Source organism: Arvicola amphibius, chromosome 5 (genome assembly GCF_903992535.2).
Source record: "Arvicola amphibius chromosome 5, mArvAmp1.2, whole genome shotgun sequence".
NCBI lineage: Eukaryota > Metazoa > Chordata > Mammalia > Rodentia > Cricetidae > Arvicola > Arvicola amphibius.
Window position 1 is genome coordinate 57,325,443 of NC_052051.1, and position 106,101 is coordinate 57,431,543.

At 44.4% G+C, this 106,101-nt stretch overlaps 1 protein-coding gene across 2 annotated transcripts; it reads left to right on the forward strand.

Annotated features, from left to right (window-relative positions):
- The first annotated feature begins 4,189 nt into the window (after window positions 1-4,189).
- Gpr176 (G protein-coupled receptor 176) lies at window positions 4,190-105,769 on the forward strand. Of its 2 annotated transcripts, none has more exons than XM_038330469.1 (3): window positions 4,190-5,138; window positions 96,133-96,385; window positions 102,514-105,769. In XM_038330469.1, the coding sequence occupies exons 1-3, from the start codon at window positions 4,823-4,825 to the stop codon at window positions 103,634-103,636; spliced, it is 1,692 nt and encodes a 563-aa protein (XP_038186397.1). In that variant the 5' UTR covers window positions 4,190-4,822; the 3' UTR covers window positions 103,637-105,769. The 2 variants fall into 2 exon arrangements, with proteins under 2 accessions (XP_038186397.1, XP_038186398.1); XM_038330470.1 differs by lacking the exon at window positions 4,190-5,138 and adding an exon at window positions 8,214-8,285.
- The last annotated feature ends 332 nt before the right edge of the window (window positions 105,770-106,101 follow it).

Here is a 106,101-nt window from a genome sequence, read left to right on the forward strand (position 1 = left end):
GTATGGTATTTATAATCATGAACTTCTAAATTAAGCAATTTTTTTTATAAAAAGCTACTGTTTTTTTCGTTGTTGTTTTTTTGCTAATTTAAAAAGAACTTGCCTGGTATAAGTGACTCATGTCTGTCATTCCAGCACTCAAGAGGTAGAAGTAGGAGAATCAGAAGTTCAAAGTTCAAGTTTATCCTTGGCTACAAAGTCAGTTCAAGGTCAGCCTTAGTTACTGAAGACTCTTCGTCAACACCTTCCCTCAATTAAGAAAAAAAATAGTGATTCTTTCTTTCTTTCTTTCTTTTTTCTTTAAATACATGGTCTGCTAAGTATATTCACTGGCACCTATGGAGAGACTGCTTTAAAATGCTAGAAGGGGATACTTTCCCCTCTTTGGTATTTGTTTTCTTTAAACATCAACCGACAGTCCGTGATCTAAGAGTGCAGGTCAACATCGTCGCGAAATATTTGCTTACACTGTGACGATGGGGCTTTGCGGTGGCACCTTCTGATTGGTTCAATAAAGAGTTGGATTTGGTTTAATAAAGAGTTGAATGGCCAATATCTAGACAGGAAGAGGTTAGGCAGGACTCTAGAGACAGAGAAGACTCTCCCAGGCACAGAGAGGAAACGGGAGGTGCAAGATGGAAGCGAGGAAACCAGGGCAGAACATAGATTTAAATTAAATTAAATTTAAGTTATAAGAGCTAGTTGAGACAAGCCTAAGCTAAAGTCCAAGCTTCTTTAATTAATAAGTCTCCATGTCATTATTTGGAGCTGACTGGAGGGACAGAGAAAGACTTGTTATACAACTTGCCTGACCTGAGGTTTTCATGAATTCGGTATTGTGCTAGCCCCAGATAGCCTCTCCAAAAGATTCCCCCCCCCCTTATTTTTTTTTTTTTTTTGATAGAGGAGGGCACTGAGTTGACTGTTGGGTGTTCTGTGCTGTGTGGGTCAGTTGAAGAAAGATGTCACTCCAAGATGCACTTTTAGGCCACTGTGGCAGCAGAGAGGGTGCTGCCACTGGTAGACTGAGCCTTGAACAGCCGTACAGAGGCATATATATTGATTGTTACACAAAGTTGTCTTTTGGGCAAACAAGTTCCTCATGCCAAAGCCCTTGATCTAATCTGTATGTTTTTCTGAAGGAGAGTATCTCGTCCCTGCTACCTCAGTCCTCACAGTACCCAGTGATTCAAGAGCTTCATTCAAGTGTGCCAGAAGCATCTGGTGACCAAAGCCATGCAAAAGGCTGCAAAGCCAGAAAAACAAGTATTGATTTCCACCACGATTTCTTCAAGGTTAAAGTACTTGTGGAAAACAACTCTTCTGTTGTGTTTACCCCAGACAGCGACTCTGCTAGGTCCCTACAGCCCTTTACAGAGGTGAGGAGGGCTGGAGATGGCACAGGCACCCACATATGAGATTGGAAACGGCAGAGGCATTCACACCTAGGTTTAAGAGATCACTATCATGTTCTACCTCCTTTGCCCCCACTGCCACACAGGTTATATTGGGCTCTGTAATCTTGAGAGCATGGATAGGTTTGCCTGTGTAAGAATCCAGTCTAGGTTTCCAGAAGAGAAACGGTTTGTCATCTATATTGAGGTTAAATACTCTCTAGGAAGTCATTTAGACAAGGTAGGTTTATCAGAAACTGAGACAGTTTTGGACATGAAAAGCCCAATAGCTCAATTCAAAGGTTCCCAGAGGCTCTATAACCCGTTACCACGTTCATTTTCTAAAGTCCAAGAATGGTCTATTGCCACTACCAATATACAGAGATTAAAGAAAAAAAACCACTTACTACCTCCTAGTCACATAAAGTATGTTCGTATGTTGTCTCATTAAATATGCAGGCCTGTTGCCACGACTATCTGCCAGTATAGACAGGGCTGAGCTGGGGAAAGTAGTAACTGTGAAGATATTTGTAGTTTAGCACAAAAATGTTTATTCCTTGCTCACACACAATTTCTCGTGGGTGGCTATGACTCCAAGGGCTGAGTCCTCCCATGCGGTGACTCACAGACACCGACTGCTCCTGGGTTTAGGCAGCTCCATTCAGCACAAGACTCCCTACCCCAATCGCTGTGACAGAACAGAAGAGAGACTCGATACTCACAAATAGCACTTGACCGCCTCAGCCTACGGATACCTCGTCATTTCTGCTCACAGTTCATGAGTCACCATAGTCACAGGGCCCTGCTTACTCGAAAGGGCAGCTGAGAGATACGGCTTTCTGTGTGCCTAGAAGAAGAGAATGAGACACTGTCAACACCAGTAACATCTGCATAACAAAGCATGGGCTATGCCTTTCATATAGGCATAAGAGTAACCACTTAGAAATACGGAACTGCCGACCCAGGATGGGGCGTCAGGAGCCATAGGGATTCTCTTCTCTGCAGGCTTTCTCTTCTCTCTCCCTTCAGGAAAAGCCACATAAGCACATGGGGATGCGATGTGAGGGGCAGCAGGAAGGAAAGGAAAATATAGGGACTCCATCTTACCCACCACTTTGCAAGAATCTGAAAATTTTATTCCGTCCTTTTTTTCTTCCTACACAGGACCCTTCCTGCTTTTTAACAAATGGCCAAGAGCATTCAAATCTTGAGAATTCTTCTGCACACAGATGAAGAGATAAAAGGAAATAAGTTTTAGAGCTGTTTTGGACCTCCCGGTCGAGAACTATCAGAAACAAAACTTGTGTTGTGTCTAAGCCGCTTAGTATAGGGCACCCTGTCCCAGCAGCCCAAGCGAACCAGGACAGCTCCTCTCAGGAACTCTGCTCGTTGACCTGTTCAATTCCAGACAAATCGCCCAATTTTTGAAAAAAACTTTCAACAGGAAACTATTATGACATAACACTTTTATTTAATGACTCCAATATCCTGCCTGTCCCACATGCCCTTCTTACCAGTGACTGAGGGCTGCCTATTCAAATGTAGTGTGGTTTTGTGGCTGCTTCCACAAATCTGCTCCAGGGCACATGGATAGCATGTAGATTCTGAGATAGGTTACAAAAACGAATGCAGCCTTTGCCGTGTCCTCTCGCTATTATTCTCTTGGGATGATGCTCGCTTTAAGAACTGAGCTGCCTGTGAGGGAGGCGAGCAGCCACACGTGGAGGATTCAGGGGACAGTTGCAGCTGGGTTCTAAGTGACAGCCCACATATCTCCTGCCAGCTGCCAAGGGCCTCCATATTCCAGACTCAGCGGCTGACAGCTACTGGCAAGATACATTGTTTAAGCCACCCAATCTGTGAGTTTGCTGTGCGCTACACGGAGAGTATAAGGCAGCGCATTTAAATAATATTCAAGCTCCTATACCACATATAAATCTCACCCTTGGCTCGTCACTGTAGTCAGTGGGAAATTCCCCTAAGATATAACTGTATAGTCGGTACCACCTTGTCCTTGGTTCAATATTTTCATAAGGCAAGCAATCCTCAAATTTGGAAATCAAGGTGACCTCACCTGATTTTTTTTTTTTTAAATTGTAAAAGGTCTCACATAATTTACAATACAGCAAATTCCTGATCCCCCTGCCTCCACCTGCAACGCTCTGGGATTACAGGCATGCACTACCATGCCTGACTCATTTCTCCATTTTTTATTTCCCTTGATCCCTCTCTGGATATCTTTCCTTTTTCCCCCCACTTCACTCCTACTTTACTCTGTTCTTGTTTGCCTCCTTATCCCAACTTCCCAGGGCTTTGCATCAGTCTGCAGGAAGCCGCCTCCAGCTCTTCATTGCTGGATCCATTAGCAGTGCCCATTGCAGAGGCGAAGCCCAAGGACAGGGCCGAGGGAACCAACAGTGGGTTCCCCTATTCCACCTTTCTTCCCAGGCTTCGGCTTGACTGAGGGCCCAGAGGCTGGGCTCCCTGCCCAGATGGCAGTGGCAAGTGATTAAGAAGAGCGGGGCAGGCATCTCCTCTGATGCCGCTGGGGGCAGTAACCGCAGCCGTAAACGCAGTGCAGCTGGGAGCGCGTTCTCCAGAAGCCAGACACTGAAACCGCGCGCCTCCCACGCTCCCCGCGACGAAGTCACGCTCCACCGGGGCAAAATGGCGCCGTCCCTTTAGCAGCGTGAGGGGGCGGGTCGCGAGTCACGTGACCTCGCCTGCCCGCCGCGCGGCCCCGACTGCCCCAGGCACGCGCCGGGAGTCCCGGGGCCGAGCGAGCGAGGGAGCGAGCGAGCAAGCGGCATCGCTACCCCGCGTCCTCGCTGGTCTCGGCTAGGTCACGACAATCTGTCTCACCCACGAACAGACCCGGGGCGTGAGGCCAAGGGTGGGGGCGGCGTGCGGAGGCAAAGGGGCTGCCGAGCTGGTTCCCGGGCTTCAGGCTGCCTTGGGGAGGCGGGAGATCGCAGCCCCGCAACCCGGGCTGACCGTCCCTGTGTCCTGGCGCCCGGCCGAGTGTGCGGGGCCCCGCTGTGGACCCCCAGGGCCTTCAACCCCAGCCTTGACTGCCCACGGGGTCTAGCCCTCACCCTTCCAGCTCCAGTCACTAGGCTGGGGGCATTTCTTGGGGCTCTCACCACCCTAGCCTCGAAGCCAGTAGCATTGAGGTATAGCATCAGCCAAGTGCTCCCATCCCTGTAGGGAGAGGGGACCAGAGCGTGCGTGGGTCCTCCGCAGCCACCGATGTCTCTGCAGGGTGGGCTTGGCCGCGGTGCCCCCCCACCCTCGGGAGGAGGGCCCAGCGATGCGCTGTGACCGTGCCGCCTCCATGTGGCTGCTGACGGGCCCAAGGGGGGAGCAGGCATGGGGAGCGGCCGCGCCTCCCTCCCACCCCTCCTCGCGGACGGACTGCTTGCTCGGCTATGAGCAGACGTGAGGGGCCAGCCGCCCGCCCGGCTCTGCAGGACGCTGCTTGGCTCCCGCGCGTCGGTCCCACAGCGCCCAGGGCAGGAGCGGCTGTGCGCGGGGCTCCGAGGCCGGGCGGGCGAGCGCAAGCCCCCAGCTTCACTATGGGGCACAACAACAGCTGGGTGTCGCCGAACACCAGCCACCCGCGCAACACGTCGGGCGTCGAGGCTGGCGCCAACCGCAGCGCGCTCGGGGAGCTGAGCGAAGCGCATCTGTACCGCCAGTTCACAATCACCGTGCAGGTCGTCATCTTCATCGGTTCGCTGCTCGGTAAGCCACCCCGCGGGGACACCAGCCAGGCCGGTCTTCCCCGAGGACACAAGAGCCGCCGTGGGGGTACGGGGTGCTTGGCCTTGTGTGGGGACTTGAAGGAGGTTGGAGAATGCCCCGGTGACTGCCCTGAAGTTAGTGAGGGCGGTTGCCTCCAGCACGGAGACTTGGAGCAGAAGAGTTGGGACAGGGCTTCTCTTGGCTGGAGGATGGTATGGGATTCTGGCGGAAGACCTGTCCACATAGCCCTAGTCCAACGCTTATGGGCTCCGCGCATCACCACCTACCTCCTGGTGCCCCGAGCATCGCTGCCTCTAGCTCTTGTTTACAAATAGGAGCTAAGATTCCGTGGGAATTTGTTGCTGATGAAGGAATGTTACTCTCTCAATGAAAGATGATGTGTTTTTGCGTTACCATCTGTTTCCTATGTATGATAATTATTTTTGAAAGAGTTCTATTTTGCGTGTCAGTTTTGGCTTTATTCTTAGGATCACCGACCGGGTAAAAGAGCCGGTGAAGTTAAACTTTATATTACCTTCAGATAATTCCTGAGAACGATATCCATCCTACTTCTCTACCTGTATTTTAAGTACAGGAGAGAGAGAGAGAGAGAGAGAGAGAGAGAGAGAGAGAGAGAGAGAGAGAGAGAGAGAGAGAGAGAGAGAGAGAGAGAGAGAGAGCGAGAGCTCAAACCACACGCAATAGTTTTTTTTTCTCCCTTATTCAGAGGGGATTAAAAATTGACCAAAATGTTCCCCCCCCCCCATTACAGGGCACTGAATCAGTTTTCAAAGAGCTGGAGGACCTAAGAAGGACATTACTGTCCGTGTGATTTCTTTGTAAAATGTGTGAGAGTTTGCGTGAGAATCACCTGTTCTTCGATCCCCTCGTAAATGGTACTTGTTCTTTAGGGTTACTCTTTAAACAATGAACAGTACAATCAACACCGCTTTCCACTGAGGTTTGGCAAACATAGTTGATACTAGCAAAAGTGTGTAAATTCCCTGTTGTGGCGTTTATAAGAACGTGAAAAGATTACAATTTATGTGTGGATGCTGTGAAGATGAAAAGTCAAAGTTTCAAAGTCAGAATAGGTTTTATTTCCTAGACACTTGGAAATTTCCATGGAAACCAAGATAGCTGAGATATTAAAAGACCATATTTGGAAAAGAATTAATTTTTGGAATTTCCCTTCATGCTTTCTCAAATTGCCATTATTCTAGTCTGCTCTGTTGTAATAGTAGCTGTCCACTCTATGTCCTGAGGGCACTTTCAGGTCTAGACGGCTGCGTGACTTTGTCTAGATGTGTGTTTTCAAGTGTTAAATACACATTTAGAAAATAAAACCCTATGTTTCAGATATTTCCAAGAGTCATTTAACAATCACTATCTAAACATTTACTCTTCAAGGTACTGTACAAAGAGTTAAGTTCCAATATTGCTTCCCTTAAAATGTATGTTTAGAGAAAGGCAGGAAAAATGACTGGGTTTTCCAAATGTACCCCTCCTAATATATAGAGGCACATATGAATACATTTCTCCCATGGCAACTTTGGTGTTGAAAGAAACAGTATTGAGAGAAATATTTTTCACGGACTGAATCTAAAAAGTTAAGTATTAATGGAATAGAAAATAGCAGTCTCTGAAAGAAACAAACAGTGAGCATTTAAATGTTATTTCTGCTATCTGTGTTTTTCTCATTTCGGTCTTTGCTTTGGATTCAGGAATTCTAGGTAACCTGCTTTTATTTCCGTTTTATCCCCCACAGTACTTGTGAGCGAAATGAAAGACTACCTTCATGGATAGCTCTAAAAAAGAGATTCATTTCCCCCAGATCTTTGGTTATGCCTGACTGGACCTACTGAGAATTCCATTTGCTCTATTCTATTTTCAGAAAAATACAAATATAGTTAACATTTCGTGTTTCCTTGAAAACATAGCTGAATTGTAATACTGTCCTGTGAGCTTATTCCTTGTGGGTGTTCTTGATTCATTGCTCTAGAAGGTTCTGATCCATTCAAACATTTTAGTGTATGTGCAGGTTTTCCTGGAAGTGAAATTTGAGGCTTCACACTTAAGTTCCAAAGCTATGTCCAGTTTATGAAAGGCAAGTCCACTTGGGAATATAGCTCCAAAGTCCACAAATAGAGGAAAGTCATAGGTTAGAAGTAGGAGGAAGGTGAAATCGTGGAGGATGGTGTATGTCTAATGAAAGATTAACCGTGATTTACTGCACTTTCCTACCCCTAAACACAGGCAAATGAGTTGTTCTTCACTCTTTCTCTTTAACAAATACAAACACCCTTTGCTCGTCCTCCAAATCGATGTCTCTTTCCTAGGCTTCCAGAGACCCAATAGTATGTGGGAATACATTCTTGGCACTGCTATCCTGCAGAACTTTAAACACTTTTTCAGTGCTCTGTAACTGGAAAAATGTCCCAACAACTCGGAATAGCTGTAGTATTTTACTCATAGGGAACATTATTTACTGTGCTGAGAATGACTCAAGAATTATATATATTGTTAAATAAATATGCCTCTTGGGGATCTGAGTAAACGAGTCTTTCTCAGCCTTCATTATGCAACAACTTTGGACACCTCCAGTTACGTAGGTGTCCTGGAAGAGTCAGATAATTATGTCCTTTAATAGTTACTCACACCCCTTCTAGAAGTCAACAATGGGAAGTCAAAGACTGAGATTTGGAGTCACCATTTCCAGTAAGGCTGAACTCCACCGGTTTGGGCATGATCGCACATGCCTTTAATCCCAGCACTCAGAAGACAGAGGCAGGCAGGTCTATAAGTTTGAGGCCAGCCTGGTCTACAGAGGGAGTTCCAGGACAGCCAGGACTACTCAGAGAAACCCTACCTTGAAAAACAAACAAACAAACAAACAAACAAACAACTAAACTCCATAGGACTGATCTTTCTTTTTCCTAATCTCCTTGGGTCCACAGTGAAAATACCCGCAGAGCTACTTTTCCGTCGGTAGCTTTGGCTTAGAAAGGTCTGTAGCTATGACCGACTTTTACCACTAGGCTACTCCCACACAGATCACCTGCACCTGTCATCCTTGGAGGCACGGAAGACGTTTTTATAAATGAACTGCCCATTAAAGAAAGTCACCAAGTGAACAATAGCCAACATGTAAGTATTCTACACTAAAATTTATCTTAAAATATTTTAAAACATAGAGGTCAGCCTCTCTTCCTCTTGCCAAGCCAATACATATAAAGCGTTCTCATTTTTTACGTTGACTCCCTTTTCCAGCTGTTACACACTGAATATTGCTGGATGCAGCCTCCTCCTTTCCTATGTTGTAGATCTAACCCCGTGTGATGGTCTTTAGGAAGTGGACCTTTTGGAGGAAGTGTAGATGAGGTCAAGGTTAGTGCCAAAGAGCTCACAGACTGTCTCTCCATCTTATGAAGATGTAGCTGGAAGGTAGTTGTCTGCAAGTTAGAAAGAGGCCCTTCCCCAGAGCCTGCCCACACTGACATCTCATCTGGGACTTCCTAGCTTCCAGAGCTATAGAAATAAATGTTGTTCAAGCCACCCAGTACGTGGGCTTTTTGTTTGTTTGCTTTGAGACATGGTTTCTTTATGTGGCCCTGGCTGTCCCCAAACTTACTATGTAGACCAGCCTGCCTCAAATCTAGAGATCTTCCTGCCTCTGCCTCCCAAGTGCTGGGACTAAAGGTGTGCATTACCATGCTTGACTGTGTGTTTGTTTTTTTGATAACAGCCATTACAGGCCGCTGTACTTACAGTGGTGTATAGTGAATCACTGTGAAGCTGATGACCACCAAGGAAAGGTTCTCCATCACTTTTTGTCTTATTCCTTGAGAGCAGGTTTCTCACTGAACCTGCAGCTACGCTGTTGGTTGGGAAGCCCTAGCTATCTTCCCACCCACATCACTAGGATTACACCTTGGCCTTTTGCACAAGTACTGGGATCTGAACTCAGGTCCTCATGCTTGCAGAGTAAACACTCATACCCACTGAGCCATCTCTATAGCCCTAAAATACGGAGAGAAGGCAGATGCTGCTCAGTTAGCTATCATGCTTACCTAGCATGTAAGAGACCGTTGGCTCACTTCAAAGAAATGGGGATGGGACAAGGGGTGGAAGGGAAGAAGGGAATGAACTTGTTAACAGATAGATGAAATCTATATATAAATATATAAACACCATTTTACCTCAAAAATCACATGGCATACCAACAATGTTCATGATACTTAAAAGAGACATATATTTGTGCCTTTGATACTAGCTAGATAATTATTAAGAGTTTCCTAGCTAAATGTTGACAGGTGATATGTTATGCTAGCTTGTGCTCATAATTCATAATTATACAGAATAATTTTTAGTTAACCATAATTATAGACATTAGTAATATAATACCAGCTACCTTAATTCTATATGCTGTTTTTGTTTTGGCATGTCTAGAAACTTGGACAGATGACATAAAAAGATACGATGTCATAGTCAGATGTGGTATTACACATTTGTAATGCCAGCATTTGGGTGGTAGAGGCAGGAAGATCAGGAGTTCAAGGCCAGCCTTAGCTACGGTAGTGAGTTCAAGGCCAGACTGAGCTATACAAGATCCTATCTCAACACACACACACACACACACACACACACACACACACACACACAGAGAGAGAGAGAGAGAGAGAGAGAGAGAGAGAGAGAGAGAGAGAGAGAGAGAGAGAGAGAGAGAGAAGGGGGGCTATAGCAGGGTCAGTGATTATCCTGGGTAGATAAACCCAATATACTGAATCCAATTGCCCCATCTTTGATTTTCATAGGATAGAAACATACTCCACCCTTTCTCCCCCCCTCTATTAGGGAGAGGATTCGAACCTCTGGGAACAAGGTTTTAAATCTTATGCAATTTCCTGGCTCTGCCACCCTAATTGAGCCCTTGTCTAGGGTAATATAGTACTAATTTACTAAATTGAGATGATTTCATGTATTAGTTTTGGGGCGCTTTTGTTAAGGAGGCCCTATTTCTCTTATCCTTTCGTACTGGGAGAAATGGTAAGTAGATAGAAACCGACCTGGATTACTCCGGTCTGAACTCAGATCACGTAGGACTTTAGTCGTTGAACAAACGAACCATTAATAGCTGCTGCACCATTGGGATGTCCTGATCCAACATCGAGGTCGTAAACCCTAATTGTCGATATGAACTCTTGAATAGGATTGCGCTGTTATCCCTAGGGTAACTTGGTCCGTTGATCAAATGAATTGGGTCAATTGGATTGTTGTTACTTTGACTTGTAGGTCTTAGTTAAAATCTTTCGGAGGTTATCTTATTCTCCGAGGTCACCCCAACCGAAATTACTGGCTTATCGCTTGTTTTTTGACCCATTAGGGTTATAGTTGATAAGTTAAGCCAGTAAATTAAAGCTCCATAGGGTCTTCTCATCTTATTGTAGCATTCCCGCCTCTTCATGGGAAGGTCAATTTCACCCCTCCATTTTATGCTTGCATGCATATATACAGGTGTGTGTGCCTGTGAAGGCCAGAGGACAACCTTGGGGGTCACCTTCAGGTATTTCCGCCTCCTCCTTTTGAGGATCTGTCACTGGCCTGTTGCTCACTAATTGGTCTTGGTCTACACTGACTGGCCTCTGAGCCCCAGCGATCTCCTTGTCTCTGTATCGTGAGCTCTGGAGTTACAAGTAGCCACCACCATGCCTGACATGTTTTTGTGTGGATACTGAGAATTGAACTCTGGTCCTAGTGTTTGCAAGCATTTTTCTGACAGAGATATTTCCACTCCCCCACCGCTCATTTTTTCTTTCTTTAATTTTCTAGAGTTGAATACCAAGCAGTGATCAGTTGGTTCTGTTATAGCATGTCAGACATGGGGAATTGACCTGACCTCCATCTGAATGAAATGCTGGAACCCCTTGCTGCTCTATTTTTTACTTACTTATGTATAATACGTCTTTCCATTTTCCAATTTTCCTTAGGAACTCAATTTTCTGTTGAAAACCATAAAAGACCCAGTATTTAAGGTAAAATTTATGCCACAGAATTCACCCACAGAGCATAACTCAGTGGTTTTTAGTATATCCCAGAGTTCGGGAATCATCATTATTTAATTTGGGAACATTTTTAACATTCTACAAAGAAAAATATGTGCCCATTAGCAATTAATCCAATTTCCTTCAATGCCCTGAGTTGTTGTAAGTAACCATCAATCTATTTATGTCTTTGTGTATTGTCTGTTGTAGACATTTGACGTGTCTGAAATCAAATGTGTTATATCTTTAGGATGACTGGCTTCTTTCATTTATAATATTTTATTGTATATTTAGATTTCATTCATATTGTAGTGTGTATCAGAACTTCATTACTATTATTTACTCTATCTTTGTGGTGTTGGGAATTGAACCTAGGGCCTTCTGAATGCTAGGCAAGCACTCTACCACCGAGCTCTATTTCTTCTCAACTCTCAATCTGTATTCAAAAGCTGATGAATTGGGGTCAACAAGATGGGTCAGCAGGACACTTGCCACCAAGCCTGATGACTTGGGTGGCAGAAAGAAAGAACATGTTCTTGCAAGTTGTCTTTTAACTTCTACACATGTGCTGTGGCATGCACATGCCTGCATTTACAGACACATACTCATGCAATAAAACATAAGGAAATGTAAGAACTGGTAAATAATGCCTCGTTGTGTGGGCTCAGTGCGTTTTGGGTATCCATTCATCTTTTGGTAGACAGTTGCTTTAGTCTCTTTTTGACTGCTATGAATAATGCTGCTTGCTATAAATATTCGTGTGTAAGTTTTTGTGTGGGCATGTTTTCATTTCTTTGGACACACACCTTAGAATGGAATAAATGGGTCATAGGAGAACTCTGTGGTTATTATCCTTTTAGGAATTGTCAAATTGTTTTCCTAAGTGTCTGCATAGCTTTTCATTCCCACTGGAGTTGTGGTTGAGGGTTCTATCTTCTTTACATTATCAATATGTGTTCTTGTCATTTTTTAGTGGGTAGGAAGTGGTAGCTCATTGTGACTCCAGTGTACATTTCTCTAATGAGTAATGACATCAGGCATCACTTTGTGTACTCATCACCTATTTGGTATCTTCTTTTTTAGTAGCATCTATTCACATCATTTGTCTTTTTTGTTGAGTTGTGAGTTTTGTAAGTAGCCAGGACACAAAACCCTTACATAATTTGCAAATATTTCTCACATTTTGTGTGTTGTCTGTGCTTCACTTTCTTGTTGCCAGAGTCAGAAGTTGAAGGATAAGTAAAGCACATTAAAAGCAAAAAGTGGAATGATTGTTGTACTTGGTGCCAAGCATCTTCAACCATATTAAAATGGCTGTAAAGTGGCTTGGTGAGATTTCTTTCTTTCTTTCTTTCTTTCTTTCTTTCTTTCTTTCTTTCTTTCTTTCTTTCTTTCTTTCTTTCTTTCTTATGTATACAATATACTGTCTGTGTGTATGACTGCAGGCCAGAAGAGGTCACCAGACCCCATTACAGATGGTTGTAAGCCACCATGTGGTTGCTGGAAATTGAACTCAGGACCTTTTGAAGAGCAGGCAATGCTCTTAACCTCTGAGCCATCTCTCCAGCCCGTGAGATTTCTTTAGAATAAAAATGTTTTGTGAGGCCGGGCCGTGGTGGCGCACGCCTTTAATCCCAGCACTCGGGAGGCAGAGGCAGGCGGATCTCTGTGAGTTCGAGACCAGCCTGGTCTACAAGAGCTAGTTCCAGGACAGGCTCCAAAGCCACAGAGAAACCCTGTCTCGAAAAACCCAAAAAAAAAAAAATGTTTTGTGAGATTATGGAAAATTGGCAGTGGAATGGGGGAAAAGCACAACAGTGGGAAATCTAACCTGAAAAAAAGTTATATTTAATTTTAATAATATGAATGCATATGTATATATATATAAGTTGTTTATTTTTATTTTTGTATATATGCATTTGCCCACATTATGTGTGTGCCTAGTGTCTGTGGAGGCCAGAAAAGGGCATAAGATCCCCAGAACAGGAGTTACAGACAGTTGTGAGCTGTCATATGGGAACTGAACCTGGTCCTGCAAGAGTAACAAGTGCTCTTAACCACTGAGCCATCTCTCCATCCCTCTATATTTCCAACATTCGATCATGTTTAACATTTAAGCACTGTAATTTTACATGTGTATTAATTACTTTTATGTCTCTGTGATCATAATCCACGACAGAAACAAGTCAAGGTGGGTGTGGGAGGAGAAGCTTTAAGTTGGCTCATGGTTTAGAGGGTTCCAGTCCATCACGTCAGGGAAAGCACAGTGGCAGGAGCGTGCACTGCAGACTCATAGCATGGTAGACTAGGAGAGAGCATGACAGGAGGCAGAGGATGTTCCTTTCTGCCAGCTAGATTCTGCCTCCCAGAGTTTTGAAAACCTCATAGAAGAGTTCCACCAGCTGGGAAATAATTGCTCCAAATACAAGTCTATGTGTGACATTTCAGATTTAAATGGAGACATTCAATGCCTGGCTTCCAAAGGCTCATGGTCATCTCACAATAAGAAATGCATCAAGTCTGACTTCCAGAGTCCCCAACATCTTCATAGTATCAGTACTGCGAAGACACACATGTCCAGCGTCTCCACTGAAATTTAAGACATCTCTTAGCTGTGAGCCCCTATAACCTTAAAAAGAGAATCATATATTTCCAACAAATAGTGACACAGAACAGGCATTACTATTCCAAAAGGGAGAAATGAGGGCATAGGTGAGACCAAAGAAAGATACAGACATCAGGGCAGAAGTTAATTCCTCTAGCTCCATGTCTTTTGTTGAGAGCATATGGTGTCAGGCTTGGGTGGCACCTCCTCTGTAGCCAGGCCACTTGCAGCCCACATGGCTTCTTGAGTCACCTTCACTCAGTATACACAACTTGCCTTGGCAGATGCCCCGTGTCTTGGCATCTCCAACACCCTGAAGTCTCCATTCTAACTTCAACTTTCTCTTCACAGCTTCATGCGTGGGTCTCAGGATTTCCTGCGGAGAATCTGATCTTGCTACTTATTGCCTGACCTCACCGACTTTCCTCTGGAATGTTTGTGGAAGCCTGCATGGCTCTGTAACTCTTGTATTATGCCTGCAAAACCAGCAGCACATGGGAGACATCAGCTTCTGTTGCCACTTTTAGCTGTAGCCTGGTCCTCTTGGGCCATCGTGGCAGTGCCCTTTGAGTATCTGGTGACTGAACCATGGAAGACGCTTCCCTAGTGTGCGGCTGGTTTTGTGTCAACCTGACACAGGCTTTAGTGATCTGAGAGGAAGGAACCTCGACTGAGAAAATGTCTCCACAAAATCTGGCTGTAGACAAGCATGTGGAACACTTTCTTAATTAGTGATTGACAGGGGAGGGCCCAGGCTATGGTGGGTGGTGCCATACCTGAGCTGGTGGTCCTGGGTTCTATAAGAAAGCAGACTGATCAAGCCATGAGCATCAAGTCACGTGAGCAGTGCCCCTCCATGGCCTCTGCATCAGCTCCTGCCTCCAGGTTACTGTCTGTTTGAGTTCCTGCCCTGACTTCCTTCAGTGATGAACGATGCTGTGGAAGTATAAGTACAACCAAATACAACCTTTCCGCTCCCAATTGTTTCTGGTTATGGTACTGCACCACGGAAATAGTAATGCTAACTAGGACATCTAGTGAGCTTGCTGTAACAGTACAGCCCCCTTGAGAGCCCCATCTTTTTATTGTGTTATGTTTAAGCTTGTGTTTATTTTTATTTATGTGTATATGTGAGTGCCCGCTTGTCTGTATGCACACCACATGTGTACAGGAGCCTGTGGAGACCAGGTGAGGGTGTTGGAACCCTGAGAAGTGGGGTTACAGTTGTGAGCCACCCCAAATGGGTCTTGGGAACTGACACGGAAACCCACGTCCTTTGCAAGAACAGCAAGTACTTTTAACTGCTGAGCCATCTCTTCAGCCCCAGCACTTCCCTGGAGAAAGAAACTCTTTCAAATGAGTACAGTTTTATACCTGGAACCTCTGACAAATGGGGTCTGGCCCATTCCTGAAATGCCCACAGGACATCTTTCCTGTGGTATACCTCAATGCTTTGGCTTCCTGTAGCTCTTGGATCAGATGGAGAGCCCACAACCTGAGGGAGGCAGACTGACTTCTCAAGGGAGGAATGTAGCAAACCTGAGATTGGGGTGGGAGATTTTCAGCCAAAAAACTTAAACCCCAGTTTTAGCCTTTGCATTTGGACTAGTAACAGTTATATAGCTGACTGTTTCTCGGGACTCACTCCCATTTGAACTTAGATCCATCCAGTAATTGTTGGACTTAATTGTACAATTATGATTTGTGTAAGTTTGGGTCTCTTAAAATTCCAGTATATTACTAGAGTATTACTAAGGACTAAAAGGAAAATAATTATGAATAAAGCTTTCTTGATGCACTCTAAGGTGTGGTCAAAATCAAGTGGGAGTCTGAGGCCCTCCCCTTTATTACTGTATCAGTTAAAAATACAAAACAGTAACCCCTCCCCCAGCACACACAAACTTCCTGATAGCCTTACACGGAAAACTAGAGTGATTGTCCTCAGGAAATTTGTTCTCTGTCTCTGATGGGTTAGGCTAGTGGTGCTCAACCTGGGGGTTGCAGACCCCTTTTGGAGCCGAATGACCCTTTCACAGGGGTTGCATATCAGATACCCTGCATCTTAGATATTTACATTATGATTCATAACAATAACAAAATTATAGTTATGAAGTAGCAACAAAAATAATCTTATGGTTGGGGGCCACCACAACGTGAGGAACTGTATTAAAGGGCCACAGCCTTGGGAAGGTTGAGAACCATTGGTTTAGGCACTTTCGACTCATCTGTCAACATGGTAACTATCAAGCAAGAAAACTACAATAGCCTCACTGCCACACAGGACTCTTTAGTTCGTAACACAACCCATGTTAGCCATCAGAGTAGCTGTGGGAAATGATGTAAGGGATAGTTGCTTTTTAATATTCAGACTAAGTCTTTTCTCTCTAACCGTACAAACCCCAAGGTTTGGATAGCAGGTAGCTGGAGCATGCCCTCTGGAGACAGCAGGGCTGGGTTACTTTCTCCACTGTTACAGAATGCCTGAGATCGTCAGTCTCATTTCGGGGAAAGGTTGGTTTTGGCTCTCGGTTTCAGTTCACAGCTGTTTGGTTCCGTGGCTTTGGGCCTGTGGTCAGGCTGACCAGCACGGCACAGTGTGCAGTGAGGCAAAGCTGCTCATCTCCCAGCATCCAGGAGCCAAGAGAAGGAGAGGTCCCAGTATCTCCTTCTAGGTATACCCCGAGGGCGTACCTTCCGTTCTCTAGATTCTGTTCCCTCCTGACTGTGCTGTAGGATGGGTACCAGACCTTCAGTTCCTGGGCCTCCAGAGCACATTCTAGATCCAAACATCATCAAGATCCTGTTGTCCAGAGAAGAGTCATACAGTAGAGACAGATGCTCCCTTGAGAAGATGAATTGTGAGAAGGCTCAGGCTCTCCAGAAGGGAGCTCAGTCTTGGCAGCAGGCAGAAAACAGCCTTAGGATTGCGGTTCTCTATCGCTGCCTTCTGTGATAGCCCCTTAGCAGTGTTCTCGTGTAGCCAGCTGGAAGCTGTCTACTTAGGTAATAGGCTAGAGGGAGAAACAGATGTAAGGACGGGAAGGGGAGAGAGAAAGACCTGGGTGCAAAGAGCAGCAAGAGAAAGAAGCAGAATGAATGAGTTCTCTTACTATTTGACTCCCTAGAGTTCTGGAGCCTAATTCTTCTCTGTATTTCCAGTTACACAAACCCCAAGCCCCAAATATCCTTTTTTTTTAAAATGACTCATAATAAAAACAACAGGAGTCTCATTATTCATATTCCATATTTGGGTAAAAACATTCAGAGGGTTTAGTGACTTCTCAATAGCACATTTTAATAGCAAGGAAGACCCTATGCAGTACAAACTGGGTGCCCCTCAAGAGCAGTGTTTGAAACCCAGAGCCGTGAGAACCCAGAGAGCCAGAGGGCAGGAGCCAGAGAGGCTCTGGCAGCTGGAGATGTGCTCTCAGGCTCTGTGTGTTGTAAGGTCCAGCGGAGGGCGAGGTCAGGAGTGGGAGGCCATGCTCAGACTCTGAGGGTCACGAACCCAGAACTGTGGTGACGCTGGTGACACTGGAAGCTGTGGAACTGGCAAGAGGTTCGTGGCTGTGTAGAAGCAGAAGCCCCGAAGTGATTCATTGGATCAGGAAATGTTTCAGCTGCTGTCTGGAATCAGCACACAATCTCGGATGTTTTCAATCTTCATTTAAGCACCTACTTTTGCTCAGCAGCTTCTTACACATAAATTACATTGGTGGTTAATATAAAAACCCAATAACAAGGAGGGAAAGCCTAGCAGCATTAGAAAAGGGAAATTGCCATCATTAGAGGCGCTCCTCAGAAGGCAATAGACTCAGATGCCTCTAGATGGGATGGAAGCTGGCTTTTGCTGTCCTTAGTGTTTCCAGGCTCTGGTCAGGGGCAAGGCTGAAGGCGAGGCCTGCGACTTGCCACTCTCACCGTAGTCATTCCAGGCTGTCCAGGAAGCCCTGGACAGATGGCATGTGTGTGGTTGGGGAACATCCTGCCCTGTCTCCAGCAGGCTGTGAGGCTGAAACCATCAGTGTCAGCTGATCAGTGCCCAGGCCTTGGCGTAGGAAAGCAGGCATTGAAGCACAGAGAGGAAAGTGGGCCGGACTCTCCACAGCATTGTCAGGTTCAGCAGACAGCATAAAGGCAGTGGGCACAGAGGAGAGGGGCCAACGCAGAGACAGCGCACGCAGCCTGCGTCTGCTCTTGTCTTCTCTGACACATCAAATTCATCCTGAGGAAGGCTGTTCACCCTTCGTGACTGGTCTCTCTGCCATGGAATAGTCTTCTCTTATCTTCCATAGCTTGTCTTTCTGTCTCCTTTCTTTCCTTCCTCCCTTCTCTCAATACATAGCACGGGCTGGTCTTGAGGTCTCGATCTTCCTGCTTTGTCTCAACTGCCATCATGAGCATGTATTGACCATGTCTCGTTTTTTAAATGGCAACTTGAATGTCAAGGGGCCTTTCCTGTGCGCTTATCTTAAGAACTCCCTCCACATCTATCCTCTCACCGTTTGTAGAAGTTGTAACCCCAGAACGGATTGTGCTTGTGTAATGTTTTAGCATGTCCGTGAGGACAGCGACTTTGTTGCAAGCACTGCTATGTCTCTGATGTCTAGAATCATGTCTAGCACATAGCTGCTATTCAATAAGGAGCAATTTTAAATGCTTGAGGACAAACTGTTAATTGACTACTTTCCTGGTCGACATGAGACACAGGAACTTGTGGGAATGATAATGAAGTTTGCACAGTCAAGATTCTGACAGATGTAGCCATGTCCAGTGGGTTGGAGCAATGCCTTCTAAAGCTGGTATCAGAAAGGATGGCAGCTCTCTTGATAGAAAACCGCAAGGAGTCGGGCGGTGGTGGTACATGCCTTTAATCCCAGCACTCGGGAGGCAGAGGCGGACGGATCTCTGTGAGTTCGAGGCCAGCCTGGTCTACTAGAGCTAGTTCCAGGACAGGCTCCAAAGCTACTGAGAAACCTTTCTCAAAAAAAGAAAAAAAGCCTCAAGGAAAGAATGTATGGCTTTATTTAAGTTAGAGTGAATCTCTGGAATAACACATTATGTGGAGACATCACTATAGATTCCGAAGCTGCTGGGGTCTTAGGCAAGTCTGGAAGTATTGCTCGAAGTAGTCTGAGGTTTTGACTTTTCTTAGGGGAGAGGGGCTGAGAAGCAGATGGCAGCAGGAATCGACTGGCGTTTGGCTGCCTCTGCTGGCACCCGTGTCTCCTGAGAACAGAGCGGGCCCTTTGTGCTTCTGGCAAGTGTTAGGAAACACCCTCCACCTGCTTCCCAAGGAAGCTTAGAAGTGGGGAGGGGAGTCAAATAAAGGACTGAAATAGTAGAACATCTTGATTCTAGTCAAGGTAGCCAGCCAATGCTAGAGCTAAAAGCTGGAGTTTCCCCCAAATGAATGCATTCGATTTTATAAGTGAGTTGGGTGAATCATCGCCTGTTGGCGGGATGTGCGTCTGATGAGGACTGTTTGTCGTTTGTTCCGTCCACTTGCTCATACACAGTGCTCAGCCTGTTTAAAAAATAAACTTTTTACTTGGCTATAATTATAGATTCATATGCAGCGGTAAGAAATAATGTAGACAGCTGGACATGGTGATGCAGCCTTGTAGCCCCAGGAGGACTCAGGAGGACTGTGACTTGAGTAAGACATTGTTGTTGTCCCCTCCAAATCTCAAACCAAACCAAGTCCCCACAAATAACAACAATAAGATAATGTGTGGGGGGATGTGTCCTTTACCCAGTATCCTAACGACACCATCTTGCAGTGCACAATACATGCATGTGGGGGTTTGTGTGTGAGGTTGGGTCCAGTATCACAGCCAGGATTTCACTACCATTTCTGTCACTGCAAGGGTTGCTCTTGTTGCGTGGTTATAGCCACACCCACTTCTCTCCTGTCCCACCGCCATCCTTGTTATTGACCAGTTTGTTCTCCATTTAGGTAATTTTGCCATTTCAATAACATTATATAAATGAATGATATCTTATATATCTTTTTTGAAATTGACTGTTTTTACTCAGTCTAGTTTTAGAAAATTATTCAAATTAGTGCATGTATCAATAATTTATTCCCCTTTTTTGATTCCACATATATAACCTCTTTTTGGATGAAAGTATGGCCAACCCTCCATCCTTTCTGGTCACTCCTAAGACACACACCTTCTTTAGTGCATACTGTCTGCTGCCAGATGAAAGAATCAAAGCACCAACTACCATTGAAAATGCAAAGCTCTCCTCTTCATGAAATCCCTAGTCCAGGCCTGCTGCCTGGGAGAAGGCTGAGGCTTGACAAAGAAATTTCATCTGCTTCCTTCCTCACCTTAAGCCTGTGGCCAGGTTTTCTTGGCTCTCCAATCTGGATGGAAGGGGAGGTGGGGGGCTGGGGGGGATATGACAAGGGAGTGAATAAGGGAGGGAAACTTCTGTCACCGGTACTGTGTAAGTAGTCCCTGTCCTTGGTCACAATGCCTCCACTGAGCTCCCAGCCTGTGAGTGCTTTGACTCTGCTTCTCCCTACTGGGACCTATTGGCCCTAAGTGCTGATAGGACATCATCACACTGTGGCTCACAGCACAGGAACAGGAACACGGAGACCTCTTTGCCAGTGATGAATTCTGGGGATTGTAGGCTGCCCACCACAGCCTCTTCTTTGCCAGCCTGTCTCTTGCCCTTTCTGCCTCTGAGAACACTATGAACCCCAACCCCAACTGCAGGGGACACAAGTTAAGCTGCCAGGATGGCCTGGTTGAAAGCTCCTTACTAAGGCAGAAAGGAGATGGGCACCTCTTCCTGCCTGGAAAGGCCTCATGATGCATCTATAGTGCATTCTCTAGGCTAAGGAAGGTTCTGGTCTCAACACATTTACCGTAATTTAGAAAAACCTGTGTTGTGTATGTGCGTGTGTTATGCATGCGCATGTAGAGGTCAGAGGTCAAACATCTGGGCTCCTCCCCTATCCTGATTTTATTCCCTTGAGCCAGGGTCTCATTGTTTTTTGACTAGACTGTCTGGCCGTAGCCTCAGAGATCCTCCTAATCCTACCAGTCTTCCCATCTCCACTGCGGTCAGAGATGTGCATGGTGTTTCACATGGGTCGGCGGATCTGAGTGCAGCTCTTGATGTTTGTGCAGCAAGTACTCTTAACCACGGTGTCACCTCTTCAGCCCTGAAATCTGCATATTTCTCCAAATGTTTATTTATTATTAAATAATTATTGTTAATTGTGTGAACGCATGTGCAGGTGTGCATATGCAGGTGTGTGAATGTCTGGGTGCCTGCAAAAGCCAGAAAAGGGCATAAGATCTGGAGCTGGACTTATAGCCGGTTGTGAGCTACCTAACATGGGTTCTGGGTACTGAACACTGGTCTTCTACAGGAGTAGCACTGTTAAGCACTAAGCCACCTCTCCAGCACAAACTCTGACATCTTCCTTTACAATGCCCTATAGCATCTGCTGCCCTGGTCAAATTTTCTCTTTCCAGTCACAAAGCGCTATGTTAATGTAGAAAAAGGCTGTATGCCTACTTAAAACATTTGAAGCAGTTTTGTTGAAGCCTTTGTATTCTTATTTGACATCAGCATCTGGTTTTATTGGGAGAATTTTGAGGAATTCATATCCCATCTCCCATAGAAGCTGCTAGGACGTATTGCCATTGCTTCCAGTTCTGGAGATGAGACACTGACCACCGTTTAAGAAGACCACCAACGACATGGTCGCCGTGTGTTTCACTGCAAGCCGGGGTCAACTAATCTGCTCTTTTTGCACCTTCCCCCCAGTCTCCCCATTCGTGTTTTGCTATTCACACACTCCATGATACAATCAGACACACTTTTCAGAGCGCCCTTCCAGAGCTTGCAGTTTCTAACGTACATCTTCAGGAATGATGGATGGCGATGTCGCCCTTTTTCCTGATCCTCCTAGATGACCTCTAGTGGACCTAATAGATCATCAACACATAATTTTCAGATCGTCACGCCTTTGCCAAAGTTCGGATAATTCACCGCTTGTTCCAAATAAAGTAATTGGAGAGCGCCTTGTTTTAAGAATGACTTTGTATTTTGTGAGCCAGGATGTTTGAGGGCACCTCCGCCTCGTGTGCCTTAAAGGCTAAGTGCTATTGACTCCTGGTTTTCCCGGCATCCCTGTGTGTACTCATTTGCACCTTTAATTACAGCTACTTTTTGTTGGGACCTACTGTGCAGTGTCTTAGGGCAAGAAACACTTTTCGAGGCTGCTAAGTGGAAAGGAAAGAATAACTCTCCAAAGTCTACGTGTGAATTTAATTTCCAGGAACACGGAGTTCAATAGAGACTCATGCAGAGACAAAATAATCAGGTTTCAGCTCCTAACCCCTCTCATCGATTGACAAGAATAGCATCTTTTATGTCTGTCCTGTTGTTTCTGTGACTTGCTCCCAGACTGCAGATCGTTAGCAGCAATGAGACTACCCACGATCAGAGTCCGAAAATGAAGCCTTCTGCCCCTGCCTGCTATGTGATAGGGAGGGTGAGGGCCTAGAGGGCTAACTGCCGGTTTCTCCGTGGGATGCTGCCCTTGTTAAGATCGGATGGGACTTGCTCTGATGAGCACCCAGTCATTTTCCTTGTTAGTAACAAATCGATGGGCTCCAGCTGGGGAGGATCACACTAGGTGAGAGAAGGCTGAAGTCTGGCCTGGACCCGTTACTGAGCCAGATGGAGGCCTGGTAAAGCTGTCTCTTTGTGGTTGCCACCACAAGGCTGAGAGTCTTGGTCCTGGGAAGCCCTGGGTTCTATCCCTAGCCCCAAATAAAGTGATCATAGTGTACCTATAATACCAGAAATTAGGAGGTGGAGGCTGAAGGGTCGGAAGTTCAAAGTCATCCTGTATACACTGAGAGTCTGAGGCCAGTCTGGGATTATGAGACAGTGTCTCAAAAAAGAAAATAAAAGCCAGTCAGTTAATTGTTTGTTAAAAATGCAGGTTTCTGTTCTAATAGGAATTCCATTTTCCTGGGTTATTTTGACCTCCTAGCGTCTGTTGTATTGCTGGACACACTAGGTGATTTTTATATGGGTGCTTCACATTGACTGGGGGATCCCTGACCAATTCTGAGAGTCTTTTGAGATGGCAGGTAGGTAGCAGGCTCACCCTGCTGGATGTAGCCCTGGGAGTCAAACCAACCGTGAGGGCAAATGTCTGGAAATTAGAAGAGAGGAAGTTGGTTATTTAATGTAAATACTGAGGTTATTAGTAGGCCTTTGTCCTCTTCAGGGAGTGGCATTGTTTGTGGCCAGCTCTTCCTGGCAAAGGTAAGATTGAGAAGGGGAGGAATGAGAAATGCAGTTTGGAGTAATTGGTACCAGTTTTACTATTGCTTTATTTTTATTGTTTGTGTGCATGCGCACAGAAGTCAACCTTGGTGGTATTCCTCAGAAGCCATCTACCTGATTTTTAAACAGTCATTCATTGATACCTGGATTAGGCTGGTTGGCCAAGGAACTTCTGCGTTCTGCATGTCTCTATTTCCCCAGTGCTGGAACAACTTTACTGACTGTCTCTATTTCCTCTACCCATAATGAGCGACATTACTTAAATGCTGAGGATGATATAAGAAAAGCATAGAGAGTCTCATATGATTGGGTAGGATCCCTTCAAAGCCTTGTGAATGAGATCACTGAATTTCCAAGCCCCGTTCCTGCCAGGTGTCTCTGTGATAATCCATATCTTGTAAATAGTCATTAAATTACTTATTCAAAAGGCAGGAGGGGAGTCCTGACGTGTGCTTTCACGGTGAATCATTTTATAACTGTTGTGTCGGTGACGTGACTGTCTTTTCATTACTTTGGGTACCCTCGAAGCCACGAGTCTCAGCACGGATGAGCAGCTGGGCTATTGTGTTGTCGGAATATGGCGGGAGCTATCTGAGACAGCTCTAATTCTAACACACATACAAGGAACCCTGAGTCCTTCTTTGCTTGCTCTTGGTAGAGTTTTTTAAGATTCAGAAAGTGTTCATTGCTGTAGAAATCCAAACTTCAGACCATGTCCACCACCCCATGGGGTTTAGTCACATGTGTTCTGGATTCTTCTCCCTTTAAACCATTTCAATCAAATTTATTTCTACCTTCTGGGACTGTGGTCAAAGATTGTTTTCAGCTGGGCATTAGAAAGGGCACGTGGGTAATCGTTGAAAGAGCAATTAAGGGCTATTTGGCTTTGGGGAGACTTGTGACAGATTTAGCATTCAAATCTGTTGTTGGAACACAGGCCACCAGGGAGCAGGTGGGCAGCTTTGAAAGGCCATTTCTCTGGGGCTTTCCTTGTTTATTAGGCCTCTTTATTATTGGTATCAGGCGTCTTTGACTTCACCTCTGGGACCTTTGTGTAACACCTCAGGACGTGAGTGTGAAGGCTTGTTTAAATCTCTCCTTGGTTTAGCTGAATTTACATGCACTCCTGTTGACATGCTAATATTAACTTGTTGACTGTTTAGTGAGTCTTTATTTCCTGTGCTGCTGTGCTTCTCTTTCACGGGCCTTGTCTTTATCAAGTTTAGGAGGTCAGATTAGCAAGTTAATAATTTTTTAATCTAAATTTAATTCCAAACTTTTATTTTAACAACTTCTTAGTTTTAGCCGGAAAGTGTGTGTGTGGGGATCTGATTATGCCACATAACAGTATTGCTCTCAGTAAGCCTTCCTGTGTCTTTTATGTCTTCATTTAAATGACTGGTTAAAGAGTTTCGTGGTCAGGGAGCAAGGTTGCCTCTCCAGGTTTGTTTTAATTCATCAGTCACAATCTTTTTGAAACAATTGTGAAGCTAATTATGAATACACAGAGTAGAACTATCATCCAAACCCACGTTGGTTTATCTTGTTTTCCAAGGTGTTCTGTCATATGTTGCGAGAGACATCTATCTGAATGCCAGGTACGCTGTGTCTGATAGATTTCTTAGAATTGCTGGTGTAAGAAGGTGAGATGGGTGTGATATAGCTTTAGCCTGGGTGTGGCCACACTCACTCCGAATGATCGTGCGTGCCTTTCTGCCAAACAACAGATAGGAACGTCGGGCTGACCAGTAGAAATTTTGTTCTACTTTGCTTCTTCTTTTCTCTGTCTTTTAGCCTTTTGGTTCTATTTATGCTTCCCATAATTCCTTGAAGTACTCCAGAATTGGTGTGCAATAGTTCTCCGATTTCAGTGTGTAAAGGAATCTCTTAAGTGAAGATTGTAATTCAGGAGGTCTGGGGTGCTGCACTTCCAGCCAAGTTTTAGGTGATGTTGACAACGATGGTGCGCAGACTCTGAACTCGGAGACTTCAGAAGCTAGAGGACTTGGTGTTCTAACTTTGGGTGTCTCTCTAGAACATCTCTCTCTCTCTCTCTCTGTGTGTGTGTGTGTATGTTTGCATGTGTTCAGGTGCACCTGGAGGTCGGAGGTTGATAACAGATGTCTCCTTCAACCACTCCCCACTTTATTTAAATGGGGTCTCTTGCTGACTCTGGAGCACACGCATTTGACTAGTCTAGCTAAGTCAGCTTGCCCTGGGGATCCCCTGTCTCCACCTCCACCCACCATGCCTGCCCAGCTTTGTGTGGGTGCTAAGGATCTGAATACTGGTCCTCACATGTGTGCAATGAATGCTTTATCCAGGGATCTGTCTCCCCAGCTCCAGTGCTCTCCAGTGTCTGTAAATGAAGCAGCATCCTTGTCTTTTACCTGGTACCTCCCTCATTCACTCATCGACTCGAGGTTGCTTGCTCCCCTGGCTTCTCTGCCCCTGGCCCCTGCCTCTCCAATGCCTTTCTTCTTTGTCCCATTCACACTCGCTCTTGGAGAGTAGCCCTACTGTTCCTGCTTGTTTTATCCCTTTCTGGTTTTTCTTCAGTGCCCTAGTCTGATCCTGTCTCTCTTCTCTTTCAAAGCCTCTTTGGCTCCCCACCCTCCCTAGCTCCTCATAATGGCATTCCTAAGGGCTCCGCTTCCTCTCTAGCCTGCTCCTACGCTGCAGGAGTTTTACCCTCTCTTTATTCTTAGAGCACACCAATCTGGTCACTTTCCTTGCTGGCGTGCCTTAGTATCTCTTGTTCCCTGTCCGTAATAACCCTCCTTTTTCTGCCGTAATCACTGCACTAACTCCTCTCAATCTTTTTATATTCCTTTCACTCCTTCATTCCTAGAGCTGCGAGTTTGCCTCGAGTCTCAAAAGAGACTTTGAACAGTAAGTAGGCTTTGGAAGAGCTTTGGGACTGTTAAGACTATGGGGGACTGATAAAGTTGGAATGAACGCTTTTTTTTTTGCATTGTGAGATGCCCATGAGCCCTTGAGGGTAGGGTAGAATATTACAGTTTCGATCTGAAGTGTTCCCCACAGGCTCTCATCTGAAACACTTGGTCCCTGCCATGTAGCACTAGCAATGTAAGTTTCAATCTCTGCTTGCATTTATTACTTGCATAGTTCAAGCACAATTGAAAGGGGTTCTTGTGAGTTCCCTTTCTGGGTTGCAGGGTTATGATGGAAGAGGTGTTGTCTTAGTTAGGATTTCTGTTGCTGTGAAGAGACACCATGGCATGGCAACTCTTATAAAGGGCAACATTTAATTGTGGTGGCTCACTTAGAGTTCAGGGGTTCAGTCTATTATCATCGTAGTGGGACATGGGGGCATGCAAGCAGACACAGTGCTGGAGAAGGAGCTGAGAGTCCTACATCTTGCAGGCAAAAGGCAGTCTACTGACTCACTGGGAGATAATCTTCAGTATAGGCAATCTCGAGACCTGCCCCCACAGTGACACACTTCCTTCAACAAGGTCACACCTCCTAATTGTGTCACTCCCTATGAGTTTATGGGGGTCAGCTATATTCAAACTACTACAGGTGTTTTCTCAGCTTCTTACTAAAGGGTTAAGGGTACTGAGTTCCTCTGCAAAATTACCATGAATCTTACTTTAAATGAAACAGGGCTTAGTCATCACTCTGTAAATGAAGAGAAAGAGGAATAGTTTAAAATTGGTATATCATTGTATGAATTACTCTAGCTTAACTACACAGTATTCATTACATTCATGGGAGTGGATTAATAAAATTTCATCAGATGTGAATATATTCATTAGGTTTGTAGAAATAATGATTAGTGGTAAGCTTGGAGCCTTGGTATCATATAGCATTGGCTGCTCCTAATAGCCTTGTTGACTTTCAGAGTGGTCACAGGCATCAGCAAATTAATTTGGTTTCCTCAATAGAATTGGAGATTAGAGGCAGAGAGCTGCCTGAAAGGGTGCAGATGTTCAGACTGGGTGAATGATTAGATGGCCATTCATGCTCAGCATAGAGGCGTAGGAGCCTGAAATAAATTAAGACTCCAAGAAACTAGGCTGTGGTCAAAGGAATTTTTTTTTTTTGATAAAAATTGAAAATATTTTCCATAGCTGTGGTCATGATTCCCGAGGCAACAAACGCCATTTGCTGTCAGATGGGTTGCCATGGTATTTGCTGATCAGAGGAGGGGCAGTGAGAGGAGAGACTGACGGGCTATCAGACTTCAAACTTGATGTGCAGAGTGGCCTTTTCTGTAAGCTCTACCCATAGGTCTTAGTCCCCGGAACAGGATAAGCATTTACTAAATTGATGTAGAATGAGATATTTACAATTACATGAAGGGAACACGTATGTCTTATAACGAGGTTTTGGGCCTCTAAGTCTCATAGTGACCCAGGTGCCTATGCCGCTGAGACAGCCCCCTAGAACGGAATGGCCAGCTTCACTAGGATGCCACAGGTATTGATATACTATGCCTCCTCCCAGGGACCTGGAACTGAATTATGTTCTGACTGAACTGCCTGGAGTGGGACCTCAGGCCTCTTTTCTCGTGACAGATTCCCTGGCCAGCCTGTTTCTGGTCTGTGCTGGCCCTCAGCATAAGGCATTTGTTTAGACAGAACCCAGCCTCCGGTTAGTCACATCAGAAAGCCCAAGAACCAGAGCTGGGGGCGATGTTTAAACTGTGAAAGTTCCTAGTCACAGTGGTTTGTTTTGTGGAAGAACACTCGGCCATGGCAGAGCAATTCTTCTTTGGCGGATAATGCTCCTGGGATAAAAATAGGACTTCTGCCTAAGACCGCTGTGGGTAGTGGCTGAAGGGCCCTGGAGGCAGAAAGCTTTAGGGCCAACTTCTGGCTCTGCCATGTGATGATGGTTTTATCTCTGGGTCAGCTTTTATTCTTTTTTAAAATACTGTTTTTCATTGTAGTAAGTCAAGGGCTGGTAAATGGCTTAGTGGGCAAGACTGCTTGCCATGCAAGTAAAAGGACCTGAATCTGACTCTCCAGCACCCACGTAAAAGCCATGCATGGCCCTGTGTGCCTGTCCCTTCAGTGTTTGGGGACAGAGATGGGTGGATACCAGAAGCATGTTGGCAAGTCAGCTAGCCTGACCGAAACAGTGAACTTTGGAATCAGTGAGGGACCTTATCATCAAGAGTAAGGTTGGGGAGCTGAACATGGTGGGGTATGCTCAGGAGGCAAAGGCCTCCTGTTCAAGGCCAGCCTGGTCTACATAGTGAGTTCAGGCCAGCCAGGAATACACGGTGAGACCCTGTCTCAATAAATAAACAGATAAATAAAGTAAGCATTGATAGACAACTGACCATTCTCCTTTTGTCCCTGCATGCACCATGTGCTTATCACACACGCACATTTAATAGATAATACTTAATAAATAAGAAAATAATAAAATTTCTCATCTTACTTTTCCTATTTCCAAAATTCTACTGTGTGTAGCAGGACCACATTCATTTTCTAGAATCATAGTACCAAATTGTCCCAAGCCAAATGGTCTAAGACATCAGAAATTTGTTCTCTCGGGCTTGGGTGCTAGAGCTCTAAAGTCAGGGTGTGAGCAGGGCTGGCTCCTTCTGGGAGCTCTGAGTGAGTCTACTTGCCTTGTACCTTTGTCATGGCTTATGACGGCTCCTGTCACTCTCGGCCTTCCTGGACTTACAGCTGTGTTGTTCCATTCTCTGCTTCTGTGGTCACATGACCTTCCTGAGGTCTTTCCTGCCAAAGTGTGTTCCTTCTTATGAGAACATCATACATGTACATTCACTATACACACACACACACACACACACACACACACACACACACACACCCGAACCATATTTATTTAATAAAGAAATCAGGAAATAATAGGAACAGGCCCCTACCCCATTCTATTATGACCTCACCTTAATTTAATGACATCTCTAACGACTTTACCTTTAAATAAGATTATGTTCAGAGCTGAGGTGGGAATGACGAAGTAAAGAAGAGTTAGGACTTAAACTTTTTGAGGGACACAGCTGAACCTCTGCAATGGCAAACTCACTAAATTCACATAGAAACTCATGGTCTCATCCCCTCCCCTCCCTTTCTTCCTCTCTCCTGTTCTCTTTCTGGGATGGGGGGGGTGTCCCATGTACTGCAAGATGACCTAAAGCTTGCGTTGTAGTGGAGGATGACCTTGAACTCCTGATCCTCCTGCCTCCACTTTCCAAGGCTGGGATCACAGGTGTGTATGCCTGGCTTCTTCCGTTGTCTTTAACTTCCAATTATCAGGTCATTGACTTAATCTTGGAATCCCATTGCCTACTGTATTTAGTATAACTTTTTCTGCTTTGCATTACCTGTGGGTGAATTTTTAAATGCATTATATTTAATGAGCACTGAAATCTGTACATATTTATAGGAAGCCATTTGATGTTTTGATATTCGTATATACAATTTTCAACTCAGGGTAACCAAGTGACTTCTTGTCATGGAAACTCTTCCTGACCTTGACTCCTTTCTGTCTGTGTGCACTCAACTCATCTCTGTGTGCAGTCATCTCTGTCGTCAAAGCTAACCTTCCTTTTCCTAAGGACGGGGATTCTCCTATAGTGCCTGCCCCATTGCTAATCATTTGGTGCTCAATAAATATTCTTATTAATTTTCAGGTAAAGAAGAAATATACAAATTATAGATTAGAACAAACTAAATTATAGTTTTATCCTCTCGATTTCTCAAATTTGATTTGCTTGGGAAGTGATGTATGTTGACAGATTAAGTTATTCATTGGACCATTGTTTCTGCATTTTCTCCCATCCAAATACTAACCAGGCCTGACCCTGCTTAGCATCTGAGATCAGACAAGATTGGACACTTTCAGGATGGTACAACATAGACTTGTTTTATATTTTTATCAAGAATATCAGCACTGTATTTTAGTCTCATTCGGATACTGCTAGTCTATATTGGTTCTTTTTCTTTTTCTTTCTTTCCTTGGTTTCTCTGTGACAGGTTTCTCTGTGTAGCCCTGACTGTCCTGCTATTCACACTGGCCTTGAATGTAGAGATTTGACCACTTCTGCTTCCTAAATGCTGGGTTTAAAGTTGTGTGCCACCATGCCTGGCTCTGTTTGTCCTTCAATATGGCATATCAGTTACTCTGTAAGTCAATACTAACTTTAGTGTATGAAAAATAATTTGATATAACATCTAAAAGCATAAATGCAACCAATCTGGAAGTTAGAAAAATGTTTAAGTTTTCTTGTTTTCTTTGTTCCCTTTTTTTTTTTTTTTTTTTTTTTTTGTTGGGAGTCAGGGAGGATTGGTGATTATCCTCAGGGCTTTGTGCACACTGAACAGGTGTTTGTTGTGGAATATTCCTTTACACTATGTGAAGCTGTGTCATTGTGATTAGCTTAATAAATAGCTAAATACCCAATAGCTAGGCAGAAGGTATAGGCAGGACTTCTGAACAGAAGAGAGCTCTGGGAAGAGAAAAGGAGGGGCCCCCAGCCAGGCACAGAGAAAGCAGGATGGGCAGTGCAGAGTAACCAAGTCAAGTAAAAGAGTGTAGACTAAAAGATATGGGTTAGTTAGGAATGAGCCTAACCTAAAGCTGAGCTTTTATAATTAATCATAAGTCTCCACGTCATTATTTGTGAGCTGGCAGCCCAAAGAAAATCTGCCTATAGGTGCTGTTGTCCTGAGCGACACTCCCTAGAATATTTTTCTAATCTAGTCTTCTATCTCTTCAAAAAGGGCAAGGCCAAAGGCAATGGTGGCTGCTTAAACTTGACAAGACACATCAGTGCCAAGTCAGGCCTGTGCCCCTTTGGGTGTCTGGTGGACCCCAGCTCCAGTTCATCTTTCCTCCAGACCTAGAGTGAAGAAGTGGTTGGTAAATGAATCCACACTTGTGGCATTGTGGCAGGAGGGTAGGTAGGGATTGCCAGGTTATACTGAACGGTTCTGCCAGTGTTTGTAAGGAGTGAATATTTGGTAAGCAAATGATCCAATGCCATGCACATAGTAAATGGTATAAGTGTGGTTGAAAATAAATGCAAAGTATAAATAATTATATTATGTATTCTATAAGCACATTTTATTTATATTAGTATAAATAAAATATAATTAATAAAATACATAAAAATAAACTATCTATAAATATATGAATTATAGTAAAATGCCAGAGCGGATGAGTGCGTACTGTTCAGGTCACACAGACCACTTAGCTCCTCCACAGGCTCCCAGAAGGCTGAACGCAAGGCTGGCCTTCTTGGTCTTCATTTCCCGCTGTGCTCAGGGCTCTGTCTTTGGTGACTTGATGGCATTAGCTGTAGCATCCGTGAAACCTCAACAGAGAGCTGCAGAATACCGAGATCAGAAAACTGTGTGATTGCCATATTTCAACAAAATAAGTTAACAAGTACTGTACTGTCTTCTCTATTAAAAGTGCCAGAATTCGAGGCTCATTCTTCCTTGACTTTACGTTTGTAGACTCTTAAGGGTGGTGGTGTGTTCTTGATATTTATCACTAGGTGGTGTTTGAGATTCTCCAGTGTGGATGCCCCTGTCCTCGGCCAGTCCCACGCTATCAGTGTGACCTCACTGGAGCGCAGAGAAGAGGACCATGGTCTTAGAAGAGACCTGGCTTCCACAGACTGATGGAGGATTGACTTTGCTGAGAGACTGAGAGTAGCTCCTTTTAGGGCTCATCGGTTTATTAATTTCTTTTGACAAATGTTTATTAAGCACCAACTATATCTCAAACATTGTTTTAGGAACCAAGAATTTAAATATGGACCAGAAAAACGTCTCTGAAGTCACAACATTTGTCTCCCATTGTGAGGCACTCAGAAAGTTCTAGTTCCGCGTGGTTGGTTTCCCTCCATTCCCATATTCAGGAACAGTGTGAGTCAGGGTTATTTGTGTGTGTTGTGTGCAAGGGGGGTATCCATGGAAACCAGAAGAACTGGGGTATCCATGGAAACCAGAAGAACCGGATCCCCTGGAGCTGGAGTTGTGAGTTACAGGCAGATGTGAGCCTCTGCTCTGGGTGCTGGGAACTGAACCCTCATCCTCTGGAAGAGTGGCAAGTGCTCCTAACTACTGATCCCATCTCTCCAGTTCCTTCCTAGCCCCTTAGAAAACAATGAAACTTAAGTTCCTCTGACACATTGTCTTGTTCCTGGGTGTGAAGTAGGGTATTATCGAGAGATAGAACTGTAGTCTAAATCATCTTTGGAACTGCAGAGCCCCAACCTTGCTACGTCCGGGTGTGGACAGTGTGTCACTAGAAGAGGACCTAAAGGGCAGAGAAGACAGTGTTCTTTCTAGGGATTGCAGCTACCTAATAAGCCAGAAGTGACTGTGGGTTGCAAACTGTTCTATGTTTCATTTAAAGTTCCAGGTAAGAGTGGATAAACTTTGGGAAACCAAAGGGTGTCTAAGATTAAGTGTAACACCCGATTCTGTGTTACCCCCTTAGTACAGTTCGCGTGTCACTGTACCTTACGCGAGTCGGACAAGGGCCTGGAGATTGAAAGAACACACAAAGAGACCTGGGTCATTCGGAAGGAGATCAGCCGAATGCCATTTATTTAACCTTGAGGAAAATCTTATGTATCCCACTGCTGCCCAAGGAATTCCACCCAGGCAGGTGGGAAATTACCTTATCTAACTGCTGCACAAGGACTTCCACCTAGGCAGGTGGGAAATTACCATACCAACAATAGAGTCAACAATGCCCTACAACAAATCACCAGGCGGGGCAGAGGGAGCACAGGAACAAACAGGATGTTTAAACATCTGACCAGAAACTGTCCTCAAGATGAGCCCCAGGAACAAGGGCAGACCCGGGCCCAACAATTAAGAAGTCCACATACTCAAGGTCAGGACCAGGTTTAATGAGGCTCCTGAAGGCAGAACAGTAGAGAGAAGGATGATTCATACAGTTAGGGAGGAAGGATGCTTTTTTTCCTTTAGGAGTCTCAGTTCTCAGCTGAGGCTCTTGTAAGGTAAGACAGGCTAATAAGATAAGAATAAACATATCCTTATTAGTAGGTATGTCTCATGAATACATATGTTTTAGTCTATTTTATGCTGTAATGGAATACCACAGATCAGGAGATTTGTAAAGCAATGAAACTTTCTCACAATTCTAAAAGCTAAGAAGTCTGGTATTGAGGTACCCACATCTGATGGGGCTTCTGGCTACGTCATAATGTGATGGAGGACAGCATGTGTTAAAAGAATAGGAGCAAGTGTTGCTGGTGTTGAGAGAGCTCAGCTTTATCACAAAGCCATTCTCCTGTGACAACGTCACTAATACATCATTTGAGTGGACCCTCATCACATAATCCAGTGTTAGCACAGTAGCAATTCAGCTTCAGCATGAATTTTGAAGGAGACATTCAAGCCTTCAACGTGGGCGATACTCCAAGAAATCAGTCAGTCTCAAAAAGGTACCTTTAGTGCTCTCTCTTCTAGAACATCTTTAACAAAGAACAATATAGTTCTAGAGAGATTAAAAGACTTAAGAGAGTCTTTCAGCCTACAGAATGGGAAAAGATCTTCACCAACTCCACATTGGACAGAGGGCTGATCTCCAAAATATACAAAGAACTCAAGAAATTGGTCATCAAAAGAACAAATAATCCAATAAAAAATGGGGTACAGACCTAAACAGAGAACTTTAAATAGATAAATCTAAAATGTCTGAAAGACACTTAAGAAAATGATCAACATCCATAACCATCAGAGAAATGCAAATCCAAACAGCTCTGAGATTCCATCTTACACCTGTAAAAATGGCCAAGATCAAAAACACTGATGACAACTTATGCTGGAGAGGATGTGGGGTAAAGGGAGCACTCTTGCATTGCTGGTGGGAGTGCAAACTGGTACAGCCCCTTTGGATATCAGTTTGGCAATTTCTCAGAAAATTAGGAAACAATCTACCTAAAGACCCAGCAATACCACTTTTGGGTATATATCCAAAGGATGCTCGATCATGCCACAAGGATATGTACTCAACTATGTTCATAGCAGCATTGTTTGTCATAGCCAGAACCTGGAAACAACTTAAATGCCCCTCGACTGAAGAATGGATAAGGAATATGTGGTCTATTTACACAATGGAGTACTACACAGCAGAAAAAAAGAACAATGACATCTTGAAATTTGGGGGCAAATGTATGGATCTAGAAAATATCATATTGAGTGGTTACCCAGACCCAGAAAGACAAATATCATATGTACTCACTCATAAGTGGCTTTTAGACATAACACAAAGAAAACCAGCCCTACAATTCACAATCCCAGAGATCCTAGACAACAATGAGGACACTAAGAGAGACATACATGGATCTAATCTACATTAGAAGTAGAGAAAGACAAGATCTTCTGAGTAAATTTGGAGCATGGGAGAGAAGGGGAGGAGAAAAGAAGGGAGAGGAGTGGAGAAAAATATATAGCTCAATAAAAACAATAAAAAAATAAAGAAGAAGAGAGCTTGGATTTCCAGGGACACTAAAGTTTGAGAGGGCAGGATCTAGTCCTGTGCACTTAACATTGAGTTATAATCTGAAAAGTGTTGAGATGTTGTGATTGAGTGAACATCGCCCAGATGATAGTACCTACTACACACCTAGATGCCATGATAGAGTTATAGCCTGTTGCACACACTCGAGTGTACAGCGTATTATTGCACTGAATACAATAGGCAGTTATAGTACAGTATGTGTTGATACAATTAAATATATCTAGAAGTAGGGAGGGTACAGAGATATTACTAGGTGTGTTGGCTACTTTTCCATGAGGTGTAGCACTAACAGGAGGTGTGGCCTTGTTTGAGTAGGTGTGGTCTTCTTAGTGGAAGTGTGTCACTGTGGAGGTGGGCTTTGAAGTCTCATATATGCTCAAGTTACTGCCCCAGTGCCTCAGACCACTTCCTGTTGCCTGCAAGTCAAGATGTAGTACTCTCAGCTCCTTCTCCAGCACCATGCCTGCCTACACACCACCATGTCCCACAGTGATGATAATGAACTAGACCTCTGGAAATGTAAGCCACCCCAATTAAATGCTTTTCATGTATATAATAGTTGCTATGGTCATGGTATCTCTTCACAGTAGTAGAAACACTAACAAAGACACATATATACTAAAAATAAAATACAGGCATATCCACTACCATTTCCCCTCCAACCCCCCATATTTTCCCTAATATGTCCCCCCAAATTAATGTCTCCTTTTTGTGTGAGAACACATTTATTCCAATTAGTTTTATCTATGAGCATGGTTGTGAGGCCACCCTCTGGAGCATGAGGAACTTACCAATGGCCACACCTCAAGGAAGACTGTTCTCCAAGCAACTATTGACTGCCAATAGCTCCTCAGTAAAGAATGGAGCCTGGAGAGCAGCTACCCATCTATGGCAGATGTTGACTGGCTTGGTTGTGTGCAGGTGAGCACAGCTAGCTGCTGTGGATTTCTGAGTGCAACAGAGAAGCCATGTCCAGGAGACAGCGTTCACAGCGCTCCTTTCTATCCCCCGGCTCTTGCATTCTTTCTGCCCCGTCCTCTGCGATCTTCTCTAAGCCTTATGGCTGGGAGTTAGTTATTTTTTTCTATTGCTGTGGCAAACACTTGAGAAAACCAACAGTGAAGAATTATTGATTTTGGCACATGGTTTCTGTTGCAAGCTTTCTTGGTGGACTATCTGTGGATCACCAGCCAGCCAGTAATGACCTAGAGACTTATTAGTAATTATAAAAGAGTGGCCTTAGCTTAGGCTTTTTCCCAAGTAGCTCTTATAACTTAATTAACCCATATTTTTCACCTATATTCTGCCACGTGTCTCGTCTTAGTGCAGCACATCCGATTTGCTCCGAGTCTGCTGGGGAAATCACACACCGAGATTCCTCCTTCCAGTCTCTTTCTCTCTGCCCGGAAGTCCCCCTTATTCTCTTCTGCCTAGCTATTGGCCATTCAGCTCTTTATTAAACCAATCATAGTGATACATCTTCACACAGTGTAAACAAATTCGATGACAGGTTTTAGTGGTTTTCAAACCATAGTTCTTGGCTCCATTGCTTTTGGGCTCATGGTGAGGGAGAATGTCATGGTGAGGGGTATGTGACAGAGACTATTCACCTTGTGGTGGGCAGAAGGCAGAACCAAATAGACTCCCTGCACAATATGCAGACCCCAGGGTCATGTCCCCAGTGTTCTCCTTCATCTCTACCTCACCTCTTAAAGTTCCTAGAATTCCCTAAAATAGGACTACTAGCTGGAGACCAAGCCTTTAATGCATGTGTTTTTCTGAGGGACGCGTTGTATTTAAGCCATGGCACTAGCTAGTAGGACTTTTTCAACTTTGTTTTATCTCATGGGAACATTGTTCTCTGTGTGACCTACCAGAGAATGATGCTATTTGATTCATGGCTGCATTTGGGAAGCTCACTGAACGTAAAAGCTGGGAAGTAAAGTTTGTTATGTGAATTCCTTTGGTGTCTGTTCCAGTCTGGAAGGGTCTAAAGTCAGGCAGTCAGGTCAGCCTCTAGATGGGAAGGAACACATTGTTTTACAGATTTATGTCCTTATTTCAGGCAGATGGAGGGCATAGAGCTTTTATTGCCTCATTTGCTTCAACTGTCTTCAGGTTGAAATAATTGTTATGTAACGGTAGCATGTTTTGGGGTAATGTCACATTCTGTCATCTTTGGACATACTTCCCTGTGATACAATTGAAGATGCCCGTGCCGAATTTACTAATAGCTGGTGTAATGTGAGGTGGGGAAGGTGTGTGACTGGAAATTCAAGAGCTGTAGATGAGCAAGTGCAGGAAGGAAGGGGCACAGTGTTTTAGGGGCTGGTGAGGTGGCTCAGCAGGTAAAGGCGCTTGCTGCCAAGCTTGACAATCGGAGTTCCGGAGTTCCGTCTCTGGAAGTCACGTGGTGGGAGATGAGAGCCGATTCCCCAAGGTCGTGCTCTGGCCTTCGCACGCATGACAAAATAATCAGGCTAAGTAAACATTTTCTGTGCCTGTGAACTCTCTTGTCATTCTGGTATTTGTGTGCCAAATGTGGCTCTTCCATCTGTGCTCGGTGCACTGGTGAGGAGAAACAGCACAGATGCCCTGATTTGGGTGCAGTATTGTCATTTTGCAGATGTGAAAATCAAGATGGGGGTAGGAGAAGGCATGTCATGCTGAAGGAAGTCCCTGATCCCCACTTCTACGTGAGAAACTGCCCTTCCCATAGAAGGGAAGGGTCCTATTGGCAAAGTCTACATTCTCTGCTGAGTCCTGCAGGTCTTGGCAGACAAAACCTAGCATTCCCCTTTCTACAGAAATGCATAGGTTTTGTTCTTCTGGGGATGCAGGGGAGTTGCAAAGAACTGTCATGCAAAATGTCTTTCTGTCTGTCTCTTGTTCTACAACAGTGAACCACCTCATATTAAAAGAGAGGGCCCCTGCGTGGCTGAACTAATCTAAGCCGGGGGACTACCCTCAGTGCCTGTGAGGGCAGGTGTGCTGTAATTATCAAGTTCTGTGATAAATGTGCCACAGTTAATTAATTGGAAGATCTGTCTCTAATTTTTTTTTGAAGGCACACAAATGATTCAATTAATTAATGTGTGGAAGCACATGAAGGTGGGGGTGGGTTTGTATACATTATAAATTCCAGTTCTGCCCCTTTATTCACTTTTTACCTGACATGCTTTGAAAACCATTTTTTTAAAAATAATTATTTGCTTTGGAAACCATTTTTTTAAAAAAATTATTTATTTCTTATGTATACAATATTCTGTCTGTGTGTCTGCCTGCAGGCCAGAAGAGGGCACCAGATCCCATTACAGATGGTTGTGAGCCACCATGTGGTTGCTGGGAATTGAACTCAGGACCTTTGGAAGAACAGGCAATGCTCTAAACCTCTGAGCCATCTCTCTAGCCCCCTCTGGAAACCATTTTGGCTTTTAAAAAGAGAACAGACACAAAACTTACTGTGGAATTAGCAGAAGAAGCATAGTTCTTGGGTGTCAGGGGCCGTTGGGTTGGGGAATCTCAGTGACTTCTGTTGAAGTGGCATTTTCAGATTGGTTAATCCAGGTAGGGGAACAGGGGTGATTTGAGTCATTGGTAAATAGGTTGATAGCGGTGATAGTTAATGTTGTTGACTTGACAGGATCTGGAATCACCTTAAATATAAGCCTCTGGGCATGCCTGTGAGGGGTTATGTAGATTAGGTTAATGAGGTGGGAACTTTCACCTTAACACTGACTCCAACCCATGGGTTTGGGTCCTGGACTTTTTAAAAAGCAGAAATCAAGCTGAGCATAAACACTGATCACTCCTTCCTCCTGCCTGTGGACAACGGCGACTTCTTTTGCCATGATAGATTCTACCCTTGAACTCTGACCCAAAGCAAACACTTTCTCAAGCTGCTCTTGTCAGGGGCTTTCATCATAGCAACAGGAAGGGCAACACAGTGGTAAAGGATGGGGGAGCATGCAGCAATTTCCCAGAAGAAAAACAATCACTGACGTTAGCAGACAGTCTGAGGTTTGAGTCAGTGGTGTTTTGGTTTGTGGAACTTCAGGAAATTTGGTTACTATGAGGTGTCCATCTTCTTATTTCCTCCTTAAGAGATCCTGGTCTGTTTTCATCAGCAAAGTGCCCAGATGGGAAAAACCCCCGGGACTCCTCTGCAGATGGGGGTGGCTGTATCCCCTGTGCTTTGACCAGTGCACCATAAATGTAGGTGACACTGAGTAAAATTCTGAATGCTGTAAGGTGAAAGGGGCAGACTAAGCTGAGGTCGGCCCTTTCTTTTTGACTTTCCTGCCTGGTAGTGGGTCCTAAGGATGGACAGTCTGTCTTGCAGTCATGAGGATATCAGTCTTGTGTCATGAAGTTTTAAGTCTGGGCTCTTCCTTGATGATGTCTCTGGGAAACTTCCTCCATCTCTTCTGGAGTTTGGTTTATATGGACAGAATAACGTTCATTACTTTGATCCGTTGGATTTCTGATACAAATCAAATGTACCATTTAGACCCTAGTAGGTGGACTATTACATATATGCGCATATACGCACTTGTATTACTAGGCTATGTGATTATAGTGAGGGAGAGTGAAGAGTTCAGCTGATGGAGTTAGACTGTCTTGATATGCAGAGCTTCCCTGCATCTGCTGGGCTTATTTTGTTGGAAGTACAGGACACTGAGGAATAAACACTTGCCAATGTGGCTGCACCAGGCAGGGTTTAACCAGTCAGGCCATCATTTGTGCTGTTTACTGCTCTCGGTGAGGGAAGATCACACCCCAAGTCGGTCAAGGCAGGAGCCAACAAGTTGGTGGGACTCCTTTATCTGAAGGGTGTGGGCTCAGAGGGATTTGTGTACAGCTAGCAGGAGGCTCTGTGGGCGTGACCTGGTGACTGCCTCTTTTTTTCTCTTCTCGGTCAGAGATGCTGGTCTGGGATCATGTCCAGCTATAGATCTGTTGTCTTATTGGAGTCAGTTCCATTGAAAAGGTTTTCCCAAAAGAGAAAAAGAAAGAAAAAAAAATGGTTTTCTCTAACTAGATTCAGTAAGCAGCAAAAAAAAAAAAAAAAAAAAAAAAAAAAAAAAAAAAAAAATCACAATTTGAGCAAAGGCTTATTATAGGAGTTTTATAGGCATCACCTACTCCCTTTCCTTTGACCACTTTTTAATATATCTTCAGATCTTACTGTTACAGATAACTATAGATTTATTAGTTTCCTCTTCTTGTGACAAGAAAGGAAAAGTACTTAAGTACTTAATAGGGAATGTTTTAGGACTTTGTGCTCAGAAGAGACAAATCTCCCAAAGATCATATAGAATTTTCTAGACTGTCTATTTCTATGCCTTGATGCTTCTCAAATGTTTTGCAACCACACACCATAATTGAGGTAAACTCTAAAATATAATGGCTATTTAGAAATTTTTAATTATAATTTTATCATGTTTATGCGTATTTTCTGTGTGTGTGTGTGTGTGTGTCTGTTGGTTTGTCTGTGTACTGGTATCACGATGGGCATGGGGAGATCAGAAGGCAACTTGTGGACATTGGTTCTTTCCTTCACTTTTGGGTCCTGGGGATAGGGCTCAGCTCATCAGGGTCTGTGGCCAAGGCCTTTGCCCTCTGAGCCATCTTGCTGGCTGGAGCTAAACATGTAAAAGTGAAAAATTTTAGAGATAAAAAGTATGCTTGATAGATCTTAATGGGGAGATGCTTGTTTGGTCTTGGTCTCCATCTCCAGCAACACACACACACACACACACACACACACACACACACACGACCCCCACAAAACCTCAGAGAAGCATGGATGGTAAGAGATGGGAGGAAGCTGAGAGGCTGTCAGAATGTCCATATACTTGATGGTGGGAATAGTTTTAAACACCAAGTCCATTGACTTGTATATATCAAGTATGTGTGTCTTTTTATGTTAATCATACCTCAATAAAATGTTCTTTTTCTTTTAAAAATGAAGTATGCTTGAAATACTAATAATAGATAACTAGAGCTTTAATTGTAAATTCTAAATAGAACATCTCTTTTCACTAAATCATGCATTCTATATTCACTCAGTTTTTTTCTTATTTTTATCAACATAGAAAATACTGCTGGGTGATAGTGGCACATGCCTTTAATCCCAGCACTCGGGAGGCAGAGGCAGGCAGATCTCTGTGAGTTTGAGGCCAGCCTGGTCTACAAGAGCTAGTTCCAGGACAGGCTTCAAGGCTACAGAGAAACCTTGTCTTGGAAAAAAAGAAGAAGAAAGAAAGAAAGAAAGAAAGAAAGAAAGAAAGAAAGAAAGAAAGAAAGGAAAAAAGAAATTAGAAAGAACAAAAATACCTATTCCTAGTAGGTATTACTAGGATAAATACGTGGTAACTCCATCAATGTGAGAAGTTCGGATAACATATTGAACTTGTGTTAGGAATATGGGAAGAGTTCTACCTATATGAAGTCTACGCAGCCACAGCATAGCTCCCTAAGCTTACTGATTGATCTTTGCAAATATTTTTGTGCTTATTCTTAATATTTAATATAAGCATGCCTTAGGCCTGGAAGAGGTTGAGGAGGTTCAGGAATATCAAAATGCTGACTAGACTCCAACATTTTGTCCTGGAAATGCTGGCTCTGCCCCTTCCTGACATGATCCAAAGGGAACAGCAACTCTTTGGTCTCAACTCCTCATTTAGAAATTTTTGTGACTTTGGGGTACATGACTAAGGGGAAATACTCTATGTAGCAATTGCTAAGTCATGCCATATCTGATCCCTGGCTAGGCCTGTGTCGCAGGAGGAACAAGGAGCCTGGAAGATTGCACAAACATCCTTGACAGTCATCGGGGGGGGGGGGGACCCTCACTCTAATGCCCTCTGTCTCTTTGTAGCCCATGCAGAGAAGATACCCAGTGGCTATGGTTTTCTTATTTACCCTTAAAACTCTTTCCTACAACTCCACATTAAAAAAGTAGAAGCTATATTATTGTGTTTTGTGTATTTGGGTGAATAAAGCATCGTATGTTTTAGGACCAAGGCAAAGCTTCTCCAGTTGTCTACACATCCTCACGGTTGACTGCCAGCGTAACTGGTTATTCTGCCAACACTGATAAACACTCCATTTCCAGTTCTTATTATTGCTCGCAAAAGGATGCTAAAGAAATGGAAGTTTTCTTCTATATCTTAACTTGTTGGTGATAGAACCTAGTGTCCTTGAGCACTTCTCTCTCAAACATGTTCAGCATTAAAATATGTTGATTGATACGCACACTCTACAGGCCTTGGCTTTCACCCACATGAAAAGCGAAATATATGTGTCTGTAAGTATGAGATTTCCCATGTCGCATGCCATTTACACGTGTTAGCCACAGGGTCAGCGGGTACGTTGCCAGTACGAGCACACTCCCACAGGCGGGTCTTCCTCGGAGGAGAGTGTCCTTCATCACGTTGCTAGCTCCATCAATCTCCTGGAAGTAATTTTTGTCTGCCTTGTGTGAGGAATGTGGCCTTGAGTATTGCTTCTGTAGCCTTTTGTGTTTCTCTTTTCTTTTTATTTACCTTTTGATGCAAAATGAGTCAACTCCATCCTGAAAGGTGTTATTTTATACTTGTTTTTGAACAATTCAGAAAGTTAATAGGGAGAATTTTTTTTTGTGTTGTACCATCTTTGGAATACAATTTAAAATTGATGTGAAGCTTTTGACTGCTTCAAGCTTTTTTTTTTTTTTTTGATAAGGGCTTCTAACATAAGCCTTGCCACATGCAATAATTGTCTAATATAATCTTGTCCACTGTGCTCCTTGGCTACTGATTGGGTTTTGAGGTCACTGGTGTGAAATCATCTTATTCCCATTTTCTTCCTGTGCTAGGCTGAGAGTCACTGCTTAATATAGTTCTGCAAGGTCTAATAACAGTAATATCTTTATTACTGTTTTTAAATCAGCATTCTTGCATCAAAATGAGGAATTTATACCATCTGTTCATTTGTGTGAACTAGAAATAAGATGCATGAGCAACATTAGGAAATGCACGGTTTTACTAGCAAACAGTAACACATAAAGATTGCTAAAATACATTAACAGAGACTATCTGTCCCATGCATGCCTTTAAGAGCATGGTAGATATGGGGATTGCTAAAAACATGAGTAGGATTGCTATAAAAATCCTAATCAATTTTGTTGTTCAAAACTAATATGTTTGGAGTAAAAGTTCTTGTCCCCAGCTGCCCAGCCACCTCTTGACTGGGTGGTGGCTGGAGAACTTCTCCCTCTTAGAGCCTTTAAAAATGCCACAGCAGGGCTGGAGAGATGGCTCAGGCTTCAAAGCACTGGTTGCTCTTCTAGGGGACCTGGGTTCAATCCCCAGCATCTGCTGTTCTACATCTTTGTTGCTCACAACTGTTACTCCATTTCCAGGGTATTTGATATCCTCTTTGGGCACTGCACACATGTGGTACACAGACCTTTGTACAGGTAAAACACCCAGACCCATAAAATAAAAATAAGTACATCTAAAAAATAAGATGCCATTGTAGGGTATAAAACCATGCTTTTTAGAAGGAAGTTTCTGAGTTTGTTAATTACTATTAATTGAGTGTTAGGTATATGCTATACAAATAAGACACCCTTATGTGTCTTATGTTTTACTGGAGCTGAAATCAATAGCTAAGTCAACACAGGAGACACTCATGAGAGCATAGTGGGGTCCATGAAAATTATTAGCAGTTCCGAGAGGGTGGAGCATAAATGACAAGGTTGAGAGTGACAAAGGGTGGGGCTGGAGCTGTGACCAGAAGCCAATGCCCGCAGGGCTCAGCATGGCTGCTTAGGAAGTGGAGTATATCATCTGGGCTCAGGGATACATGGGGTGGTTTAAGCCGGGCAGGGGCTGGACAGCTTTCTGTTACTGGAAGATTGTTCTCTTTGGGGCTGTGTGAAGGGTCGATTGGATGAAGTGAAGCTTAGACACAGGCAGACCACGTAGGAGACTATTATCAAAATTCCAAGTTAGTTGTAATGAAGACAGACAAAAGTACAGTTATGGGGACACAGAGTAGTGACAAATTCATGAAGTATAAAGATGAAACCGTGAGGACTTGCTGAGTGATCCAGTGTGGGGGTGAAAGCCAGGTCCTCTAGGATCGAGTTCTTGCAGTGGTGCCATCAGTATGGAGACAGATGGTGTCTGAGAGAGACAGGTGAATAAATCGGGGTATAAGGAAATCGATTATTGAATTTAGGGTACTTTTGGAATGCTGAGTTTGACCCAATAATCTGAAACTTGGTATAAATCTGAAAATCATCAGAACAGCTCACATCCAAATATCACATTGCAGTCTTTAAATACACTGTCTGAAGATGTGGAACCGCAGGGCAGCAAATGCCAGTGGTGGAGAGGCTGGCTGTCCCGCTGTTCTCGTTATTCATATCAGGGCATTTATGGCTGCATTTATGACAGGAAGAGCATGGGGTTGGAGGCCAGGAGGCCTAGGCTTGCTGCACCCAGCAGAATGTAGGAGAAAGGGTGATCGAATATTGAGAGGAGTCCATGCTTACACTCGGGAAAGCACAGTTGTTTGCTTACATTTGAGTTGGGGTAGGTAGACTGGCTGCATGCATCTAGGGATGTTCACTTGAACATAACTGTGTGGGGGAGGGGACTAAATCTCTATGTGCTTAGCTGCTGTTCTCCATCTTGTTTTTATGTTTCCTGGCAATAGTAACTGTAATAAAAGAGATCTTTCTAAGCAGAATAGGACATCAAACTGAAGAATGAAAGACGGGGGAAAGTAAGTGGCAGTCGGGACCAACATGAATTTCCATCAGGTCTTCTCAGGGTGGCTAGACTCCATAATTGGGCTTTGCTATGGGACTTCTAATTGTATTATTAACAAAAGTAGAATGAGATAATGTTAAGCAGATAAGGCAGCCTACCTGGGCAGCTGAGGAAGATGTCTCTGTAAGTGGAAGAAGTAACCTGCCTTACCTACTGATTTCTGCGGTTACCTCCAAGGGGCAGAAGACTCTTGACTCCCGGTCCTGGAGCGTTTACCTGGCCATTGCTAAAATTTCCCACCGGAATAGGAACCAAGAAGGCTGGTTCTCACTTAGCCCTGGGATGGTTGCAAGTCTCATTTAGTCACTTTTCAGATGGGCTGTTCCTCCTCAGTTAAACCAGTCTGGAAACATCCCCATAGAACAGTGTGTTCTAAATCTTGTCAAGGTGACAAGATTAACCATGCAACTAGCAGTTTTCCTATTTCACTTAGCAACTGTGACAACCAGCCTAGTGTTCAAGGTGAAAGAGGTGTGTGCAAATACCATTTTATTGAGCCCGAATTCCTTGTGCACAAGAAGGTAACACACCAGTGGGATTTGTCCTTCCCTATCCCCTCCCCTGACTGGCTTTCCTCCCTTTCTCCCTCCCTCCCCCCTCTTTCTCTGCCCTCTTCCTTCTCTGGGACTGAAAGAAAGGAATTTATGAAATTCCTTTTAATGGCATTTGGCATCTGCTATTTATTTTCCATGGTTGATGTTAATTTTAAATGGATGTCCGTAGGATCATGAAGATTGTCGTTGCTATGAAGGCAAAGGAAGTTATTTTATCCCACTGTCTAGTTGTCTTCTGCATTAGAACAAACCACACCCCATCTTTTTAAGATGTCAGATGGCCTGGTCGTTCACACTTGCAGGTTCCGGTACTCAAAAGGCTTATGCAGGAGGATCCTCAAGCCCATGAGTTGGAGCCCAACTTGAGTAACACTGCAACCCTTGTTCCCTGCTTCAAGAAAAAGGAAAAGAGAAGTGTCAGACTGGAAGAGTTTAGAATAGACTCAAATATCTGAAAAAAAATTAATTGGTGATGGTTGATGGTAATTATGTTTGTAAGAAACATCTTTGATTTAATCAACATAATAGGACCTTTTAATTTCTGTCATACTTCATAATTTCTAAACATTTTCATGGTGTCTTGGTCTTTTTAAAGAACCATAAGATACAGAGTGTTGCGTTGTAATGCTGTTGTATGAATGACTAAAATGTGTGAGTAAGCCAATTCTGACTGCTACCAACAGGTGGCGGTATTGGTTATCTACTGGCTTCTATTTTCTGTTATTCTGTGACAGACTCCTTTGTTGGGCTTGGTCTTGGTCTCTCTTCTCTCTTTCTTTACCCCCCTCTCTCTTTCTCTTAATTTAACTTAAATTTTGAGACAAGGTCTCATTAAGTATCTGAGGTTGTATAGGTAGCCAAAGCAGGCCTTGAACTTTTGATTCTCCTGTCTCCATTGCTAGAGGTCTTAAAATATAGGTGTGTGTCACTGGCCTTGAGGTGATATCTATGAAAGTAATCATAAGAAGAAACAGTCAATTATTCCTTACTGGCATTTAAGAATACTGATGGACAAAGGGGGAGAACCATACATTCTGCATGCGTGTAAGAGATGAGTCACTTGACACCAGGATTCTCCCTAAGGAAAAGAGTAAATCACGTGACACATATAAGTTGCTGTCCTAATGTGGTAATAAGGTACAGTAAGCAAGGAGGGAAGTCAGTGCCCGCCTGTCATGTTGTCCCACACTTAGAGGGTGGAGGCAGAAGCTTTAGCAGTTCAAGGTCATCTTCAGCTATTAGTGAGCTTGAGGAAGCACAGCATACAGAAAAGCCCCGTTTCAAACAGAAAATCAAACAAGGAGGAGAAGAGAGAGAAAAATGACTGAAAAAAAGTGGACAAACTTTGGATTTTGTTACTCCAGAAAACCCAGTCCATATAACAAGCAGATGCCAACTCACCCAATAGCAATTCAAATATCTAAATATTCATTACCGTGTGTGCATGTGACAAGAGTTTGCATGCATGTGTATATAGTGCATGAGTGATTGTGGGTGTGAGTATGGACATTCGTGTGCCATGGTATTCATGTGGAGCCCAGAGGACAGCGTTCGGCAGTTGGTTCTCTCCTTCTGCCATAGGATGTCAGGTGACCAGGCCTGCATAACAAGTGCTTTTCCCTTCTGAGCATTTTACAGAGGAGTCCTGGTCTGGTGACTGGGTGGCTTTCGAGCATTAGAACCATTCTCATCAGCAGATCCTTCACAGGAGGACTCACCGGCGAAGGCCTTACCTGACTTATGAGGGCTGGTGACTGTGGGGGCGTCATTGAAGACAGGGGTGGTTACTTAGCAACACACATTCTGGGAAAGGATGCCCAGTAAGTAAGATGAGTGGAAAGAAGAGGAGGATGGTAGGAGGATGATTGGCACCTGAGTTTTGAGGTGTCCCCTGTGTAGTGGAAGCCTAGACACTGTCGTTTGGGACCCAGAAGTAGGCCATATCTTTCTGTAGTAAAACTCTAGCCCTTCATGCTGGGGGATTTTAGGAAATGCATGGCTCGTTGATTTCACAGATTTTATTTTACTCAGTAATTTGACCATCTGCCCTGGGAAAACTTTAATCGAAATCATCTGCTTTTGTATATTGCTTCTTGGTGATAAAAGTGCGGTTGTTGATTTGCTGGAAATGAGGACCAAGAAGAGAATAGGATGGAAAGTAAATGATGCGGGTGGCACCCAGGACAGATGGCTGGTGGGGGCAGTGTCGGAGCACAGTGTCAGGGCGCCACCACAGTTGGCCTTCTAGGTGACTATCTCACCTCCCATTGAAGATCCATTAGGAGGACTTTAGTCCCTGACTTGTTGGCAGCTCCGGGAATGAAGAGCTAACAGCCACGTGAGTCACACACTCAACAGTAGCTTGGCATTTCCTGTGGCCAGGGTGGGTATCCTCAGTCCTTCCATAATCTCGGATTATGACATCCTCACTTAGAGATACCTGGCCTGGAAAACTTTCTGACAGCTTTGATATTTTTCTCTTCTGCACCTCCAAATCAAATCTGTCCCCAGCACAGTCTCTACTAAAGTCAGTTGTTAACAATTCTATCCATGAAATGGCTTTCCAACTCTCCTACCGCTGCTATGGTCCCTACCTGGTGTCCCCAAGCCTGGGACTCAGAAGCAGGAGCTGACTCGTAAAGCTGGTGCTGTTACCCACACACCTTGTCACCTTGAGCTAGATGCTCCCTCCTGAAGGCCGGCTTTTCTCAGGCAGAAAATGACATTAGCCATAGCACCTATTTTTATAAGGTCTTGAATACGAAGCGAGATAATGCAAAGGTTACTGCGTAGTGTCCAATAACCTGCGCCGTAAGCACCTGCGCTCTCTAATGGGGTCCTAACTGCTTCCCATTTCTCCAGGCTTTCGCTCCCACAGCCATTTTCCTGTGCCTGTCATACTGCTTTCAGAAAGCACTGTTTTAATTCTGTTGGTTTCATGATGGAGCCCAGACAGCAGTAGCAGCCTCCGCCTCCGCTGCCCTTCCTTGGTGCCTCAGTTCCTGTAAGGATAGCTTTGGTCTATTATGACCTTTTACAGTTGGGCCCCATCAGATGTCTACTCAGAAAGAGCCCAGTTGTCAGCCCCTCCCCTTATCTTCCTGCACACGTCGGGAACAGTCCACTTTTGCCCTTCATTCTCCTTCAATCTGGAAGGAGGGCCCCACCTTCCTTCAGCTACTCACTTCTCAAGGCCCCCCAGATGGCGTCTTCTCATTTTTCCCACAATGACTCACCTTGATTTTTCCCTGCCCTGAGCATTTACTAGTTGTTCTCATGCTTCTGCCACCATCCCGTGCTAACCTTGGGAATGTCAGGAACTTGGCTTAGGAATCTTTGTTCTCCATGGTGCCCAACTCAGTGGGGTGCAGATTTGCAAGTGCTCGGGAAATAAACGCTGAACTGGATGAAATAATTATAGCTTCATTAGCCTTTGCCATTTAACAGCGGCCTCATTTGCTAATTTAGGGCTTGTTCCTAAATGTCTTTCCATTTTAGCTTTTGGGTCACTCAGCAGGGATCAGCATGGAGCAGGTGCTGGCATTAGATGAATTCCAGTGTTTTGAATATAGTGATTGGTTAGATCCTTAGGCAGGTGGATTCTTTTGGTTGCTAGGAGATCACATCAGAAAGATCAGGCATTGGTCATCTGAATGGGTGGAAAAGAGCCCGTCGCTACTGAGATGAGGGAGGACGACTTGGAACTCCCATGATGCCCCGGGGAAGTGTTCTAGGCATTTTTAAACTGACTGGTGAAGAACCGCTGTAGACTGTTGGGGGAGGCATGAGATCCAGGCGAAGGTTGAGACAGGCACTGGCACTTGTGTACGAGCATTCCAGGCAGTGAGACCTGCTCTAAGGGTGGGAGTCTGTATTCCAGTTCTCTCTCAAATTTGCTTTGCAATGACACATACGCCCACGTCTCCCCATCCAGCGTAGTCTATGTGAGATGCAAGGATACCTACAGCAAACGGTTTCTGAGTCCCACTTTATGTTTGTAGAGTTTCTGTACCCCTTCGTATCATGCCAGATGGGGACCTCAAAAGAATCTTCTCAAGAGCTTAATTTCTAATGGCTTCATTAGACTCCTTCTTTAGCGTTCCTCACTTGGTGTAGGCTGTTAGCTTGTTGAGTAACTGATGTGAGCTCACTCCTTAATTAGATGTGTATGTTTATGGGAGCTCTAAAATTTTCATGTAGTTTCATGTCCGTCACTGACTTTCCAAAGATGATTCACTCAAATCTTTGATCATGTCCTATCGATGTCAAGTACAATAGTTTCCTCCCTTGTTTAAGCGATGACTGGAAACATAATGGTGTGAACAAGACAAGTGCATAGTCTTAGTTTCTAGGAATACGGGCCAGCTCAGGGTCTTATCCAGCTTGAATCAGGGTGTGAGTTGGAGCCATGATTTCATCTGGAGTCCTCTTCTGTGCTCAGTGGGGTCGTGGGCAGAGTCAGCTTCCTTGCAGGTCTAAAAACGAGGTCTCACTTTCTCACTCATTGTTACCTATCCACTGTAGGAATGCACCCATAGGTCACAGTGGCATGGCTGAATGACGTCCCCAAGAGATCCTGGTCTTGATTCTTAAATAGAACCTTACATGGCAAAAAGGGCTTTGTGAGATTAAGATTTTTGAGATAAGGAGATTTTCCTGGATCAATAACAAATGTAAGAGGGAGAGAGGACTCTGACTGCAGAAGGAGGAGGGGATGAGCTAAAGAATTCAGGAACCTCCAGAAGCTGGGAAGACAAGGAAATGGGTTTTCCCTGGGAGCTTCTGTAGGAACTAACTCTGATGGCCCAATGGCCTCTGGCCCCCAAAACTGTAAGAGAGCAAATTTGGGGCATGTCAAAGCAGTGGTATGTTATAGAAGCCCCCAAAGGGAAATGGACTTCTAGAAATAGCTATGTGCACAGTGTAAGTATGCTACACATAGCACTGAGACCAGCCAGCTGGGACTAATCATTCCCATGGCTGTGACTACTGTTTTTTTTAAAACAATATTCTCAGATGATTTGGGGCTAAAATGAGAAGCAGAACTAGGCTGGAGTAGAGGAGTCACAAGGGGACTTTGAACAGTAGGGAAAAAAATCACAGATGCTAAGAGAGGGATTACAATGGAGGGTAACAAGGATAGAGAACTCTAGACGCAGCACGAAAGAGAGGAAAGACGGGACCTGAGAAGTATGGTTCTGCTGTGCAGATGTGCTCTGTAAACAGCACGTGACTAGTGGCGTAGGGCTGGACCTCTGGGAGCCAAGAAACCTGCTAGAGGTCAGCGTTGTGACAGAACTGCTGGTCCCCACATCCCTGAAGGGAGGTCATGTGAGCAGCTTGCCACAGCTTCTCTGAGCTCTGTCTTCTGGGGCTCCAGATCTGAGAATCTCCACTTTTTCTTTAAAACCATTCTCATGGGAGAAAGATAGAATATACTTTTATTTTCTCAGTCTTAAGTACTTTCCAAAGTACTTGGGGTACAATCCTTTCTAACATAAAACAGTAGACCTTCAAATTGAAAAACGTTAAACTTACCAAGATGCTCTGTTTTAAAGCAACAAAACCAAACATGTAGGCCAAACAAAGAGCAGGATTGCTGCTTGAACCAGAGCAGGGTGTGCACTTTGTTTATGCTGTCAGGAGCATCCTATAGGGCTAATACATTCCTTTGGGGCTCCTTTGGGGATACTTCAGAAGCAAAGTCACTCTCCATTTTCGGTGACCTCGAACCCTTTTGTGAAGCTGAAACGATTACTTTGCCGAAGACAGGATTTTCAGGGACAGAACCTGTCCTTCTTTTGCTCCTTTCCGTGGTTATGAACATGATCCAGACAACTCGAGGGCTAGCCAGCTCAAAGGTCACAGAAATGTTAGTTTATCTCCATATTTAATTATCACTACTAGGTTAATAGGCTAATGTTAATACTAATTAAAAATGTCTTGAAGCCATTTTCATATAAGTTCATAAAAGTCTAATTAAAACAATTAGAACAGGCCTTTTGGAGAAGTGGTTTAAAAAATGCCTATACATAAAGCATCAGCTGTCTCGAGTGGCCTGCTTGACTGCCCTAGATAGGATGCTCAGCAGTGTGCCAGTTCTGGTGATGGCATGCCCAAGTTGTTTTTCCTGCTTTGCATCTCTGTGTCTTACTGAAATCTCCTGACCACCAGGTCCACACTGTTTCATCTGGAAGCTTCCCTTGCCCACAGTTGGTCTTGGGAGTCTTCTTGTTCCTGAGCTGGGTTAGGGTCTTTATTTAATGAGCCCCCTGCTGTGGGACAATGGTCTGTACCCTGTCACTTGTATTTTAAATAAATTCTGATTGGCCAGTAGCTAGGCAGGAAGAATAGGTGGGGCAACCAGGCAGGAAGTAGAGGCGGGGCAATGAGAATTCTGGGAAGAGGGAAGTTTCAGTCTGCAGTCGTCACCCAGACAGAGAGAAACCCAGATGCAGAGCAAACAAGATGTGACTGCCATGCTTAAAAAGATACCAAGCCATGTGGTTAACACAGACAAAAATTATGGGATAATATAAGTTATAAGAATTAATTAATAATAAGCCTGAGCTACTAGACCAATCAGTTTATAATTAATGTAGACCTCTGTGTGATTTCTTTGGGACTGAATGCGGGAACCAGGAGGGATAGAAATTTCTGTCAACAGCACTCCCTTTCTCTCTCTCTCTCTCTCTCTCTCTCTCTCTCTCTTCACACACACACACATACACACACATACACACACAGTGACAGAGACTTGGAGAATAGGAAAAACCAGTTAGTGGGTGACTGTTCATGATCCAAGATTGTACATTCTGGTTTCTTATCATCTTGCCTTCTTGAGCCTGTGTAAACTCCGTGTGTTAATTTCCAGTGTCCTCCTCATACATGCTATTATGCCAATGGAGGTTCTCACACCCCAGTTCATTTCTCTAGGGAGTTGTCCTTTCACAACAGAGAGGGTGGCCTCACAACCTACATTTTGGTTGGGTAATAGAGTACAGTTAATAATGAAGCTGGAGAAAATTGTGAAGCTACACATACCATCTTCCCCTGCCCCCTGGAATGCAGACTGCCTCCTATTCTAGAGATACTCCAGCAAAGATATCATAGCTCACGGCAGGTGGTCCTCTGGGTGAAGCCTAGATGGTGGTGAAGGCACTGCAGGCTCCCCCTCTGCTCCGGTCTGGCTCTCAGTCCTCTCATGACTCTTCCCTCCTCAGTTCAGTCTAATGCTGCGCAGCTAGGATCTTTCTCCACTGCTTATTCTTGCCTTGTGGAGCGATGCTAATGAGGTTTCTGTCTCTCTAGTTTCTTTCCCCTGCAGTCACGTGAAAAATCCATAGCAATGATTTCACATAGCTTCTTAAAGTCCCCCAGTGGGACTAGAGAAATGGTACAGTGGTTAAGAACACTTGCTGTTCTTCTAGAGGATGTGGGTTCGGTTCCCAGCACCCACATGGTGGCTCACAACTGCCTATAACTCCAGTTCCAGGGCATCTAATGCCCTTTTCTAACCTCAGTGAGTTCTTGCATGTATGTGATGGATATACATACACTTATATACACATTAAATAAATAGATAAATGGACTACAAAAATGTCTCCAGCGGCCTTGAGTAGCCTCCATGGTCAAGTTCAGACCCATGGCCTGTGAGATTTCTCATAGCTGGTCCTGTGCTTGCCTCCCCTCTGACCAGTCATGACTCTGGGCAGTTTTCTGAGCAGCCATGCGTGTCTGTGCATGTGTTATGGAGCTTGCAATCTGATCCTTCTGTATAATTCACTCTCAAATTTGGAACCTGAACCCAGTGAGTCCAGTAGCCCTTGGCTGTGGTTTCAATGTGCCCGATTTTTAGCAGAACCTTTAAGCCACACACAGCATGCTGGTGGGGCTTTGGCCTCCAAATAGATGTCTAACATGTGTTATGGACTGATTGGGGTCAGATGGCATTACACATGCAAATCAGATCTGGGCTTTGTATCACCACCTCACTGAAATGTCTCTTATCTATTTTCGTGGTTTGTGGATCTATTGCTGGACAGTTTATTCTTCGGGTCTCCTCTTGGTGTGCATTCACTTTGAAATCTTTCATACATCATGCTGCCATGGGTAACTTTCTTGAATGGTTTCCTGTTTCTGGAAGGGGTGAAAGGTTGCTTTCTCGATGGACTCACAGAAGTAGGAATCCTAGGTCAGAGGAGGGATGCATGTGCAACTTTGGTCAGTGCTGCCCAGTCCATTTGTGAATCCCTTAGAGCCGCGGTTCTCACCCTTCCAAATGCTGTTCGACCTCCAACCATAACATTATTTTTATTGCTGTCTCATAACTGTAATTTTGTTACTGCTATTAATTGTAATACAAATATCTGATATGCAGGATATCTGATATGTGACCCCTGTGAAAGGGTCATTCAATCCCCCCCCAAAGAGGTCGTGACCCACAGGTTGAGAAACACTGTCTTCCCTGGGGTGTAAAGAAAGCACTTCAATTCTCACCAGCAATGCACAGTTGCTGCGTCTCCATAGCCTCACCAATATGACAAGTTGTCAATATGAAAGATGAAAACTCACATCTGATTGCAGTTTGAATTTCCTATTCTGAAATCTGACATTTCTTCTCATCTTTTTAAAGGGTTTACCTTTTCCTTTGAACTACCTCCCTGCTATTTTTGGATGCATTTTTGTCATTGAGTGGCCTTTTCTTTCCCAGTTTTTAAGAGCTTTTTATATATTAGGATTATTAGTCATCTGTGAATAAATTGCAGGTATTTGCTTCTCAATATGTGATTTGAGTTTTGACTTTCCGGATAGCTTTTCTTTTTACCTTTGAGATATTTAATACTTCATCCCCCTTGCCTTCCCATCCCCTGACCACCACCTCCTTCTCTCCCATTCTTGACCAAATCTAGGCCCTCGTGAATTCTGAGCTTGCATTCCACTACCAAGTTATATCTTAGCCCGGAGTTTTCAATACTTCTTTTTAATTCCTTCTAGACATTTAGCCATAATTAGAAAAGTTTTTTCTCACTCCTGATTCTAAAGAATCCACCACCTTTTCTTTTTAATACCTGCCTCCCCCCAACCCTTAACTCTCTGGTCTGTTTAGAATTGAAGTGGTTTCTTTGTGTGCACTGGAGGCTTTCTCAGCCTTTGGTGAGCTTAACTCGGGGAACTAGAGTGCCGGATAACAGTGGTCCCTTAAGCCTTTGCATGCTTTCTTTCTCCGCACAGTCGCAGAGGAGATCATGTGTTACTTCGCTGGCAAGGGAAGTGGCCACACATTGTGGTCGTCTTTGTCCACTCCCTCTCCCAACTGATTTTGTAGCTGTTGTTCCTGTTACTCCACTTTCCTGGTCTCAGGCAGTGTGACTCATTTACAGTCTGTTGGGGTGGGGGTGGGAGTGGGGTCAGGCTTGTCCTTACTGCCTGTAGAGAGCTAACTCCTGTCTCAGAACTAGGTGTGAACCAGGGAACCGAGATAATCTTTTCTGGATGTTATCTAATGTTAAGAGCTTCTAGACCAGGCCGGATGGCTCAGTGGGTAGAAGAGCTTGCTGTGCTAATTTGCTAGCGTGCATTGAATACTTAGACCCCATGTAGATAGGAGAGAACTGACCGACAGTTGTCCTCTGACCTCCGCGTGCTTCTTATGACTATGCGCCCCCTCACCCCCCCCATCACACAATAACATAAAAGGATTTCAACAACAACAAAATCCCTTTCTGAGGGGTCACCAGAGAGGGAGGAAAGGGTTTGTTTGTTGAGGCAGGTTTCACCGTGTAACCCAGGCTGGCCTCAAACTTAGAGATCTGCCTGCCTCTGCCTCCCAGGTGCTGGGACTAAAGGTGCATGCCAGCACAGAGGACATCTTAAGGAAGGGAGCTGAGGTCGCACTGGGAAGAGATGGTAATGGAATACAGTTGACATGAAAACAGGAGAATCAGGCCACTGTTTGGGAGGAGGAAGGGACCAGCAAGCAGGGCCAGGGCATGGGGGAGGGGTGTGAATTAGAACAAAGCATACTGACACACATGTTTGAGAACGCCATAATGAAACCCATTCCTTTGTATGCTAAATTGAAAAATTAATTTTAGGAAGCCTCCTTTTCCTGTATAGTTAGTCGAGGTGATGTTTTCAGTCCTTGCTCCTTAGTTATGCTTGGCCTACTTTTTTGGCTTTCCGGTCTGCTTCATTATTTTGTTCATACATTACGTTCAGAACCACTGCTTTGGTAAAGAAAATTTATGGGGTACAGAGTCACCCCCTTAGCTCCATCTCCCATGATTCTCTAGTTTTTCAAGATTTTCCTAGTTCTCCTCAGTGGTTCACGTTTTCATATGAAATTTAAACTTGTTGGCCTTGTTATCAGATTCAGTATATGTATATGTATATGCATAATGCATGATGTTTCACTGCGCAGCCATGTAGTCCGGTCTGGCTCCAGTTTGCAGTGATCCCTCGACCTCTGTCTCTGTTGCCATGCAACAGTGGCCTATCACTAGACCAAGGTAGGGATTTCTTATTCCTAGTTTTCTCTGTTGCCTTCCCTCTGTTGAGCACAGGGCCTCCTGAATTCCAGGTGAGCACTCTACCTCTGAACTATATCCCCAGCAACTAAAATCCTGGATTAATTTGGGTGCTGTGCTGTCTGTATGATGTTGAATCGTCTTTGTTAAGAGTGACCAGTGACTCTTCCTTTGCTCGAGTTTTTCCTCCTCCTCAAAATTTCAAAGACCTTTGAAATTTAAAGAAATAATTGTAACATTTTTCAATTGTTTACAAATAATTTTGGTAGTTGAGATTGTTGGTATGTATGGCCACTGAAGAGCAGATGGAAATGTCAGAAGTCCACGCTGAAAAGATGGCCTCACCAGGTAGGAACACTATTGCTCATGTGGAAGATCAGAATTTGATTCCCAGCACCCACAGCAGGCCGCTCATGACCGCTTGTAATTCCAGCTTCAGGGCATCTGTACTCAAATGTACATAGCCATACATAGGCACGCACAGAGATAAACACACACACACACACACACACACACACACTAAAAATAATAAATCTTAGAAAATGGATAGCATAAATCTTATAAAAATATTGGAAAATTGTCATTTCTTTGGTTTATGTTTACAGATGATTCCAGTGCTTCAATTTGTAGTGGATAAATATGACCAGATATTCTTTTTATTTCACAGTGCCTACCTCCACTGTGGGAGCAGCTGGGGTATTTATGGAATTGTCTGAATTGGGACTGTGTGCCACTGTAGTGGTCCACTCACTGGCTGCTGGGAAGGATTCTTGGGATCCTTGTGATTTCCACTGTGGGATTTTGTTTTTCCATCACAGCTCACATGCCGTCAGGTCATCCCCAGTGCTCCTGCTTTTCCTCACAGGGAGAATTTGCTACGCACTTCCCTAGTAAGGGTGTCGTGTTTCAGAGTCCTTACCTTGTGTACACAGGAAAAGCTTTTCATGTGTTCTACAAAATAATTGCTAAAACATGACATTTGGCCAATTTCTGCCATTTTTAGGTGTGTTTTTAGATGGTGCCAGTAAAAATGTAAGTTTAGTTTAAGGTCTTGCTCTCCCCCATCTCTGCTCTCCTACCTCTCCTCTCCGTGTCCCCTTTTAGATGGAAGGCCAGCTGCTCTGTTCCTGAGGTCCAGGTGGGGTTACCCAATGAACTGGAAGCAGTACGAGTCTCACAAAAAAGACAAGGACAATTCAACGCCATGAATAGAACCAGAGAATAAGTTACCACTCCAGTTCAGAGAACGGTTTATGAACAGTAACCTAGAATAGAAGAAGGAAAAGTCTGGCAAATATTTAAGTATGTTTATTAAAGGGGCAGGATTTATTTTTCCAGAGAAAGTGGATATTTATTTAGTGGGTTTTGGAGGGGAAAGGGAAAAGGGGGAAGGAAAGAAGGGAGAAAGAGCAGCAAGGGGAGAGAGAGAGAGAGAGAGAGAGAGAGAGAGAGAGAGAGAGAGAGAGAGAGAGAGAGAGAGAGAGAGAGAGAGAAACAGAGACGGGGAGAGAGGAGAAGATACCTCTTTGGGAGAGAGATGGAAAAGCAAGGAGCAGGTTTGTACTGGTGGTTCCAGCCTCAGTTCTCATGCTCCAGTGTCATCTTGTTAAGGCCCAATGTGCAAATTCAGCTTCTTTCGTAAAAATGCATCTTTAACATGTTTTGAGTGAGATATTTTCTGAATTGAAATTCTGGAAATGCTGGCCCAGAGCCTACTGATAATCGCTGGTGCTAGATTTCCATCTAGCTCATTCATAAAGGGTGCAGAATATTAAATATTAAATAAGAATTTCTTTGCAAAGCTTTGGTTTTTTGGCCATACCGGAGTTTCAAACTAAATAATTTCAGCCATTCTCCATGTGCTAGCTCCTGATAGTTCAACCTGTGTTCCTTCATAGTTGACAAATTGTTTATGGGGACGTTGGGCTTCTTAGGACATTTCAGTTAGCAGGGCCATGATGAACAGATGGTCACAGTCAGACCTGTCTCAACACCCCATAAAGAGTCTGTCCCCATCAGGGTTATAGGAGCGCCATTCTACCCCATACTTATTTTCCAAATGGTGCCTGGTGCTGGGGACTCCAGGGTGTCCAGCCCCAGCACAGTTATCTGAAACTTTTGTTTCTCAGGCCTGGCATCAGCACTGGGAAAGTTGTAAAACAATAGAATGCAGAACAACACAGTCATCCAAAGGCTTCATGACTCTCTCCTCTATTTACAAGCTAAGCCAGCCTCTCCCACCTGCAGCTGGAGCCTGTGTCATGAGCTCTCAGGTCTCTTTTTGTGCCGTGTTGGGGATCAAACCCAGGACCTTGCCCATGATAGTAGATGAGTGCTCTACTGCTGAGCTAATCTCCAAACCTGTGGCTAACTATTGTCAATGTCTGGAAAATGACCGCAAACCAGGGCGTCTTCTCAACAAGTACTCTAAAATGAAGACTGATAGAGTGTTGTAGAGAGAGGGCTGCTTGTTTGTCCTGGCCGCCCAGCTAGCTTACACCTGAAATAACCACACAGAAACTGTTTTAATTAAAACACTGCTTGGCCCTTAGCTCTAACTTCATATTGGCTAACTCTTACATATTGGTTTAACCGATCTCCATTAATCTCCACATGGCAGTGGTTTACCAGAGATTCTAACTGGCATCCATCTCAGGCAGAGGATCCATGGCTTCTCTCCCTCTGCCCTTCTTCCTCCCAGCATTCAGTCCTGTTTTCTCCGCCCACCTAAGTTTCACCCTATCAACTAGGCCAAGGCAGTTTCTTTATTCATTAACCAAAGAAAGCAAGACACAAACAGAAGGACCTCCTACACCAGATAGAGGGTTAGGATCTGGAAGACAAAGCATAAAACTGGGAGTATTTTTATTCACCTAGAGTTTGACACAGCGGGAAGCTTAACTCCTGGTATCCTCATTTCCTCCCCAGGACCTGGAATCGGCTTGCTCCTGTTTTTGCCTTCTTTTTCTGCCTTATGGAGAGTGCAGAGAGGAAAAGGCTCTTCAAGTAACAGATTGTAACTTTCATACTACAGGGTCAACTAAAAGGCTCCTGGCCAGCAGGCACCCCTGCTAGGCAGGGTGGGCAGGGGCTTTGTGCCTCCTGCGTATCTGCAGTTCTTTGATGAGAACATCTTATACTGCACCATAGTGACCGAGGTCTTACATTGGCAATTGTAGCAAGATTAATAAAAACCCAGAGACAGAAATTGGGGTTCAATCTGAAGGTAGGAAAAGCAAAACAGCCAGCCACTGGCTCTTAACTTCTACCTCAGTCCGAAATGACGATCCTGCCTCCAGAAATCTCAGAATGAGACAGTCTGAGAGCTGTCTCCTCCTGTCTTATATTCCTCTGTAGGGCTGGGATTAAAGGCATTCCATCTGGTTTCTAGGGCAAATTAGTGTGGCTACTGGGATTAAAGGTGTGTGTCACCACTGCCTGGTCTGTAAGGCTGACCAGTGCAGCTGTTTTACTCTCTGAACTTCAGGCCAGCTTCATTTATTAAAATGCAAATGAAACATCATTACAACATCATCAGTTGTGAGCAACACGGCAATAAACACAGGCATGGTGACTTCCTTAGTTCTTTTGGATACGTCCTCAGAAGTGGGATTGCTATATCCCATACAAACTCTATTTTTATTTGTTCTAGAAACTTCCACATTGTTTTCTGTAGCAGCCTGTTTCATCTTACATTCTTATCCGTACTGAGCAAGAGGCCCAACTTCTCTATGTCTTCTTGAAAATGTAAAAATTTTCCAGTTTTTAATTGGCATATAGTATATATCTTTGTGTATGGTGCACACTATACAGCTTGATACTATATAATATGTAGTAACTAAGCAAGATGATTAGCATTCAGTTTCCTCAAAAACATGTCATTTCTGTGTATTGGGAACCCATGTTCTGCTTTTTAAAAAATCATGCTATGTTATGGATTCAGAAGAACAGGTACTTTTGAAAGCCTGCTGTCTAGTGGATATTGTTAGAAACACTGTAGATATAGTGGTAAAGGAAGGCCCTTATTTCAATAGGTATTGCCTGTTGCCTTTCAAGTGTTCATGACTGTTTTGAGCTGACACTTAACTACATTTTTAAAAGTATAGCTGGGCGGTGGCGGCGCACGCCTTTAATCCCAGCACTCGGGAGGCAGAGGTAGGCGGATCTCTGAGTTCGAGGCCAGCCTGGTCTACAAGAGCTAGATCCAGGACAGGCTCTAGAAACTACAGGGAAACCCTGTCTCGAGAAACCAGAAAAAAGTATATACATTTTAAAAAATTGATCATTAAAGGACCCTGTCACAGTATATAATGAACTTACCCCCAAACTGGAGAAATAACTTAATCCTTGAGAGAGGTCACCTATGGTTAGGGCAGATTTTCCTAGCCCTAGAAGCAATCCAGACTGATGGAGAGGTTAAAGGAGCTCTGCATGGGGCAAAAGAGAGCAAAGTATGCCGTGCGGAGTAGCATGGTGTGCAGCTGGGAGAGCATCTGAATCTTAGTGTCTGGCCTCTTCCACTGAGGGTGAAGGCTATATTCTGTCCCCAGTGAATTGAACCTCAGGTACAACACAATGCTTGGCTTTGTTTTGGGGCCACCAGCATATACATGTGTACAAGTGGGAACTGCTGCAAGAAAGGAAATTACATGCCGGAACTGGGTGGTCTTGGAAGCAGGGTCTATGTGCAACATCATGTCCATGTGGGAACTTGGTCATCTTTTCAGTCCTGTCAGCTCATGGAGTCTTGTAGCCATGTGTGACCCAAGTCAGGCTGTGTTCTGTAGACACAGATAATGACTAATCTGATTTTATGGTTGTGGGTTTACTTGCCCTGCCATTTGGGGCCATGAAGAAGCAATTTGACTATATTTTATTGATGTTGGTTTCATCTTTTGGTTTTGTGGTGAGGCTGTTGGGGATTGGTTGTTATTTAACAAAGGATCAACAAGCCCTGAGCTGTTTTGCTTTAAGCCAGGCAGTGGTAGGCAGTGGCAGGCAGTGACAGGCAGTGGGGGCAGTGACAGGCAGTGGTAGGCAGTGGCAGGCAGTGGCAGGCAGTGACAGGCAGTGGCAGGCAGTGGGGACAGTGACAGGCAGTGGGGGCAGTGACAGGCAGTGATGGTCAGTAGGAACAGTGGCAGACACTTTGAGGATTGCTTGCTAAAGGGTCAACATTTGAAGTTTCAGGTTTCTAGTTGGAAATGTGCCTCCTCTCCTGACTCCCTGACCCCTTGTGTACCCCAACAGTAGCCGTACTGTGGCTGTTGGAGTGGGTGGCAGGGAAGAAGCTAACGGCTGTCTGACACCCTCATGATTTTGAGGGTATAAGCATTGTGGTTTTGTTTTGTTTTGTTTTTGAGACAGGGTTTCTCAGTAGCTTCGAGCCTCTCCTGACTCACTCTGTAGACCAGGCTGGTCTTGAACTCATAGAGATCCACCTGTCTCTGTCTTGTGAGTTCTGGGATTAAAGGCGTGTGCTACCAATGCCTGGCAAACATCGTGTTTTAACTGCCCGAGTTGATAGATGTGGACCCACTTACTCTGTAATCTTGCTTCCACAAGTTACTTCTGATAATGGCATTTTATCACAATGTCAGAAAAGTGACACAGGGGTGACAATAGATATGTTTACATGCTCTCTCAGTCACTGATGCAGGGGTGACAGTAGACATGTTTACATGCTCTTTGTCACTACACAGGTGACAGTAGATATGTTTACATGAGCAATTCATCTTCCATAATCCCTGCCTCCCTTCACCCTATCTCTCCCTCTCCCCCATCCCTTCCTCCACCCTTCCCCTCCCGATCCCTTCCCCCCTTCCCTCCCTCTCCTTTCTCTTTGCCCGGGAAGCCCTACATCACCAGCGTGACAACAGCACAAGGGGAAGAGATGCCTGTTCTTCCTCTCCTGATCTATCCGATGGGCTGGGTCTGATGACATAGCCGCCTGGGCCACAGTATCAAAAGGAGAGTCCTCAGGGGCAGAGAGCAGCCAAGGGAGCAGTTACAATCAAAAGTTTAATTCAGAGACAAAGCTGGGAGCCTCTTATTGTCCCAGCCTTCTGTTACCTGAAACAGAACCTAGCTGAGACAAAGGAGGTGACTAGAAATTACACCAGATCCATCGTGTGCTAAAATACACACTTCCGAAAAGTGCCAGTCCCAGTCTGTGTTCTGAGGAAAAGCATGTTGGTGTGTGAAATTGCAGTTACTATGACAACCAGAGGCTGTGGCCCACTGACTCGACATTCATAAGGAAAACAAGAACTGATGTTAGCAGGTAAAAAGCCACCGTTGGCTTCAGAATGAGCCTGTGCTGGGATGTATTCATCTGAGTTCCAGGCCGCGTCTTAGATGAAATAATTCCCTTCTCCATTGCCCCCACTTCACCTGCCTTTTGTTGGGCAGCATTCAGTTATTATTAAATGGACAGGCATCCCCGTTGTTACCTGGAAGAAAGCGCAATGAGAATGGCAGATTAAGTGAAAAATACATTTTAAATGGAGTATTTCTTTACAAAAGGAACCTGTTTTTATACACGAGAAAAATGATGGAATAAAGGTTACTGATTCAGCAGTTTGGGTTTTTTAAAACATACTTTCCTCACTGATTTGTCTCAAAACTCCATGTCCTGGGTCAAACCTTGGAAGTTCTTCATGTGCAGGGGCAGTTGCAGAAGAGGGTAAGCTAGTCCAACAACGGTCTCCCGTCTCAAGTTTCTCTGGAACAGAATTGTTGCTTGATTGACTGACTCCATTGTCTAATTGTTTAAATGAGGCCCCAAGCCACAGTCATCTATAGACACTCTTGATTCTGCCTCAACTGTGTGTACCCACTTCTCTCTGTTTCTGTTTCTACCATGTCAGCTCAAACAGCCTTCTCTTCCCTGAATGATTTCACGTTCTACTGACTTCTCTTTTCTTCATTACTGTTTTTTTCCATTCATTTTTCTGCACCATTGATGTCTTATCATTCTTCTTCAGTGAGTGCATATTGAAATATAGTTCATAAGAATGCATCCCATGTACTTCTGCTTTCTCGGATGATGGTATCTTGCATGACTATAGCACAGAGCTATACAGATAGGAGATGAATCCGTATCCATCCAGATGTGGAGTATTGTCATGGCCTCAGGAATCCCTCGGGTGCCCTCTCATTACATCTTCCCTCCCACGTGAGTCTCCGGCAGCTAAGCTGCTCCTCTGTTCTCTAGCGCTGTGGTTCTTTTCCAGGATGTTGTGTGGATGGCATCATGCCACACGTCTGTCTAGGATTCTAACACCAATTGAAAGGGAGTGGCAATGAGGGCTGTATTAGTGGGCTCCTCAGGGAAACAGAGATTCAGCGAAATTTACAGGAACAGTAGCAATCCTTCCGATGCTTTCTTCTGATACTTCTTTCTATAGACATTAGTGGACAGAGAGCGGACTTTAGTGATAAGCGACAGACTAGTGGCTTCATAGAAATTTAACACCCCAGCTTCGTAGCCTCCACTGCGGAAGGAAGAAAAATTTAATGAAGAAAGCCAAAGTCACACAGACAGAGGCTGCACTTGCTGCCCTGTGTTCTGAAGCTGGACCAAATTCCCAGGAGATTTCAAAGACATTTTTTGTTGAGATCAGCTCCTATTCCACGTTAGCTGTGCCAGCTGCAATCAACCCAGCAATTCAAAAGTAATATTTATTCTTGAGCATTATTTTTGCTTTATAAATCCCAATAATACTTTAGCTGGGAGTTTGACTTTCCTCTTTAGGAACTGTGCTTATGTAAGAATCTTTTACATTAGCAGACAGTGTTATTGATCTGTCAATCAATGGGTATGTTCAAACTCCAGCTGTGAGAATAACTTGCAAAATGTGAATCCGTGAGTGGCTCATGGGGTCACTTTAGCTGGAGCTGTGGGGTCAGTTTCCTGCTGCTATAAAAAAAACTGCCCAAGAGCCAGGCGTTGGTGGCGCACTCCTTTAATCCCAGCACTCGGGAGGCAGAGGCAGGCGGATCTCTGAGTTCGAGGCCAGCCTGGTCTACAAGAGCTAGTTCCAGGACAGGCTCTAGAAACTACAGGGAAACCCTGTCTCGAAAAACCAAAAAAAAAAAAAAAAAGAAAGAAAAAAACTGCCCAAGAAATGATCAGTTCATAAACAGGAAGGGTTATTTGGTTCACAGTTTTGAGGGTTCCAGTTCATGTTTGGCAAGTCCCATTGCTTTGGGCCTGTGTGGAGTGTGTGGGAAAGCAAAACTCCTCCCCTTAGCATGAGCCAGGGCTGAAAGAGAAGAAAAAAAGTACAAGAGCCCACAGTCTGCTCTAGTGACATGCCCTCCAGTATCCCAAGACCCTCTCATGAGGCTGGACCCTATAAAGGCTCCATTACTCCTTTTTTAATGGGAGAGCATGAACACAGTCCCCTACTGCCCACAAATTATACAGTCAAGTTCCTGCATTTGGGGAAATTACAAAGGGGTTCTACTACTCCTCACTGCCACCCTAGGGACTATACCTTTTACACACAACCCTTTGGAGAACACTAAAGGTCTAAACTATATCAGGAACTGATCTGGGCTCTTATGAAGACCCTGTTTCATTTGGCAGTGACTTTCCCAGGTTGACTACTAACAGGCTTGAAGGTAGGTTTGTTTATTAATAGTTGACATTATATAGTATCTTTAGATTAGTCTAACAAGAGCCCAAACTGTGGGCAATAAAAAATATCTAGGGTTGGGCTGTAACTCAGTGGGGGAACTGTTGTCTAGAATGCATAAGGCTCTGAGATTGGTCCACAACATAGGGGAAGATAAAGCTCAGAAGTTCACTTTCTTTTTTTTAAAAAAAAGCCTTTTTAAAAATTTTCATACTAATCCCAGTTCCTGCTCCCTCCCCTCCTCTTGCAGAAGTTCACTTCTTAATTATAAATTATTTTTGAAATACATCTTATTGATCTCATTTTTTTAATGTTGACTTTTGTGAAGTACTTGTAGGACACTTGATGTCTCCCTCTCTGTCTTTGTCTCTCTCTTTGTGTGTGTGTGTGTGTGTGTGTGTGTGTCTTAGGATTTTTTTATTGCTGTGAAGAGCCACCATAACCATGACAACTCTTATACCTAAAAACATTTAATTGAGGTGACTTCAGAAGTTCAATCCATTACCATCATGACGGGGAGCATGGAGGTGTGCAGACAGATGTGGTACAGAACCTGAGAGTTCTATATCTTGACTCAGAGGCAACAGGAAATTAACTGTCACACTGAGTGAAGCTTGAGAAAAGAGAGCTCAAAGCCCGCCCCCACAGTGACACACTTCCTCCAACAAGGCCACACCTTTGGCCACACCAAAAGGCCACTCCCTTTGGGGGCCGTTTTCTCTCAAACCACCACAGTGTGTGTGTGTGTGTGTGTGTGTGTGTGTGTGCATATGCATGCACTGGTATATTGTTGATGTGTGTGCTGGTGTGTATGTATGTTGATATGTATATGTGGTGTGTTGGTGCATGTGTGTGTATATGTGTGCTTGCATGTAGGCATCTGTTCACTGTGTGTGTGTGCAGTAATGTGCATGTGCCATGGTGTGCAGGTCAGAGGACAACCTTGGTCTTCAGTCCTTGTCTTCCTTCTTATTTGGAACAGAATTTCTCTGTTGTTTGCTACCAGATACATCAGGATGGCTGCTGGGAGCTTCTGGGGAGTCTGTCTGCTTCTTTCATCTCTCCATAGGAACACAGCCATAACAGATGTGCATGACTACACCAGGATTTGTGTGGGTACTGGGGATTCAAATTCAGGTCCTCATGCATGTGTGGTGAGCATGTTGCCCACTGAGCTGTCTCCCCAGTTATACATATGGGGTTTTGTTTTGAGGAAGCATGAAAAGCTAAAATTGAAAAGGGCAGATTTCTTACAGATTTTTTTTCCTGTGTGGATTGAATTCTTTGCAGTATTTAAGCATATCTAAACTTAAAAGTCTGGTCTATTGAAAAGCCTATCAATTATACATGAAACATTCAGAAAGAATGATTTCATCTTCTATCCCTGGAGATTGCCTGATAGCGCAGTCCTCTAGGATAGCTGGGCCTGCCCATACCAGCTGGGATTCAGTGGGGGCAGCAGGAGCTGCCTCATGCCTCACGGGATGGGACTCCCAGTCATGTGTGGACAGTCTCAGGTGTGTAGTAGGCTGAGGCACTTATGGGAAGGGAGGGATTTTTAGTTTTTACTCATTTGCTTGTTGGCTCTTTTCTGCAGTTTTGTTTGTGAGCCACTGGTCCTGCACTTACCTGTAGAGACCCGGAATAATCTTGAGTACGAGACTGAACACGAAAGCTTCCTGGAAGTGCAGAGAGGGAGAGGTATTTAGCGTCTCTGGGTATATGAAGTTTGAGAAAGTTATTTTCCTGCAAACGTTTACAGCTGTTGTAAAAGGAAGGGTGCTCCTGAAGAGTCTGTCATGAGCAGAGTAGAAGGCAGCAGAAATGACGGTGCTCCTCAGCATCCTTCCCACCTCTGTCCAGACAATGGAAACCCTGAGTTTTCAAGGGGCACCTTACTACCCAAAATAATAAAGACAGGTCCCTTATCAACTAGTGTTGTCATGTGACTGATCCATGTGACTATTGCATAGTTGTTCCTGGACTTTTCTTTAAGGGCAGTTAATGCAAGCTGTGCCATTTCCAGCTTCTTCATCCCTTCTTCCACCTGTACCTGCCGTTCGGATGTGTTTATAGGAGCTCAGTTTCTGCCTTGGGCTTACAGGGTGGGCCAGGTATCCAAGGGTAACATGGAGCTGTGGGTTTACAGCATAGGTCATATGTACACGGATGACAGTGAGATGTGGGCTTACAGAGTAGGTCATATGTTCCTTGCACTGCACACATGAGGACCTGGGATTGAATCCCCAACATCCACATAGAAATCCAGGCTTGTCTGTGGATAGGCCTACAGTCCCAGTATTGGGAGCCAAGACAGAAGGGTCCCAAGAGCTCTCTGATTAGCCAGATGTGAACTTTGGCTTCTGTGAGCGACTCTGCCTCAAGACAGTTGGTGGACTGATACAGGAAGACACCTTGTGCCCTGCTCTGGCCTCTGCAGGGGTGCCAATGGGTGTGCCACTTGCACACTCATGTGCATGCACCCCCCACACAAATAAATAAATATGCAACTACATCTTTGATGCAGCCTGTTTCTCTTTTCTCTTGTCTGCTTATTTGAAAATGGAAAACAGTTGTTTGGAATCTTCTTCATGGTAAATCCATGTTCCCTGTGGAATATAAGTGTAGTGCAAATTCTAATTGGTCTTAGTAATAAGTACCTGGAGTCAGGAATTAGGTGGTGAAAGCTGAAAGATCAGAGAAGCAGAGCAGCCGGCCACTGGAGTTCTTACCTCTACTGCATCCTCAGACCAAAGGGGCTGAGCTGTCTCCTCTCACCTATCTTCCTCTCTCCGCCCAGCCATGTCACTCCCTGTCTCCGCCTCCCTAGTGCTGGGATTAAAGGCGTGAGCTCTGTTTCTCTTTTCGACTGGTTAAATCTCACATAGCCCAGTATAGCCTTGAACTCCTGATCTTCCTGCCTCCACCTCCAAAGTGCTGGGATTATAGGTTTGTGCCACCACTGCCTAGCCTTTATGATTAACTAGTGGCCAGCTCTGCCCTCTTATCTTCAGGCAAACTTTATTTGTTAGAGCACAAACAAAATATCACCACATATAAGACTGTTGGTTTGCTTTAACTCTCTCCCTCCCTCCTACTCTTTCTTGTATGTGTGTGTGTCTGTGAAGTGCTGGAGATTGAGGCCTGGCTCTTATCCATGTTAGGCAAAGACCCTGCCACTGAGCCACATCCTAGACTATTGCTTTAATTTTATAGTTGTCAATCATTGGATTTAGAATTTTAAAAGTTATTTTATGAAAAAACTTTTAGTAAGGCTTTAAATAAGAGAATTGGCTATGTTAGGCCTGAGGCTGTACGTGTGCTTCGGATTGGTTATTGATGGCTTACAGCAAGCTTGCTTTTAGCAAAATGAATAATTTGTTTGCTGACCTGTGAGAGACATGGGGAGAATGCCCTGGCCCTGTGTCTAGGGGAAATGTCTAGGGCCTTTTCACTCACATAGAGAGAGGGAAGAAGGAGGGAGGAGAAAGGTCCATAGTGGCGGGGCGGGGGAGGTGATTTGAGAGAGATAGGGAGCGAATGGCTTCAATCAAAGCACTCAGTATGTTTAATTGTTGCTGAGCTCATGGCTTCCTGGGAAGCAACAGGCACATCCCAGGAGGGGACAATGTCCGCTTCCTCTGGTGCATGAAATTGACTGGTGTCTGGGAGGCCAGACAAATGGCTGTACCAGCTGTCTTCATATTCTGGCTTATTTAGTACATTTCAGTCCTTGCTAGTCATTTACAAACAGCCTTTAAGAGAGCTGTGATTGAATAAACGTTGAGGATCCCCTCATTTCTATGTCTCAGGCATCAGGATGTGAAATCTCCTGATGGACTTATTTTTTTAAAAAAGCCTTATTGAAAGACAACAAAAGGAGATCAAGGGGATACAAATCAGAAAAGAAGAAGTCAAACTCTCACTATTTGCTGATGATATGATAGTTTACCTAAGCAATCCCAAAAATTCAATGCAATGCCCACCAAAATCCCAGCAAAGTTCTTCACAGACCTTGAAAGAACGGTGCTCAACCGCATATGGGAAAGCAGAAAACCCAGGAAAGCCAAAGCAATCCTGACAATAAAGGAACTTCTAGAGGCATCACAATCCCTGATTTCAAACTCTACTACAGAGCTACAGTACTTAAAACAGCCTGGTATTGTCATAAAAACAGACAGGAGGACCACTGGAACCACATCAAAGACCCAGATATCAATCCACATATCTACAAACACCTGATTTTTGACAAAAAAGCAAAAAATATAAAACGGAAAAAAGAAAGCATATTCCACAAGTGGTGGTGACGTAACTGGATATCAACATGTAGAAGAATGAAAATAGATCCATATCTATCACCATGCACAAAACTCAAGTCCAGATGGATCAAAGACCTCAACATAAAACCAACCACACTGAACCTCATAGAAGAGAAAGTAGAAAGTACACTTGCACTCGTTGGCACAGGAGACCACTTCCTAAATATAACCCCAGTAGGACAGACACTGAGAGAAAGAATTAATAAATTGGACCTCCTGAAACTGAAAGGCTTATGTAAAGCAAAGGACACCGTCAACAAGACAAAATGACATCCTACAGAATGAGAAAAGATCTTCACCAACCCCACACCAGACAGAGGGCTAATCTCCAAAATATACGAAGAACTCAAGAAATTGGTCATTAAAAGAACAAATAATCCAATAAAAAAAGGAGTACAGGGGGGCTGGAGAGATGGCTCAGAGGTTAAGAGCATTGCCTGCTCTTCTAAAGGTCCTGAGTTCAGTTCCCAGCAACCACATGGTGGCTCACAACCATCTGTGGAGGGGTCTAGTGACCTCTTCTGGCCTGCGGGCATATACACAGACAGAATATTGTATACATAATAAATAAATAAATATTTTTTTTAAAAAGGAGTACAGACCTAAACAGAGAACTCTCAACAGACAAATCTAAAATGGCTGAAATTAAGGAAATGCTCAACATCTCTAGCCATTAGAGAAATGCAAATCAAAACAACTCTGAGATTCCATCTTATACCTATAAGAATGGCCAAGATCAAAAACACTGATGACAACTTATGCTGGACAGGATGTGGGGTAAAGGGAACACTCTTCCATTGTTGGTGGGAGTACAAACTGGTACAGCCCCTTTGGATGTCAGTATGGCAATTTCTCAGAAAATTGGGAAACAATCTACCTCAAGACCCAGCAATACCACTTTTGGATATATACTCAAAGGATGTTAAATTGTACAACAAGGATGTGTGCTCAACTATGTTCATAGCAGCATTGTTTGTCATAGCCAGAACCTGGAAACAATCTAAATGCCCCCTTGACTGAATAATGGATAAGGAAAATGTGGTCCATTTATACAATGGTGTACTACACAGTGAAAAAATAATGACATCTTGAAACTTTTGGGCAAATGGATGGATCTAGAAAACATCATATTGAGTGGTTATCCAGACCCAGAAAGACAAATATATGGACTTACTTGTAAGTGGCTTTTAGACATAACACAAAGAAAGCCAGCCTATAAATCACAATCCCAGAGAACCTAGGCAACAATCAGGACCCTAAGAGAGACATACATGGATCTAATCTACATGTGAAGTAAAAAAAAGACAAGATCTCCTGAGTAAATCAGGAGAATGGGGATTATGTAAGAGGGTAAATGGGAAGGGGAAAGAAAGGGTGGAGAACAGAGAAAAATATATAGCTCAATAAAAACAATAAAAATTTTTAAAGCCTTATTGATATACTCACTTGCAGAATGGTTTACCCCTTTAGAGTGTACAATTCAGTGCTTTACAGTCATATTCCAGAAAAATCCGCTACCACAACCCATTTTTGAATGTATTTATTGCTCCAGAAAAAGTCCCAGCTCATTAATATCTCCATTTTCTCCCATTTCCTTTCTTCCCAGCCCTAGTCAACTGCTAATCTACTTTATATCTTTAAGACTTTGCTGATTCTAGACATACAGAAATGGAACCGAATAATACATGGTCTTTACATGGCCTCATATTGTTGAGGTTCATCCATGTTCATCAGTATGCCACCTCATTTTATAGCTATAGAATATTCCACCAACTGTGAATACTACATTTTTTTATTCATCAGTAGACGAGTATTTGGCTTGTTTCTTCTCTTGGCTATTGTGAACAGTGCTGCTATGCATATTCTTGTACAAGTTCCTTGTGGGCATATCTTTTCATTTGTTGAGAACACATACCAAGAAATTGCTGAATGTGATAGACAGCAGACTAACGCTCCCACCTCCTACTGCCTCAAAGATGACTCTGGCCGGGGGGTGGTGGCGCATGCCTTTAATCCCAGCACTCGGGAGGCAGAGGCAGGCGGATCTCTGTGAGTTCGAGGCCAGCCTGGTCTACAAGAGCTAGTTCCAGGACGGGCTCTAAAAAAGCTGCAGAGAAACCCTGTCTTGAAAAACCAAAAAAAAAAAAAAAAAAGAAAAGAAAAGAAAAAATAAAAAAAAAAGATGACTCTGTCCTAATCCTTTGAACCTGTGACTATGCATATGTCTATGACTATGTTATGAGGTAATTGGACATAGAATTAAGATTGTGGATGGACTGACAGTTGCTAGCAGATCACCTTAAAACAGATTATGCTGTATCATCTGGATGGTTTATGCAGTGCAGTCAAAGGGTCCCAAGCGTGGAAGAGGAGAGCAGGAAGTGAGTCAGAGTGGCTCAGAGTGGGAGACACCGGCTGCACACTGAAGATGGAAGGTGTCACCAGCCCCAAGGAAGGGCAGCTCCTAGGTGCTTGAAGAAGCAGGAAGACATTTTCTCCCAAAGCTCCAAAAGCAGAGTTTCATTTTGGCCCAGGCAGATTCCTTTTGGACATTCAACCCAGAGAACAGTGAATTGGTGATTTTGTATTGTTTGAGGCCGCTATCATGACAATAGGGAACACAAGCGGGTCTTGTCTTCCGGGAACTGCCAGAATGTCTGCTTCAGCATCTCCCTCACCCACCCGGAGGCTGGAGTAGCCAGTGAAGGAGACACGGGAGGCAGAGGGAGAGGACGGGGAGCACCTGCCGCCAAAGAGCAAGAAGTGATGAGGATCAGACACCAAAGCAGAGAGGAGAGTCAAGGGGAGAAATAAATCCATAGGGTTTGGATATGGGAATCACACCAACCTGAGAAAGTGCTGGATATCTGGTTTAGGTCACTGAGTGGGAAGTTGGCCTCTTATGGCCACGAGAGCCTCTAAAGCGGTGTAAGTGACCTGAAGCTGTGAAGTAATCATGTTTCATAGTTTTTAGCAGTTCTCAGAGTCAAATTCCAGCCTCCATGGCAAACACTAGACCATTGAGCTAGGAGTCAACCCCCTCCCATTTCCATACCCCCATGTTTTAAACCCTGTTTTGGGGTTTGTTTGGTTTTTTTTTTTTGGTTTAGTGGGTTTTTTTTTTTTTTTTTTTGAGATGCTTGTGAGATACCAGGTGGAAGAGTCCCGAGGGAGATAGCATTAAGGAGAGGTATCTGGGGTGGACAGAAAAACATGGAATCAGCTACATGTATATTTACCTGAAACTCTAGTGAGAAAAAGTTAGGGTTAGAAATGTTGTCAGGCAAGATGGCACACACCTTTATTTATTTTTTTCTTTTTTCTTTTTTTGGTTTTTCGAGACAGGGTTTCTCTGCAGCTTTTTTAGAGCCTGTCCTGGAACTAGCTCTTGTAGACCAGGCTGGCTTCGAACTCACAGAGATCCGCCTGCCTCTGCCTCCCGAGTGCTGGGATTAAAGGCGTGCGCCACCACCGCCCGGCTCGGCACACACCTTTAATCCCAGCCCTCTGAAGGCAGAGGCCAGAGGATCTCTGTGAGTTCGAGGCCACCCTAGTCTACATATCAACTTCCTGGACAGAGGTACATAGAAAGACTCAAAAAACCAAAACAAACAAGAAGAAATGTCTTCCAAGGAAGTAGGTGTGGAAGAGGAAGCTGCTTACTGGGGATGCAGGTGCAGGGGAAGGATCTTTATCCTATGGTTTAACTGAACCCTAAGCAGCTCCCAGTTTCCGCTGGGTACCCTGGTACCTTAGCGCTTCCACGAACCCCCAGTGTCCCTTCATTTAAACTATCGACCAGAAAGAAACACTTCAGCTTGGAATGACTCTAAATTAGTCAGTCTTAACAGTCTCACAGATAATGCTCTTTGGTCTGGAGATATTTACTTATGAGGCATAGTAGAGGCTTTTACTTCCGCCGAGAGTTAAGGGGGCTCACAGAGATCTGTGTGCAACCTCCCCCCACCTCCCGGGAGGAGATGTTCTAGTTGATGCCATTGCTTGGTTTGTCTTCTTAGTCCTTTGACCGTCTGACATGTCTGAAGCTGGGTCCTGGAGTCTAATCTAAGTGTTGTTGAAGCGAGCCCAGTGACTACAATTGAGGAAGCTGCCTGTGCTTTCAGTCTGCGGACCTTTCTGCCCCTCCATGCTCCTGGGGCACCAGCTCACGCCATTTAACTGTGCAGTGGAGTCGCCTTTTCTTCGGCACCTTTTCTGCTTCTGCCTCATTGTATTTTCCCGAAGCCACCCTGTCTTCTGGTGCTGCTAAGCTCCTTGCTCTTGCTGCACCCATGCTGTGCAACTTTCCTGCATGGTGGCAGAGCTCCCACTCACAATCCTGCTCCTCTCTGATCTGTGGAAACCTCCACTTAAAACTCAGCTTTTTTTTTTTCCTTTGTGTGTCTCCCTTTCTCTCTCTATCCTAAGTAACAGGATGCGCCCCCCATCATGTGTTTAGTTACTGCTTGTACTGTTATGGTCCAGTCATTTGTCTTATTCATTTTGAAAAATCTGATATTTAGCTCAGAGCCCTTTGATCTAATAATTTGATGAAAACTTGTTGAGTTATTTGGATTTTTCTTTACTATTACCTGACACACAGTTCCTTGCTCGTTTAATAGCAAATAATTTAAAATCAAATATCTCTCTCACTAGAGTTTTACTGTGTTGCCCAGGCTAGTTTCATTCAAACCTGTAGGCTCAATTGAGCCCCTTGCCTGCTGAATACTGCGAGTTCAGGTGTGTACCACTCAACCCATCAAAAAACTTCTGAAGAATTCAGAGAAATGACCTAATAATAACAGCATCTCTCAGCCGTATTTGGCCATCTCTTTATGGCAGTTGCCTCGTGATGCCAAATACACCATGACTGGAATTCTTGCTGCTGCTGACGCTAACAGCAATAGCAAAGTTTTATTTGACCAATTGGTCAGATAGGACCATGTGTAATCATAATTACAGGCATCTAGTCAGAATATACAAAGTTGCCAGTAGTGGTGGTGCACATCTCTAATCCCAGCACTTGGGGAGGCAGAGGCAGACAGATCCAAGTTCAGTGTCAGCCAGATCTATGTGGTGGGAAGTTCCAGGGCAGCCAGGGATACATAGTGAAAGCCTGTCCCCACAAACAAGCAAACCACAACGTTGAAGCCAGGTTTGGTGCACTTACAGGTAGTGATACCATTGCCCAAAATTGAGACTTGAGCTGCTCAGACAGAGAAGACAAAATCTATTGCCCATGTACCTCTTCTCACTTTGCTGTCGCTCTGTGGTATAACAACTCAGGAAACACCCGTCAAGAAGCTCACACGCTCCCGAATCAGGAGCTAGGCTGTCCCGTTCAGGCCTGACTTCCATGTCTTTGCTGCTCAAGATGGCCCAGATGGGGCTGCTTAGTTTTCACATTGCAGTTGTAAAGCCAGGTTGCCAGGTTTTCGGATGGTGTGGGGACAGTGCTAATTAGCCTGAAAGCAATAAGGGTGAGTGTTTACAACAGAGGAAGTAGCGAAAGCCAGACTGGCCCTGACAGCTCTCCTGAGAGGCCCCTTCTATTTTCTTTCCTCCAGTCCGCAAAGCTACTATGCCCGCAGGTTCTTTGTGCGGCTTGCAGGCCTACCCTCTGCTCCCAGGATGGCTCTGTGTCCCACAGGCTCCCGCAGTCACTGTCCAGGGCTGCCCTGGATTCCACAGATGCTCCTTACATCTCTCCCTTGAAGATTCTGCTGTTCTGTCTGCTCCCGTGGCTGCTCCCTTACATCTAGTTAGATACAGATACATCCCACCCCAGTCCAGATGGTTCCCGGGGACACATCTTGGCCCTTGTTCTCAACATCAGCGGTGACATGGGGGGGGGGTCCCTTTTAAAAAGGCAGTGTGGTGCCATTGTTACATCTCAGTCTCTGAATTCTAGTTCCCCAGTTTCTTATTTCTGACTGTGGGTGAACCACTAATGTCTCAGCGTACCTCTCACATGACTATTAGCAAAGACCACATGATAAAATGTAGTTATAAGTAAGATCTAATTGGCAGATGCTTTCTAGATGCTGGCTATTAGCATGAGTCCTTCTAACCTGGGCCAGATAGGACAGTGTGCAAGGTTGGGGGAGGGGAATCTAGCTGTATGCTGTTCCAGTTTGAAGAATCTGTACTCTCAGGTTCAAGTCCTAGTGGAAGCAGGGGGAGTTCATTATCATTGCTGTATCCTCAGAGCATGCCAGTGTCTTCTAAAGTGCTCTCTCTCTCTCTCTCTCTCTCTCTCTCTCTCTCTCTCTGTGTGTGTGTGTGTGTGTGCGTGCATGCACACATGGACATATGTGTGCGCTTGTGGAGGCCAGAGGTTGACACTCTGTGTCTTCCTCAATCATCCTTTTGACATCTGTCTGTCCGCCTCCTCCCTGGCCCCATGTCCCTTTTACTAAACTGAACCTCTGTGGTTCTATGGATCGTAGCTTGGTTGTTATTGACTTAACAATTAATACCCACATGTAGTGAATATATACCATATTTCTCTTTCTGGGTCTGAGATAGCTTATTCAGGATGATTTTTTCAATCCTAACTATTTACCTGTGAATTTTATGGTTTTGTTTAATGGTTGAGCAATACTCCATTGTTTAAACTACCACATTATGTAGTCTTCTGTTGAGGGACATCTAGGTTGTTTGCAGTTTCTGGGTATTGTGAATAGAGCAGCAATGGACATGGCTGAACAAGTGTCTCTGTGGTAGGATAAAGTGTTCTTTGGAGATATGCCCGTTAGTTGTCCAGCTTCCCAGTGAGTCACAGGAAACTGTCTAGCACCTTCAACCCTGCTGGGCTGCCGACTCTCTCAGCTGAGACTGAACTTTCCACGCTTTCATGGTCACTGTTGACTGCACTTCCTTCTAGGAGATTCCTAACTCAAGGCTTGTGCAAATCCCCAAGGACCAGAGAGGACCCCCTGCAGGTCCTCAGGGTACTGGACAAAGACAAGCAGCAGGGAAGGTGGTGTCCCTGTCAGCTGCTTCCACACTTGGTGTTGTGCTCTGTCTTGAGTTTCCTCTCCAGATGAGATGTTAAGAGTCAGCGAGGAGAGAGGACTGACAGGCAGAACAACATACCAGCTGGGGCAGGCTGTGTGTTCAGAGGGGCAGTATGGGATATGGGGACATGAGAGTGATCTTTCTTCCTACCTTCCCACACTGAGACCTAAGCTGTGTCTGTCAGCCTTCCATCACAGCTGGAAAGCAATAAAAACAGTGTCTCAAGATGTTGAGGGCACCAGAAACCCTAAGGATTTGTGTATTTTAACAGCAGATTTACATAAATTGGCTCCCGTTGAGCATGTTATTATACACAGTAGAGGACAGCCTTTTTCTATAGTGGTTCCAGACCAGCAGGAACTAACATCAGCTCCTAGAGTGACATTGTCAGCATCATTTTAGACTGGATGGAAGAAGGTTCTCTCTCCTCTTTCTCCCTCCCTCCCTCCCTCTCTCTCTCTCTCTCTCTCTCTCTCTCTCTCTCTCTCTCCCTCTCTCTCTCCCCTCTCCTTCTCTCCTTTCTCTCTCGCCTTCCCTCTCTCTTCCTCTCTCTCTCGTCTCTCTCATCATCGTCTCATCTCTCTCCTCTTCTGGTGTGGTGTGTGTGTACAAACATATTTCCCTTTCTCATATTTAGTGAACAAATAAATTATATCACAACCTCACTGTGCCATCTCTAGTAGCACTAGGTTTGGGATCATCAGTGTTGCAGCCTGGTGTATAGTCTTCCTCATGACTACTTTCTCATAGAAACATGCCACTGTGTAGCCTTTATTATATTTGAACATGCAACCTTGTGCATTGATTTTTATTTATAGGACAGTCTTTCAAAAGTAAAACTGTCTAGAACTGAGGAATGGCTCATTTGATGACGTGCTTACTGCAGAAGCTTGGGGACCAGTGTTTGAATCCTAAAGCCCATATAAAAGCTGGGCAGGTGTGATTTTAATTTCAATACTCAGGAAGTGGAGATAGGGGCTCCCCAGGGCAAGCTGGCTAGTTAGACTAGATGGAATTGATGAACTGTGGGTTCTGTAAGAGACCCTGGCTCAGTAATACATAGTAGAGAGAGGTCAAGGAAGCCATGTCAACTTCAGGTCTCTATATGCATGTTCATACATGTGCAAGTACACCTGTGCCTATACACATGCATCCACACCCATGTAAACACACACACACACACACACTCACACCACACACATACACACAGCCACAGTTAAGGTTCATGATTCTCATAGATACTGCCAGCTTTCTTCCTGTTTTCTATAACAGTTTGCTTGTCAACCCCAAACATATAATCCTGTCTCCATACTCTTTAGTACTAGATGTTGTCAGTTTTATTTTGGTTTCTCTTTTTGATTTTAGTTTGCATCTCTCTGTTCTCTGAGGAATCGGATTCTTTTTGCATCTTGTTGGTAAACACTGGCACGGCTTTCCTGCCAAGCCTCCACCGACTTCTGTTTCTCCAGACAGGAACTGAAGCAGCAGCTTCAGCGAACATGACGGATTTTAGTCCTGGTGGCTTTTGTGTTTGTGTTGTGTTGATTTAAACCCATCAAAAAGATGGATTTCAAGCAAATGCCATTTGAAAAGGTTACGGACGAGAAGGAAAGAATGGCGACGCATGTGCAGGCTTGCTGGGGCTGTTTCATTTCCCCAGCTTTCTGCAGCGCTCACCCTGTGGGGTCCGTGACCTTGCTGTACCCTATGCTCTGCAAAGCGGGTAGAGCCTGTGGTGGCCCTGGGCAGTGAGGAGGAACTCACGTGTTTTCTTAGGGAGGGGCATGTGGAGAGAGGAACTGGGTGGCATGCTGTGTTAGAGAGAGGCTCATGGGAGGAACTGGGTGGCATGTGTATTAGAGAGAGGCTCATGGAAGGAACTGGGTGGCGTGTGTATTAGAGAGAGGCTCATGGGAGGAACTGGGTGGCATATGTATTAGAGAGAGGCTCATGGGAGGAACTGGGTGGCATATGTATTAGAGAGAGACTCATGGGAGGAACTGGGTGGCGTGTATATTAGAGAGAGGCTCATTGGAGGAGCTTGGGTGGCATGGGTATTAGAGAGACACTCACATGGAGACAGGCCTTTCCAGCATCCAGCAGCACCATGACCTTTCTCCTGCCAGCTGCTAACACAAGGTGAGCGTCACTGGGTGGCAGTGCCTCCTTTTCTAAGGATTTTTTTTCTAGCGTTTGAGAAGCCCTGGAGTCCTATCTTGACTCCACCTGGAAAACTTGATGCTGCTTTTCTGAACCATTTGAACAACGTGGGTTAGAAAAAAAAAAAACAACCCATCTAGAAACTAAAACTATGGCCATGGTGAAAGAGCAGAAAGTTCGAGAGGGAAGAAATACAGAGGAGAGCTTTGAGGCTTTGGGAACTCCCAGGAAGGCCCCATAGGACCTGCCACAGCCCTTAGTCCAGGGGCCCCATGCACATTCAAAGCTGTAGGGCTTTTGTCTGTTCTAAAGAACAGGGCAGTCAAGAAGCAGCTTTTATCTTCCTCACTGACTTCTCGGACAAGCAGATCGACTTTTGGAGCATATCCAAAGGCTGAGAAACAGTGGAGACTTCCAGCAGTGAAGTTTCCGGATTGATATTAAAATGGTTCGTGTGCAGAGCAGGAGTCAGTGGGTGGGAGGTGGCGAGTGGGGAGGGCGCTGAAGGAGCGGCTGGCCAGGCCAGGGAGGAGGCAGGGCATATTGCAAACACATTTTGTGGGGAGAGGTGACAGAATCAAGCACTGGGCGGCATGTGTGCTTGAGCGGAAAGAAGTCATTGAGCATAACTGGAATTGCCAGGGAATTAAACCAAAAAACCCTCCCCTGTCCTGGAGATTCCGCAGCCCCGAATGACCCATTAAACTGCATAGTAGCAGGGAGTGCGAATGTTGCTGATCCAGAGGCTGATTGTCTTGGGCTGTCTTTGAGCATCCCTGTGTTTTGACCTAATATCTTTTTTACTGTGGAGGTAAAACCTTTGAAAGGTGTTCTTAGCAGAGCCTTCCACAAACCCAAAAGTTATGCATGTCGTCAGAGAGCATCTGAAACCTCACAGCAGAGATTTCCTGCTTTGCTGTATGGTCCCTGCCAAGGTAGTTGTTAAGTAATTGATTTATGACTTTTCTTTTGTTCAGTGACTAATAAAAGCTATGGAACTTCTGCAGGGGCTCACTGATACCAGAAACTTTGAAGAACCCTACATTGGGCACCATGTTTCCCTGAGAAATTGGGGTTCTTTTTTTCTGAGTTTTTCAACCTTGTTACTAAAAGAGTTTTAAATCAGAAACTCGAGACAGTTTTGTTTGAGAGAAAAATAACAGGGCAGGCGAGCTGTGAATCCAAACAGCTGCTGGGAGGAGGGATCCGGAGGGTAGGGTGGGGAGGGGCAGTATAGTGTGGTGGGGAGAGTCTGCCTTTTGAATTAGGCCAGGTTGTTCAGCAATGAAGGTCAGCAAACAACAACACGGCAAAGGGGAGTTGTAACTTCAGAGAGAAGGTGAGAACACCCAAAGTTCCAGAGAAAACATGTTTAGACTCTGGCCAGTGTCTGAGAGAAAGGGACAGAAGAGAAGAAAAGGACAAATTGAATAGAGTTGAGAGAGGTTGAGTGGCTGCAGCTCCAGGAACAACTGCACTGAGGGTTTCTGGGAAGGAAAAGAACATTATCTCATTAGAGAATAACTCCTACCTAAGCTTGGCTTCCTGAGGGGTGGTCTCTTGGTCAGGTGACTGACAGGCCCAGTGGGATGAACGCCTAAGGGAGGAGACGATAATATGAAATGCTCTTGTCTTTGGGACAGATCATGTCGCCCCCAAGGCTAAAGGAAAATTCCACTGGGGAGAGCAGTCCATCCTTGGTGGCCTTCAAGGCTTCAAGGCATCTATTACAACATGTTATTGCAGGCAGCCTGATTCTGTGTTCCCCAAGTCATGGTCACCCGTGTTTGGCTCAAGAGCTCTCTTATTCCCTTTGTAATAAAAGCTGACTTTGCATCAAGACAAGGGGTTCTTTCCAGATCTGTAACATGAGGTTCCTGGGGATGCCATGACCTGGATGATAATACAGAAGAGATGAGATTCCTGGGGATGCCGTGTCCTGGGATAATACAGAAGAGATGAGGTTCCTGGGGATGCCGTGAACTGGATGATAATACAGAGCAGATGAGGTTCCTAGGGATGACGTGACCTGGGATGATAATACAGAGCAGATGAGGTTCCTGGGGATGCCGTGACCTGGATGATAATACAGAGCAGATGAGGTTCCTGGGGATGCTGTGACCTGGGATGATAATACAGAAGGAGAGGAAGGGGCTTCGGAAGGATTCAGGGTTAGTGTGGGCATCGTGAGTTGCTTCTGCTGCTTCTGAGGGTACAAAGTGGATGTGTTGGTACAGGTTGTTAATATCCAGATAAACCTGGCCCCACCCATTGAGGACCTGAGAGAGTGCATCATGCCCTGTGTCATGCCTGCACGCAGGACAGGCAGTATCCTGTCTTTTTAGAAAGCAAAACTCTGCCAACTTCTCTCTCTCTTCCCTTTTCTCTCTCTTTCTTTCGCTGTCTCTGTCTCTCTCTTCTCTTCCACCACTCCTGTCCCCAGAGGCCAATCTCTTCCTTCCCCTTTCTCCTTCTCTCAATAAACTTTTTACCTAAGTTCTGTCTGTATTGCGTATTTGTCTGTCCCTCACCCGCTGTGGGCTCTTCTTATCCGCCACCAAGGTCCCTCTCACGCAGAATCATTACAGGTTTTGTCTTAGCCCACTGTTTCTATTGCTGTGAAGAGACACCACGGACCAAGGCTAACTCTAAGAAAAGCATTTAACTGGGGCCCAGCTTTCCGTTTCAGAAGGGTTAATCCATTATCATCATGGCAGGGAGCATGGCAGCAGGCGTGGAGCTGGAGCAGTGGCTGAGAGTTACATCCGGGTCCAAAGGCAGAAAGAGGCACTGGACCTGGTGTGGGTCTTTTGGACCTTCAAATCCACCCTCAGTGACACACCTCCTCCCATAAGGCCATCCCTCCTCATCCTTTCCAAATAGTGCCGCTTCCTGGTGACTAAGCATTCACAATATGAGCCTGCGGGGGGCCGTCTTATTCAGAGCAGCACAGGTTTGCACGGGGATATTGGTTCTGTGGCACAGAGAAGAGGCAAGGTGGGCAGTAGGCACAGGAGCCATTCCTGTTTCCTGGTAATGTTCTAGTGGGTGGGGCTGGAAGGAAGATAGCACGAGAAGGGCCCAGGCAGCCTTGATAAGAGAAAAGGAATCCAGCAAAAGAACTGAAGTCAGAGCAGGAAGTCCAGAAACGTGTAAGCTGGGGTGAAAGTGTTACTAGTAGGATCTTAGTATCCAGTTGTGAACAGTCAGACACTAAATGATCTGGTGAGGGTCAGTGCATAAGGAAAAGGTAGATACTGTCACCTCACAGACCCCTACTGCCACCTCACAGTCCTCACTGTCACCTCACAGGATCTCACTGTCACCTACAGACCCCTCACTGCCACCCTCACAGGATCTCACTGTCCCCTCACAGACCCTCTGCCACCTCACAGACCCTCACTGCCACCTCACAGGATCTCACTGTCACCTCACAGGATCTCACTGCCACCTCACAGACCCTCACTGCCACCTCACGGATCTCACTGTCACCTCACAGGATCTCACTGTCACCTCACAGACCCTCACTGCCACCTCACAGGATCTCACTGTCACCTCACAGACCCTCACTGTCACCTCACAGGATCTCACTGTCACCTCACAGGATCTCACTGTCACCTCACAGGATCTCACTGCCACCTCCACAGGATCTCACTGCCACCCTCACAGGATCTCACTGTCACAGGCCTTCAGTGTCATCCCATAGGTGATTTCACCAGTTGAACTGGAATGAGAAGAAAGTCAAACCGATAAACTCATTTTAAGGACTCTAAATTGTTGGGGTTTGGGGTCTCATGTGCAGCCCCTAGAAAGTCAGGACGCCCCATAGGAGGTTCACTCTCAAGAGTTTGTCAGGGCTGCATGAGGAGGAAAGTTTCAAGCATTTCACCTTCCGTGGAGGACGAATAATTTCAGGGTACACTCCAAAGCAGCAATTATTTTGTGATGTCTTCCTGGCGTCTGGGAATCAGTCTCACTAATTCATAGTTAGGCCGTGGTGGTGGCGGAAAGGCACCTGACCCGACAGCTATTTAACACTCACTGGGAGTGAGGCAGAGCTGGGCACTTTTCATATATCATTTCACTGGCTACATGGTCCTTCAAGGTCAGCATGAGCACGCTCCTGTGCACTGCTGGGGAAGGAGTGGCCCTCACCACATAGCTACTCTAAGCAGCAAGTGCTTGTCACCTCTCACAGCTGCCGAAGGTCAGGGATTTGGCTGCAGCTTGGCTGGGTGCTCCTGCTCATGCTCTCTCATAAAATTATAATTCAGATGCTGGCCAGAGATGCAGGCACAGGAAGGCTTGAGCAAGGATGGGAAGGTCCCCTTGGGCTCTTTTGCATGACGTCATTGCCTCACTGTGAGGACCTCTTCCCCAGGCTGCCTGGGTTTCTAGAAGCTTATCACCTAGCTGGCTTTTCCCAGGACAAGTGACCCAAAAGAGAGGAAAGGGGCATGCTTGTGTCTGGAAGTCTCACCGTCATGTCTGCTGTGTCCTATTTCTGCTAGTTGACCCTGTTGTGAGAGAAGCCCACATAAGGACATGAATACCAGACGGGGAGAGATCATTGACTATCTTTTAAGTTACTTATTAATTAATCTAGTAATGCTTAATTACTTCTTACAATTCAAATGTTAGTTTATTTTTTAGGTTATAAAAATAGATGTCATAATTACAACCTACTCTTTATAAGAATGGTTCTAACCATCTAAAAGTTATACAGAGTTGACTGGGTGGTGATGGTTTACACCTTTGATCCCAACACTTGGGAGGCAGAGGCAGGCAGATTTCTGAGCTCAAGGCCAGCCTGGTCTACAGAGCAAGTTCCAGAACATCCAGAGAAACCCTGTCTTGAAAAACAAAACAAAACAAAACAAAACTGCTATACAGAGCATAGAGAAAGCCATTCTTAGTGGTTCAATTGTGTATTGTCAATTATTGCAACTTTTGAGGTTGTTTATAAGGGAAAGGGCGGGCATTTGGACATTTTCAATTGTTGCTGCAGAAACTATAATTTAAAAATTAAAAATAGAAATAAGCTCATTTTAAGTAGAATTTAGTGTACAAGTATTGATCAATATTAAAAGAAAATATGGCTTAAATGTCAGTTCCATTTCCTTCTATTATTATTATTATTATTATTATTTTGTTGGTTTGTTTGTTTTTTCAAGACAGAGTTTCTCTTTGTAACAACTCTGGCTGTCCTGGAACTCACTTTGTAGACCAGGCTGGCCTCAAACTCACAGAGATCTGCCTGCCTCTGCCTCCCCAGGCGTGTGCCACCCATTGCCCAGCCTAAAATTTAATAGTATATTGGAAATAGTGTGTATAGTTTTGGTCAAGAATAAATTATTAGTTTTAAAATGAAGTGATATGAAACATGACTTTTGGGCACTAAAGAAACAAAAGAGGTATAGTTAGCTTTAAAATGCTTAAAAATTACCAAGATTTTAAAGTTTAACAAAAAGCTTCCTCTTGAGAATTTAAGACATAAAGTGAATGAGTTTGTTTTTTTGAATTCTATTATGAAGGTCTTTTTTCTGCCTCCTGTTTAAAACCACAATGAGTGAGTCATGTAACAGAACATGTTTCAGAACTTGTCCAAGGCCACATAAAACAAATCGCAAAAGTAAATACTTTTATCTTCAAATAATAGACAATACAGTTGATGGCACAAAATTCAAGAGGGGGAATTATTCATTTGGTGGGGACAGGTGGTATTCAGGGGTTTGGGGGTCAAAATTTTGCCCATTTGATCAGATTTAGCTCTGCCTCGGGAGTTTTTCATTTCTCCTTCTGTGTGTGGTGCAGGTGAGGGGTGGTGCATGGGGGAGCTGGAGGACAACCTCAGCTGGCGTCCCTCTTTGGAGATGGTCTCTCACTGGCCTGAACCTTGTCAAGTCGTCTAGGCTGGCCGGCCAGTGAGCCCCATTGATCCACCCTTATCTTCCCCAGTACACAAGTGGGCATCCCTGCGCCTGGCTTTTGTGGATCCTGGGGATCATACTCAGGTCTTTTCCACAGGCCTGGATTTCTACCTTTATGATTCTCAATTTCCCATTAGATCTTTTATTTTCTACTACCTCATTAACTAAATCTGAGGACATTTCCCATCTCTCTTGTTGGTTAACGCATTTTATAGGGAAATATGCCAGTATAAGAAAACAATATGGAAAAAGACTTCAGAATGTGTTTGCAATTCACGGATGTCAGGGTAGTTATGCAAACCTAAACTGAACTTATTTCAAAGAGCTATCCTAAGGGATTGGAGCGATGGCTCAGCAGTTAAGAGCACTGGCTGCCCTTCCAGAGATAAGCTGGTTTGATTCCCAGTATCCATATAGTAGCTCACATCTGTCTGTGACTCCAGTTCCAAAGGATTTGACGTCCCCTTTTGGCCTCTGTGGGCACATACATGCAGGTAAAACACTCATACACACAAAGAAATTTAAAAACCTATCTTAGAATTAAAAAAACACATTGCTATTGTCAGCTGAATATAAACATCTGCTTCACCACAAATTTACCTAATAACCCAAGGCTCCACTTCCTTCCATAGAGCCATGTTGTACGGCATCCCAGAGGTAGCACCCCAAAGGCCGGCTCTGTGAGAAGTTTTGTTGTTTCTGAGGCATTTGTTTAATGTTGCTTTGAGATTGTCATTAGCGGGACATTAAAGTGAGCATGATCGTTGTTAAGGGTAACAGTCCAAGCTGGCAGCAGCCTGGAAAAGGTGTTTCTAGGAATAAAAACAATTTATTTTAAAGATTTAGCTCCAGCACAGACCACCTTCCAGTAGATTTATAATGAATGCATTCATTCACATAAACTCTTTTTGCTGGAACTAATGGGCTATAGGAAGGCCCTTCACTCGAACTACTAGCCAGTCCTGAAAAATGGAGTCTGGCATTTGCCGTCTTCCACATGATGGTGTTAGGAGTGGACAGAGCAGCCAGAGCTTGGATGAAGTCGTCTTTCCTTCAATCCTCACAGTTCCATTGGCTACAAGGAGGTAACCACTGTAGATGGGGTCACTTGGCCGTGGACTGGTTGGCAATTTAACACGTTGACCTGGAACTCACTAGAAGTCAGCATCTCAAAAAACAAACAAACAAAAAAGCAGCAACATCAACAAGAACAAGAAACAGGGCTCTCAGCCCTGTGTTATCATTTCCACTCCAGAGTAAAGTGGCCTTTTCAAATGCAGCCTGCTAAGGGCTTGTCTTTTTGTGTAAGCAAATATTGCCAAATTTCCCAGCAGCTGTTCATGTCCGATCTACTCAAGTTAAAAAAAAAAAAACACAGACTTGGTCATTGGGAGTTCAAAATAGTCTTTCCCAGCAGTGCAAAACATCATGACTCCTCTGACTCCTTTGAGAGAAGGGATAGGGATGAGGAAGAGAGAAAGGAGGAGAACAGGAAGAGGCAGGCGTATCTCTGTGAGTTAGAGGCCAGCCTGGTCTACATAGGGAGAGACCCTGTCTGAAAACACAAAACAGCGTAGAGCAGAGCAGAGCAGAGCCTAAGCCACCACAACCAAAGCAATAACAAAAAGCCAACAAATAAAACTTGCTTTTGTCATCTGTACTCTTGAAGGTGCCCAGGTTTTCCCGTCGCCGGCCATAGGAAGGGCGAATGGCGGTGCTGTGGCCTTGGCATGCTTCTCTTCCCGGTCGTCTTCCCAATCAGCAAACACCCTTCTCTCTCTAAGGCTTCTAGTCACCTCTGGAAACAAGGGCGCTATAGGAATGGCTCGTCCAGATCCCTTCTGTCCACATCCATGCCTAAAATCTGTCCAGTGTGACACATCCCCTGCTCCTGTGAAGGAGCTTCAGAAAGTTTCTTATGGGTCTATAGCGAGTCTATAAATTGTAGTGTGTCACAGTCTTTGCACAAAAGGTGACCTTCATTTCCTTACTTGGCCGGCTATAAAAATCACGAGTCCGTGCTCTATCCTTAGCCATGCTATCTGCGTACTTAACCTTTATAAGCACCATGTCAAGGGTAGACCAATGGGGTGTGTGGTTTAGTGAAGAAGCTCTTGTAGATCTTAGTTACTTTATCCATATTACTTGGTGACACTGCTTGTCCTGTGAAAGCCAGTCTTTCATGAACCCTTAAGGTAGGAAATCACTCTCACAGGACAGAAAACATTTCTCTCTGTCTTTTGTTTTGTAATGGGTAAAATAACAGGTCATATCTTCTCATTTATGTTTCAGACAGGCTAATAGTGTAGCATGCTGGCTTTATTTTGAACTTGTAGGAAAATTACATGACAAATAACCGTGATATTCAAGTCAACTGGTGTGAGAAGGGAAACATGGGAGCTGGAAGTCAATTTATTCATGAAATGCTAAAACATTAGCTAAGTTCTCCTGGGTTTATCTGCATCTCTCTGCCTACCATCAACATGAATCTTGGATTCTTAGAAAATGATACAAAGAAAGGGAACCTTTTGTTCAGTTTTCAGCAAGGAAGATTCAGGCACAGAGAGCCCGAGTTGCTTTAAATGGCCCCTGGGAAATGCACATGCACAGAGGTGCTCAGCATGGGGAGATGGGTACAGCAGAACCGAGTCTCCTGATTGGTTTGCTCTCAGGGCTTTGCCCTCCTTTCTCTCTGTCTTATCCCTCACCTAGCATCCTCTGTTATAGCTTCACAAATAGCTCTGCGAGTGTGTGTGTGTATGTGTGTGTGTGTGTGTGCATGGGCATGTGACTTGGGTGAGGACACTTGTGCCGCCGTGAGCCTCTGGAGGTCAGAGGTCAACTTTACGGAGTCAGTTCTGTCCTTCCACCTTTATGTGGGCTCTGGGGCTTGAACTCGGGTTGCCCAGTTTTCATAGTAAGATCTGTTGCTGCTGAGCTGTGTTGCAGCCACAGCTTGCCTTTGAAGTATTATTGTGTCTGTCCGCTGCACTGCCCTTTGTTTCAGGCAAGTATTTTCCTTGCCTTAGTTCTCCGCTCTTTGTATGTTAGCCACGTGCTGATCCGTTCTGTCGTTTGCTTTATACTGCTCTCTCCTTCCAGGACATTTCTGACTCCTGGCATTCTAAGCATCTATTCCCTTTTCATGTTTCGAGTATCCTCATGGGGCTGTGTGCTGTACATTATTCTTTCAGGGATGCTTGTGTTCCAGTCTTGACCTTGCTCTCAATTTCACATCTGCCACTTCCTTCCAGAGCCTTCAGTGCCCTGACCATCTGGCCCCCTTTAGCTCTCACCCCATCTGCTGCGCTGGTTCTCCCAGCTCCACACTCCAGGACCATCCTTCTCTGTGGGTCTTGCCCTTCCTTTGGGGACAGGAGGAAGTGGTAAAGGACTTGGAGGAGGTGTGCTGGGGAAACGACCTTCACAATCGAGGAAGAATTCAGATCTGTTAGAATTCCAACACTTTCCCGAACTCTTCTGCCTCCAGTCTTTGTTGTTCTTCCTGCCTCCCCTCCCACACTCAGCCATGAAAAGTAATGGAATTTGACCATTTAAGTATGTCATTGTCAGATTAGATCCAGATCACAAGGAGCGAAGCTCGGATTTCCAAGCCTTGCTTCCCTAACTCCCCAGCTGTGTTGGTCCCAGTGGACTGAAGCGGAATGCGTTCATTTTCTTTTCTTAGTCCTCAAACTATCTTACCCTCGAGGCCCTCGGAAATATTCCCAACATGATTTTTCCTTTCCAGCTACATAATTATAGTTACTGGAAGAGAGGAGTGGAGAGTGTGCGCATCACATGTACACTAATTACAGTACAGCACCGTGTGTCTCTTCAGCCTGCGGTGACAGTGTGTTGACAATGGGGGGATAGTAAACATTCAGCTTGTTGACTGGAGTTCATTGTCATCAGTAAGTGTACCTACAAAACCAAGAATGCAGAGAAAAAAATCTGGTGAGTCTAATAAAATCATAGGAAGCTCGAGTTTTCATTTAATTACTTATTTAGGTCTTTATTTATAAAGCAACTCCCCATTGTAAAGAATGTGCTTGGTTATAGCTGAGTGTGGTGCTTAAACCCAGCACTTGAGAGGCAGAGGCAGGCGGATCTCTGTGAGTTTTAGGCCAGCCTGGTCTACAAAGCAAGTTCCAAGTCAGCCAGATCTATGCAGCTACACAGAGAAACCCTGTCTCTCTATTACACACATGTATACAAACACACACACATATACATACATACATACACACACACATACATACACACACAGAGAGGGAGAGAGAGAAGAACAAAAACAAAAGGTGAACAGAATTATAAGTTATGACTCTTAATGTTTATTTATCTAGTGGGTGTGAGTGTGTGTATGTATGTATGTATGTATGTATGTATGTTGGTGTGTAAGTATCCATGTATGTGTACACCTTGCATATGGAGGCCAGCAGAAGCTGCTGGGTGTCTTCTATCACTCTCTGCTGTGTTCCTTTAAGGAAGGGACTCTCCCTGAATCTGGGCTTGTACCCTTCCCCACCCCTCTGTTATGGAGTGTAAGGGATATGCAGGTCCATGACTCCACTTCTTATATGGGTGCTGGAATCCAAACTCTGGTTTCTAGGCATGGCTTACATTAGTTGTGACAATGTCTGGTCCTCTGAAGGAACCCTTTTATGTCTGCACCCCTTACTGAGGTGGCCTGTTCCGTAGATACCTAGGACTGTGAGCTAGTTCACCTCTTTGCAGTCAGCTTGGCTCTTCGCGTGCCTGATGGTGGAGAGCGCCAGACTACAAGAAACATCTCCCCCACAAGATAGCGTGGGAGGGAGTTCGCACAAGCAGCACACGGAATCGCTCTGTGACAGAAGCACACGGGATTCGAACTTGGGAACACACGCACTCACGAGCACTTACGCGAGCGCGCCTTACATGCTGAGCCACCGGGCGGTGGTGGAGCACGCCTTTAATCCCAACACTCGGGAGGCAGAGGCAGGCGGATCTCTGAGTTCGAGGCCAGCCTGGTCTACAAGAGCTAGCTCCAGGACAGGCTCTAGAAACTACAGGGAAACCCTGTCTCGAAAAACCAAAAAAAAAAAAAAAAAAAAAAAAGAAACATCTCCCCCCACCCATGCTTTAATAGATTTTCTGTTGCTATAGGAAGTTTTGTTTAGTTCACAGTTGTGGTGGTTGGAAGTCTAAGAGCTCAGCGCTTGCTCACAGCAGTTCAGCTTCTGGTGAGGGCTTCACGAGGCTTCAGCTCAGGGGAAGAGCCAAAGGGAAGCATGTCTGTGTGTGAGAGAGGGGAGGAGCCAGGCTCAATTCATGAGGACACACTGGCATAGCAATCTAGTTCTGTGAGAGTGAGCATTCACTTTGAAGGAGAAAAGCCTTTCCACCTCTTAAGGAAGCACTCAGCTCTTAAAGGTTCTGCTGCCTCTCAATGCTGTTGCATTGCTAAGTAACCTTAAACACAATTTCTCTTTCGTTTATAGCACCTAATGAAAGGGAAGTGGAAAGCGAGGTCATTAGTTGTCATTGCTGTCACAGGTGGGGCAGGTGATCCTGAGGTTCCTGCCGTAGTGTCTAGAGGAACAACATTCTTTCCAGGGAGACCACAGCCAGCCTGAGAGACTGGAGAGTAAGTGATTTGGGGACCATGAAAACTTTATAGTTTAGACTGGTTTGGAGTCTTGACTCTCTTCTTACCTTCTGCGTTTGTGTATTGAGAGACTCACGGGACCATTTGAGGGCCTCTGACGGAGAAAGTCGAGACGGTGGCCATTTGGATCTTGGTGTATAAAGTTTGCCTGTGTTTGTTGCAGTCTTACCTAAAGCTCTTCGTGTGACCTCATGGGAGAAGACCAGATAAGGCTATTACTGGAGTCCCTTTTCGTATTCTTCAGAGTTCCAACAATGGATCCAGTGAATACCTGAATTATTCATTGGGAATGAGTACTCCAAGGAGAGGCTATCCAAGGTTAAATTGGAAAGATGTATTTCATAAGATGCTTTTCATTCAAGGTGATGGCTTAAAATTCACCATGAATTTTAATATACTCACTGTGTAGCTCTCTCCTGCTAATTCAATTCCTCCTTAATTTGAACTCCCCGAATCTTTCTTAAATGAAAGAGTGCCTGAATCAAATTAATTGTAGCTGAAATATCATAATTTTCTCATGATAACAGCTATCAGCTTAGGCAGTGTGGGGCAGCTACCAGGGAGTTTAATCAGAAGGTATAGCAAATGAACACTTCACGAGTGAGGGAAGGGTCCAGATTTCAAGTGAGGGCTGTAGAGTGAATGGCCTTGAGAGCCACCAGGCCTGACGGTCTGGCTAGAAGCATTTCTCTGTCATGTCCTTGGTGGTCATAATTCTGTCAATACCAACAGCAAAAAACCCACGTTTCACCCGGCCAGTGTTGGCCTTCTGGGTCGCTGGGGGATGGTCTGAATAGCTAAAGAGGAAAAGACTGTTTTAAAGACCAGAACAAAATGGAGTCTTTAAGCATTCATCTGGAGACGTGAACTTTGAATGGTAGCTGTTGCTCCAGCTCCTCTCCACTGCCCCGAGTTTGCCCAGCTCTGTGGTGTCTTCACAGTTTCTCCAGGGGTTATTCACTTCTCTACACAGTTTCTCCAGGGGTTATTCACTTCTCTACACCAAGGAAGTTCTTTCCTCTGGTCTTGTCTTTCCCTCACTGTCCCTTTTTGCTCAGTCTCTCTTTCTGATGAGAGGGAATTCCATTTGAGAGTTGAGTTGAGCAGTTCTTGTAAGGATTCAAAGAAAAACAGGCATTTGAATCTTAATTTTGCTCTAATTTCAATGTGTCCCCTTTAAAATGTTGGTGTTTAGAGCAGAGCAGTTGACATGATAGCATTAAGATTGGACTTCAAAAGAAGATTAAGCCATGAGGGCTGCTCACCCGCCTGAACGGGATCATGGCTCTTATAAAAGAGGTCACAGCATGATTGTGTTCACCTCGCCTGAACGGGATCATGGCTCTTATAAAAGGGCTCCCACTGTGATTGGCTCACTTGCCCTCCTTCTCCCACCACACCCACCTCCTCTAGAGGATGCAGCAAAGGGAACCTTCTTGGAAACAGAGAGCAGCCCTGGTTAGACAATTGAACTGATTCGTGTCTTGATCCTGGATTTCCATACTCCACAATAAGAAACATTTTTTACTTACTTTTTTAAAATTACGTGTGCATGTGTGTGCACGCGTGCGCATGTGTGTGCGTGTGCGTGTGTGTGTACATGCCATGGATGCGTGGAACTCGGAGGACAACTTTCAGGAGTCAGTTCTCCCCTTCCACCATGGGATCCCAGGATCAAAGTCAGATAATCAGGCTTGAGTAGCAAGTTCTTTTCCACTGAGCTATTTCAAGCCCAAATTACAGCTTTTTTGGCTACTTATTTCTTTTATAAATAGCCTAGTCTGTGGTGTTGTCGCTGTCAAACTGCTGCTGCACTCCTTAGAGCCTCGGGAACCTCTATTTAGGTGCACCAGTATGCTTAACCTTCATCATGAAGAAAGAAGAATGTCAGGACAGCTCAGAGAGAGGGAAAGTCAGTGAGTTTATTGATTAAACAAAGACGTTCCAGATGCATGTGCAGAGTGGAGTGTGAGCATTAGGAGAGAAAGGCACCCTCATGGCTCAGAAGTAGCTGTGTGATCTGGAGGCTTTAAAATGCCGGTGGGAGACGTTAGGGAGAGAGTGTGCTGTCCTGCTTGGCCGCAGAGCTCTGTTCTGACGCGGAGACCTTATTTTAGGTACTTTGTGGCAAGCTTGCGGGTGAAGAAGGCAGCACCATTAAAGACAGAAGCATTGAGCAATTAGATCCTTCCTCTTGAAGAGGCTGGGATTAAGAGAGTGCGTTGGCCCTTTTTCCCAATCTCCTTTGTGATGGTTCTCAGAGAAGACAGCACAGTTCAGCTTCTGGTGTTCTGGCCACACTGATGTTCCTGGGTGTCAGGCAGTGGGAGACTGAGCTCAGAACCAGAGAGTGGCAGTGGCAGTGTGTGTGGTGTTCCTTTCTCACCTTCTCTTTCTTTCCCAACTAGCTGGCTTTCCTCAGTGTTCTGCTACAACAGTAGAAAGGACCAGGACAGATTTTAGGATGATTTTTTAAAAAAATTTTATTTATTTATTTATTATATATACAATATTCTGTCTGCATGTATGCCTACAGGCCAGAAGAGGGCACCAGACCTCATTACAGATGGTTGTGAGCCACCATGTGGTTGCTGGGAATTGAACTCAGGACCTTTGGAAGACGAGGCAATGCTCTTAACCACTGAGCCATCTCTCCAGCCCCCTAGGATGATTTTATTTCACTAGGATGCTACAAATCTGGGCAATAAGCATGAAGGCAGCCAGGGATCACATCTTAAATAAAAGACATCATACAACGTTGAAAAGTTTGGGGGTTTGTTTGTTTATCATCAGTGGCAAATGGATTGAACTCAGTGTCATCCCTTTTGTATCCTCTGGCAATATTTTATGCATTTATTTATAAGTAAGTAACCCCAACTTGAAAAAAATAAGTGTTACAAAGAATGCACATAGAATCATACCTTAAAAGGGGGGATGTTTTGGCTTCCTAGTAATAAGGTTAAAAAATGAATAGTGTTTCCTTTTTCCATTTTTATTAAAATTCTTGATTTTTATTTTGTGAGAAAATAAACAAGAGGACTTCCTGCTACTTTTGGGAAGATGATGGATAAAGGTGTTTTAAAAAGATTTTTTAAAAAATAAATTACTAGATATCCTTATAATTGTATTATTATTTATAACATATCCTTGACCAGATGCCATTTTAGCCCCTCCCTGCCCTACGAGCTGTTGAGATGAATGCTGTCTTCCAGGGGGCTATTTCATTTATAGATCATGACCAGACTTTTAAATCCTGCCTGTAAAACCATGTAAGGAAGGATGCTTTGGAAAACCATGTAAGGAAGGATTTGTCCAGACTCTAATTTGTGTGTCATTGAGGAAAGGCCAAGAATGAACTTCCAAATCAGAAGGCCCCTCATACATCGTTATTGTTCAGTTTATCACCTTGGTGACAGGTGGCATCACTATAAGCAATTCTTATCCTGAATAAATGGGAGTGTGTGTGTGTGTGTGTGTGTGTGTAAACACTGCTCATGTTTTCTTTCTGAGTCACCATACTAATACAGAGTTCTGTAGAGAATTCCTGGAAGCAGCTGGACTCTGTACCTAGATACATCAATTGGCTTTTCTACATTGTCTGCAAGATAATAGGCATCAGAACATTGTGTTTGAGAACTTGGCAGTAAGTTCTGTCCATATTCAGGGGACCAACGCAGCTCCTTGGAGTGACCCTTTCTGGAGCTCTGGATCTGCTGTGCCCTCTGTAGCACCATGTCTTTCCCATGGTGCGTGGCTCTGCTGTCAGAATGGCTCATTAGCAGGCATCCTCCGGACTGGTCGTGTCCTTAGGGGGCCAGCCAAGTTACAGATGTGCCTGCTTTCTTAGCAGGCACGGGAAGAATGTGCCGTGTGACACACCTGAAGATGGGCCCTGGGCAGCTTGGTGGGCTTCAGGCTCCAGGTCTAGGAGTCTGAGAGTTGATGGAGCCCACTGTGCTGGGGTATCTTTGCAGTTGAGGGTCCTCAGTCAAAAACAGGCCTGGATTCAGTATGCCATTCTAATTCAGAGTTCAGTTTGGAAATTGATGATGACATACATACCCCTGAAAGGATGGTTTCACTACAAGGAGTTTGATTGCTGTCTCTCCATGTATTTTTATAAATTCATTTATTTAACAATTATTTATATGGTGCCTACTCTTCCTAATATTGAGCTGTGTGTAGACTTGTAGCCAAACAAGAGTGACATGTTTTTTTCCCTGATAAAAAAAAAGAGAGAAACGGGCTGGAGAGATGGCTCAGTGGTTAAGAGCATTGCCTGCTCTTCCAAAGGTCCTGAGTTCAATTCCCAGCAACCACATGGTGGCTCACAACCGTCTGTAATGAGGTCTGGTACCCTCTTCTGGCCTGCAGGCATACACGCAGACAGAATATTGTATACATAATAAATAAATATTTTTTTTAAAAAAGAGAGAAACAAATGGCTAATAATTAGGAACTTACTATAGAGGAACAATAGGGTATTCTAATGAAGTACAGTGGTGGCAGGAACATAAGTGTTTAAAACAGAGAGACAGTCAGGGAAGGCCATGTGGAGGAGACAGTATTTAAACGAAAGCCTGGATTAAAAGGAACCAAACCTATGAGGAAGATGTCAGACAATCCAGGAATGCTGTGCACTGACACCCCCGGGGTTAGGGCGAACCTTGATGCAGTTCAGATGCAGCCAGAGAGCTGGGTCTGCAAACCAGAGATGGAAGGGTATGGGGTTGACAGGCAGACACCAGATTATATTCACAGGCCTTGGAGGCTGACGGACTGAGAAAGGGCTACACTGTCAGGCTTAATTGTAATGAGGAGTCTGGGTTGAGAGGAAAAGACTTCTTTGGAACATGAATCTGGGGACCTTCAGCATTGTTATGGAAAGCCACAGAAACAGGTAGTCTAACCAGGAAGAGATTGTAGAGACACCAGAGTCCCTGAAAAAGACCAGAGACTTATGGAAGTGGGAGGTGCTGTGGGATATTTGTACACTGTATGAAGATATAGTGCTGTGATTGGTGTAATAAGAAGCTGAACAGCCAATAGCTCGGCAGGAGGTTATAGGTGGGATTTCCTGGAGAGAAAGGAAGAGGAGGAGAAATCTAGGCATACAGGAGATTCCAGGAGATGTGGAGAGGAAACAGGAGGAACAAGATGGATGAGAGGTAACACCACGTGGTAGAACATAGATTAATATAAACGGGTTAATTTAAGTTACAAGAGCTAGTGAGACAAACCTAAGCTATAGGTCAAGCTTTCCTGATAGACTTTAATAAGAAGTCTCATTGTCATTATTTGGAAGCTGGCTGGCAGGACAGAAGAAGATTCGTTGCAGGGAGAGTGGGAGACACACCAGAAGCAGGGAGGCCTGTGGAAGCCAGGGAGGGGAACTGGCAAAGAGAGATGGTTGATGAAGTCATTGTTGCTGCAAAATTCAGAATTTCACTGGCTAGTGTGTGGGTCACTAGTTACATGTGCTGCTTAATTAGTTAGTTAGGTTTTTTTGTTTTGTTTTTTTGCCAACTTGACCCAAATAAGGGTCATCTGGGAAAAGATAGCCTTAACTGAGAAAATGCCTCCATCAGATTGGCCTGCCGCAAGTCTGTGGGACATTTTCTTGATTAGTGATTGATGAGAGAGTGCCCACTCACTGTGGGTGGTGCCACCGCTTGGTAGATGGGGCTGGGAACATGAAAGATAGATTTAACTTGAGCCTGGAGAGCAAGCCAGTAAGCAGCCTTCCTCCATAGTTCCTGCCTCAGCTCCCTGATGTCAGTCAGATTCCTGCTTTGAGCTCTTGCTCTAGTTCCCTCATGAGATACCGTGATGTGGAAAAGTAAGTCAAATGAGCTATTTCCTTCCTAAGTTGTTTTTTTTGGGGGGGGGGGCAGTTCAAGACAGGGTTTCTTTGTGTAACAGTTCTTGCTTTCCTGTAACTAGCTTTGTAGACCAGGCTAGCCTCAAACTCATAGAGATCTGCCTCCAAGTGATGGTATTGAAGGTGCGTACCACCACTGCCCAGCTCCCAAGTTGTTTTTGATCATGGTGTTTATCACAGCCATAGAAAGCAAACTAATTCACTGCTTGTGGCCTCTAAGTACTTGAAATGTGACCACTTCAAACAGAGAGGCTCTGGAAATGTAAAATAAAATGTACATGGATTTTGAAGATAGCACAAGAGCAAAAATGGAAAACTATCTCATCGATAATTTATCAGTAATGTTATGTTGTAATCACAATGTTGGGATTAATTGGGTTAAATAAATATATCATTAAAATTTACTTGCTTCCTTTTACTCTGTGAAATACTAGCTGTAAATTCTGTGTGTGGCTTGCACTGTGCTTCTGTTGGATGCTCTACAACCTGGAAGTCATTAGCAAACTTAAGAAAGCAGACTGGTGCTCAGGGACTCAGGTGGTGGATGCAGAAAGCCCTGGGTTTCCTCACCAGCACTCTGTGAACTGGACATGGTGAATAGAAGTTCATCCCTGACTACATAGCTAGTTCAAGGCCACCATGGGCTATATGAAACCTTGTCTTAAAAGAAATAAAAAAAAATAGAGTGCCTGAGATAAATGCCTAGCTGATTGTTTATACTGACAATAAGACTGAACCATCATTGCAGGATATCTTTTGCCTTGAATTAAAAAAATCAAAGTAGTACTAAAATTCCATGTAGAATTTTTGGTATGGATGTACTCTAGCAATTTTACAAGAATTGACAGTGTAATATCCTTGAAATAAATGCTTAACATATCAAAATATTTAACCCGTGTTCTCTCTTTCCTTCTTTCTTGTTGTTTTTCCTCTTGTTTTAAACCCTTAATTCACTTTCATTTCTTTCTTTCTTTTTTTACATATCCGGCCAGGAAACTTCATGGTGTTATGGTCAACTTGCCGCACAACCGTGTTCAAATCTGTCACCAACAGGTTCATTAAAAACCTGGCCTGCTCTGGGATTTGTGCTAGCCTGGTCTGCGTGCCCTTCGACATCATCCTTAGCGCCAGCCCTCAGTGCTGCTGGTGGATCTACACTATGTTCTTCTGCAAGGTTGTCAAATTCCTGCACAAAGTCTTCTGCTCTGTGACCATTCTCAGTTTCCCTGCCATTGCCCTGGACAGGTAGTTTAATTTTTTTTACTTCCATTCGTGTGTGTGTGTGTGTGTGTGTGTGTGTGCCTGCAGTTGCCTCTGGAGGTCTGAAGAGGGCGGTAGATTTTTATCTCCTGGAGCCGGAGTTACAAGGCATTTGTGAGGTGCTCAATGTGGGTTGTGGAAACCAAACTTGGGTCTCCCACATGAGCAGCATCCTCTTAAACACTTAGCCATTTCTCCAGCCCTGAGTTCCTGTTTGTTTTTAATGCACTGAAAGATGAGCATCATGGAGTGAATGATGAGTTGATATATTTCATACACTGGTTTCTTTTTTAGTTTGCTTGTGGCCATAAGAAAGAGAATGCATATTCAAAATGGTCTCTTACAAAAGGATTAGCTGAACATCCGTGGAACAAACATCTTCACAAAAGACCCAGGGGTCAGATTTTTATCACCAGGATGCTACTGGCTCATGGTGCTGTTCTATTCTGGCTGGAATTGGTATTCGCATCGCAATCTGAAGTAGCTCACCCATCTGATTAACTCTGTAATTAGGGCTCTTTGATGCAGGATGTAAGCATTTCTGGGAGGAAAGGGGAGTGATTCAGTGGTTACCTAACGAAGGTTACACGGCTCTGATGACACCAGAATTCCTCTGGAGGAATCTGTTCTGGGGCTTCATGCCACCCTGTTGGTTACTTTCTCATTCATCCTCTTATTTAATGGGTGATTGGGAATGAATCAAATGCCTTAGTTCCTGCCATCATCCTGACTTGGACTGCAGAGCACTTGCCTCAGTTTGCCTTCTGATGGGGGCGCTAACGCTCTCATTTTCTCTTGGGCCATCTGTGGCACACAGGTGTCTTTCTGTAATCCCATTTTGCCCCAGTGTAGTCTTTTTTTTTTTTAAAGATGGTTTTTCTTTGTGTTGTCTAGCTAGTTTCAAATTCCTGGGCTCAAGAGATCCTCCTGCTTTACCCTTTCCACTAGCTGGGCTGACAGGTGCCTGCCATCATCCCTGGCCTTAGTGAAGTCTTAAGTCTTCACTTTGACATTATGGACTCTTTTTCCTGAAAGGTGTGTGTGGGATTTTTTTTTTTTTTTTTTTTTTTTTTTTTTTTTTTTTTTTTTTTTTTTTAGCTTTGAGGTATAGTTTACATGTTATAGAAAAGGATCACCTGTTTTAGGGGTTCAAGTCAATGAGGTTTAGTATATTTTTGTATTGTGTCTGGGCTACAGTGCCAGATTTTCCCTAGCCTTCCCAAGAGAAGAAGCCTCCTGCTGATGGATACTCACGCTGTTCCCACCATTATACCCCAGGCAGCCCCTAATCTGCTTCCTGGTGCTGGGTTTGCCTTTGTGAAGCAGTCTGTGTGAGTGGAATCACACAACACGTGTTATTTTGTTCTTAGCTTCTTTCACTTAGCATGTCAGAGCATGTGCCAGCATCCCACCAGATTTTTATGGCTACATAAAAGTCGATGGTGGGGTCTACCGTAGTTTGGTTGTTCATTTACCAATCGGTGGTTATTTGGGTTGTCTCCGCTTTTTGGTTGCTATGAATGCTGAGAGTTTTGTTTTATTTTAAGATTTAAAAATTTTATTTTATGTGTATGTGTGTTTTGTCTGCATGTATGTATGTATGTGTTTGTATGTGGGTGTCTGGTGCCTCCAGAAGCCAGGAGAGGGCATTAGATCCCCTGGAACAGGAATTACAGTCTCTTGTGAGCTGCTGTATGGGTGCTGGGAACTGAACTTGAGTCCTCTGGAAGAGCAGTCAATGCTTATAACCTCTGAGCCATCTCCCAGATTAACATGGAAGGTTTTTAAAGTATAAGATTCAATGAGAGTGGGAATATGTCGTTACAACATCTTGTTGTTATACCACAAATCAGCACAATAGTTCCTATTTGTTATGTCTAAGATCTTGTTCTTAGACAAGGAAATATGCAAATAATAAAAAATCCTTTTTTTCCTTCCAGCTGATAAACCATTGCATTTTTAAAACCATCACTCATACAAAAAAAGTAAACAAATGCTTTAGCAGAAAAACCAAGTTGATAAATTCCTATTTTATTATTCAAAGGTACAAATTACTTGCAGGCATCATTAAGGTGCACTTGAAATAGGGAAGTAGATCTTTTCGCTTCCTTGCATCTATTTGTTTTATGACACTAAGTCGGCAAGTTAATTGGGAGGCCGTCTATTCTTCCTGCATCCTCTTCCTAGTGCTGTACACACTAAGGACATTATTTATAATACACTGTGTGCATATCTTACAGTTCATTTCCCAACGTGTAATGGAATGGAAAACTGATAGATACCGGATTGTGTTTCATGGCAGTGAGGAAGTAGCAGCCAGAGCCAGGACATTTCTAGGCATGTTTTTACGAGTGAGAGTGGTACCATCAGATGTCTATAGAGTTGTGATCAGAAAAAATTATCTGTATTCAGAGCCAAAGCATTTTGAGAGCATGCATGTTTCATGCACAATCTTTTCTTTTCTTCCCTGGGGGAGAAATAAATAGGACCTACTTCACAGTGCCCCACCCCTCTGTGATCATCCATGGCCCACGTGGTACTTGTATCATGCCTCTCTCTGCCTCAGAACACCGTCAGACTCCACAACAGTTTCCTAGGTAACCCTAGGAGCTCTACGCCAAGTACTTACTCTGGTAGAGCCATCACCCTCTAGATGTAATTGTTCATGTATTCTCCTAGAGTGCAGCAATGATCCTGCGTATCTGCTCGTGTTTGTGACCCAGTCTGGCACAGGGGTGCTCACAACATTGATTGTCGTTCATTCTCACCTGTCCCCGTGAGTGAGGGACTGCCATCAGGGTAGGAAGACCAGCTCTAGTGATGGCTGACAGCAGAGCTGTGGGCCAAGCTAATATGAAGAATCTCAGCATCTCTCTGATGGCTGAGGGTATGGTTGTGGGGTCTGAGCAACTTCAATTCTCCCAGGTCACTGATTGTTGTAGGAGAATGCTTGTTCATTTCCCGGCCACCTTGAAATAGTCACTCAGAAACTATATTATTTAAACCACTGGTTGGCCAATCACTTAAGAATATTGCTAAACTAGCTCGTATGTCTTTGGTTTACCCATTTCTATTATTTCATATTTTACCATGAGGTTTGTGGCCTACCAGTAAGGTTACAGCTAACAGCTCACATCTTTCTCCTCTGGAGCTACATGGCATCTCCTGACTCTGCCTTCTTTCTCCCAGCATTCAGTTTAGTTTTCTTTGCCTAGCTCCACTCTGCCCTATCACAGGCCAATGCAGATTTTTTATTCACTAAACAAAAAGAGCAACATATATACAGAAGGACTTTCTACATCATCTCTCCTTTTCTATCTAAATAAGAAGGAAGGTTTTAACTTCAACATAATAAAATTACATATAACAAAACAGGCATCAAGCAAGAATCACAGTTACAATATTTCTATCTACTTTATATTTCATCATAACTAAGGAAAACTATAACTATTCTTCAACTCCATCAAAGATTCCAGAAGGATATAATATTACCTAAGTAAACAGGAAGTGCATTGTAAGCAACTTCCAAAATTCTAGAATTGACAGAGACATCTCGCTGTCTGGACAGTTACCCAAAGTTTTTCTGTATTGTTGGGGCATCCATCTTCAGCCTACAGGCCAATAATATCCAGCAGACTTTTCCATGAAGCAAGAATTTTCAAAGACAGTTCTGTCTATATTGGCAGTTTGTCAGTCACTTTCTTCTGTGTCCTACAGAAAGTCTCGCAGACTCTTTATTGAAGCAGGAACCCCAAAGGTTCCTTTAGCAGTCATTTTTCTGTGGTTCCTGCAAGTCTAGTCAAGCAGTTCAGGCAAAAGCAGTTTCTTGCCCAAATGGCTAACAAACTCCATGAGGATCCTCTTTGATGCCCATCATCCTCTTGAAGTAATTGGTGTTGCCAGGAGCAGATGTGTCTCATTTTCATGAAAAGTCCTAAGTTATTAAAACATTTTAAATGCCATATTCTGATGGTCTCTGAAAGATTTGAAAAATACCTAACTGAAATATATGTCTACATATCTAGAAAACCTAACTAACATGACTACAAGCTTGACTATTATAGGTGATTATCGATTAACCTATATTTCTTAATTATACATTACATTTTTAAATGAACTGCACAAACACAATACCTTAATCAAGAGCAGAAACATACATCTAACAAAACTGACCTAAAATTTGAATCAATAGACCAAGATCCATACCAATGCAAATTATTCATGTCTATATCATATCCCCCTTCAGATGTAAACAAACATTTATAAACAATCATTTAGGGAATCTTGGTGTAGTTTTCTCTAAACTGCTTCCTGTTTTTTGTTGGGCGAAGTAATTTTTTGGGGGGTGTTCATGGTGACTTTTTGGGGGGTCTTGGTCCATAAAACCACATTAGTCTGGAATTAATCCACAGGTTCTCATCTTCTGTGGAAACAAAAGCAGAACCTTTTTTCCAAAGCAACAAATTCTGAGACCCAAATCTTGAAGTCAAGATACCTTTAAAACATATATGCTAGTTTAGCTTAGCAGGTTATACAATGAAATGTCTCTCTGTACTTAGCTCCTTCACAGTCAAATAACTTAAAGAAAACACAATAATATACCCAACCAGATTATCTGTGTATATTACATCTTTCTGTGGCTTATTTTTCTTTGATCCTTTTAATCTATGACTGTCTGTATGCTCTCTTTAAAGACTTTGTTTTATTTTTTAAATGATTTACTTCTTTTTGTAATTCTTTATACTCTTTTTCTTTTCTCTTCCAAGCCTACGCACATTTATCCAACACTGTGACCCATTTGGAGGTCTTTTATATCTGAATCTATCTTTATTGTGTATCTGTAATTGTTTTCTGAGCAGAAGAGCCTTTTTATCTTTTATGCTAAGCATCTGTGGCTAGGGTCAACACGGCCCTGCCTGCTTGCTCTGCTGCCTCTGAGAGCCATGCACATTGCCCTATTTTTAAACACACAGTGGGTCTGTGTTGCCATTAAGCCAGTGTAGCACTCTGCTCACAAACCCCATTTAAATGTTCAGCCTCCTGAAAGAGCCAGAGTTTGTGCTGGCAGCATGGCTCAGGAAGCTGCAGTTTTGAAACTGTGGGTTTTTTCTTTTTTCTTTTTCTTTTTCTTTTTTTGTTGTTGTTTTGCTACTGCTGAATCAGGAAAGACCTCTCTTAAGAGAGCTGCAGCACGCCACCAGTAGCTAGCAAAATGCCGGCTACCAAGAAGCCGTGCTTAACTCTGTTCTTTCGTGACTAGAATTACTTTTTAAGCTTTCTCAGGTTTTAAGTGGATTTAGTTGGCCACATGGTGTGCCGAAGCAACACATATACAGGAGGACTTCCTACATCACTGATGGTATGAAAGCAAGGTGCATTTGGAATTGTTCTATGGTAGTTACGGAATGATGAAAGTGTAACTTGGAAGGGTGGAAATCCTCATCTGAATTTTGACAACAAATTAATTTGAGACCTGCTGGCTGCTCTTAGAGTTACAATAACTGACTACTGGGCAGGCACAATGTGATTGGCTGGATTTGATTACACTCTGTCATTCACTTGGGTGTCTTCTGCCATGAGCAGCCTTAGAAGCCAATTGTCTGCAGTGTGTGGGCTGGAGTATAAGTCTGCTTTCCACATGTATGTAGACAAATTTGTCATTAGCTTTAAAATTTTCTCAGAGGCTTCTCAGAGTAAACTATGTACAAGTCGCCCCTTAGAAAGCAGCCACCCTCACACAGGAGCCTGAGAGATCTATGTCCTTTATGTTGAAGGCACTCAAGATCCTAGTCCTGATGGCAGTAATTCTTAGGGTAGTTATGCACTGTATGTATTTGCTTGTTTTCCTGATAGAGTCTTAAGAATCACATGAAAATAAGGATTTTCTCTGTGTTTTCAGAAAGTTCTTGTTCTTGTTTTGCTTTTCTGGATTATTGGTCTCCCAATTGTATTCCAGAGTCCTCACGACTTAAGGTCTGGCTTCCTGGATTCTTCAAATGATTCTACCTGTCTCAGTTTTTGTCCCCTTCTACCTACTTCTGGTAGTTTAGGTCACCCTAATTTCAAGAGTATTTTTTTTCCTGTGAAATGAACTGTGCTTTTATGTCATGCAGGTACTATTCAGTCCTCTATCCTCTGGAGAGAAAAATATCTGATGCCAGGTCTCGGGAACTGGTGATGTACATCTGGGCGCATGCAGTGGTGGCCAGTGTCCCTGTGTTTGCTGTGACCAATGTAGCCGACATCTATGCCATGTCCACCTGCACGGAAGTCTGGAGCAACTCCTTGGGCCACCTGGTGTATGTTCTGCTCTACAACGTCACCACGGTCATTGTGCCTGTGGCTGTGGTATTCCTCTTCCTAATCCTGATCCGGAGGGCCCTGAGTGCTAGCCAGAAGAAGAAAGTCATCATTGCCGCCCTGCGGACCCCACAGAACACCATCTCCATCCCCTATGCGTCCCAACGGGAGGCTGAGCTACATGCCACCCTGCTCTCCATGGTGACAGTCTTCATCCTCTGCAGCGTACCCTATGCCACTCTGGTTGTCTACCAGACTGTGCTCAATGTCCCTAACACTTCCGTCTTCTTGCTCCTCACTGCCATTTGGCTGCCCAAAGTCTCCCTGTTGGCCAACCCTGTGCTCTTCCTAACGGTGAACAAATCAGTACGGAAGTGCTTGGTTGGGACCCTGGTGCAGCTGCACCACCGGTACAGTCGCCGCAATGTGGTTAGCACTGGGGGTGGGGTGGCTGAGGCCAGCCTGGAGCCGAGCATGCGCTCTGGGAGCCAGCTCTTGGAGATGTTTCACATTGGGCAGCAGCAGATCTTTAAGCCCTCTGAGGATGAGGAGGAGAGTGAGGCCAAGTATCTTGGCTCAGTGGATTTACAGGCCAAGGAGGGACTCACCTCCTGTTCAGAGGGAGAGCAGGAGCCACAGCCTGCAGCCTCTGTAACGCCTCCAGGCACAGTGGACTCTGTATCTCAGGAGGCCCCAGTAGCCCCTGTGGAACATGGGGTATTCCCTGATAAATATTCTCTGCAGTTTGGCTTTGGGCCTTTCGAGTTGCCCCCTCAGTGGCTCTCTGAGACCCGACACAGCAAGAAGAGGCTGCTTCCACCCCTGGGCAACACCCCAGAAGAGCTGATCCAGACAAAGGTGCCCAAAGTAGGCAGGGTGGAGCGGAAGATGAGCAGAAACAATAAAGTTAGCATTTTTCCAAAGGTAGACTCCTAGCAAGGATTGTAAGTGCCTGGGAACCACGGGGAGCTCTTATGTCCCTGCCCTCCCTTCACTCTGGCTGCAAGCCACTCTGGGGTGATTCCTCCTGTATGGGGCAAAAGGGAAGTTTACATAAAATCCAGTGTCCTCTTTGTTGAGGGAGTATATATACACCCATCTATCTTAGTGATCTGCGTCCTTAGTCAATCAAACCCATTGTAAGCTGGGTAATATGGAACAGGTCTGAGGGTCCTTCATCCATATTTTCTGGGGGACTCCTCCTTTCCCTGTGCATAGCAGAGAACCTAAGGGAAGCAGGTACTCTGAGGAGGCCAAGATAATTATGGGCTGCATTAGCCACAAAGGTGAAGTTGATTCTTTTTATTTTGTTTTATTTTTTTATTTTGAGACTGGGCTTTTCTGTGTATCACTAGCTGGCCTGGAACTCACTATATAGACCAGGCTGGCCTCGAACTCAGAGATCCTCCTGCTTCTGCCTCCTGAGTGCTGGGATTAAAAGTCTGGTCCACCATGTCCAGTGAAGAAGCCTGTGTGGGTAACTAAATAGGAATAACAAATAGGAAAGGCTTCTGTTCTGCGAGGCCAGAGCCACGGTGCCCAGGGGTGTTCCTGAGTCAGTCATCTGACTCCTGTGTCCCCAGAGCTTTCATCCGGGTTTCTGGGTCATAAAGGGGGGGATGGCTGGTTCCACCTTATGACAGACATGGCAATGTCTGAGAGAGGCTGTTTGTCCTTGATTATCTTTGCTCCCTGTGGGCATCACCAAGGTCTCCAGCAAGTGTACCTGCTTCCACCAGTCACCAGCAGCGCTGGCTAGAAAACACTGCCAACCCTTCGCTGCGGCTTTTGCTTTAGTCTGTATTGGATCAACAACCTGGAGGGAAGACTTGCGCTGGGGAAGACAGGCTGAGAAATGCCCATGAGGCATACGCTTCTTTTCTTCCACACCATCTAGTACAAAAGACCAGAGTCAGGATAATGGGATATCCAGCTGGCTGCAAGGGCGAAGTAACATAGGCAGATGTTTGGAACTAAAAGGTGCTGAAGAAATGCAGGTGACAGGTACTGGCTTCTCTGGTACCCTTAAGGTAAAAATACTCGATTAGGACTTGCTAGTCTGACACAGAGAATAGGCCAACCCTCCAGTCTCGTTATCAGTGTGTTGTATGACTCTGGTCTCCACAGAAGATAAACAGAGCAGGGAGAAATAATAATTGCGAAATGCTAAAGCAATGCTTGCCCTGGTTGATCACTTCACCGCCTGCCTCCCAGTGGTTTCGTATGAACCGCGGTGGGAAGGAAGGAGGGCTCTTCTCAGCAGCTCGGTGACCTGGTTCTCATGTGTCATCCACCGTGGGACTGATCTCCCGGGCTGAATTCAGACCCAACCCTTCCCCCTGACATCCAGTGGGTGTCTCTGCCTTCTGCTAGGATGCTTTGCTCTTGTTCATGGTCCTTGGTGGAGTCAGTAGGGTGCCTCGAGTATCTACTCACTGGAGACTTCTACATCTCAAAGGCAGTGGTCCTAGCAAAGTCTGTTTTAGCCATGCTGGCCCTTGTCCCTTAGGAGGAAGCTCAGTCCATGTGTAGGGAGTCTCCGTTTCTTCTGTGTGATGTCCTCTGCTTCCTGAGTGTGAACCCAAATCCCTTCTCCTTGGAGAGGGAAGGCCTTCCCCATCTCCCCATCTGTGTTTGTCACCCCACAGACTTGTTTGCTCACAGCAGAAACAGGGGACTGGCACCCCTCTTGAGGCTCTGCTGCCCCCTGGGCCCTGTGTGCATGCCACCCGTCGCTCTTGGCCCTGATACGTGTTAATACTGTGGCCCTTAGCTCATATGTCGAAGCCTTCTTAATTGTTTCAGCTTTTCCGAAGGGGAAAAAGAATCTGTCAGAAAATTCTCTGTACCCGAGAAGAAGCTGTCAAATGTACTCCTCACGTTGGTGCCATCCTGACAATACGTATGTACGACTTAATCCGCTCGCAGCAGCAGAGTTTGGTTGGCAGTTTCTTGTGTGTGTTTGAAAGGGAAGGCTGATGTTTAATAGGTTGTCACCAAGTGTGTTTCTATACTCTGTGAAGAATAACATTTTAATAAAAATTGAAAAGTTTTTTTTCTGAGCTCTAATGATTGTTTGAGCTGCTTTTCCTCCCTGAATGTCTCTTTAAACACAGTCTCAGATGAAAGAGATCAGTTTGTCTCCCAGGAATACCATCACGGCACCGTAGAAGCATCTCCTATGTTGTTGTTGAATGAATGGAAATTCATTCCCCAGGAGGAACCACGACATTTGAATGAATGTCACGAAGATGGATTCCGAGCCGAGCCCATGAGTGGGCTCTGCAGACTGCCCGCGGAGCTCGGCAGTTGTAGATGAAGTCTCATCAGTTCTCCTGCCAGTCTTTGGTAGGTGAGGAAACTGCCATGTGCCTCAGTTTCCTTTCTCTGATGTGGGATGA

Excerpts from the sequence above, each read along its gene's own strand:
- Gpr176 (XM_038330469.1), top strand. The coding sequence starts at position 4,823 with ATGAGCAGACGTGAGGGGCCAGCCGCCCGCCCGGCTCTGCAGGACGCT. Across the intron at positions 5,139-96,132 it reads CTTCATCGGTTCGCTGCTCG|GAAACTTCATGGTGTTATGG; the intron begins GTAAGCCACCCC and ends ATATCCGGCCAG. Across the intron at positions 96,386-102,513 it reads CCTGCCATTGCCCTGGACAG|GTACTATTCAGTCCTCTATC; the intron begins GTAGTTTAATTT and ends TATGTCATGCAG.